Source organism: Mytilus edulis, chromosome 2 (genome assembly GCF_963676685.1).
Source record: "Mytilus edulis chromosome 2, xbMytEdul2.2, whole genome shotgun sequence".
NCBI classification, from domain to species: Eukaryota; Metazoa; Mollusca; class Bivalvia; order Mytilida; family Mytilidae; genus Mytilus; species Mytilus edulis.
In genome coordinates, this window is record NC_092345.1 from 99,358,393 (window position 1) to 99,475,417 (window position 117,025).

General features: G+C 31.4%; 5 protein-coding genes across 6 annotated transcripts; 3 read left to right on the forward strand and 2 right to left on the reverse strand.

Annotated features, from left to right (window-relative positions):
* Window positions 1-7,660: 7,660 nt before the first annotated feature.
* Window positions 7,661-23,022, reverse strand: LOC139513626 (uncharacterized). The gene is made up of 11 exons (XM_071302286.1): window positions 22,933-23,022; window positions 19,815-19,851; window positions 19,474-19,552; window positions 18,169-18,294; window positions 14,791-15,929; window positions 14,095-14,227; window positions 13,385-13,534; window positions 12,228-12,395; window positions 11,300-11,404; window positions 8,771-8,924; window positions 7,661-7,942 (listed from the first exon to the last, which is right to left on the reverse strand). Exons 1-11 carry the CDS (start codon window positions 22,970-22,972, stop codon window positions 7,689-7,691), a joined length of 2,385 nt encoding a protein of 794 aa, XP_071158387.1. The 5' UTR covers window positions 22,973-23,022; the 3' UTR covers window positions 7,661-7,688.
* Window positions 23,023-23,149: 127 nt separating this feature from the next.
* On the forward strand, window positions 23,150-58,965 carry LOC139513627 (multiple epidermal growth factor-like domains protein 6). The gene is made up of 33 exons (XM_071302287.1): window positions 23,150-23,292; window positions 25,561-25,734; window positions 26,535-26,654; window positions 27,986-28,078; window positions 30,426-30,752; window positions 31,752-32,003; window positions 32,654-32,878; window positions 33,256-33,414; window positions 35,083-35,307; window positions 35,709-35,933; window positions 36,309-36,533; window positions 36,911-37,135; window positions 37,643-37,867; window positions 39,228-39,452; window positions 39,906-40,130; window positions 40,530-40,754; window positions 41,441-41,665; window positions 41,999-42,223; window positions 42,845-43,069; window positions 44,217-44,441; window positions 45,567-45,791; window positions 46,271-46,495; window positions 46,975-47,199; window positions 48,074-48,298; window positions 48,974-49,198; window positions 50,001-50,225; window positions 50,703-50,927; window positions 51,736-51,960; window positions 52,487-52,711; window positions 53,264-53,488; window positions 54,021-54,245; window positions 55,455-55,670; window positions 56,890-58,965. The coding sequence occupies exons 1-33, from the start codon at window positions 23,284-23,286 to the stop codon at window positions 57,025-57,027; spliced, it is 6,888 nt and encodes a 2,295-aa protein (XP_071158388.1). The 5' UTR covers window positions 23,150-23,283; the 3' UTR covers window positions 57,028-58,965.
* Window positions 58,966-61,795: 2,830 nt separating this feature from the next.
* Window positions 61,796-71,795, forward strand: LOC139513628 (low-density lipoprotein receptor 1-like). Its single transcript, XM_071302288.1, has 9 exons — window positions 61,796-61,946; window positions 62,429-62,487; window positions 63,361-63,489; window positions 64,381-64,521; window positions 65,723-65,851; window positions 66,517-66,657; window positions 70,001-70,129; window positions 70,601-70,741; window positions 71,609-71,795. Exons 2-9 carry the CDS (start codon window positions 62,442-62,444, stop codon window positions 71,743-71,745), a joined length of 993 nt encoding a protein of 330 aa, XP_071158389.1. The 5' UTR covers window positions 61,796-61,946; window positions 62,429-62,441; the 3' UTR covers window positions 71,746-71,795.
* A 2,861-nt stretch (window positions 71,796-74,656) lies between these two features.
* Window positions 74,657-78,201, forward strand: LOC139511119 (prostaglandin F2-alpha receptor-like). Its single transcript, XM_071297692.1, has 2 exons — window positions 74,657-75,148; window positions 77,890-78,201. Exons 1-2 carry the CDS (start codon window positions 74,657-74,659, stop codon window positions 78,148-78,150), a joined length of 753 nt encoding a protein of 250 aa, XP_071153793.1. The 3' UTR covers window positions 78,151-78,201.
* Window positions 78,202-78,297: 96 nt separating this feature from the next.
* LOC139513654 (calcitonin gene-related peptide type 1 receptor-like) lies at window positions 78,298-116,685 on the reverse strand. 2 transcript variants are annotated; one of them, XM_071302341.1, is made up of 14 exons: window positions 116,506-116,685; window positions 104,778-105,103; window positions 98,182-98,301; window positions 95,889-95,995; window positions 93,708-93,799; window positions 91,174-91,300; window positions 86,991-87,144; window positions 86,619-86,685; window positions 85,832-85,895; window positions 85,385-85,470; window positions 84,256-84,394; window positions 82,755-82,796; window positions 80,477-80,677; window positions 78,298-79,564 (listed from the first exon to the last, which is right to left on the reverse strand). In XM_071302341.1, exons 2-14 carry the CDS (start codon window positions 104,902-104,904, stop codon window positions 79,526-79,528), a joined length of 1,365 nt encoding a protein of 454 aa, XP_071158442.1. In that variant the 5' UTR covers window positions 104,905-105,103; window positions 116,506-116,685; the 3' UTR covers window positions 78,298-79,525. The 2 variants fall into 2 exon arrangements, with proteins under 2 accessions (XP_071158442.1, XP_071158444.1); XM_071302343.1 differs by lacking the exon at window positions 116,506-116,685 and adding an exon at window positions 109,978-110,046.
* Window positions 116,686-117,025: the final 340 nt, after the last annotated feature.

Here is a 117,025-nt window from a genome sequence, read left to right on the forward strand (position 1 = left end):
GTTAGCCTCGGATGATTATTTTATATGCAATAAGGATTCTTTAGAAATGACAACAAAAAAATATAAAAATAACGCATATGAAACTAATCACCGTTTTGCATTTAGTCTCTTGCTGAGGTTTATATAACAATATTAATGGTAATCTTGTTCTCGAATAATAATTTACTTTAAGTCGGAGTATAGTCGAGCTATACCCTTATTCTTGATACACTATATATTTTATTTGTATATACAAGATATTTATGTAGATGATTTCAGATTTCCAATTGTGAACTTTCCATTTCGAAGTAGCAACATTCCAGCAGCACCTGCATACGGGGTATATATCTCCCAATTGATACGATATTCCCGTGCTTGCATTTCCTATCATGATTTTCTTGATAGAGGGTTGCTGCTCACAAGGAAGCTATTAAACCAAGAGTTCCAAATGGTGAAGTTAAAATCATCCCTTCGTAAATTTTACGGACGCTATCACGAGTTGGTTGACCGTTATGGAATAACCGTTTCACAAATGATATCGGATATGTTCCTTAAATACAATCCCCTTCCCTTTCATGAATGTGACCTACCGAATTAGACTATTTACCGGATTTGTAATCACATAAGCAACACGACGGGTGCCACATGTGGAGCAGGATCTGCTTACCCTTCCGGAGCACCTGAGATCACCCCTAGTTTTTGGTGGGGTTCGTGTTGTTTATTTAATTAGTTTTCTATGTTGTGTCATGTGTACTATTGTTTTTCTGTTTGTCTTTTTCATTTTTAGCCATGGCGTTGTCAGTTTGTTTTAGATTTATGTCCATTTGGTATCTTTCGTCCCTCTTTTATGTAGAATTTGAAGCTATAAAAATTGGGTATATTTGGTTTCTTTGATTTGTATGCAATGTTTTGTTTATGATTGGATGACGAAAGGTATCATAAGTTCAAATACTAAGTGGTCAGACACAATCGGTGTCAATTTCATCGTTTATTGTACATAGATGTACTGAGAGAAATTAAGAATATAATGAAATTGTTAAGCAACGGGGTCTAGCGGTAATAATACCAAGGACACAAGGATATACCAATATGACCGATAATGATGAGTTCAACATCCTTTGCAAAAACAGCAGTCTAGAAATGAAATCAAGCATCTATTAAGCAACATCAAAACCAAACAGTCTGATGATGTAAAACAAGTGGCATACATGAGCACCGAAAAAGATTTAAGAGAAAGGAGAAACTTATGGGAAAAGACAGAGGCATATAGTGTAATTTAGAATAAATGTAATTTTAGCCACGTGTATTAATATCCCAGGGTTAGCTAGCTTGGGACGAGCCCTCACTCATGCGCAGCCTCGCAGAGATAGTGACCTAATGGCATTGGGATCAGCTTTCGTAAGCATGCAAACACATTTTTCTTAAGCTTCTAAATTATGGTTAGTACAAGAAAAAAAAAAGAGATAATGCTGGTTATAAACTCAAAGACATAATTGACAGTTTGACGCCGAAAGCAACAAAACAAAAAGAAACACGCGACAACAACGAAGATAGCGACAGTGAAAGTGATGGGGAATTTGCGGAGTCCTTTGAAAAATTCACTGAGGATAATGACAATGAGGAAATTAATGCCTTAGAAAACGAACTTAAACGTTTGAAAACCGAGAAAAGAAAAGTGGAGTTAAAACGAAAAATTGAACAGGAAAAGGACAATCTTAAAAACCTTCAACTACTGCCAACAGTTCAGCCGTCCGTTGTCGCGTTGGTTCAAAATTCTACAATAGGTGAGCAGAATCATGAATTTTCTGACATTATTGCATGTAGCACAGAGAAATCAGGCAAAGCAATACAGATTGTTGATTTTCTTTGGAAAGAGCCTATCCCTCAGTACCAAACCATAACACTTGCCGGGGATATGGAATTTCGGGTAGGCAAAAAGAAAACCTTAGACAAAATTTCTATCGAAGAGTGGGGTTACGCTATCATTAGAATTTTACAGGAATTGCTAAAAAGGAATACCGCGTTAAATGTTAATACATAATATAATATATATACTATACAGCTGACATATTCCGTCTCGCCTCAAAATATCTTTGGTACTCTGTCCTGCTCTATGACAAAGAGTACAGAGACATGCAGGCGGAGGAAAAATTTACATCGGGGACGTATCGTCAGGATTTAAGAGATTTCCAACTTGTGTCCAAACGTGAAAATCCAACAACGAGAGCCATGAACGATTCCACAAAACCGCATGGAAAACAATCTGCTAATAACGATCGTCGGCGAGGCCCCTTTTTACCCGACGGGAAGGAGAAATCTGCAGGAACTTTAATAATAACTCTTGTTACCGCTAAGATTGTCGAATGATGCACCATTGTGCCATTTGTATGTCAAGCAGTCATTCTGCTATCTCAGGTCACGGACACAGCAGTGCCACTCATATTGATAAGTCGCAAAAAACCCGTATGCGCCTCAGAATTAGGATTAACCCATGCAACAAAAAACTTAAATTGTTTACGTTTTGAGGCTTGGAACCGATTGCTGCCTGCTTCTGTTGACGACAGATATTTTATTTTAAACGCTGTAAAAGCTTAGTGTTGTTTATGGTCCGCATTTGCTTGTAGATAGGAAAAATTACTCGTCCGCTTTCCGTTTTCATCATGCTGTTGAAAAACAAATTAAACTAGAAATTGAACTTGGGAATTATGTAGTTACTAAAACTAAACCGATTATAATCAGCTCAATAGGTGCAATAGAAAAATCAAATGGCGATGTGCGTATCATTCATGATGCTAGCCTACCGACAGGCATTTCTCTTAATTCATACACTACGGATACTAGTTGTTCTTACATGGATTTACGACATGCATTGAAGATAATTAAACGTAATGATTATCTCGGGAAATAGATTTAAGAGTGCTTATAGATCTGTAAAGTGTCATGATTCTGATTATCCTTTGACAGGCCTCCAGTGGACGTTTAATGGGGACGATTCTCCAACATATTAGTATGATGCTAAACTTCCGTTTGGTCACGCGAGAAGCCCTAAACATTTTCAGCAATTAAGTTCTTCTGTCTGGGAAATCATGAAATGTACATATAATATTACTTGCATTGCGTGTTTAGATGATTTTTTAGTGATTGAATATACGTTTCATAAGTGTCAAACAGGAATTCGTTTTCTAATCGCTACTTTACGTAGATTAGGTTTCAACATCAGCTGGAATAAAATTGAGGGTTAACATTTTTAGGGATTGTCATAAACACATGTTCTCTTTCTCTCGCTATGCCTGATAAGAAACGACGAGAATTCCATGATGTCATTTTATCTTTTCAAAACCGCAAACGAGCCAGTGTGAAACAACTACAATCTTTATGTGGTAAACTAAATTGGGCTTGTCAGATGGTAAAGGGAGGTAGAACTTTTGTAAGGCGATTAATTGATAACCTACCAAATGTAAATACAACGAATAGGAATGCAAAAATGCTTCTATCTACAGATTTCTTTTCAGATGTTGCATGGTGGGTTAATTTTATGAATGTGTTCAATGGAACAGTGACTTTTTTAGATTCTAAACCAGTTACTTGCTTGCAAACTGATACTTGTTTACATGGTGGTGCTGGATATAATGAAGGTGATTTTTTTAATGTGAATTGGGACATAGATTTACCGAATTTTAAGAACTATCACATAAATATTAAAGAGACTATGTCTATTGTGTTGTCCGCGATGAGATAGGGACATTTGTGGGCTAATAAACGTGTAGTCGTATCTACAGACAACATGACTACAAAATGCATCATTAACAAAGGTAGTTCTAGAAACAAAACTTTAATGACTTAGTTGAACTTTTCTGGTTGTCGGCTACACACAATTTCGACATCAGAGCAAAATTTATCAGTGGTCGTAATAATGTTATTGCTGACGCCGCGTCAAGACTTCATGAACCATGACAATTATCTAGGCTTTATGATAAACTTGTGAGCCACTTATTTTGTATACCGTTTACAACTATCGAGCTACTAAATCACATATCTTTTGACTTTTTTAATTCAAGATGGAGAAACAATGGAAACGCAAATGTTGGAGAACAGTGTGGTTCGCTTGAAAAGCAAGGGGTGGGCTAGTTCAACTTCAGGAACTTACCGTACCCATCTCAAGACTTATCTCGAATTCACTGACAATTATGACCTAAAACCAGTGCCATGCACAACCAAACTTGTAGAACTTTACATTGCGTTTCTTGTAGATGTGAAAAACTTTGCGTTTAGGTCGATACCATTGTATTTGAATATTATTTCTGTGCTGCATATATCGCACGACAAACCGGACCCCTATTGCAAGCTGTTGGAATGTCCGGCATTTACTAACTGGTGTCAAACGGGAACTTGGTACCAGTCAAAATTGTAAGGCACCTGTTACGCCAGAACTGTTGTTAAGATTTAAGTCAATTTTAAATCTTGAATGTCATTATAATATTGTTTTTGGGCTGCTTGCCTAACAGGTTTTTATGGTTTTTTGCGACCAAACAATTTTTTAGTCAAAGGTCTTTTTGATCCAGAAATCAATTTGCGAAGGGTATATGTGCTGCCTTGTAGCTGGGGTATGCTTGTAACGCTCAAAGTAATTAAGACGCTGCAGTTTCGTTCTAAGCCTATTGAGGTAATTATCCCTTTGTTACACGGTCACCAGCTTAGTCCGTATGCAGCCTTATCCCGCGTGCTTGCCTTACCTGAAGATCCCTCAGATCCGTTATTTAGGTTGTCTGACAGAAGTTGTTTATCTTAAACTGTTTTTCTCCAATGCCTTCGTTTTTTGTTGCAACACCTTGGCTGTAATCCTCAAAATTATGGGGAACACTCTTTTCGTAGGAGTGCTGCCACTTGGGCAGGATCTGTAGGTCTTTCGGACAGTGACATTAAATTGCTAGGTTAGTGGTCAAGTGATTGTTTTTTTTACCCTATATTGAGTCTGATAGAGACCAACGTCTCAAGCCATGACGTCTTTCTGTTCTTTATTATCTTCTTCTTAACAAACTACCCCCTTCTTGGTTGGGTTTGGGGTTATATTTTTTATTATGTCATATATCATGTACAAGGGGGGGTGTTAGGCTTGGGGTTACGAAGCTAATAAAATTGTCATTATATTATTTGTTGTTATCTTAGACAGCCTTGTCTCACATCTGCTTGTCAATTAACTAGTGAGGTAAACGAGAAGATACCAACCTTCAAGCATACAATCTGTTATTGCTACCCGACAAAATACACTTCGGCATATTTTACCAATAAAAAACAGGAAAACTCAATTATTACAGAAAAGGCATTTATCAATTTGACGACAATGAATCCTGTAAATGTGGAGCACAATAACAACCCTCCATGTTTTTAGAGTGTTTACGGAAAACTATACACTATGAAATATAGAAACTGGTCGGGATATGAAATGTCATCTTAACAACATTACTAACCAATATTGATGGCGACAACGAGGAAACAAAAAACAATAGAACTTCACTGACCAGACCCCGTTTTACGCCTCTAAACCCGCAACCTCATTCTTAAACAGCGCAATAATTGCAAGTACAAAATAAAAGAAGCAGTAGAGAACACAATTTCATCCTAGGTAGTAGTTCTGTCAACAAACCATAAGTACTGATCACTGACAATTCGCTGAAAATCGCAAAACTGAAGAAACAAATACACTAAATAACGGCAACAGTAGTATACCGATGTTCAAAACTCATAAGTCGATAGAAAAAAAACAAATCCGGGTCACAAACCAAAACTGAGGGAAACGCATTAAATATAAGAGAATGACAACACAACATTAAAATGTAACACACACAGAAACGAACTAAGCATTAGACAAAATCCAATGAGAATAACAAATATATAACATCAAAACTAAATACATGAATTTGGGATAGAAAAGTACCGTGACACGTCTTAAAATAATGTGAATTCAAACAAACGACACAAAAGATACACAACGTTAATAGGTAACACACATAGAAACGAACTATAATATAACAATGGCAATATTCCTGACTTGGTACAGGACATTTTTTAAAGAAAAAACTGGTGGTTGAACTTGGTTGTGTGGCATGCCAAACCTCCCTCTTTTATGGCCATGTTAAATATAACGTCAACACTACAGGACTACAATACAAATAAATAGAACACAATTGACAAAGAAACACAAGAATAATCACTAACAAAAGGCACCAGGTTTTAAATTCAATACGCCAGAAGTGCGTTTCGTCCACACAAGACTTACTAGTGACGGCAAGATACAAAAGTTTGAAAGCCAAAACAAGTACAAAGTTGAACAGCATCGAGGACCAAAAGTTCAAAAAAGTTGTGCCAAAAACAGCCAGGGTTTTCTGTTAGGTCCCACTACCGACACAACCAATGAGTTGTTCTGTTGTATTGTTATCTCTAGGCAAACCCTCTAAAATCCACACTCTTTGCTGATTTTTCCAGGTTAATTAAAGTTTCTCCCTTTGAAAAGGTGAAGTATTAAACATCTTTCTATATATTCTAAATGTAATTTTATATTTTAAGCAAAATCTGTACTGTATAGCAGTTATCATTTTTTAGCCATGGCGTTGACAGTTTATTTTTGATATATGAGTTTGACTGTCCCTCTGGTATCTTTCGTCCCTCTTTTATCCATGATAATCAAATAATCTCCAGGGGGAATGAGATATGCCAATGATAATACCATTATCTACTAAGTATCATTCAGTTAGTATTAATGGTTCTATTTAAACTTACCTAATTAAAACTTTAATAATTGTAGGCACTGATGCTTTAAACAGCAAGCCCAAGTCGTGCCATCAGATAGTTCGTCTATGTAACGTTGACTTTGGTTTTGTTGCACTTCAGTGTTTCTTTTGTTACAATGTTTTTCTCTTATAATTGATGTGTTGTTATCTTATAGTTTTTTTCTGTGTGTGTTGCATTGTCCTTTTGATTTTTTGTTGCACTTCAGTGTTTCTGTTGTTTGGTTGTTTTCCTTTTACAGTTGATGTGTTTATCTCAGTTTTAGTTTGTAACCTGGATTTGTTTTCTCTCAATTGATTTATGACTTTCGAAGAGACGTATACTACTGTTGCCTTTATTTCCCCCTGTTTAAGTTTGTACCAAGGATTTGTTTTCTCTCAATTGATTTATGACTTTCGAAGAGCCGTATACTACTGTTGCCTTTATTTCCCCCTGTTTAAGTTTGTACCAAGGATTTGTTTTCTCTCAATTGATTTATGACTTTCGAAGAGACGTATACTACTGTTGCCTTTATTTCCCCCTGTTTAAGTTTGTACCAAGGATTTGTTTTCTCTCAATTGATTTATGACTTTCGAAGAGCCGTATACTACTGTTGCCTTTATTTCCCCCTGTTTAAGTTTGTACCAAGGATTTGTTTTCTCTCAATTGATTTATGACTTTTGAACAGCAGTATATTACTGTTGCCTTTACAAGAGACTGATGCTTTAAAACCCAAGCACAAGTCTGCACTAGACACTTATGCCAGAAACAACAAGCCCAAGTCTTACCTAGAGGCTGATACCAGAAACCACAGGCCCAAGTCCTGCCTAGAGGCTGATACCAGAAACCACAGGCCCAAGTCTTGCCTTCACAACATTGGCAAGGCAATTCTATAATATTAAGACAGAAAAATGAATGAAACTAGTAGCTTTAATACTTTTCTATCACCAACTGTTATACAAAGTTTGATTCAGATCATTAATTATATAGGAATCTGCGTGAAATATTGTCATTGCAGTATTAAATGAGGTTTTCCAGGCAGACATTTTAGTTTTATAATCATCAACAATTCTATTATCCTGAGATGGATTATCCTGAACATTACGCCGTACTGTCCAAACAAACTCCTGGAACCCTGCTGCTACTTCTTCACTCACAACAGATAGATATATATCAGAGGACTGTTCTTGTCCAATTTCTGAAAAATGAAAGGCAAAAGTTGAGCTTCATGTTAAAATTACTATCATGAGGAATTTTGCACAGAGGTCGCCTGATCATATACAGGTGGTGCTTTTTTTACAATCATCAATATTCTTTCAAAAAAATGAAAAATAAAATTACATATCAAGCATTGACATTGTTAACATAAATAAATTTTGTATTTACGCCAGACACGTGTCTCCTCTATAAAAGACTCATCAGTGAAGCTCAAATCCAAACAAGTTAAAAAGGCCAAATAAAGTATGAAGTTGAAGAGCATTGAGGACCAGTATTCCTTAAAGTTTTGCCAAATACAGCTAAGGTAATCTATTCCTGAGGTAGAAAAGCCTTAGTATTTCAATTATTCAAAAGTTTTGTAAACAGTCAATTTATAATTATGACCATATCAATGATAATTTTCAGAAGATGGTTTTAACCTGATTCATTCTTTGCTAATACAAAAATCCTTAATCTTCTTAAATCAATTATGTTGAGGAAATATGAATTAAGGTATAGTTCATTTATTTTCCATTCTTTGGTGTTGCTAATTTCTCAAATAACTTTTCAAAGTATATAGTAATTTATATGTTTGTTTCAGTACTTTTTACACTAAACTCAGAAGGTGAGTTTATCAGGTATTTTTATTCTTACCTAGGTTGTGATTTTTGTAGGAGTTATTCCTACGTAAAGTGATTTTAATTCATTTCTTATACTGTACACAGGTTGTGATTTCTGGATTTTGTTTTACCAGTTTCCAAGGTTTTGATTATTATTACTGAAGCTCCAATCACTTTATTTACAATTTCAAGTAAGTTTTACGTAGTACCTGTCAAATGCTGTGCAATGATTTCCTCTGTTTTGGCGTATCCTGGCAATACATAGCCTGATGATAGGGCAGATGACAAAACATTAATACATCGCTCAAATTCTTGTTCCAGTAAATCACACCCATTTTTACTAGGATGACATAACACTATGGTCTGAAATAAACAACCACTAAAGATAAATGACTGAGGCAGTTTATATTTCTACTACAGTAACTACCTAGACTATAATAACTTGCTTTGCTATAATTGGTGATGTAAATATTCCTTTTAGATTTAGCAAAAGGGAGGATTATTAGATGTTCCTATAAGCAGTATGTTATGATTATTGATTGTAGATATTATATTACTAATAGCTTTATAAACACAATTTCTGTCTATATTTTATAGTAAAGCAAAAGTGCTAATAAAATAAAAAAAATTCTGAGTGACTGTTATAATGTGCTTTCAAGATAATAAGTTTATTATCCCTTAAAGTGTTTTATCAACATATTTTGCATAATCACATGCTGCTTTACAAATGTAAAGAGAATTCAGATGTTTACATTATTCGTTGAGCATGAGAATGTTTGTTTTCTGGTGTACAATATCAAATGTGGTATGGTATTTAATATGTTGTTTTCTCTTATTTTAATTAGTTTTGACATCAAATTCCTTTCAGTTGTTATAACCAGTCTGAAATGATTGTTACATAATCAAATATTTAGTTACATAGTTAAAAAGCATTTTGAAGTAGTATATGCTTATATAATTCCTTATTCAATATATCCTTCTTTAATATTTTACAGTAGAGCAAGGGGAGTAACTCTATTCCTATTCCATGTATATTATGATTTGTGTTGTGTTTATACAAATATAACAGTTATTAACAGTTGACACCTAAGCTGACAATAGTGGCCATTTTTTACCATATTAATTTTGGCGAACCTTTATGGTGACTTGAATAACACCAGTATCACTCAGATTACAATTCTACCTTGACAGGTAAGTTTGTATTTAGCCTATAAAACACTTATTTAGCCTTGAGAATTGAAAGGTCAGTTTATCCCATTCATACAATAGAAGTTTACCTATAAGGATCAGAATGGGGTTTACAGAATAGAGAATAAATGTTATAGCAACAAAAAATAGAGAATAGAGAAAATGAACAACAAAATAAAGAATAGAGAATAATGCGGTGCAAAAGTATAAAGAATAAATGTGCAAAATAAAAAGGAAACTTAGGTAACTGTAATTCAATACTGATAATATAATGATCAATGTGCATAATTGATAAATAATCTTGTAACAGAAAGACTATATGGTAAAATCATTTTCATGAGAATTTGCTTTACAGAATGAAAGTTATTTTTAAGGCTATTAAAAGAAAAATGCCCTAAAAATTTAAAGAATACAGAAATTAAAAAACCCATGCAGGTCCTCATGTCATTTACATTGTCAAAATATAGGACACGTCTAGTCAAACTGGTTTTAAACTAGACATCTAGTCAAACTGGTTTGGTATAACTGACTGTTTCTTGTCCTAGATGTCTATTTCCCTAGATGTCTATTTCACAGTGACCTTATGTGTTTGTGCTAAGAGTACATTGTACTGTCAAATTCATTGATTTTCTGTTGGGACATGACCTACATTGTAAACATGCAAAATAATGGCTTGAGATTTCAACTGATATTAGTATAATAAATTAAAATTTGGAATATTATATCCTGGTTGATGATGTTTTTTTGGGACCAAGATGTTTTCTTCATTCTTGTTCACATTATGATTATTTTAACCTTCAACATTGTTCAATGCACATTTAAAGCAGAGACATATATGCACATGTATGTGTAAATATGTCTCTGTTTAAAGATAGAAAAATTTCAGCTCTCATTTAAAATATTTTGCAACTTAATAATAATCTGTCAGATTTGGTGTAAACAAAAAAACAAGACCCTGCAAGCATAGTCTATTTCTATAACAGTCAAGCAGATAGTTTTTTTTTATATCTGAAAAAAAAACTACCATGTAAAGAAAAAAATGAAATATGCAATTAAAAGGCCTAAAATAACCCCTAAAATTCAACATTAACAGATTTTTAACAATTAAATCAAGATGCACAAAGTTTTAAGTATTGGTCAGAATATTGGGTTCTTTTGTACTTTAACAATATCACAATAACAATAAAGTGACCTTAATTTTGGACAAGGTAAATGGCATGAAGCCAAATTTATCAACCTCTATTGTATGAATGGGAAACTGACCTTTCAATTCTCAAGGCTAAATAAGTATTTTATAGGCTAAATACAAACTTACCTGTCAAGGTTGAATTGTAATCTGAGTGATACCGGTGTTATTCAAGTCACCATAAATTTGATGACAATCTAGAACTAAAATCAATAAAAAATAAATCAGCAAAAAAAATATGGCTGGTGCAAAGATTTCCATGGGAAACAGTGCAAGGTCCAGTTTAATAAATTGAAATGACAAAGCTTTAGAGTTGTCTCCCATCATCTTTTAATAATCCTTTGATCAGAGAATTTCAACTTACACTCAAATTATCAACCATAACATCAGCTTTTAAAATCACATGATTACATGGTTTCAGCATCCAGTCATCACAGTAGGGTGTAACTAGTAGATTGCATACATTTGCCTACAATGAAAGAGAATCTTATTTATTACATCTCATTTATAAAATTATCCTGCATTCCATCAAGTATAATTACTAGTTACCTAATATAAAAGTATTAGAAAACATGGTTAATTTTCGTTTTTAAGAACTTTCAAAAAGTTTTTATAAGAATTTAAATGAATTCCAAAATAAAAGTTTAGTTTTTCGGATCAGGTAGAGCATTAGCAACAGGCTTCAATGTTTAACAAGTTGATCAATTTGAAGTTTTGAATTGAAATCCAACTTTGTATTTTAACACATGTTATATTTCCAATCTAATTTTTCTCCATATATTTAAACACTAATTTGCTACAAAATTTTTCAAATAGTTTAAAAACATTTTCTCTTTCTACGTAACTGTTATTTGACAATTGTACCTGTATGACATTAACTGTCACTAACCATATGTAGTTTCAAAAACACATACAAATGCTTTAAATTTTAGGAATACAGTGTTTATAATAACAGGAGGATTGTCTGAATTTTAATACTGTTGATCTCTGTGGTTGCATGAATAAGTCAAAATATTTTTTTAAATTCTCACAAATTTAGAATCCAAGAAAATTATTTGGTAGAGAGTTATTTTTTTTATGATTTGATAGTAAAAAGTTAAAATACACAAACAAAGCATAGTTTTATATGAAGAAAGTTAATTGTTATATTTATATATGATTATCATAAGGTATTATTTATAGCATTAAGTGTTTCTAAAGAGAGAGTTGCACCCTTTAAAGATTTGTAGATAACTAATAATGTAATAAAGAATAATAGGATATATCTTTTTAAGCCACACAGTAAACTATACCTCTGTCACATCAGTGAGGTATGTCACAATACATATATCAGACTGGTTAGCCAGACCTTGTAGTGTTCTGTAATACACACCATCAAGTACAATAACATTTCTGTTAAGACAGAGATCTATTACTTCATTGCAGACTGATCCTTTTACAATCAAACATCGTATGGAATACTGAAACTCAAAAATAACTTTTTCATAATTATTCATACTATGGAAATTAGATGTGGAATATATATCACTGACACAGCAACCCAACAACAGAATAAAACAAAATATGATCTTTAAAGTTTATTGCCCTCTTTGAATTTATTGATAATGAAGCAAAAGTGAGCAGTTATAAAGTCAAATTATGCAAAAATTTTAATAATCATACAGTCTGTTTAGGTTCAATTGTAAATCATCAACTGTTGATTAATACTTCACAGCATCCAATAGTTTATCAGCAACTGTGGCAACATATTAATGTAGAAATAAACAAGAATAAAACATTAGAGGCATGATATACCTTGTATAGGGTTGATACTGTTTTTGTAGATCTAGGTTTTGCCAAAAACTTTGATAATTAAAGGTATTTTTTTCAGTCCAATTAAGATTTTGTGCTTGATCTGACTACGATGGATAGAACTTATTTGGATTTGAAAGCTGATTACAAACATACAACAGATTAAGATGTATAGCACCAAGATACAATAATAAGTCCTTTGGGAAAACAATGCATGAGCATACTTAATGAATGGCTGTTATTTATTTTGAATTTATTGAACCATAAAATTAATTTTTGACTCTTCACATTGAATAATCTGCGAAGCGGATTATGTTAAATTTGAAGAGTCAAAAACTCATTTTATGGTTCAATAAATTCAAAATAAATTATTGCCATTCATTATAAATAAATTTCTATCAAAAATAAGGCTCAAAGATGTATATAATACGAATAACAACGTACACAGATGTTTGCGTATGAATACACAATGCTATAGAGTGGGCGTGTCGCCAAAAAAATTGATAACATTGAAAATAAAGCTAATTCTTTTAACCAATCAGAAGACAGTAAATACACCAAATTTATTTATTAACTAGTATTTCCTCTACAATGCATTATTTGGGGTAAATCGTTAATGTGAAGGTGTAGATATTACAACAAGAAAGAGAAATATTACCATTTTTAGGATTTCTTCTATAGTGTTTAACCATTCAATATTCTTTTGCTCTTCTGATCCTGTCACTCCGTCTGACAATACTTGTTTGGTTGGTAGTGTTTTCTTGTAACCAATATGTTTGTAATTATATGTTAAATCTCCGTTTACTATCTGAAATGGAAAGACAGACTAAATAATTTTAGCAGTAAGACAACTGAAATCATATATAACTACAAAAAGTAATGACCCTTTAGTCTGTTTTCAATTCTATAGGATTTTTGTTAACGTCACTCTAAGTAAAAAATCAGTTATCCTCTTAAAAAACATTGTATTACTGAAAAAATGTTATCCCACAAAATAAAATGTATAACTCTCCACATTGATTGAAATTAAAAGTATTGATTGATTTCCCATACATTCTGCTATCCATGGTAGTTATCATGCGAAGTCAATGTCTTTTATTTCTTTTATTTTATCACATATTTATATCCCAGTCATTTGTTCTCTGGTAAATTGTTGTCTCATAGACAATCATACTACATCAACTTATTTTCACATAGTTTAGTAATACTATTATGCATCCACCACAGCCACACTGTTTAAGATAAACATATATCAATATGCTGATCAACCCTAGCCATGGTTATATACAATCATAGGTAAAGAGTAAATCAAGAACACTACAAAATACACAGAATTTAAATAGCAATATCATTTATGAAGTAACATACCACAGTCTTTATTGGGGTCTGGTCATATTTTGTAACTATACCCAAGACTTCCGTTCTTGCTTTTACAACAACACCAGGTACTGTTATAGGTGTCTGTGATAATGGTCCTTCTATACAAATATTATGTACATAACTAAAATAGACAAAATACAAATAATGTCCCTGTTTTTTCTCTCTGAATAATGATATATATTTCCAGCAGTTTTCTATGTCAAAGGGTCACAACTCCAAGAATTTTTTTTTGAACTTGAACAAAATCTTTAATTCTTATTGAACAGGACTTTAATATCAAATAATTTAATTTTGAATGTAACACTTCTTCTGATTGGCTGACGTTGTTTTGTTTATCATATCATAGACATAATTTTGTCATGTGACTGTGACGTCATCAACGTTTTTTCATGATTTACACCGGTTTAAATTAGAATTTAGAATTAAATTATAAGAAATGATTGCAATATTTTTTCTGTCTATTTGAAATAACATAAAAAATGTGGTGCACACGTCAAAATAACCTACTACGCGGGTTATTCAGTGTGTACCAAATTTTTTATGTTATTTCTTCATAGACTGAAAACATGTTACAGTCATTCCTTAATTAAAGTTTGCACTCTTTTGTTTTGTAGTATTTTTATATGTTTGACTGTGTTTACACTATCAACTTCCATTTATATGTTAATTTCCCACTATACTCACTGTATACTAGTCTGCCCAAACTGTGGAGAATTCAAATCAAGGCTGCCTATCAAACTATTCATCATTTCTTCAGATCCATGACTAAGTCCTAAAGCCACTGATATAAAACCAGTCTCTCTGTTCTCCTTGACTGTATCTGATGTAACACAAGGTTTCCTATTCAAACAATAATCGCCTTCAGGACCTAAATTAAATGCAGTTCCCATTTCTGTACATTGAGCGATGCCTATAAACTCATCATCCAAAATATGGTTTTTAATTTTTCTTGTGTTTTCCATTTCCTTATTCTTTTCTAAAGATATCTCTTTTGTAGATTTTATTGTTCCATCACTATCATGGCCTTTCTCCTCTGCATTGGATTTGTTGGATTTGTCACCTATTTCACTAACAGATGATTGAATAGTTTTATAATGTCTGCTACTGTTAAGAATTTTTGAAGCACTGAATTGTTTCTCTGATGAAGATGTTAGAGATTTTAGAAGTTTATCCACAGAACTTAAACCTGTTTCTTGTTTTGACTCTGTAGGTTGTAGTGACTTTGTTTTAAAATCAACACTATGTGAATAAGGATCTTGATTAACTCCTGAACATTCAACTATTTGACCTTGATTCTGATCAGTAGTTGTATTATTCAACAAAGTATCAAAACAGTCATCAAATTCATTATCAGAATCACTATCATCAACAATTTTATTCTTTGGCCTCACTTTGACATGTGACCCCTTAAAATGTGATTGTTGTTGACGACAACAAAGAACATCTGATTTATTGTCTCTGTTAATTCCTAACATTTCCCTGGACAAATCATCATCCAGTAACCAGTCTAGATCGCTATGATCAAATTCATCAGTTATTGGTGAATTCTTAGATTTCAAATTTCTTTCAACTTTTGTACTCCAATTTACTGTTTGGTTCATTTCTAGGGGTTGATGACCTTTACCCCTTAATGAATTTTCATATTTGTCTTCTTCTGGCACAACCCCTCCAACAACAGTACAGTTCTGTTTACTATAATTTTCTTTCTGTTTGGGTTTTGTACATGTAGGTTTAGAAAAGTCTATTCTTATTTCATCAGTTTTCTTACAACATTTGTTTAAGATCATATCCAAATTTGCAACTATATAATCAAAAGGTACACCCTAAAACAATAAAGTATATATACTTTAGATTGTTTTGTAAGATAACATTACAAAATTTCATTCAATCATTTCAAAACCAACAAAAAAGTAAAATTGAACATTTTTAAACTACTTTTCCTTCGACAGCAGCCATATCAATTTTGTGTCCTGTTTTTTAAGCAAACAACTAAAAGAGAACAAACATACAGGTCCACGAAAACACATAAGCTTTCTAATGGGTGGCATTGTAGCTATATACTAGTGTTACATGTATTATGACCCAAATAATAGTTCTGTAACCTTTCCATTATATTAGTTGGGTTTTACATTTCGGCATAATCGAGTACAAATCCCCTTTGCTCAGTTCTTGTGTTTGCAGCTCAGATTCTTTGAGTAATGTTAACTTATGGCTTTTCATACAAGTTATGGGAACTTTATTGACCTTATAATATATTTGATATTCACATACATGTAGTTTCAAGCTAGACAAGAGGCTGTCACAACGACAGCAAACCGGATTTATTAACATTTATTTGTGTACTGGCAATATTACAAGAACCATTGCTGATGAATGGTGAAAGTGAAAATTGTCAATATCAAATTTGACCTCCATTTTGTCATCAGTATCAACATATTGAAATTTGAAAAGCTAAGTTTGAATGGTTCATGAGTAAATGCAACAACGTGAATGGAAACGCCATTTTTCAATCTTTCAAGCTCCTGAACGGTAAAAGTCAAAATCGTCATTATTGAACTTGACCTCTATTTTGTCATCAGTAACAACATATTAAAATTAGGGAAGCTTTGGTAGAACAGTTCATGCGTAAATGCACGGACACGACTGGAAACTCCATTTTTCAATCTTTCAAGAACCATAAATCCTGAACGGTAAAAGTCAAAATCGTCATTATTGAACGTGACCTCCATTTTGTCATCAGTAACAACATATTAAAATTTGGGAAGCTTTGGTAGAGAACAGTTCATGCGTAAATGCACTGACACGACTGGAAACTCCATTTTTCAATCTTTCAAGAACCATAACTCCTGAACGTTAAAAGTCAAAATCCAAAATCGCCATTATTGAACTTGACCTTCATTTAGTTGTCAGTAACAACATATTGAAATTTTAAAAGCTTTGGTTGAATGGTTCATGAGTTAATGCACGGACAACATTTGATTGCCGCCCGCCCGACCGCCCGCCGTACATCCCCAATTCAATAACCGACATTTTTGTCACAAAAATCCAGTTAAAAATGTAACTTATTCCAGCCACACATCCTATAACTGTGTATAAAGGAAGTGCTCCCCCCTGAAATAGTTACAATACTGTTGTCAGGTCTTTAAAGATTGCATATTTTGGCTTTAATATTGATTCACTTATAGGGTCTTTGCATCAGAACTAAACACATTTATTTTTAAAAAAAGCAGTTGTTGGCATTGCACGGGTTATGTTCTTCTCATATATTTTATGATAGTATGATACTAAACCCCTTACGGGAGGGATTGTGCCTGATATTCATATGATGAAGACATAATCTTTCAATCAGTTTAATTGAGGTCTGGAGCTGGCATGTCCGTTAATTGCTAGTAGTCTGTTGCTATTTATGTATTATTGTCATTTTATTTATTTTCTTTTGTTACATCTTCTGACATCGGACTCGGACTTCTCTTGAACTGAATTTTAATGTGCGTATTGTTATGCGTTTTCTTTTCTACACTGGCTAGAGGTATAGGGGGAGGGTTGAGATCTCATAAACATGTTTAACCCCACCGCAATTTTGCGCCTGTCCCAAGTCAGGTGCCTCTGGCCTTTGTTAGTCTTGTATGATTTTTAATTTTAGTTTCTTGTGTATAATTCGGAGTTTAGTATGACGTCTATTATCACTGTACTAGTATACATACTTTTTAAGGGGCCAGCTGAAGGACTCCTATGGGTGCGGGAGTTTCTCGCTACATTGAAGACCCATTGGTGGCCTTCGGCTGTTGTCTGCTCTATGGTCGGGTTGTTGTCGCTTTGACACATTCCCCATTTCCTTTCTCAATGTTATATTGTATTGTTTTAATAGTATAACACTGCTTGACAAATGTTGATTTATCTCTAGACATAAGAAATATTAGAATATAATGTTTATTATATCCTTGCTTTTGGTGTTTACATGTATGTGTAGTGGTTTGTGTCATGAGTCCATATATTTTTTTATCCTACAAGTAGTTTGTGCATTTGTTTTACACATCACAGTATAATATTATAGATACGTACCTTGTCTTTGAGATTCCTACAGACTTTGACAAACATTCCAATCATGTAAAGCAGGGTTTTCACTCCACAACCATGTTGCTGGTGAAATGACTGACAAACAGATATAATAAACTGTCCTATAGGATCCTGTAAAATTGTTAAAATTCATGTCTTACATAAAGATATTTAAAACTTTACAAGTTAACTTATCTCAGGATTCTGCAAACATAAAAGTAAACAAACGTACTATAGTTCAGTTACTGTTGGTGGTTCAGGTTTATCACAATTGTTTTTCATATAATGTTTTGTTTTTTAAAAATTAAGTTGTTAGTTTTCTCAGTTGAATTGTTTCAGGCCTTTTATAGCTATGTTTTTTTTTATAAATGTTGAATGCTGTACGGTTGCCTATTATTGCTTACATCCACTTCATTTGTACTTTTGTGGATAGTTGTCTCATTGGCAATCATAACACATCTCCTTAAATTTATTGGTAAAACATAGATTAACTAGAGGTTCTTAAAAGCCTGTGTCGCTCACCTTGGTCTATGTGCATATTTAACAAAGGAAACAGTTAGATTCATGACAAAATTGTGTTTTTGTGATGGTGATGTGTTTGTAGATCATACTTTACTGATCATTCTTGCTACTTACAATTTGCTCTATCTGTAATGAACTTGGCCCTTTAGATACAGAGGAAAACATTTTGTAAAAACTTACCAAAATTTACCAAATTAAATAAAATTGTTAAAAATTGACTATAAAGGGCAATAACTCCTGAAGGGGTCAACTGACCATTTTTGTCATGTTGACTTATTTGTAGATCTTAATTTACTGAACATAATTGCTGTTTACAGTTTATCTCTATCTATAATAGTATTCAAGATAATAACCAAAAACGGCTAAATTTCTTTAAAAATTACCAATTGGGGGGCAGCAACCCAACAACCAGTTTTCCAATTCATCTGAAAATTTAAGGGCTTTGGTTTCAGATTTATAAGCCAAAATATACATTTTACCCCTATGTTCTATTTTTAGCCATGGTGGCCATCTTGGTTGGTTTGGCGGGTCACCGGACACAATTTTTAAACTAGATACCCCAATGATGATTGTGGCCAAGTTTGGTTAAATTTGGCCCAGTAAATTTCAGAGGAGAAGATTTTTGTAAAAGTTGTTGACGACAGATGCCAAGTGATGAGAAAAGCTCACTTGGCCCTTTGGGCCAGGTGAGCTAAAAAAGAGTAGTCCTTTTACTCACCATCATAGGAAAATTAAGTACCAATTCCTGTTGAAACCTATCAAAATATCTGAAATACAATACAAACTAACCTGTACATTTAAAGCTGCTAACAGCATACTTGTTTCTCTTATAAACAGGCTATCATTGTTATCCACAACACATTTTACACTGTAGTATAAAAATAGTTCACTAATCAAATATCACCATAAATAAATACTCTTTATGTATAACAATACATGTACATATATTACAAATTACAAATGTATAAGAATCTGAATATGATCTTACTGGAAGTAAAACCTTTAATCTTTGTTGAAATCTGTAAGTACAAGTGTAAGTCTGTGTATATTAATTAATTAGAATATACCACAAGTATTTCAGTATGATCATCTATAAAAATTTTGAAAAGTGCATAATATAAAAACCATACCTGTTATTTGTTCCCAATGTAGATTGGACCAAACTACCTAAAATATAAAGAAATCTTTGTTAAACGATATAAGGTCATTGTAGTCCTTTTCAAGAATGAACATATTGAAACTCCATACTTGGATTTTTAACATTTCAATTAAGGTTGATTTGAAACTTTTCATCAAATTCATTAATTGTTTTTGCTGTAACAGCATAAACAAGTTGTGTGTGTACTGAACAGAGACTACTACTATGTGTCATCAACCGACATCAAATTATAGAACAAGTATCAGTAAAAAACAAATTAAAAGGTGTGCCCCTGGAGAGTAGACAGCACATAGATATTGGAAACTTATAGGTGTTCATATATTATCCTTGACTTTTGGTTTCTGGTGATGCATGTGTAGTTGCCTTATTGGCCATCATATCACATTTCTTACTATTTATATCCAGAGAGCATGATTTTAACTAGAACATCACATTGTCTCCAAAGGAATTTTAATCCATGACCCTTGAGTTCAAAGGTAATGCATTTAACTGATTGAGCTGACTATGTATTTTCTATACAAAGGGATCAATCCTTTTACACCTTCACCACCTCAGGTCATTATACAATTATAACTCTTCACATCACAAACCCTAGATACATGTATGTCCTCTAACCATCATGTCTTTTTTACTTTATAAATGAGTGCCAGATGTAACCAGAGTGCATCATCATCATGTGTATTGTTCTCACTAAAAAATCATATTTCCACTTCCAGGACTCAAACTCAGGTGTTCTCAGTCAATGAGTTAAAGAATTTCTTCCCTACATGTAGCTTATCACTAACAGCTGACTAACTAAGTATCTACTATATGCAAGGGAAGCAAAATAGATATAGGAAGATGTGGTATGCCTTATTCAGATCTGTTGTCTCAAGTTGCATTTTGATCAACTGGATCTAACATAATTTCTTCCCTGTCAACATAAGTTGTGATAGAATTGCCAATGAGACAACTCATCACCAGAGACCAAATGCCGAAATGTCAACAGTTATAGGCTTACCTACAGCCTTGAACAATAAGCAAAACCCATACCGCAAATGTATATATACCACTGTGTGCCACAAATCAGGTACCTGTTTACAGTGATGGCATATCTAATTTGTAATTTCCTGATTTTAGTGTGATAAGCACCACAAAGTATATCAATGAGGCCCTCATAAAATGTACTTTCTTTTAGACAATAAAAACATGATCATCAACTAGTTTTGACAAATCACGTTAATTTTTTTCCAAAAATGACGGTAATGACAATTATTTGAGACTACTGATGAATAACCGTACTTATATAAGGATATGGTGACGAATCACTGTAAAAATTTTAGACGTCTTCTAGATGGTTCCAATTTACTATTGCGGACACAAAGAATGTTTTTGTTTGACAGGGCCGTAACTACCTATGAGGCAGGGGAGGCAACTGCCTCCCCTGAAATTTCTACACCAAAATTTTTTTTGAAGTATTAAAATGAAATATGTACACAAAGAACTTGAATTTATATTATAAACAACACAAGTTTACAGTTTTAACAGTGTTATCATGATACGTGATCTATCTGTCATTTTCCGGATTTTTGATCGAAAGTTAATTGTTTCAGTATAGTTTTATTTATTTTTTCGTGTGGCCGTCTGTCTGTTATTCAGTATATATTCATACGAGAACATATGAAACTTTGCTTTCGACAATTTTGAAACAAACTTAACTATTCACATTCATTTAGGGGCTCAACTAAGCTGAGGAAGTTCCCTGCGTATTGTGAATCTTTTATGATATCGGAAATTCGTTGCCGGCTGAATCAGCTGTTGGATTGTTCTTTTAACATCTTCGGATCGTACGAGAACATTATGGTCAATGCCTTAGTAGGTAAACACTCCCATTCGTTGTAGCAGGGACTTTCTATACTAAATATATACTTAGAATAGAAAGTTCCTGGTTGTAGTTATATATACATGTCTGTTCAGCTTACAACGATAAGGAAATTCAAGGTCCGCGATAAAAAAAATATATCTTGCGTTCTATGATCTTGCTTTATATGTTTTTGTTTTAAAGCTTACCAGTTTGATTTCTAACAAAATTACTAGTCTTAACATACAGATAATAATTGTTTGCATAAAAATTGCTTCCAGGATCCAGCAATACTGATGTGTTTCTTAAAGTAAGAAGGAAACGGTGTTCTTTTTAGACATTTTACTGAGAGAGAAAAAATCGGCGGTCACAATGTATTTAATGTTAATAATCATAGGTCAAAGTACGGCAATCAAGACAGAGCCTTGGCTCAGCAATCTCAGGCTCAAACAACTTGTTTTTGCATAAAAATTGCTCTCAGGTTAAAGCAATACTGATGTTTCTAAAAGTAAGGTAATGGAAGGAATACGGGTTATTTTTAGCAATTTTACGGAGAAAAAAAATCTCTAAGGGGCCTCAATCGGCGCCCATAAACCCCTGCCTCCCCTGATTTCGAACCCTAGTTACGGCCCTGTTTGAATGTTGCTGTGTTTTACTGGTAGGAATGTCAAAACACCCGGTATTGTTCCTCACTTGTTTTTCAACTATGTTTGTGGCTTGATAGTTGTCAAACGTTTTAGCTGTGATGGTTCGTCTTGGCCTTGCTGGTTTGAGGAAGTCATCTGGATCAATAGCACCTTGTACAAAAATATAAGTTTTTGGCTCATGTGTCTCAATTGTAATTCCTGTAGCTCTAATTTTGTAAGCATGTTTGTTATGCAGCCATTATGACTTCTCTAGTTCTGTAATCACCTGTTATAAAGCGTGCTGCTTGTCTTTGTATTCGTTCTAGCTTGTATATATCTAGTGGATGCTAGGCCTTAAAATTTTCCAAACAGCACATGCAAGTCTGTACACAGAGTAGTTTTTGAGGTGAAAATACGGCCATATTTGTCCATTTGTTATGATGAACCTTAAACAGTTAAATTTAAATGTATTATTTTTTGTGCAAACAAATATTGTTTATTGTCTATAGTATTGAGTATTGTAGAAGACAGAAATTGATCATTTTGATCATTTCTCGGAACGCTTTGTCAATGCCATTTTACTTTTTACAAATGAGATTTGATGATTGTTTACTATATCTTACAGATGGATAAAATGTTCACCTCCTGTTGTGAAGCAAACATTTCAATTTTGGTACGTTATGAAGTGGGGAAAGTAACGTGTTATATTTGTACTGTTTTATTATAAAGTCTAGAGACTACTCGAATGCAAATTAATCTTTTCACGTGATTTTGTTCATGTGACTTTTATTGGTAGGAAATACAGGGAACTAAAAAGGTAGGTGCTGTACCTGTAGCTTCACATTTTACCTTAGGATTTTTATGCATGTGTGCATGGTGTGTAAATGCCAATTGCATTTTAAAGTCAGGTCATTTTTAAAGAATTGCTAATAATCAACAAATGCTAATAAATTGCATTACTAAAGAATAACAGAATGATAAAGGTTAGAAAATAAATGATACACATCAAAGGATATACAATAAATAAGGTATCTAATTCCTTGTAATAAACTGACATGAGTTATTATGTATGATCATGCATACATGTGATCATAGATTCCAAATCTACCCTGTAAAATGCATATGTATACATGATATATATATACAGTAATTTACCTTATAAGCAAAAAAGATTTATTTAAGACAGGTATACATTTACATGTAATAGTACAACCAATTTGTGTAAACATCTGACTGTTATTTTGTATTGCATTATCCAATATTTTAATGCAGATAAGTTCGGACATTACACAACTTTTTTATGGCATTATACACATCAGTTGAAGCTACAATGTACTTCTGGCCTTGTTGAAACAATTCATTGTGCAGAAAACTGTTCAAATAGACAAGTTGAAGCCATCTTGATCATTTCAAACCAAGCGTTTTTGTGACATAAGTTGTGTTTCCAATCTTTCAAAATTTCAAAAATATAAAACACTCTTTCCTTCCTCAAACACATTGCTGTTGATCTTTGATTTTGCAACACACTGGACCCAAACAGGAAGTATTCTACGAGACTGTTTCAGGATTGGACTTAATAGTAATAAGGTGTATTCGTAAGGTGCAAAAGTACAAAAAACAAATGCCATGTTAAATCTAAAGGAAATATTTACAAAATTATTTATAAATCAGACTGTTGGTTTTTCCATTTGAATAATTATAATTGTCATCTGATTTCATCATGCTGGAACCTTTTATAAATACATTAAAGATGACTATAGTGTTCATTGTAAAGACCATAAATTGACCTATATAATTGTTCACAACCTTCATGACCTTTTTATCTGGTCTCTGGTGGATTGTTGTCTCATTGGATCAAAGATAATAATAACAGATAAACACATTGAACATGTTGAAAACTCATTTTGACTCAAAGGAGCAATTGCTAATGAAAGTAAAATGAACATACATGTAGTCCACCTCATTTGAACTTTGGTGGATATATACATTGTAGTTGTCTCATTGGCAATCATACCATATCTCTTTATTTGACCACACATAAGAGATCTCTTAACCGGCCCACATTAAGAGTGGAGTTCAGGATGAAAGCCTTTCTTAGCAAAAAAACATCAACAAACTATATGTAATATACACAATAACAAACACATGTATATGTAATACCAAGACACTTGTCAGGTGTTAAGAAATTCAACTTACTGAATGACCATACATGTACACAAAAATGGATGTACATTTGTAACTTCTACAAGCATGACAAGAGAACATATGTACTATAATACATCTGCAAGACAGGGGTTTTAGTATCTTTCATATCGACTGGTTCTTTTCCCATTTTTAGGATATACATATATGCATGGTATATACATGTAGGTACTTTTTCTATAGATTCTATGAATTACCTAGATTGTGTATAACAATTCCCCAGGTAAAATGGTTCAAAGGAATTTCATGTGTCCAGAGTTCTTGGCGTATTACCCAGGGTTCTCACTTACAAAAAATGTACACATGTAGGCTAGTCGAGGGACTCATCATATTTGGCCATAGCCAGTCCACCAGTGAGAAAGACAACTTTGTTATTGCTATTGTATAACATTATTTTAGTTTCCATGACAAAAAGAGCATTGAATAACATCAAATTTGAATTTAATATTTTTTATTTTGCTACAAACATGACAAAAAAATGAGATGCATCATTTGACTGAATAATGATTATAAAAGAGACAGGTTTTTATGTTCCATGTGGATTTGTCTTATTTAGAACCCTGTTACAACACTTGTAATTTATCATGTTTATTGAACAATACGTATTACACTGATAGTGACAGCTATATAAACAGCTATGTGTTGTTTAGGGTATGAACCCCTTTTAAAACAAATAAGCAAAGCAAGGTCATTCAACTTTGAAGTTGTAGGTACTTGAATTGGTTCTGACCATTTCCTCATTGCATGTCTTCAAATTGTACTTAAAAAGTGTAATCTTAAGTAAATATTTATGGAGTAATAATAGTCTATTTAAAATATAATTAGAAGGTGGCAATATATGGCTAAGCCCTACATCATGTACATGTATATCTCTATTAAACTACAATGTATAAATGTCATAACTGATTTAATAAAGTATATACATATAAACATTAAATTGTATACATGTAAAAACTAAATTTATATAAAAGTATAGAATTGGTCTAGATTGACATGCTTCATCCTGAAAGCCTTATTTAAACCATGTGTTAAATTCTTATTAATTACAGATGTATTTCCTTGTTGTATCCCTGCTTGTAACAGCGACAGCAGCACATAATTTGTTATTTGTACCACGATTAGCTCAGTCTGTGGTGTGTCCAGATAAGAAGCATGAGTGTCCCACAGGAAATACTTGCTGTCCATTACCTACTAAGGAGTTCGGATGTTGTCCAGCACCAAATGTAAGGATCCTTGTTATTTAATTAATATAGTATGACATTATTAAAAAATATTTGTGAAGTAAGACTTAATTTGTTATAATTTTTGGACAGTTATTTATCAAATTGATGACATTGCTTTTTTTCCCCATCATAACCTGTTTATGTTATAGGACAGTTGATTTTAGATAATGTTAGATAACTTTATACATGTGATGACTGTTACATTTTCCTATAGTGTCAAAAGTCAAGAGGTCATATGTATATAAGTGATAACGTCTATTCATATCAAATCTTTATCTTTTATTTGTTATAGTTTTCTTTGAATGGATTGAGTTTATAGATTATACAAAATAGGAATTGCAATGTTAAAATCAACATCTAGTCTAATTTTGGAAATTGGGACATGAAATTCAAAAAAACATTTTTGGGGATACACTTAAACTGCATCCAGATCTATCTTTTCAATGTTCCAAACCACTTATGACCGTTTAAAGACATTAAAAGCAATCTGAATATTTAAACCTTTTGGGACGCAGTTTTGAAAACTCCAAGGTATTTTTTGAGACATTAAAAAAACCTCAAACTTTCCTTTTCCTTGGTCAATCAAAGATACAAATTGAATTGCTTAAACATGACCATCACAGTCTGATAGTTTATCCATTGAATGTACTTTGATTGTGTTTGACATAAAATTAACCAAGATAATGAGAACATTTTATCTTGAACAAAGATAATTATTTATAGTATAGGAAGTTCTGCCAGAAAAAGGATAGTACATAGGATGCTTAAATGACTTTTTCTAATAATTTATATTTTTACAGGCCATTTGTTGCCCTGGTGGTAAATATTGCTGTCCATTTGGATCAAAATGCTTGACAACATCAGCTTCTTGTCAGAGAGGAAACGAAGTGTTTCCATGGTTACAGAAATCTAAAGCAAAGGTTATTTTAAGTTATTTTTTTTGAATAGACAGTGCTATGATATCATTTGTATGGTGGTCATTTAAGGCCATTTCACGTTTTCTTGTTTTATGTGTTTTCATCCTTCATATTCTATAGGATGAAAACGCGAGGTAGAAAACGTGAAAAACATGAAGTTGAAAATGCAAAAACGTGAAATATTTTTTCTTTCCAATTTCAAATTCGTCTTCAGGTTTTTGTTCTGGAATTTTGACTTTGAGTTTTTGCGATTACATGTTTTTCATTCACACATATTGATTTCCCCAGTTTACCATTAAATTATAAATAAATAAATAGATCTAGTAGGATAACAAATGAGACAATTTTCCTCTATAATCCAAATGATGTGGATGTAATCATCTGTAAGTCAATTTATGAACATCAACAATGAACAAAGTTTACTGTTCTTAGATATTTATACCATGTATTCCCAGTTATTTGGTTCTGACATCCATTTCTGTTGCATGTTGTTAGCCATGTTTTTCTACAATGCTGGCACAAGATGCTTTACATATTTTTTATTTCAAACCCCTTTGATAGTGTGGATGACCTTTGAACAAAAAGAATTAAAAAAAAAAAAATTTTGCTCAAATTTTTGGTTTAAAAGTAAATGAAAAAACTAGATTTAAGCTGTCATATTTTGATGTGCCTTATCAGTGGTTGAATTTTATGTTTTTGTCTATAAAGAATATTCTTAAAGAATTGGATGACATATAAGTTGTAGTCTCTGTTAAAAATAAATTCTCCTCTTGTGTATAAATTCTAAATGATTATTATCTATTGTTGAAAGTCATATGATGATCTTTAAGATTCCTAAATGTTTTTGTATGGTTGTCACTGTTTCTGTAATCTCATTCTATTGATTATCTTAATACTCCTCTACCTCCACTCTTTTTTTTTTTAACTTAATCAGTGGAATAACAAAATAGAAATAGAAAAACAAACAATACTTAGCAGTCATCATGTACATTTATACATATTTGGCTATACCTACCTTAATTGTGAAAAATAAGAAAATGTGGTAGGATTGCCAATGAAACATCTCTCCACCATCATACCATAGACCAAATGACATAGAAGTAGCCCTATATGGATTTATCACTTCTTCAACATTTGCATTAGTTTTTTGGATTTTAAAATATATTAACCTCTAACCTTAATATGAATAGACATTGATTGTTGAAATGGCCACCTCTTGCAGTAAAATTTGTACTGTTCATGTTAATGATATTATACAATTATTGTATGCTTATTGTCTTTTTATATAATCATAATGTACATGTCTATAGCTTTATACTCCCTATTCTTTGCAGGTCATTACTAAATTGGCATCAGCAAACACACCTAGTATTATTGTAAATGAGATCAGCGCAAAGGCTGATGCTACCAGAGTTTTGTCTCAAACGGTATGTTTTATAAAAGGACCAATAAGTTTGAGGTATGGCAGTAATATACATCGGACAAAATAGTAAATAATTAAGTTTCTTCATTGTTTATTAAACACTGTTGTTATTGCGAAAAACAATATACTTTTTTTTTATCAGGCATTACTCTGGGATAATTTTATATGCATGACATCATAGTTGACTAAACCACCAGAATATTATCTTAAGTATTTTTCTAGATTGCAAATAGGATGAATCATCAAAACAATATAATCAAATTAAAGTAAACATAAACAAATGATATTTCCATTTTGTGAATAATGATTTTATTAAGCAATTCTGATTGTTGAATGAAAAAAACATACTGAAACTTTTTTTAAAACCTACATTATAAAGATAGAAAACCTTTACCCTGTATTCAGCAATGACTATAAATGTTTGCCTACGCCTGCAAGGGGTCTCTGCCCTTTTATGTTTCGAAATACTAATAAAAATAAGTATAAAAACAGATGATACCATATGCATGATCAAAGAAAAAAATGGGGTTTAACTTGGGTATCTCTGCAGGTTAGGCAGTTTCTGCTCCACTAGCATGACTAGTGAGTGGAGCATGACTAGTGGCACATTTTACTAGCATGACTAGTGGCACATTTTGTGTTCATCAATTCAAAAGGCTGAAAGGGTAGTATTTTTGCTACAAAGATCACAATGAATAAAAATTTCTCTGTGAAGGTAAATATTTCAGTTTGAGTCCAATATTTTATTTCAGTTTGAGAACAATAAGTTGACAGCTAATTGTAGTGGTGGTGATTGTCCTGGTGGTCAGACTTGTTGTGATGGTTTGTCTGGTCACTTCTGTTGTGAGCTCAGTGATGCTATCTGTTGTCCAGATAAAATAACATGTTGTCCTTATGGTTACACTTGTAATTCCTCGGCAACACCAGAATGTCAGAATGGTACACAAACAAAAATACCAACAAAATCAACTTCAGTTTCAACTTCTGTTATGAAGGTTGGCAGGTTCTCCATTTTATGTTGCATAGCACTGTTCCTCATAAAACAAATTGTCTATATTGTGTCAGTGATATGCATGCATTAGACATTTTATTACCAGTTACACAATAAACCTTATCCTGTGCACTTTGTAGTGTTATAGTTTAGTTTAATATCTGTTATCATTCTATATGGTTTGATACAGGTTCTAGGCTAGTTGGTAAATCCCCAAAACCTTTTGCAATTGATATAAGTATGTAATAAAGTAACTTTTTATGAAAATCCATCATTTTTGCATTACATCCTCACAGGATATACTTGGATGGTATCTGGGATCAGTCAGACTTTCCTATTTACAGTTATTAATTTTCCAGTTTAAATAAACTAAATGATTGATTGTTCATTTTTTTCAGTTGGTTAGTGAATGATACCACATGATATTCGTTAAATTATGCCTGTTCGAAATGTAAAGTTTTAAGTGTCTAGGCAAGCTCCAATTACTTTTATCGCAACTGATTTTCAATTATTTTCTACTGGCTGAAGCCATGGCCAAATGACTTTTATATAAATTTTTCTGCTGTTTCAAGTAAATTTTATTTAGTCTCCACTACAAGGATAACATAATAATATATATATGTGATTTAAATAATTTAATTTTTTGCTTAGTACTGTATCAAAGTACTCAACAGTAGTCTCTGTATTTTACCATGTGTGACCTAATAAATGCCACACAAGGAAGATTGATGGATAGAAACTTTGTTATGCAGTTCAGTTCTACCCTACTTTTCCACTGGTTTTGTATCACACTTAATCATGTTTTTCAGTCTTTCTCTGACTTATCATGATGATGGGTTGAATCTTATACCATTGGCTCTTCGAAACCCATTCCATGTTTGGTTCCTTCAAATTTTAAACTTACCTGTTCGAAGAACACAATGACAATGGGCTTTCCTAGATGAACACAATGACAATGGGCTTTCCTAGATGTAAACCTGGATATTTGTTATTTGTTATTATTGTAGTCTCATTCTTTTTTCTCCAACATTGGATTTTAGCATGTAAGGCCTGGAGTCAAACTTGTTAAACACTCTTGTAGAAGATGCCATGGTGTGCAGTTTCTGGTCATCATGTGCCTTCTTATTTACAGAATAAAAGATATTTCTGTTGCACCCACATTGTGATGAAATAATAAAAATATCAAAACTGTGAAATGAAATAAAATTGTCTTTAATAAATGATATATGTAGTCAAGATTGTGTCAATGAGGCTTGTAAATAAAGGATGGCAAATAGATTTACTTTGTACTTACATGAGCCACACAAATTATTTTCAATGATGAAATAGTATTGTAAACCATATCTACTTCTGCTATTAGATTGGTATTGTTATGTGTCCTGATGGAAAATCAGCATGCCAGACTGGTCAATCTTGCTGTAACAAGACAAATGGAGAATATGCTTGCTGTCCATTACCAAATGCTGTTTGCTGCTCTGACAAAATACATTGCTGTCCAGAAGGAGACACATGTGACTTGTCCATTGGGAAATGTAAGAGTGGAAACTTGGTGATGGATTTGTTTAAAAAAGTTGAAGCACTGAAAATGAAGTCTGTGATGTGTCCAGATGGTAGATCTGAATGCTCTGATGGTCAGACCTGTTGCCCACTAGATGGTGGAAAATATGGCTGCTGCCCAATACCAGATGTAAGTGTTAATAGTTATCAAAGGCACTGAGGCTTATAATTTGATAAGCCAGACCACATTTCATCTACATAAGACTCACCAGTGACGCTCAAATCAAAATCTTTAGAAAGCCAAACAAGTATAAAGTTAAAGAGCATTGAGGACTCAAAATTCCAAAAAGTTGTGCTATGTACACCAAATTTATAAATGAATTATCAGTAATTAAAACAATATATATTACTGGGCACAGGTATGGTTATTTGTCAAGTGTTTGTTCAACTTAGTATAACTTCACTCACTATTTCTTCTGTTTGTTAGAATACATTTGAAATTTAAATTATATTAACCCATTTTTATCTTGTGCTAAGATCTTCCTGCCTTTACTGTTATATGCATGAATTAAATGAAGCAGTGCATGTCAAGGAGACAGCAATCTAATTTAAAAAAGCAAAAATATGACACAAAGATATGCTTGGTAAAAGTATGAAAATGGAAAATTATTTCTTGGGTCTAATAAGACCTTAGACGTGTCATGACAAAGATATGCTTGAATGGGGAAGAAGCAATAGGAAAATTCCAAATGAAGTTAAGAAAATCTTTTTTGGCCAAGGTGATGAAATATACTTGGAAGTTCATAGGCCCTATAAGTGTTTTTGGCAGCATGTATGAAATTGCAATCTAATTCAAAAACCAATCCAGTGTCAACTTTTCCCTTATAAGAATATGTAAGCCCTAGGTTATAATTTCTATTTTAAAGACTTTAAGTGATTCTCAGGGTTTATCATATTGATAGACAGCTTCCGAAATTTGGAGACTGACATCTCATTGGCAGAAAAAAAGAAAATAGGGTGTTTTCAAATCCTTGTAAGCATGCATGCATACATGATGAGTATTTTCCTGAGCTTGATGTGAATACAGCCTGCTGTAACAGTTGATTTGTGTTTATATTAGGCTAAGTGCTGTAGTGACCATGTCCTTTGCTGTCCACAAGGTTATATTTGTGATGTCTGTTTATATTAGGCTAAGTGCTGTAGTGACCATGTCCATTGCTGCCCACAAGGTTATATTTGTGATGTCATACAGCAACAATGTGTTGGTAAAAGAGGGCAAAGAATAAATTGGTTTAAAACCCGTCCTCCACATCCGTTAGTCAAGAAAGACATGACTACAGATGGTAATGTTATATGTCCTGATGGTCAGTCAGAATGTAAAACAGGTCAGACATGTTGTAAACAAGCATCTGGTCAGTATGGCTGCTGTCCTCTACCTAAGGTAGGATTACATGTTATAATGTTAAGTCCAAAAGATGCAGAGGTCTAAATAAAACTTGTATGTGGTCCTTTGATAAAGCATCAAGTATACATAGTCAGTTTTCCCTTTTTACAAAATTGAAATGAATAAACGAGGGGTCAAACAATTTACTTCATTGGTGGAAGACAAGACCTACGTGCAATGTTTAAAAACTGCTGCAATCCAATGGATATTTCTGTTGAAGACAAGACAGACCTGTTCTTTTGACTTGTCTTTAAGGACAAGTGTGTCTATGACCATTCCCCAGTTAAATCTGCATTGACAGTATTGTTTCCCCTAATTTTAATCTGAATGATTACTGATTGACTGAAATAATGGTGGGCTTGAATTTTGACCAGACATGATCTGTGTGACTGGGCGTTTTGTTTGAATCTTTTCATACTATACATGGCTGTTTTGGAGTTGACATAAAGATAGTTTCATTTATTTAAATATGCCTGAAATGCAAGAAGCTGTATATGAAAAAATACACTGATTATACGCATGGATTTGAATAAACATCATAACAAAATCAAATGTTTCACAAAGAGTTATTGAAACAATTCAAATGTATTTAATAAGACAAACAATCTGCAAATTTTAAGGTTTGCTTATATGCTTGCATTTAACAGGCTGTCTGTTGTACTGATGGTAAACATTGTTGTCCTGAGGGAACTACCTGTGAAGTTTCATCTGGAAAATGTAATCGTGGAAAAGTTGCTGTATTAGACTGGTTTGAAAAAGTTCCTGCCAATTTAAGAAGTGTGAAATGTCCTGATGGTCAGTCAGAATGTAAAACAGGACAGACCTGTTGTAAACTAGCATCTGGTCAATATGGTTGCTGTCCAATACCAAAGGTATGGCTACAAAATGTTGTATAACTTTCCTTTAACAAATTAATTCACTTGATCTGATGAGCCACTAAAATCTGTTTTCCCTCAATATTTTATACTGCTAAGTGATGATATATAGTTCCTTTGATAATTATATTGGGGTTTAAATATTTTTAACACTAAGTATATTTATTTAAAGATTGCTTAATTTTTAGTTTTTTTTTCAAATTTTGATAATGTCAAATGAAATGATTTTTAAAAGAAACAAAACCTCTTTCACAACTTTATGCTTAACAGTTGTTTAGCTAAAAAGAAAATGTAAAAGGTGTATAATTTTCTAAATTCCATTTAGGGAGCATTTTACATATGTTTAGGTTTTCTTATTTTTTTACATTTAACAGGCTGTTTGTTGTACTGATGGTAAACACTGTTGTCCTGAGGGAACTACCTGTGATGTTTCATCTGGAAAATGTAACCGTGGAGACATGACTGTCATAGACTGGTTTAAAAAAGTTCCTGCTAATGTTGGAAGTGTGAAATGTCCTGATTGGCTGCGGAGGGTATAATGTTTTTGACCCTTCAGTTCGTCCGTCCGTCAGTCAGCCCGTCAGTCCTGTTTCTTGTCATCGCAACTTCTCTCAAACCACACAACAGAATTTCACGAAACCTTTTCAGATAATAAGGACATACTATGTAGTTGTGCATATCGACGGGAAATTGCGATTCAATTTTTTTTCTAGGAGTTACGCCCCTTTGAACTTATTTACTTTAATGTACTACTGCAACAGTTTGTCATCGCAACTCCTCTCAAACCACACAACAGAATTTCACGAAACCTTATCAGGTAATAAGGACATACTATGTTGTTGTGCATATCGACAGGAAATTGCGATTCAATTTTTTTTCTAGGAGTTACGCCCCTTTGAACTTATTTACTTTAATGTACTACTGCAACAGTTTGTCACCGCAACTTCTCTCAAACCACACAACAGAATTTCACGACACCTTTTTGGATAATAAGGACATACTATGTAGTTGTGCATATCGACGGGAAATTGTGATTCAATTTTTTTTCTAGGAGTTACGCCCCTTTGAACTTATTTGCCTCACTACACTATTGACTCCTCTCGCTTGGAATTTATGTACTACTGCAACAGTTTGTCATCGCAACTCCTCTCAAACCACACAACAGAATTTCACAAAACCTTTTCAGATAATAAGGACATACTATGTAGTTGTGCATATCGACAGGAAATTGCGATTAAATTTTTTTTCTAGGAGTTACGCCCCTTTGAACTTATTTGCCTCACTACACTATTGACTCCTCTCGCTTGGAATTTATGTACTACTGCAACAGTTTGTCATCGCAACTCCTCTCAAACCACACAACAGAATTTCACGAAACCTTTTCAGATGATAAGGACATACTATGCAGTTGTGCATATCGATGGGAAATTGCGATTAAATTTTTTTTCTAGGAGTTACTCCCCTTTGAACTTATTTGCCTCACTATACTGTTGACTCCTCTCGATTCACTTTTTCTTCTAGGAGTTACACCCCTTTGAACTTATTTGCTTCAATGTACTTCTGCAACAGTTTGTCATCTCAACTCCTCTGAAACCACACAATAGAATTCATGAAATTGTGTAGATAATAAGGACATACTATGTAGATTTGCATATTGGCAGGAAATTTTTATTACAATTTTTTTTTTCTTAAACTTATTTAATTTCTCCAATGACAATGTGGGGACGTGGGGTATGTGAGCGTGCCCACTAAGGTTCTTTAATTTTGCATATTAATTACTTTTCTGGTAAAAAAAATAAAGACAAAACAATAATAAATGCAAGATAATCAAATATTTTAATGATAATGCTAAAAATGTATTGCTTTTTGAATTGCATGTAAAAATACTGCATTGGTTTCCTAGGAACAACTATTTTATAACTGATTACTGCATTTTATAAGCTTGACAAATACACATTCTGTATTTAATAATGTTATGGATCTGATCATTGTATGGTTACCTTACTCATATATTACCAGCTTCACTTTTATTAGAGAGAAAAATATATACTTTGGGGTAGGATTAGCTGTATTTGTTCATTTTATGAAACTGCAAATTGGACCACATCAACCAATAACAATCACTGAACATCAGGTTACTTTATTTAATCTGATCTCATTTTAAGTAGTGAAAGGTTTGCTAATAGGCTTTCATTTTACAGGCTGTTTCTTGTACTGATGGTAAACATTGTTGTCCTGTGGGAACTACCTGTGATGTGTCATCTGGAAAATGTAACTATGGAGCAATTGCTGTAATGGACTGGTTTGAAAAAGTTCCTGCTAATGTTGAAAGTGTGAAATGTCCTGATGGTCAGTCAGAATGTAAAACAGGACAGACCTGTTGTAAACTAGCATCTGGTCAATATGGTTGTTGTCCAATTCCAAAGGTATGGTTACATATATTATATAAACTTCCTTAAACAAATTAATTCACTGGATCTGAAGAGTCACTGACACATGTCTGAATTGCATTTAATCTTCCTTCAACACTTCATATTGTTGTGAGAAGATATATAACTGAACTGTTTATTACATTCTGCCTTAATCCTTGAACACTGAACACATATATTTTAAAGATTGCTTGAAATAAAAGTTTTCTGATCTTGATGATGTAAAATAAAACTGTTTTTTTCTCCGAAAAGCAAAACTTTTTTTTTTATTTTCATTTATATTTATTTGCTTAACAGTTTATGGCAAAAGAACAAAAACATTATCTAGAATTAATTTTATTTAATCCTGCTTTTATTTTGCCTTTGTTAAGGTTTACTAAAAGGTTTCCACTTTACAGGCTGTTTGTTGCACTGATGGTAAACACTGTTGTCCTGAGGGAACTACCTGTGATGTGTCATCTGGAAAATGTAATCGTGGAGACATGACTGTCATAGACTGGTTTTTAAAAGTTCCTGCTAATGTTGGGAGTGTGAAATGTCCTGATGGTCAGTCAGAATGTAAAACAGGACAGACCTGTTGTAAACTAGCATCTGGTCAATATGGTTGTTGTCCAATTCCAAAGGTATGGCTACAGATGTTGTATAATTAATTCACAATGGAACTGTCCCTAAAATCTGTCTTAAAGTCAATAAGTCTCCCCTGAGAACTGTAGACTGCTAAGTGAAGACATATAGTTAAATTGTTACTTTCATTCTGGTTATCATCATTAGCACTTAAAACATATATTTTAAAAAAATGCTTAAATTTAAAGTTTTTTTAATTTTGATAAGGTTTAAAAAAAAGTTTGTTTTACAAGAAACAAAACCTTTTGAATAACATATAGGCTTAACAGTTGTTTGGTTAAAGAAAAACATAACATTGGTGAAGAATCTGCTTTATTTAGTTCAGGTAGCATTATGCAAATATTAAGGTTTTATTATTTTCTTGCTTTGAACAGGCTGTCTGTTGTACTGATGGTAAACATTGTTGCCCTGAGGGAACTACCTGTGATGTGTCATCTGGAAAATGTAACCGTGGAGAAATTGCTGTAATGGACTGGTTTGAGAAAGTTTCTGCTAATGTTGAAAGTGTGAAATGTCCTGATGGTCAGTCAGAATGTAAAACAGGACAGACCTGTTGTAAACTAGCATCTGGTCAATATGGTTGTTGTCCAATTCCAAAGGTAATGCTACATATTTTGTATTACATTTCACAAGCAAATTAATTCACTTGATCTGATGAGTCACTAAAATCTGTCTTTCCTCAATATTTTATACTGGTAAGTGATGATATATAGTTCCACTGATAATTATATTGGGGTTTAAATATTTTTAACACTTAGTATATTTATTTAAAGATTGCTTAAATTTTTAGTTTTTTTTCAAATTTTGATAATATCAAATGAAATGTTTTTTAAAAGAAACAAAACCTCTTTCACACCTTTAAGCTTAACAGTTGTTTAGCTAAAAAGAAAATGTAAAAGGTGTATAATTTCCTTAATTCGATTCAGGGAGCATTTTACATATGTTTGGGTTTTCTTATTTTTTTTACATTTAACAGGCTGTTTGTTGTACTGATGGTAAACATTGTTGCCCTGAGGGAACTACCTGTGATGTTTCATCTGGAAAATGTAACCGTGGAGACATGACAGCTATAGACTGGTTTGAAAAAGTTCCTGCTAATGTTGGAAGTGTGAAATGTCCTGATGGTCAGTCAGAATGTAAAACAGGACAAACCTGTTGTAAACTAGCATCTGGTCAATATGGTTGTTGTCCAATCCCAAAGGTATGGTTACAGATGTGGTATAATGTTCCATTAACAAATTAATTAAATTTATTCAATTTATTTGTCTAAATGTCCATAAAACCTGTCCAAATTGCAATAAGTCTCCTCTTAATTTTGCATATTGCTAGATGATGATATATAGTTGAACTTTAATGACTTTTCTGGTAAAAAATAAAGACAAAACAATAATAAATGCAAGATAATCAAATATTTTAATGATAATGCTAAAAATGTAATGCTTTTTGAATTGCATGTAAAAATACTGCATTGGTTTCCTAGGAACAACTATTTTATAACTGATAATTGCATTTCATAAGCTTGACAAATACACATTGGAATAGTATCCGCTGTATTTAATAATGTTATGGATCTGAACATTGTATGGTTACCTTACTCAGATATTACAAGCTACATTTTCATTAGAGAGAAAAATATATTCTTTGGGGTAGAATTACCTGTATTTATTCATTTTATGAAACTGCAAATTGGATGGTTAACACTTTACAGGCTGTTTGTTGTACTGATGGTAAACATTGTTGTCCTGAGGGAACTACCTGTGATGTGTCATCTGGAAAATGTAACCGTGGAGAAATTGCTGTAATGGACTGGTTTGAAAAAGTTCCTGCTAATGTTGGAAGTGTGAAATGTCCTGATGGTCAGTCAGAATGTAAAACAGGACAGACCTGTTGTAAACTAGCATCTGGTCAATATGGTTGTTGTCCAATTCCAAAGGTATGGTTACATATATTATATAACTTTCCTTTAACAAATTAATTCACTGGATCTGATGAGTCCCTAGAATCTGTGTTAATGGCAATTTGTCTTCCCTCAAAATATTATACTGCTTGAGAAAATAGGCGCAAAAGATATCAGAGGGACATTGAAACTCATAAATTGAAAATAAACTTACAACGCCATGGCTAAAAAAGAAAAAAAGATAAACAATTGTAAACAAAACACAACATAGAAAACTTTAGAAAAGCAACAGGAACCACACCAACAACTGAGGGTGATCACAAGTGCTCAGGAGGGGTCAGCAGACATAAAGTGATGATATATAGATCAACTGTTTATAACTCTCCGGTTAAAGTCTCTTTTACTTATACTGTGAAAGTACTTTTTTTCGTGGGGAACCAATTTTCGTGGTTTTCATGGATGTGTTTATCAACGAATTTAAGTGTCCAACAAAATAAAACAACCGTTGTCCAAATCAAGACATAGAAAGATTGCCATGTATGTTTGACTACTGATATGATTTAGAGAATTTATTGATTATCGGCAAATCTGAGAATACTATTATTGTAGTCATAGGGCAAACGGAATATGAACTACAACTGCATACCCATTTAATCTTTAAAAACCTAAACTGTAAAACTTTTGATCTTTTAATTTTTATAAAAAAATACTTTTCTTTAATGAAAGTCAGATTTCCGGTATTGATATGCTATAATAAAGTGTACATTTTATATCCTCATAGTTGTCGTACGTATGGAAAATAATAATTTCATGCTGGGCTGGCTTTTGATAAGAATGATTTTACAATTCATGATACGTTTATAGCATTTGTTCATGTTACTGTTTTCTTTAGGTGACATGTTTATATGACATTAATTAACACCTTTGATAGTCTTTAATCTGATGACCACTCTATCTTGAGTTAATTAGTATGATCACTACAATTTTCACGGGTCAATGTTTATTTTGTAATTTCCTGCAATCAAGACAACTTGTAACCTTCGTTTTTAATGGCTCAATTTTTAATTATTTTAAAAAACAAACTAAAATCCACGCATTTAAAATCCAAAAACATGTAAGTTTTTTTAATCATGATATTGTAAATAAAGTGATTTTTTTTAAAGAAACAAAACCTCTATTTACACCTTTATGATGAACAGTGGTTTGTCAAAAGAAAAATGAAATTGGTGTAGAATCTGATTTATTTCATTCAGGGAGCATTTTACATATATTTAGGTTTTCTTATTTTTTTGCATTTAACAGGCTGTTTGTTGTACTGATGGTAAACATTTCTTAATTCGATTCAGGGAGCATTTAACATATGTTTGGGCTTTCTTATTTTTTTTACATTTAACAGGCTGTTTGTTGTACTGATGGTAAACATTGTTGCCCTGAGGGAACTACATGTGATGTTTCATCTGGAAAATGTAATCGTGGAGAAATTGCTGTAATGGACTGGTTTGAAAAAGTTCCTGCTAATGTTGGTAGTGTGAAATGTCCTGATGGTCAGTCAGAATGTAAAACAGGACAAACCTGTTGTAAACTAGCATCTGGTCAATATGGTTGTTGTCCAATTCCAAAGGTATGGTTACAGATATTATATAACTTTCGTTTTACAAATTAATTCACTTGATGGGATGAGTCACGAAAGTCTGTCTTAATTGCAATATGTCTCCCCTCATTCTTTTATACTGCTAAAGAAAAGAGGCCCAAACGATATCAAAAGGACATAAAAACTCATATTTTTAAAATATACTAACCAAGCCATGACTTAAACATAAAAAAGGCGAACAGACCAACAAAAGTACACAATACACAACATAGAAAACTTATGAATCTCTAAAAACATTCATTTAAAAGATTGCTTAAATTTTTAGTTTGTTTTTTTCTAACATGAAACATAACCTCTTTTTACACCTTTATGCTAAACAGTTGTTTGGCAAAAGAAAAAATGAAATTGGGGTGTGATCTTCTTTATATAACTCAGATACAACTTTGCATATGTAAAGTTTTCTTATTTTCTTGTATTTTACAGGCTGTTTGTTGTACTGATGGTAAACATTGTTGCCCAGAGGGAACTACCTGTGATGTGTCATCTGGAAAATGTAACCGTGGAGAAATTGCTGTAATGGACTGGTTTGAAAAAGTTCCTGCTAATGTTGGAAGTGTGAAATGTCCTGATGGTCAGTCAGAATGTAAAACAGGACAGACCTGTTGTAAACTAGCATCTGGTCAATATGGTTGTTGTCCAATCCCAAAGGTATGGTTACATATATTATATAAACTTCCATAAACAAATTAATTCACTGGATCTGAAGAGTCACTGACACATGTCTGAATTGCATTTAATCTTCCTTCAACACTTCATATTGTTGTGTGAAAATATATAACTGAACTGTTTATTACATTCTGCCTAAATCCTTGAATACTGAACACATGTATTTTAAAGATTGCTTGAATTAAAAGTTTTCTGATCTTGATGATGTAAAATAAAACTGTTTTTTCTCCTAAAAGCAAAACTTTTTTTTTTATTTCCAATTATATTTATTTGCTTAACAGTTTTTGGCAAAAGCAAAAATAACTATCTAGAATTAATTTTATTTAATCCTGCTTTAATTTTGCCTTTGTTAAGGTTTACTAAACATTTTCAACTTTACAGGCTGTTTGTTGTACTGATGATAAACACTGTTGCCCTGAGGGAACTACCTGTGATGTGTCATCTGGAAAATGTAATCGTGGAGAAATTGCTGTAATGGACTGGTTTTCAAAAGTTTCTGCTAATGTTGGTAGTGTCAAATGTCCTGATGGTCAGTCAGAATGTAAAACAGGACAGACCTGTTGTAAACTAGCATCTGGTCAATATGGTTGTTGTCCAATTCCGAAGGTATGGCTACAGAGGTTTAATTAATTTCCTTAAACAAATTGATTCACTTGATCTGATAGTCCCTAAAATCTGTCTGAATAGCAATTAGTTTCCTCTCAATATTTCATTATGCTAAAGGATGAGATTTTGTTAAACTTTTTTTTTTGAACTGGTTAATTTTGAACAGTACTTTTTAAGGCAATTACTATTATAAAAATCTTTCATCTTGCCAATAAACCTCTTATCAGTATATTATATTGCTATGTGCTTGATATGAAGACATATTGAAATTTATCTTGTTTTCTAATTGATAGCCATGCCACGTTTCACAATTATACCTCTTGTGATTCCTTGTAAATATAAAAATACTCTGTATTCATTATTTTTGTTTGTTTGATAACAATTTTCATAGATTTTGTGGGTACAGGTGAACAACAAATTCAAAGGTCCAAGGAATAATGTATTTTCTTTAGGTTTGTATGTAGAATTTTGACAAAACCAAGAAATCAAATATCCACGAACATGCAAATTTTGATCAATTCACAAAAATTAGTCCCCACGGAAATAAATGAATCCACAGTATATGCTATCAAAAGACTGATATTACTAGCTGCACTTTCATTTGAGAGAAAAATATATACTTTATTTAGAACTAGCTGTATTTAATCATGTTATGAATCATGAAATTGGAAATTTACACTTTACAGGCTGTTTGTTGTACTGATGGTAAACATTGTTGTCCTGAGGGAACTACCTGTGATGTTTCATCTGGAAAATGTAACCGTGGAGACATGACAGCTATAGACTGGGTTTCAAAAGTTCCTGCTAATGTTGGAAGTGTGAAATGTCCTGACGGTCAGTCAGAATGTAAAACAGGACAGACCTGTTGTAAACTAGCATCTGGTCAATATGGTTGTTGTCCAATTCCAAAGGTATGGTTACAGATGACAATCAGTCTCCCTTCAACATTTTAGATTGATATGGAATGATATATAGACAAACTGTTTATTACTTTCCGATTAGCATTATTAACACTAAATACATATATTTAAAGATTGCTTATATCTAAAGATTTTTGATCTGGATAATGTAAAAAAAATAATTTTTCTTTCTAGACATATAACCTATTTTATAAGTTACATTTACATTTATATGCTCAACAGTTGTTTTGCAAAACAAAGAAAGCATTGGAGTGAATCTGCTTTATTTAATCCTGAAATCATTTTGAGTGTTGAAAGGTTTGCTTATAGAAATACATTTAACAGGCTGTCTGTTGTACTGATGGTAAACATTGTTGTCCTGAGGGAACTACATGTGATGTTTCATCTGGAAAATGTAATCGTGGAGAAATTGCTGTAATGGACTGGTTTGAAAAAGTTCCTGCTAATGTTGGTAGTGTGAAATGTCCTGATGGTCAGTCAGAATGTAAAACAGGACAGACTTGTTGTAAACTAGCATCTGGTCAATATGGTTGTTGTCCAATTCCAAAGGTATGATTACAGATGTTGTATAACTTTCTGTTAACAAATTAGTTCACATGATCAGATAGTTACTGAAACATATGTCTGAATGGCATTTAGTTTTCCGGCAATATTTCAGATTTGTATGTGATGAAACTTAAGTTGAACTGATTATAACTTTACTGTTAAAATCTTTAACACTTAAATCATTATTTAAAACATTGCTGAAGTTTTAAGTTTTTATGATCTTGATAATGTAAAAACAAAACATTTTTATTAACCTTTATGCTTAACAGTTATTTTTCAAAAGAAAAAATAACATTGTTGTAGAATCTATAGATATAAGACAAAATGATATCAGTGCCAATAGGACAACTCTCTCTAAGTCACAATTTGTAAGAGAAATTATTATTGGTCAATGTACAGTCTTCAATAAGAAGACTTGCCTCACAACAAACAGCAAGCTTTAATGGGCCTCTAAAATGATTAGTGAAAAACCAATCAAACGGGAATACCAACAGTAAAAAAAAGCAGCCTAGAAATGAGAAACACTTATCAACATACTACAACCACTGAACATCAGGTTACTTTATTTAATCCTGATCTGATTTTTAGTATTGAAAGGTTTGCTAAGAGGCTTTCTTTTAACAGGCTGTTTGTTGTACTGATGGTAAACATTGTTGCCCTGAGGGAACTACCTGTGATGTTTCATCAGGAAAATGTAATCGTGGAGATATGACAGCTATAGACTGGTTTAAAAAAGTTCCTGCTAATGTTGGAAGTGTGAAATGTCCTGATGGTCAGTCAGAATGTAAGACAGGACAGACCTGTTGTAAACTAGCATCTGGTCAATATGGTTGTTGTCCAATACCAAAGGTATGTTTAATGATGTTTTATAATGTTCCATAAACAAATTAATGCACTTGTTCTGTCTGAATGGCAATAAGTCTCCTCTGAATTTTGCATATTGCCAAATGATGATATATAGTAGAACTTTTATAAATTTGATGAAAAAATTCCCTAATACAAAACAATAATATAATGCTAGATAAACAAATATTTATATTATTTTGCTAAAATGTTAAGTTTTCTTGGGTTGGTAATGTAAAAATACTGCATTGGTTTCAAAGGAACAACTATTTTATAACTGATAATTGCATTTGATAAGGTTGTTTTTTTTAAGTAAAAGATTAATACACATTGTAATAGAATCAGCTGTATTTGATAATGATCTGGGTCTGGAAATTGTATGGTTAAATTATTGACTGGTATTATTAGCTACCCTTTCATTTGAGAGAAACAAATATACATTTGGGTAGAATTAACTGTATTTAACTTTAATTAACATTTTACTAGTAATTTTATACAAATTGGTCCAGAATTACTAGTAAAATGACCTCTATATTTGTGAAGAAAGTTAAATGAACACATAACCTATACACAGCCTGACAACTTATTGTAAAATTTGTTCCACTGTGCAAGAGAACAAACACATCTTGATAGAATAATTTTAACAAACATTTACACAACAAAAACATTTTATTTTAATTTCTTTTTAAAGTTTACTTACATACTTACAATGAACTTTCACCTTCAGTTGCTATTTATAACGTTACTTACCATAAAAAGTAAAATCACAAAAATACTGACCTTAGAGGGAAATCAATTCGGAAAGTCCTTTACAAATGGCAAAATCAAATAACAAAACGCATCAAAAGCGAATGGATACCATAGTAACATTGTGAAGTATAAATTTTTACAACCCGATTTTGTACTTCAGCATGATTTTATGTATTGTTTTTATCCTGATGACGGTGCCCTAGGCACAGAAACATGTTGATCAATAAATTTCTGCAGCAGTCCCTAAAGTGTTGTTGTTATAAGACTTTCTACATTTTATGTTTTTTATCATAACGACCCTGCATACCAGAGGTATCCACTTTAGGGACTCTATCGAATTACAGATTCACCAGGCATTGGTTCACTTTCATTTGTAGTTTACTTATATGTTTACACTTTACAGGCTGTTTGTTGTACTGATGGGAAACATTGTTGTCCTGAGGGAACTACCTGTGATGTGTCATCTGGAAAATGTAACCGTGGAGAAATTGCTGTAATGGACTGGTTTGAAAAAGTTCCTGCTAATGTTGGAAGTGTAAAATGTCCTGATGGTCAGTCAGAATGTAAAACAGGACAGACCTGTTGTAAACTAGCATCTGGTCAATATGGTTGTTGTCCAATACCAAAGGTATGTTTAATGATGTTTTATAATGTTCCATTAACAAATTAATGCACTTGTTCTGTCTGAATGGCAATAAGTCTCCTCTGAATTTTGCATATTGCCAAATGATGATATATATGGTAGAACTTTTATAAATTTGATGAAAAAATTCCCTAATACAAAACAATAATATATGCTAGATAAGCAAATATTTATATTATTTTGCTAAAATGTTAAGTTTTCTTGGGTTGGTAATGTAAAAATACTGCATTGGTTTCAAAGGAACTGATAATTGCATTTGATAAGGTTGGTTTTTTTAAGTAAAAGATTAATACACATTGGAATAGAATCAGCTGTATTTGATAATGATCTGGGTCTGGAAATTGTATGGTTAAATTATTGACTGGTATTATTAGCTACCCTTTCATTTGAGAGAAACAAATATACATTTAGGTAGAATTAACTGTATTTAACTTTAATTAACATTTTACTAGTAATTTTGTACAAATTGGTCCAGAATTACTAGTAAAATGACCTCTATATTTGTGAAGAAAGTTAAATGAACACATAACCTATACACAGCCTGACAACTTATTGTAAAATTTGTTCCACTGTGCAAAAGAACAAACACATCTTGGTAGAATAATTTTAACAAACATTTACACAACAAAAACATTTTATTTTAATTTCTTTTTAAAGTTTACTTACATACTTACAATGAACTTTCACCTTCAGTTGCTATTTATAACGTTACTTACCATAAAAAGTAAAATCACAAAAATACTGACCTTAGAGGAAAATCAATTCGGAAAGTCCTTTACAAATGGCAAAATCAACGCATCAAAAGCGAATGGATACCATAGTAACATTGTGAAGTATAAATTTTTACAACCTGATTTTGTACTTCAGCATGATTTTATGTAATGTTTTTAATCTGATTATGGTGCCCTAGGCACAGAAACATGTTGATCTATAAATTTCTGCAGCAGTCCCTAAAGTGTTGTTGTTATAAGACTTTCTACATTTTATGTTTTTTATCATAACGACCCTGCATACCAGAGGTATCCACTTTAGGGACTCTATCGAATTACAGATTCACCAGGCATTGGTTCACTTTCATTTGTAGTTTACTTATATGTTTACACTTTACAGGCTGTTTGTTGTACTGATGGTAAACATTGTTGTCCTGAGGGAACTACCTGTGATGTGTCATCTGGAAAATGTAACCGTGGAGAAATTGCTGTAATGGACTGGTTTGAAAAAGTTCCTGCTAATGTTGGAAGTGTGAAATGTCCTGATGGTCAGTCAGAATGTAAAACAGGACAGACCTGTTGTAAACTAGCATCTGGTCAATATGGTTGTTGTCCAATTCCAAAGGTATGGTTACATATATTATTTAACTTTCAATTTGACAAATTTATTAAATAGATCTGATGAGTCACTTAAATCTCATTGAATAGTAATTACTTTCCTCTCAATATTTCAATTTGTTTAAAGATGATATATGGTTGAACTGTTTATTATCTTTCTGATTTGCTATTTAACAGTACTTTAAAAAGGCACTAATTGTTACAAAAATCTTTCTTGTTGGCAATAAGTCTCTTTGCAGTATAGTATTTTGCTATGTGCCTGATGTGAAGACATATTGAAATGTTTCTTGTTTTCAAATTGGTTTTCACCATTATACCTGTTTTGATTCCTTGTAAAATTACAAATATTTTCTATCAATACTGAAATATTACCTGCTGAAATTTTATTTCAAAAAGAAATACATACTTTGGGATACACTTAGCTGTATTTATTCATGTTATGAAACTACAAACTGTACAGTTTACTTATATGTTTATATTTTACAGGCTGTTTGTTGTACTGATGGTAAACATTGTTGTCCTGAGGGAACTACCTGTGATGTTTCATCTGGAAAATGTAACCGTGGAGAAATTGCTGTAATGGACTGGTTTTCAAAAGTTCCTGCTAATGTTGGAAGTGTGAAATGTCCTGATGGTCAGTCAGAATGTAAAACAGGACAGACCTGTTGTAAACTAGCATCTGGTCAATATGGTTGTTGTCCAATTCCAAAGGTATGGTTACATATATTATTTAACTTTCAATTTGACAAATTTATTAAATAGATCTGATGAGTCACTTAAATCTCATTGAATAGTAATTACTTTCCTCTCAATATTTCAATTTGTTTAAAGATGATATATGGTTGAACTGTTTATTATCTTTCTGATTTGCTATTTAACAGTACTTTAAAAAGGCACTAATTGTTACAAAAATCTTTCTTGTTGGCAATAAGTCTCTTTGCAGTATAGTATTTTGCTATGTGCCTGATGTGAAGACATATTGAAATGTTTCTTGTTTTCAAATTGGTTTTCACCATTATACCTGTTTTGATTCCTTGTAAAATTACAAATATTTTCTATCAATACTGAAATATTACCTGCTGAAATTTTATTTCAAAAAGAAATACATACTTTGGGATACACTTAGCTGTATTTATTCATGTTATGAAACTACAAACTGTACAGTTTACTTATATGTTTATATTTTACAGGCTGTTTGTTGTACTGATGGTAAACATTGTTGTCCTGAGGGAACTACCTGTGATGTTTCATCTGGAAAATGTAACCGTGGAGAAATTGCTGTAATGGACTGGTTTTCAAAAGTTCCTGCTAATGTTGGAAGTGTGAAATGTCCTGATGGTCAGTCAGAATGTAAAACAGGACAGACCTGTTGTAAACTAGCATCTGGTCAATATGGTTGCTGTCCAATACCAAAGGTATGATTACAGATGTTGTATATTTTGTCCTTAAAGAATACTTCACTTGTGTGGTTAGTCCATTTTATCTGTCTTAATGCCTAAAAGTCTCCTCTCAGCATTTTGTATTGCTATATGATGACATAGTTAACTATTTATTGTGTTACTGTGATTTTTTTTAATAGTACTTTAATTTGCATGGATTGACATTGAAATCTGTCTGAATGAAAAGAAGTTTAGGGGCGAAGTGAAGGACTCCTGTGGGAGTTACACACTGCATTGAAGACCAGTTGGTGGCCTTTGGCTGTTGTCTGCTCTATGGTTTGGTTGTTGTCTGTTTGACACATTCCCCATTTTGCATTCTCAATTTTATCTCTGAAAAGTGTTCTTGTATTTTGTGTCTTTGTAGCATTTGAAATTGCAGTAAGATAATGTATCACTGAATATTTCATTACTTTTCTTATTAAGAGCTTACACACTATTACTGCAAAACCTAAATTTTTTTAAATGGTATTCGTTAAATAAAATGTTCTTCATATACTGATTATACTTTATTCCATTATAACATTTGTGAATCATAGTACTGTATTTAAATTTCACAACGATAAAAAGTTTAATTCATTATTCTTGTAGTGATTTCCTGGTATAGAGTTTTTGCAATACCATTAAAGAATTTTTTGGCTTTTTTTCCCGAGGGCAAATCGAATGATCAGTTAATGTATGAATTTCTGAATTTTCATCAATCTGAAACCATTTTGTATAAAAATTTACTTATTACAAGCTGCACTTTTACCTGAAAGAAAAAGAAAAAGTAAGATAGGGTAGAATTGGATGCATAACTTCTAGTTATGATTGTGAAAATATGCAGGCTTTCAAATAGGCTTAAACTTTACAGGCTGTTTGTTGTACTGATGGTAAACATTGTTGTCCTGAGGGAACTACCTGTGATGTTTCATCTGGAAAATGTAACCGTGGAGAAATTGCTGTAATGGACTGGTTTGAAAAAGTTCCTGCTAATGTTGGAAGTGTGAAATGTCCTGATGGTCAGTCAGAATGTAAAACAGGACAGACCTGTTGTAAACTAGCATCTGGTCAATATGGTTGTTGTCCAATTCCAAAGGTATGGTTACAGATGTTGTATTACTTGCCTATAATAAATTAATTCACTTGATGTATAAGTCACTTAAGTCTTTCTGATTGACAATAAGTCTCTCCTCAACATTTCATATTGCAATGTGATCATATAACATTTACCTTTTTATCACTTTTCTTGTTAAAAAGTCCAACACTTAACACTTTTTCAAGCAAAATATAAATATATTAAAAAGAAATTGTATAAAGTTTATGTTTTCTTGTCTTGAGAATGTAACAATCTGCTTTTGTTTAAAAGAAACTAAAACTATAGGGTCACTGATTCTTGTATTTTATTAGCTTTGCAGTTATTTGAATGACAAAAGAAAAATACACTCGAGTAAGAATCTATCATAGTATCAGTTTGCATATAGTAAGGTCTGTTTATAGGCTGTCAACTTGGCAATAAGAATCCTTGCAGGATACGATATTGCTGTGCCTGATGTGAAACCATGTATGGAAATAAATAAATTTCTCATTTATAGCACTGCTTCATTTCACAGTTATACCTCTTTTGATTCCTTGAATACTTACAAATAATTTGTATAAATACTAAGAAATCACCAGCCTCACTTTAATTTGAGAGAGAAATATATACTAAGGGGAAGACTTGGCTGTATATTCATTTTATGAATCTGCAAATTGAAAGGTTTATATTTTACAGGCTGTTTGTTGTACTGATGGTAAACATTGTTGTCCTGAGGGAACTACCTGTGATGTTTCATCTGGAAAATGTAACCGTGGAGAAATTGCTGTAATGGACTGGTTTGAAAAAGTTCCTGCTAATGTTGGAAGTGTGAAATGTCCTGATGGTCAGTCAGAATGTAAAACAGGACAGACCTGTTGTAAACTAGCATCTGGTCAATATGGTTGTTGTCCAATTCCAAAGGTATGGTTACATATGTTGTATAACTTTTGGTTCACATATTAATTCACTTGATATATAAAGTTAAATAAAAAAAATATTGAACTCGGAGGAAAATTCAAAATTGAAAGTCCCTAGTCAAAAATCAAAATCTCAACTACATCAAATGAATGAATGAAAACGGTCATACTCCTGACTTGGTACAGGCCTTAGTCACTAAAGTTGATTGGCAATAAGTGTCCTCTCAACATTTCATATTGTGATGTGATCATATAACATTTACCTTTTTATCACTCTTCTTGTTAAAAAGTCCAACACTTAACACTTTTTCAAGAAAAATTTAAGTATATTTGAAAGATATTGTTAAAATTTTATGTTTTTTTATCTTTAGAATGTAACATTCTGCTTTAGTTTGAAAGAAACTAAAACTATCGGCTCCCTTATTCTTGTATTTTATTAACTTTGCTTTTATCTGAATGACAGAAGAAAAATACACTCGAGTAAGAATCTATCATAGTATCAGTTTGCATATTGTAAGATCGTTTGTAGGCTATCAACTTGGCAATAAGATTCCTTGCAGCATACAGTATAGCTGGGGCCTGATGTGAAACCATTCAAGGAAATGAATTAATTTCTCATTGATAGCACTGCTTCATTTCACAGTTATACCTCTTTTGATTCCTTAAATACTTACAAATAAATTGTATAAACACTCAGAAATTACAATCCTCACTTTAATTTTAAAGAGAAATATATAATAAGGGGAAGACTTGGCTGTATATATTCATTTTATGAATCTGCAAATTGAAAGGTTTATATTTTACAGGCTGTTTGTTGTACTGATGGTAAACATTGTTGCCCTGAGGGAACTACCTGTGATGTTTCATCTGGAAAATGTAATCGTGGAGACATGACAGCTATAGACTGGTTGAAAAAAGTTCCTGCTAATGTTGGAAGTGTGAAATGTCCTGATGGTCAGTCAGAATGTAAAACAGGACAGACCTGTTGTAAACTATCATCTGGTCAATATGGTTGTTGTCCAATTCCAAAGGTATGTTTAATGATGATGTATAACTTTCCTTTCACAATTTGATTCACTTGATCTGATAGTCCCTAAAATCTGTCTGAATAGCAATAAGTCTCCTTTCAATTTTTTATTTGGCTAAATGATGAGATTTAGTTAAATGATTTTAATACTTTTCTGGTTTATTTATAACAGTACTTTAAAAAGCACTTATTAGTACAAAATTCTATCATCTTGGCAATAAGTCTCTTAGCAGTATATCATATTGCTATGTGCTTAATGTGAAGACATTTTGAAATTTATCTTATTTTCTAATTAATAGTAATGCTGTCTTTCACAATTATACCTCTTTTGAATACTTGTAAACGTACATATTTACTCTATCAAAACACTGATATTACCAGCTACACTTTTATTTCAAAAAAAATATATATATTTTGGCATAGACTTGGCTGTATTTATTCATGTAATGAATCTGCAAATTGAAATGTTTATATTTTACAGGCTGTTTGTTGTACTGATGGTAAACATTGTTGCCCTGAGGGAACTACCTGTGATGTTTCATCTGGAAAATGTAATCGTGGAGAAATTGCTGTAATGGACTGGTTTGAAAAAGTTCCTGCTAATGTTGGAAGTGTGAAATGTCCTGATGGTCAGTCAGAATGCAAAACAGGACAAACCTGTTGTAAACTAGCATCTGGTCAATATGGTTGCTGTCCAATACCAAAGGTATGTTTACAGATGTTATATAACTTTCGGTTCACATATTAATTCACTTGATATATAAAGTTAAATTAAAAAAATATTGAACTCGGAGGAAAATTCAAAATTGAAAGCCCCTAGTCAAAAATCAAAATCTCAACTACATCAAATGAATGAATGAAAAGGTCATACTCCTGACTTGGTACAGGCATTAGTCACTAAAGTTGATTGGCAATAAGTGTCCTCTCAACATTTCATATTGCTATGTGATCATATAAAATTTACCTTTTTATCACTCTTCTTGTTAAAAAGTCCAACACTTAACACTTTTTCAAGCAAAATATAAGTATATTTGAAAGATATTTTATAAATTTTATGTTTTCATATCTTGAGAATGTAACATTCTGCTTTAGTTTGAAAGAAACTAAAACTATCTGCTCACTGATTCTTGTACTATATTAACTTTGCTTTTATCTGAATGACAGAAGAAAAATACACTCGAGTAAGAATCTATCATAGTATCAGTTTGCATATAGTAAGGTCTGTTTGTAGGCTGTCATGTAGGCTGTCAACTTGGCAATAAGATTCCTTGCAGCATATGTTATAGCCTGAAGTGAAAACATTCATGGAAATGAATTAATTTCTCATTTATAGCACTGCTTCATTTCACAGTTATACCTCTTTTGATTCCTTGAATACTTACAAATAATTTGTATAAATACTCAGAAATCACCAGCCTCACTTTAATTTGAGAGAGAAATATATAATAAGGGGAAGACTTGGCTGTATATATTCATTTTATGAATCTGCAAATTGAAAGGTTCATATTTTATAGGCTGTTTGTTGTACTGATGGTAAACATTGTTGCCCTGAGGGAACTACCTGTGATGTTTCATCTGGAAAATGTAACCGTGGAGACATGACTGTCATAGACTGGTTTAAAAAAGTTCCTGCTAATGTTGGAAGTGTGAAATGTCCTGATGGTCAGTCAGAATGTAAAACAGGACAGACCTGTTGTAAACTAGCATCTGGTCAATATGGTTGTTGTCCAATTCCAAAGGTATGTTTGAGGATGTAATATATTTTGCAATTAAAAAGTCTTCCCCTTGGTCTGATAGTCACTGTATTCTGCCTGAACGACAAAAAGTCTCATCTCAGTATTTCATATTGAAATGGCCTGACATTTTACTTTTCTAGGGTTTGTTTTCGGGTGCTACTTTAAAAGTCAATATTATAATAACTTGTCATCCTGGCAATAGGTCTCTTTGCAGTGTATGCTATAGCTATGTGCATGATGTAGCATATCATTGAAATTTCTATAATTTATCATTAACTGCAATTCTACATTTCACAACTATGTCTCTGAACTAAATATATTCTATCCATACTCTGATATTACTAGCTGCACTTTCATATGAAAGAGAAAATATACACAATTCTGTTAGATTAAGCTGTATTTTTTCATGTTATGAAACTGCAAATTGGACCACATCAACCAATGACAATCACTGAACATCAGGTTACTTTATTTGATCTGATCTCATTTTAAGTATTGAAAGGTTTGCTAATAGGCTTTCACTTTACAGGCTGTTTGTTGTACTGATGGTAAACATTGTTGTCCTGAGGGAACTACCTGTGATGTGTCATCTGGAAAATGTAACCGTGGAGACATGACTGTCATAGACTGGTTTAAAAAAGTTCCTGCTAATGTTGGAAGTGTGAAATGTCCTGATGGTCAGTCAGAATGTAAAACAGGACAGACCTGTTGTAAACTAGCATCTGGTCAATATGGTTGTTGTCCAATTCCAAAGGTATGTTTGAGGATGTAATATATTTTGCAATTAAAAAGTTTTCCCCTTGGTCTGATAGTCACTGTATTCTGCCTGAACGACAAAAAGTCTCATCTCAGTATTTCATATTGAAATGGCCTGACATTTTACTTTTCTAGGGTTTGTTTTCGAGTGCTACTTTAAAAGTCACCATAATAAAAATCTGTCAGCTTGGCAATAGGTTTTTTTGCAGTATATGCTATAGCTATGTGCATGATGTAAAGACATATCATTGAAATTTCTATAATTTATCACTAACTGCAATGCTACATTTCACAACTATATCTCTGCTGGTTCCAAGTAAACTAAATATATTCTATCCATACTCTGATATTACTAGCTGCACTTTCATATGAAAGAGAAAATATACATAATTTTGTTAGATTAAGCTGTATTTATTCATATTTTGAAACTGCAAATTGGACCACATCAACCAATGACAATCACAGACAATCACTGAACATCAGGTTACTTTATTTAATCTGATCTCATTTTAAGTATTGTAAGGTTTGCTAATGGGCTTTCACTTTACAGGCTGTTTGTTGTACTGATGGTAAACATTGTTGTCCTGAGGGAACTACCTGTGATGTTTCATCTGGAAAATGTAACCGTGGAGAAATTGCTGTAATGGACTGGTTTGAAAAAGTTCCTGCTAATGTTGGAAGTGTGAAATGTCCTGATGGTCAGTCAACATGTAAAACAGGACAAACCTGTTGTAAACTAGCATCTGGTCAATATGGTTGTTGTCCAATTCCAAAGGTATGATTACAGATGTTGTATGACTTGCCTATAATAAATTAATTCACTTGATGTATAAGTCACTTAAGTCTTTCTGATTGACAATAAGTCTCTCCTCAACATTTCATATTGCTATGTGATCATATAACATTAACTTTTTATCACTTTTTTTGTTAAAAAGTCCAACACTTAACACTTTTTCAAGCAAAATATAAGTATATTTGAAAGATATTGTATAAATTTTATGTTTTCATATCTTGAGAATGTAGCATTCTGCTTTAGTTTGAAAGAAACTAAAACTATCGGCTCACTGATTCTTGTATTTTATTAACTTTGCTTTTATCTGAATGACAGAAGAAAAATACACTCGAGTAAGAATCTGTCATAGTATCATTTTGCATATAGTAAGGTCTGTTTGTAGGCTGTCAACTTGGCAATAAGAATCCTTGCAGCATACGATATTGCTGGGGCCTAAAGTGAAACCATTCATGGAAATAAATTAAGATCTCAATTTTAGTATTGAAAGGTTTGCTAAGAGGCTTTAAATTTACAGGCTGTTTGTTGTACTGATGGTAAACATTGTTGCCCTGAGGGAACTACCTGTGATGTTTCATCTGGAAAATGTAACCGTGGAGAAATTGCTGTAATGGAATGGTTTACAAAATTAGAAGCAAAGGTTGATATCATCACCTGTCCTGATAACTCATCTACATGTAAAGATGGACAGACTTGTTGTTATGCTGGGAAAGATAAATTTGCTTGTTGTCCACTAGCAAAGGTATGAAATCTGGGGAATGGTTTTAGTAGCATTTTAGTTGGTCCTGTATAATATAGCCTATATGTATATATATATTGTGTATTCCTCCTGCTTTAAATTCCTTCTTCACTAATAACAATGGACTTGTCCACTTGTCCATCTATTTATCACAAAAGTTTGTCATGTATGAATTTCAGTATTACATAACTGCGTACTATACACTGCCAAGTAAGGTACACACTTTTAAGTGTGGTATCTTTAACTAGTTTTTGATACACTTTAGTGTGTTGCACCACATTTATTAGAGTAGAAAGTATTCTCTTTTAACTGTCATGTTTTTTTTGGCCATGCAAATAAACTCATCATAGATACCAGGATTAAATTTTGTATTTATGCCAAACGAGAGTTTCACCTTTTGTTGCTTTGTATTGGAGTAAAACTGGTTTTAAGCTATATGCAGACCAGCATTTTATTTTTAGAATTCATAGTCATTTATAACTTAAAAGAGAAGGAAATAAAGATAAAATGTGCCTGTTAAAATAAATATTAACTATAATTATAATTAATTTTTCAACCAGATTTGCCCCTACTAATATCATCATTCTTATATAAAGAATGCCAAAGGTTGTTACTTAAGCTCAAGTATTATTGTTTTTTTTTCTCATTAAATAGCTTCAAAAAAATGCTTAGAAAAAGTCATTTGTTTGTGACCTGTTGTTTTCCATTTTTTATTTTTCCTTTTGCATAAGTTTATTTAGCCTTTTGGAATTTTCTTCAAAAAGGTGATAACCCCAATTTTCTAATTTTATTGTTAATTCTGTCTTGGATTCTATTGAAAAACTCTGCTCAATTATTTTAAGCCAAGTTTGAAAGAAATTTTATAATTTTCTTTGAAATTAATAAAAAAAAACTTTTTACTTGAAAAATGATCTGCATAACAAAATTATCAATATTATGTCTTGAGCAATAAATATTAACTCCGTATAGATTGTTTTGCTGTTAAATTAGGATAATGAGGATATGCACATTGATACAAAGGGTGGATCTGTGAAAGTAAAAGAAGAGACATGCATCACTGGAAGTATGTGTTTCTTTTTTGGTTTGTTGGCTTGAGTTTTCTGTTATCCCATTTAACAAATTTTGCCTTAATTAAGCATGAAAATTTGATTACTTAATGAATGGTTAAAATAACCTGTTAATCAAATTAACTTCTAGAAAACTTTTTTCTAGGCTGTTTGTTGTGAAGATGACCTTCACTGTTGTCCTCAAAACACAAAATGTAATACCAAAACCAGTAGCTGTGATTCCATGGCTAGCAAACCTTTATTATTATTGGAGCCTCATTTACAGACTGTTACTTGTCCTGACGGGCAAACAGTATGTCCAGATAAAAATGTATGTTGTAAAACAGGCAGTAGTGGATACTCATGCTGTCCTTACGCCAATGTAAGTTACTGATATAAATATTGATAATCAAGTCTTAAATAGAATGAAAACAAAACCATAATAGTATGCAATAATAATTGTTTTGGTCTTTGGTTTTGTTGCAAACATAAAATTGAGAAAGGAAATGGGGAATGTGTCAAAGTGACAACAACCAGACCATACATATATTTTCCTTGATTTTGACTAATTAGTTTTTACAAGGTAGTTATATATTTCTATGTATTTTTTCTCAAGATCAGGATGGTAGTTGCACTTAAAAACCTATTACTAAACTCTCATCATGCTTACATTGAAACTACTACAAATTATATTACTCATTATAATTGCTAATATAAATCCTTTCAGTGTTATTACCTACTTATACTGTTGAGCTAATTTGTATATAAATTCTTGTTTCCACCAATTATACAAATTGCTTATTTTCCTTGCACTTATAACATTTATATGACAGATTTTTTGTTCAAATTGATTACATGGTATGTTTGTGTAATTATTAGCCTTGGTGTATCATACCATAAGAATAAAGTCAATACTCAGGGATATTTTGACAAAAACTTTCAAATTTGGTCCGTTTACTGGTCATCATATCCCCTTGCAATGCTAAATCATCAGTTTGTTTTTACAAGAGTAGATCCAAGTTAACTTATTCCTTTGGTAACTTGTACTTGACCAACTCCCACACAAGCCAAATTTATTATTCATGAACATTTCAATTGTTATTTTCTATCATGATATATAAATCAATAAAAAAAGCAACATACAATAGAGAAGCTAGAATTGAATTGATCAATAAAGGGAAGGTTGATAGTACCAAAGTGATATTAAGTCTCATAAGTCAAAGACAAATATACAATGTCATGACAAAAAAAAAAGGAAAAAGAATAAAAAGCATTATAGAAGCAAAAGACTGAGCAACATGTGTTACAAACAAATAGGGTGCGATCGCAGATGCATCTACAGGGTAAGGGTATCCTGTTTCACATGTTGCACACCTGGTGTCAGTAAAATCTTTTAGAAAATAAAATGAACTGCAGTAGTAACACACATCCTTATATGAAGATCCAAATGTGTTAAAATAGCTCCTCAGTGTTTTTGGGGTTTTAGTGTTTCTGGTGAAGGTAAGCACAGGAAAAATGCTTAGGACACATCAATTTCATATAGTGTTATTTTCATTTCATAGAGATATCAATGTTATGACATATTCTGTATTTTATTCTAGGGTGTTTGTTGCACAAACTCAAAATATTGCTGTCCACACACATATGTATGTGATGAAGAGCCAGGTATCTGTCGCATTCCTTATGCATATGGACTGGTAAACATGGCAAGACCTGTTGTAGGAAAACCATTACTCTAGGAAAAGACTTTGATAATATACAATGTCTCACCTTGTTTAATGTTAACTTAATGTTTGTGAACTGTTCTTTTGTTTGTGTACTGTTCTTTTGTTTGTTAATTTGTACATTTGTCCCTGACTGCAATAGATTTTTTGAAAGGAATTTTAAATTCATTTAAAATTTAATAGAATGAACTTGATATTGTTGTTTTATATCTTTTGTTGTTTTGCATATCAGTTTTGGGTAATATTGGTTTCTTATGGATCATTTTGTATAGAGCAGTTTGACATGACAAAATCACACAGTTTCATTTATTGGAACAACATTGCATGATTCTATTCATTGTATTTTTTATTTAATTTTTTTTTAATGTTGTTACAAATGCTTGAGCTCTTATATAGAAATAAATAGCAATGTGTATAACAGCACCTTACATAATTGCTTCATTTATAAACATGTGTAGTGCATTATAAAGTTGCATGGAGTGCTTATCCATCTATATGTTTGGTACATTTCTGACAAGAAGGCAGACGTTCAGACTTGCCAAAAAAGAGTACTTATTTAATGTTATAATTTATACAATAAACAAATACATTGCAGAATGTTTGTATATAAACTGAAAATATGCTCATAGTTCATAGCTTTTTAGTATTTTGCAGTTGTTAAATAGTTATGATTAGCTTCATAATTGAGGATACAACCCAATATTGTTAAGACCTCCTTGAATTTGATTCAGAAGCTTCAAAGTAAAAAAAATGTAGTTCGGTAAACATGTTGTGACTGATAGCATTTGATTGTTTGATTGCTTTTGGTTAATTATGAGAGAATGAATGTTCAATTGTGTGTGTATGAGTGTAAATATTTGTAATAAAAGGAGGAGGTCGCTTAAAACAAGATGTGATCAAGATTTAAAAAAAACCCACTTTCTCTCAAAATATTTATGGATAGAGCAAACATCTAACTATTTGAATGGTACAAATATTGTAAAGGTGTATGTGCATATTGTAAATGCAAGTGTTATTTGCTATTAAATAAAGTTAAAAATCATTTATGGATTACATAAGTTGCAGTTGAGTTAAAACATTTAATAAAATATGTATGAATGATCATAGAAGATATGTCTTATCTTATTATAGCATTTAAAATATTCCACAAATGAAAATTGTTTGGAAAATCTCTCAATTATTTTGACTCATAATGAAAATATATCATTTATTTAATTCTTGAGTAGATCTGAATCAGGTCTGTACAGATATAAGAACGATGTTTTACATATATTAGAACTGTTGGTATATGAAATTTATATATCTCTAACGAAAATACAATAAAATTGAGAAAGGAAATGGGGAATGTGTCAAAGCGACAACAACACGAATTTAATCCAAAATGATAGAAAGATATGTCAATTATTTAACCGTGCACATGCATTTTTGTAGGGATTGAGACAAAAGATAAATCCCAATTGTAATATCAGAGAGGTAATCTTATAATTACAGATATTGGCTGTAAACAGTTTAAACTTTTTTACATTTTCATTGAAATTTTGTACAAATTATTGACCCATTTTTCATCCTAAGTTAACACAAATAATTACCTATCACTCATAATTTACATGTTAATAAAATTTGTCAATAAAATACTCAACAAAACATTAACAGTGCATTCCATCTCAATGCAACAATAATAGTGTGTTAACATTAAAGTAAATAAGTAACTGTTCCCAAAGAGTTAAATCATTATATTTTTACTTAAATGTCTTCAAGTATTTTTGTATATAAAAAATATTTTGAAATTGTATTCTTGAAAAGAAAAGAAACAAGTCTAAATGTTATAAGAGTAAAAAAGATTATTGAATAATCCACACTGTGATATTTTGATGTTGATAGTCACATTCCTTTACTTAATTAGTATTTTGACTTCATATCACTTGTACTTGAATAAACTATATTTATAACTATTAAGAATTTTATTTATTTTGAATTAGACGTCCAGCTGTGTTTTCAAAGCAGTGTTTCAATGCCTTGAATGGCATTAGGCAATAGCCATTGTGTATTACAAGGATCAGGATAACGTGTGTACAAAATCAAGTGTATTAAAGGCAGCCAAGTTGGCTTGTACTTCTTACAGGACCCAATGTTCCCCGACCAGTGCTTTAGTTATTTCATAATATTGGCCAATGTAAAAAAAACAGTGCTATAATAGCTAATATAGTTAAAGTGTTTGAAACACAACAGTTAGTTTCCTTTACAATTCATTTACCCTATTCACTTCTTTTAGAATTTCTGAAATCTTTACACACAAACAAAGGTTTGTATACCAATATATCTGTCGTGAGATCATAGTTTTTGTCTTACTTGCCATCCAGGCATAATCCGAATTGCTCTTAATCATGATTTTTCAAATCAAGTAAATTTCTGAAGACATGCTCAAGCGTTGTATATAATTTATCTGAGATTATGTATTTAATTTTATTCAATCCCCTAAAATTACATCATTGTCATTTGGCTTGAACATTAAATTTGGTATTTATATATTCCCAAGTAAATGTAAGTACACACAAAGTCCCAAATCAGGAACCTGTTGTTAAGTGGTTGTCGTTTCTTGATGTGTTTTATAAAAAGATTAAATTAAATTAACAAAAATACTGCACTCCGAGGAATATTTGTACGGAAATCTGTATTCAAATGGCAGAACACATCAAACGAATGGATAACAACTGCCATAAGTGTTTCTCGTTTCTCTTTTTTTTATATATAGATTAGAAAATTAGTTGTCCTGTTTGAAATGTTTCACATCAGTCAATTTTGGGCCCTTTATAGCATGTCGTTTGGTGTGAGCCAAGGCTCTGTATTAAAGGCCGTACTTTGACCTATAATTGTTTAATACATGGCGACTTTGATCGAGAGTATCATTACTCAAAACACATCTTATTTCTATTTGAATTACAGCAACATTACATTCTTCTAGACTTTCATACATTACAAAAATATCGTAGAACTATATTTGCGATGCCAGTGGCGGAAAGCGAGACATGGGGAATGATTTTCCTGCGATGGCATCTTCATATTGTTGAGTGTTCTGCTAAAATTAGTTTGATAAGAACTTCTTGTAATAAATCATTTACATTTAATATTTAGTTGAATTAAAATCAGTATATATCAGTTTTATGAATATTTTGATGCGTTTTCTCTACATGTAGGTCATTGTCCAGTGACTTTATTTTAATAAGTAACTTTTAATGTTAATTTTTCTACTCGAGTTAACTTTTTTAGTATAAATAAAAAAAAAAACATTTTGTTTTGCGAACAAACAATTCTAAATTGCTTTTATACAGCTGGTAAAAAATATAATTTTTAAAGATACAGGTAAATTGATTAACTCATGCAATTATATTTACCTTTGAATTCAACACGGAAAGTCCTGAATCTAATGGCAAAACCAAAAGCTCAAACAAATCAAACGATTGTATAACAACTGTCATATTCCTGACCTGCAACAGGCATTTTCTTATGTAGAAAATGGTGGATTAAACCTGGTTTTAAATCTAGCCAAACCTCTTACTTGAATGACAGTCGCATCAAATCCATTATATTGACAACGATGTGTGAACTTAACAAATAGACACAATAGGTAAAACATGTCAAAAATAGATGTACAAAAGCAACACGAACACCATTAACAACTGGGTGGGATCTTATGTGCTCCGTAAGCGTAAGCAGATCCTTCTCCACTAGTGGCACCCGTCGAGTTGCTCATATTATAACAAAGCCGGTAAATAGTCTAATTAGGTCAGTCACATTCGTCAAAAAGAGAACGGGATTGTAGTTACGACATAAGGAGCATATCCGATATCATCTGTGAAACGGATATTCCATAACGGCCAACCAACTCGCTTTGCATTTCCATGCCATAATAGATATAAAAATAAATGTCTTAATATCTAACATTGGAAGCCTTTTCTGTGTCAATAGTTAAACATATTAAACATAAATGGCAAGTCAAAAATAGATGTACAAAAGCAATACGAACACCACTAACAACTGGGTGTGATCTCAGGTGCTTTGCAAGTGTAAGCAGATCCTTCACATGTGGCACCCGTCGAGTTGCTCATGTTATAAAAAAAGCCAGTAAATAGTCTAATTCGGTAGGTCACATTCGTGAAAAAGGGAAGGGGATTAAAGTTACGACACAAGGAGCATATCCGATATCATCTGTGAAACGGATACTCAAAAACGGTCAACCAACTCGCATTGCATTTCCATGTCGCATTTCCATGCCATAATAGATATAAAAATATATGTCTTAATATATAACTTTGGAAGCCTTTTCTTTGTCAATAGTTTACATATTAAATATTAAATGCAATTTCAAATTTTAAAGCAATCGTAAACATCAGAACTATTGAAATGAATTATTTTTCAAAAGGGGGTGAAATTTCTGGTATTGTTTGCTAGATTCCCTCCTGAACACGATATATCTGTTTAATTACACTAAAAATCAATAGAAGTATTCGAAATTAAATTTATAATTTTCAAATTAAACAAAAAACAAGATAACAGCCGCATCTGATAAAATACACCAATAATCAAGCATCTCATTGAAAGGATGGGAATACGATTTTTCTCACTCTGTTCGGAAGATAGAAAAATATGTTTTCGATTTTAAAACTTATAAACTGACATCACGTATTAGTTGTTAAAATTTCTATCTCTAATATTACATTTAAAAGATGTGAAAATTTGGTTAATTTTAACCTTTAAAATCTATTATGACAATTTAATTTGAGCTATTATTTTTCAATTAAGTTAATCATCAATTAATTGGTCCAATCTATCAAGTCATTATATTAGAATACTGAGGAACAAAAGTTAACTTCGTGTACTTCCGACTCCCATATTTATTTACAAAGAGAATTACTTCAACATCTTTCACTTGCTCGGTAAGTCAGTCAATATTCGCGTAGATAGAGAGAAAGAGAGAAAAGGAGAACAGTTACGTTCAGTTTCATTGCATGTTATATAATATAACTTATAAATGTTTAATTCTAATTCTAATTGTACGTCGCATTTAACATTTTTGACGTCCTTGTGATATGTCAGGTTCCTGTTTGTTCATATTATATTCTGTAACAATAACAGTAACAATTTTGTTTAAACATGTTTTATTTTCTATAACTCTTACTCAAGCGATGGTTATGACCTTTGTAAGTCTTGTATGTTTTGTAAGTTTTAGTTCATTTATATGTGTTTGAGTTGAATTTGACGTTCATTTTCACTGAGCTAGTACTCATTTGTGTTCAGGGGCCAGCTGAAGTCCGCCGCCGGGTGCGGGATTTTCTCGCTGTGTTTAGGACCCATTGGTGGCCTACAGCTGTTTTTTACATTTAATTCGGGTTCTTATTTTATTTCCTTATATTTATAGATAGACGATTAAAATGATAGCAGCTGTTATTGTGGTAATTATTTCTTTTGTTGGAGCAAGTAAGTTCTAGAAAATGAAACAAATAAGTGTAATAGATATGATCAATATATACACGTTTAAACAGGCGTCAACTTTATGACATAAATTCTCCATCGGATAACACGTTGTAATACAATCCGGCTAAGACCATACTATATATATATATAATTCTTCCAATATTGTTATATATTATATATATTCAAATTTGAGTAGGCCTCAGCGGGATTCGCACACTTGCTTCTATGACATCGTGACAACATTATGAAGGATTTTTTTCAATTTTGAATTATATATTTTCTTAACCGTAGCAGGAATATACAAAAAGAAAGAGAAATGTATAGTAACAAAAGATTATGACATGATGATGGCATGAAGTATCAATGATGTGGTCATAATTAAAAATTAACTGTATGCATGTGCAAATGTTTTGTTTTGTAAATGGATAGAACATTGTCGATATACATGTACCTTCGTATGAATAGTCACCATCTTTTTTAGTTATCTTATTTCGAGGAGCAATCTATACTCATGTGTTGGACAATCGCCCGGTTTGAAAATTAACATATATTTCTAAACCATATTCGGTAGAGCAATATCAAATCTTGTAAGCAGGCCAAATTACGATGCACAAAACACGGCTGTTATATAGGTGATATTTATTGAAACTGGTAGTACAACACTCGCTGTGATATCAATCTTGTTATCAAGCAAGGAAAATCATTTTTTGACGTTAAACTATTCTAGGTTCTCATCATGACAGTAAGTAGTCGAAACCAAAAGCACAAATCGACGACAATTAATAATAGATAACGATATAAACAATATCAGTTATATTATTTTATATTTTTTAACTGCGCATTCAGAGAATTTCAATTTGCAGTTTCATTTATAAGGTAAACATTGTCAAAGCGGTTACACAAAATGTAGAGACGGGATCCAATGTTTTCCTTTATACTCTCTCTGTGACGGACAACACGTGCATTGTTCGGATGGTAGTGACGAAGAACCAGAATTCTGTAGAGGTAAGGCTCATAAACAAATATGAATAAGAAATATTGAATAATGATGTCCCTTTTCATGCATGGTGAATATACCAGTTACATGTATAAACTTTAAAGCTTCTTTCTGTAAGATTAATAAGGTAGCAAATATTTGACAATATCATCTTTTCAAACGATGAACAGGAAGTGCCATACTTTGATGAACATTTATTTCAGTATCATAACAACTGTGTTCAGAACTGTCGCAACCAAACAAAAATATTGCAACTTTTGTTTCCGATAGCTTGATAGATAGCAATTGAACTTACCTAAGCTTTATCAATGATGAAAATGCAAATATTACAGAAAGTCTTTTTTATAAACAAAAGCTAGATACAAAAGATAAATTAGATGGAAGCATAAGATTGAGTTTCTCCATGTTTACAGGGCAAAGTACAGTATTTGACACTCAGTTTGATTTGATGATTAATAATCGTGTCTTGACTTATAGGATTATTCATTAGATTTGTTCTCAACAGCGGTATATGAACAATGTGAGTCAAGAAACTGCTTTTAATTATACGGAAATACGGAAAATTGTCATGTTTAAAATGAAGTTTAACAAAATACCGACCTTAAAGACAAATTAAAAAAAACGTCCAGAAAAAACTGACGAAATCAAACTCTATCAACCAAAAGAATAAGTAACTGTCATAGTCCTAACTTAGAACATGCTTTTCCAACGGAAATGGTGGTTTGGTTTAAATCTGGTTTCAAAGTTAGCCAAACCTCAAACTTGTAAGACATAATTTTGTTATAGGAGTAATACTACTATACATCTTACATCCGGCGATATAGGTACACCCTTAAGTTATGGGTTTCATTTTCATTTATTCTAATTCAACATACATTTTTATTTATTTATTTTCACAGAACAATCATGTGATGATGGATACACTAAATGTAAAGATGGCGTTCACTGTTTTGAAACATCCGGTTTGTGTGACTCTAGCGATTGGTCGACGATTTATCATTGCACTGATTTGAGTGACGAGGATCCAGAGTTCTGTAAAGGTAAAATGAAAAGTGCTATCTGAAATTTAGATACCAAGTTTTAAACAACCTTTCGCTTCCATATATTAATTATAAATATTTGCGATAGGAAATTATGCATGTTTTGTGAGTAATTGTATATCAAGGTAAACAGGTTATATCGATCAATTCACGTACGCTTACTGCTTTGCACATAAGAAGGTATAAAATTGCAACGACGGATCCAACAAATTTCAATCCTGCCATCCCGTACTGGAAGATAACAACAATCTACGAGGAATGACTAACGGTATAATTCAAAGAAGGTAATGTGTGTAGTATAAATTTGTGCTTCATTTGATAAAGGACATTTGGATAGTTTAATGATTCTCAGTAGAGCCTATGGTTTGATTATAATCTATAGAAATTATTATCATATTCCGTAGAAATTATTTATCACCAGTCAAATACTTTTCTTGAAGAATTGTGCCTTTCTACCATGACTTCGATAGAGATATTTGGTGCAGTGTTTTCAACAAAAACATATTAAAGTCATATAGTGTATTTATTTCAACAACACATTAATATGCTGTTGGTTATGTTAAATGCAGAGATGATATAAATTGTTTTTCTTTTAACTGGTTATGCTAATGTAATACCACCCAACCCATTTAAATGTAGCAAAAACATATATGATTTTTGTCAGGACAACTTCTTAGTCAGACTGTTATATTTGCAACATTAATTACGGGCAGGTTTTTTTTAATGTTTGAATGGATTTCTTTTTTGCAATATTCTCTTTGTAAAAAGATTTAATCCTACTCTTTATTTTCTCCTTAAGTGCTGGCAACCGTTGAATGAAACATTGTAATTATATATTTCATATTGTTCTACGCAAACAGACCTCACAAAGTTTCCTTTACTTTGTTGAATTCATTCTAATATTGTTAAGGTAAGGGGTATTCAAAATATAATTGAACAATCAAACCAGTCCTCTATTTAGAGAGACTACAGTGAAGATCATACAAACATCCGTTTTTAAGCAAACATCCTATTTCGAAACCAATATTTTTTATAATGATTACTCCATACGAAAGGCTATGATAGATAAAGAACTACTTAAAACAACAGAAAAACAAAGAATGAACAAAATAAAATGCAGATATCGACATAAATCTTTAGAATTAGTACATGTGTTTTCTAAAAAAAAAAATTAATTTTGTTATGTTTTATTATCACAAAGTTAAAGAGTGTCAAACTGGCTACGGCAAGTGTAGGGATGGCATCCATTGTTTTCCTCTGACCTCTCTGTGTGATCGGCGTGTCACTCATTGTTCCGATGGCAGCGACGAAGATGAAGAATTTTGCAGAGGCAAGTATCGGTCTTAGGATGCATGAGAAAGAGTATGTTTTCCTGTAATTCAAGTTTCGCTTAAGATGATATTCTATAACCTAATAATTCATTAAGCTATCAAAGTATTTTTTTTTTGACAATAAAGAATGATTTCACAATGTAATGAATAATTCTTTGATTGAATTGCCAGCAGACTTGATATTATACATGCTAACTCCCATTTCATTTTGACTATAGTGGATAGTTTTCTCATGACAAGCATTCCATATTTCCTACTTGACTAATCGAACATAATGTCATCATTCTTTAATTTCCACTAATATGCAGTGTATCTACTTGAAGATATCCTTAATTATGTTACTCATGAAACGGGGGCCTTCACTGAGATAATTGTGTATATGGAAAAATTGTTTACAATTTGTGCAATATTGATTTGAAAATAAGAATTAAAAACAACCATGAAAAATTAGGGAATATCTGTATTATATGTCTTTGCTGTTTTTAAAAATATTCATTACACCAACTGTTTTTCATGCAAGGCTCTTCATCTGTGGTACCATGTTTGATAATGGACATTTGATATGGATTAATTTTATAGTTATCAGCAATATAGTTACACACTTATCCGTTACTTTTTCATTTATTTTTTACCAATATACATATTTACTTATTTATATTCACAGAGCAATCCTGTGGTGATGGATACACTAAATGTAAAGATGGCGTTCACTGTTTTGAAACATCCGGTTTGTGTGACTCTACTGATTGGTCGACGATTTATCATTGCACTGATCTGAGTGACGAGGATCCAGAGTTCTGTAAAGGTAAAATGAAAAATGCTGACTGAAATTTAGATGTAAAATTTCATATAGGCTTTCGGGCATTGTCAATATTTTTCAACATTTGCGCTGGGATAAATATATAAAATCAATGAACATTTGTATAAAGTAAAACACAAAAATACTGAGCTCAAAGGAAAAACAATTCGGAAAGTCCATAATCACATGGCAAAATCAAATAACAAAACACATCAAAAACGAATGGACAAGATAAAAAAAAGAAGATGTGGTATGATTGCTAATGAGACAACTATCCACAAAAGACCAAAATGACACAGACATTAACAACTATAGGTCACCGTACGGCCTTTAACAATGAGCAAAGCCCATACCGCATAGTCAGCTATAAAAAGCCCCGATAAGACAATGTAAAACAATTCAAACGAGAAAACTAACGGCCTTATTTATGTAAAAAAAAGGAACGAAAAACAAATATGTAACACATAAACAAACGACAACCACTGAATTTCAGGCTCCTGACTTGGGACAGGCACATAAATATATAATGTGGCGGGGTTAAACACGTAAGCGGGATACCAACCCTCCCCCTAACCTGGGACAGTGGTATAACAGTACAACATAAGAACGAACTATAAAAATCAGTTGAAAAAGGCTTAACTCATCAGATGGACAAAAATACAAGTGGACGTGGCCTGGTACTTATACATCCCGACACAAAAAGACACAATGCACAGATCTGAGAGTACTCGCAGTTATCTGACAGCTAGTTCAAAGCCACTAACAACTAATAAAATATCATGCATCTAAGACTAAACTGTCATATTCCTGACTTGGTACAGGCATTTTGAAATGTAGAAAATGGTGGATTAAACCTGTTTTTATTGCGCTAACCCTCTCACTTTGATGACAGTCTCATCAAATTTCGTTATATTTACAATGATACTTTGATATATCTATCAAAGTATACTTAAGACTATATAGAAGGATTTTACAATGTGATGAATAAAGTAATGCCAGTAGACTTGATATTAAACATGCTGAGTGACATTTCATTTTAAATCTGGTGGGTATTTTTCTCATAGGCATTCATACCATATATCCTCATATCCTATTGTTTAAACATGGAATTGATATTTATGATCGTCATTATCCACTCATGGTTTTTGGAAATTTATGTTATATTTCGTCTTTTGATTTCTATAAGTATTTTGATGCGGGTTTTTTTACAGGGATATGTCAAATGAACATTTTTTGTTACAGACAATTCGTGTGTTGATGGTTATGCTACATATATATACTATCGTAACTTATTAAAATGTAGCAAAAAACACATAGGATGTTGAACGTTTTGTAGGGAGAACTAATAAGCCAGACTGTTATATAAGAAACATGAACGGGTAGTTTTGTTATGTTTGAACACTTTTTGTACCGTATTCTATTTGTAGAAAAATTCCACTCTTATTTGTTTCAATAAATGTTAGCAACAGTTGAATAATACTTTGTAATTTTACACTCTATATTTTTTTTTTTTTTTTTTTTTTTTTTTAAATTTGATTATACTTTATTGATAGTTTGACATTTGTTAGTGGATACATCAAATACCGGTACCTTATCCCGGCCTCGTTAACCGTTAGTAGCATATAATCAATTTCGTTAGTATTTGTTAGTTTTTTTAACTGTAATATATACATTTATAAATCATTGTAAGTTATAATATATCCAACTAAAACATTATCAATACAGAATGATCAATAAATATGAATAGATAAAAAAAAATATAAAGAATCAATAAATAAAAATCACAGAAATTTGGAATTTTGGAAAAAGCAAAAAATTTAAAAAAATTTAAAAAAAATAAAATAATAAATATATTTTACTTACAGCATTCATAATGTAGCTTGCAGGATTTATTTATTCAAATATTTGCGTACAGGCGATAACTTAGAGGAACATACATGTAGTTATAAACATAGACTAAAACATCAAGCATTATATATAAACCAACATATAACAGTATCAAATCATAACATAGGTGGCGATGTGGATAAGGAAAGAAATGTACATAAAAATAATTCCGGTACATGATGTACCAATTTTTTGATAATCAACCTAGTCTTCTAAAATTGGAAGCCAGGTGTCCCAGCAGATATTGGCCATATGAAAAGGTTTTCTTTTAAAAAATAAATTCTTTTCTGGTGCCAGAGATTCTTTGAGGTAGTTTTTAAGTCCTGTAAAATTTACCTTTTTTTCACATAGTTTTGTTCTGTAAATATTGAATTTTGTCAGGAGTATTATTAAGTTTTTTATCATATTATTTCCGTTGTTACCTAAATTTCCAAATAAAATAATATCTATATTAAATGGAATCAATATTTGTGTTTGGTTATAAATCCAATCACCAAGTTCAATCCATAAATCTGAAATTTTATGGCATATCCAAAATATGTGCTCAATATCTTCAATAGCTTCATTACAGAAAGTACATTTATCTGATTGTTTTATTTTAATTTTAAATAAAAATTCATTTGTGCCTATGATTCTGTGCACTATTCTGTACTGGAACCAATGAAGTTTAGAGCTTTTTGTGGTGTAGAAAGACATATTATGCACTTTTTTCCAATCAAAATTTTTATTTAATCTTAGAGACCATTTATCTTCACAACTAGGCCTTGTACTACTTTTTTCTAAGAAAACATTATACATATCTTTTGACCCTTTATTTGACAAAAAAAATGTTCTAATATTATTTGGTAGAATTGGTCCATGAACTTTATTAAGATTTTCTATAGAGATATTATGTTTAAGAGAATTTTGATATGATTTTATTGCTGATATAACTCCATTATAAACTAGAAAGTTAGATTTAATTTCATAAATATTTTTGCATTGCTCAAACGACATTAATTTACCCTCATTATCTACCAGATCATTAATCAATAAAATACCGTTATCAGCCCAGTCTTTATAGAACACTCTTCTGCTACCTATTTTAATATTTCCATTATTCCAAAGTGAATCTGTTAAAACTCTATATTGTTCTACGACCCGAATAAATCGTTTACCTTTTTTATTCCATGTTTGCAGTGTTAAAGTTTATCCAACATAATTGGACAAGCAAACCTGTCTTATAGATTACACCTAGAAAGACTACAGTTAAGATTATTCAAACACACGTTTTTACGCAAACATCATAATCAAAACCAATATTTTGAACATTGCTAACTAAAACAAAAGGTTAGGATATATAAGGTACTACTTAAAAATAGACAGAAGAACAAAGAGTGAGAAAAAAAGAAAACCATGTTGGTATAGACAAAATCCAACCTGAAAATAAACAATGTTTTTGTTTTATTTTTTTACAACAAAGGTGAAACGTGTCAAACTGGCTACGCCAAATGTAGGGATGGCATCCATTGTTTCCCGCTGACCTCTCTCTGTGATGGGCGTGTCACTCATTGTTCAGATGGCAGCGACGAAGATGAAGAATTTTGTAGAGGCAAGTTTCAGAATGTATATATAAGAAAGATATATTTTACTTTAATTCAAGTTTTGCTAAAGGTGATTCCATATAACTTAATATATTATCTTCTAATACATCATTAAATTCTACTACACCGAATTGTTCCATGCCATAACCAACACAGCATGTGCCTTAAGGAAGATAAGAAATGTTAATCTTACAGTCCATAGCACTATGATCAACCATTGTGACATTCATCTTTTGTAAAATTACATTAAAATCTATTTCGACCGTCGTTATTTTACGAGGCATTATTATATCTATTTATTAACAAAAATGACATAAAAGATATTGTCCAGAATTAGGTATGTTGATATTGGTACTGCATGCATTATAAGACAAGTTCTGTAACGTCGCAGCTTTGCTAATACTAATATTCTTGCATATTGCGTTATCTTAAACATAAACAATGATATGCTTATATAAACTATTTAATATTTCTCACAGAACAATCTTGCGCTGACGGTTATACTAAATGCAGAGACTATATTCATTGTTTTCCATTAACCGGTTTGTGTGACGATAATGGAGAATATAAAACTTATCATTGTAAAGATTTGAGTGATGAAGATCCAGAATTCTGTAAACGTAAGATTTAAAACGACGTTTATAAAAAAAAACAATAACATGGACAGGATATTTTTACAGTGGTAGATAAAATTATTAATTCTATTTATGCTTATCTGTGTCTTGTTTTTGTGTTAAATGCTATTTATGTAAAAACATACTAAAACACATATATTTCAATATACGACAAAAACGTTAATGTTTGTTACTTTATTGACTAAATAAACAATAGGATTGAATACAAGTTATAGCAACTTAAAATAATCCTCTCCAAATTAGTACAATTTACAAAATTTTAAGATGATAGCAATTAAAATAATCAGTACAATATGAAAAATATATGCAATTTATTAATGTTTAAACAATAACAGTTGAATATGAGTACATTTTAAAATACAGCAACATTAATCAAAGAATCGTTTTGCATAGCGTATATTACTATGTATATTTCTGAAAAGGATTGTGTTTTGTTCAACACTAATATCGTCTGTTCCAAATTAAATATGTTCTATGGAAATAGCAACTATTTTTTTTTATAATTTGCTTTATTTTTCCTTACTAAAAGAGACATTCGATACTGATAACATTTTTATTGAAAGATACGATGTAAATATTGATCAAAGTAGATAACTAATTCAATTCTTACTCAAAATATATTACAGAGTGTTATTTGTTTTTTTAAGTAGTTTTCTGAAATCTCAAACATTTGATTTTTTATTTTCACATTAGGTGAATTTCAAAATGTACATAAAATATATCAGAATTCTTGTCATAGTTTCTATGGTTCATGCATTTTTATGGATAAATGTTGATATGAAACCCTGTACTACAAACAACTGTACTACGCAGAAGATTTCCCAAAAGCTAAAACATAATACTTTTTTCTAGGTAAACCATGTGCTGAAGATTATACCAAATGTAGAGATGGAGTTCATTGCCTCCCACTCTCTGGACTATGCGATGGTTCCGTAAATAACTGTCTGGACCTCAGCGACGAAGATCCGAACTTTTGTTCAGAATATTGATATCGCATACAAATTAGTCTATAATAAATATATGAATATTTGTCTCTAAATGAGAATTATAGTTTTTTCAATTATGAACTTTGTTGTTTCCTAATCGTCATTAATTAAACGTGAATTAAGGTATATGATATAAATAGAATGGCAAATTTTCTTGTAATTTATATCACTGAAGGGTATTTTTTTAAATTTCGGTCATTTGTTTTATTCATTGTTCAATGGTCTAAACAGATCACAAAATTAAAACACCTAAATATAGAAAACATTATTGACAGATTAAGTACTGTAATTATCTATAGAAAAGTAGTCATATTATAAACTTATAATTGATTCAGTTATTAGTATATAAGTGATATAAGTGAATACAAACACATTATCAACATGGATTTGTCAGACGAAGCAAAACCTTCTGCAGTAAAGATGAATGTAGCAGAAGTAATCGGAGGGTTGCAGCCCAGTCATCACAGTCAACAGCAGACGACACTCTGTCTCAACTTTTGTTATCCATCAGTATAAACTGTTAGAAAATCACATGTATTGCTGACTTAAAAGGAGGTTTTGTTTTCGCCGCATTTTATTTAATGTCGTTTTTGGTTTTCAATGTTCCAAAGGTGGACATCTACATCATAGGTAGCCATGGCGTTGTCAGTTTTTTTCTATTGAGTTTGACTGTTCCTCTGGTGTCTTCCGCCCCTTTTTTATAAGTTTGAACTGGAGCAACATATTGCAAATCAAGGTATTTAAATGTGGTTTTAAAACGAATTCCTAAGGAGAGGAACTTTGTTTTTTATGATTTTTAAAACTATCTTCATAAATTGGATTGAACACACAGTTGTAAGTTGTACAGTAGTGAGTATTGGAAGGTTATTAATAAGAATATTTAATATATATAGTATATAAAAGATTTGTTATTTCATAGTGTCGTTTTCTGTGGTACGATGTTACACTATTGTTCTATGTAATGTTGGAATGTATTAAACAATTTAAGCCCGTTGTATTTGTTTGCAACTGTCATAAGTCAGGAATTTGATGTTCAGTAGTTGCCGTTTATTGATGGGGTTCTTAGTGTTTTTCGTTTCTCGTTTTTTATATAGATTAGACAGTTGGTTTTCCTGATTGAATGGTTTTACACTAATCCTTTTCGGGGCCATTTGTACCTTGCTGTTTAGTTTAAGCCAAGTCTCCGTGGTGAAGACCGTACTTTGACCTATAAGGTTTACTTTTACAAATTGTAACTTGAATGGAGATTTACCTCACTGGCACTCATACCACATCTTACCATTAAGATTCATAGATATAATAGAGACAATTGTGTCATATTTGAAATATTATTTTATTTCATTGACAACCCACTAGTATTATTTTCACAGGAAAACAGAAACGTACGTTCTACGGATGTTCAGAACGTCAAACACACGTAACTTCTATTCATGGAAATCATTTGAATTAATCTCATCTTTAAAGGTAAAAAGATTTCAAAAGGGAATAATTAGATTATTCCAGGAGACAGCTTTTATATTATTTGCGCTCCCGCATTATATTGAGAATCTATGATACAGTATAATGTCTAATGGAATCAATATATGACACTTTACTGATTGGAGGACAGTTCGTACATGTATCACACTATACAAAATAGACTTGCAAGTTTACAAATCCGGTGCAAAAAATTAAGAAAAAACAGATTTTTTCTTAAATTTTCTTAATAATCATTTTTGTTTTATTTTGAACAGTGAATAAAACAATTCGAAATATAACCGACAAACATTAGGACTAAAGTGAGACAAAAAAAGAGTTATGATAAAGAACAACTAGAAAAAAAAGATTACACGAGATTCTATTTGTTTTCTTAAGATAGAAAATGATGTATTGCAATGAGTTAACTTTCACAATAAATGAGCAATGCATCTTTACCGTCTTTAAGATAAAATGTATAGATGTCTTTGGTATATCCACCAACTACGTAATAATACTGATGAAACGTAATCACTATTTGAAAACTATCAGGTAATATATTTCGAAAACTATCGAGTAATATATCCCAAAAACTATCAAGTGGTATATTTTGAAAACCAAATGTTAATGTTTGATTTTGTAAGTTGTTATAGACTAACCTTTTTTTATTTTACCTTGGAGTTCGGTATTTTACTGAATATGTTTTTCAAATATTTTGCTAATCGCATACTACATATATTTGCATGGGTTTTCCCTTGTTTTCAATTAAAATTCAAATCTTATACTCTGCTTCGTAAAAAAAAATTTTGTAACGCAGCAGTGTGAAATATCTAATCTTAATTATCTTCCTTTTTAAAGTCACCGGAACTAAGATCTATGAAAAGCAACACAATAATGTGATTATCCGATATTTTATATTTTTAATCGAATCCTCATCAAATAATTAATTATCCAGCGAATGCTTGTCAATTTTCGTATATGCACGATCTGATTTGTGGTTTTTAATATGAAAATAATAAAATGAATATTCATTTTGTATGAATGATGTTTCATTCGTCAGTGGTATGTTGGATATACACCTTTGAATACAATACATAGGACCATATAATTGATATCGCTGTCCTAATCGGATAAGTTTTACAAAATGGACCTCTTTCTAAATGATTCAATTAACAGCACTAACATTATTTCCACGAATTTGACTAAAGTTTTATCGAATGGAATGTCTAGTTCTTTTTATATTTCACTGTTCTTGATTTACATACCTGGAATCACAACAAACATTGTATCCATGATTTTTATTCTTTTAGAGAAAAGGTACTCAACGATACCAACAAACTTTCTGTTGCTCATTTTATGCTTTGTTGACTTAATTGCTCTGTGCACTTCCTGTCTATGGCATAACCTTCATCGATATGGTATCATAGACACTTTTGAAATATGCGCTGTTAAAGTTTTCATGCAGACATTTTGTCCGATTTTTTCTGGACTTATCAGTGTTTTTATGGCACTAGATAGGGCTATGGCATTTAGCGTCCCGTTTTTTTACCGTTCGAAAATTACGAAAAAGGTTTGGTCTATTGTTTGCTTTTTAGGATTTATATGTATTGCATGTATTTGCATTTTGCCACATCTTGGACTTGGGAGCATGTGGAATGCTGTTAAAAAAGGAGACTCTGTCAGATACAAATGCTCGGCATTTCAATTCCTAAAAGAATCTAAGCAAAGAACATTCTTGATATTATTTTCATCAACTGGCATAGTTCTGATAAGCCTAATCACAATTTGTAATTTCATTGTTGTGGTAACCGTGATGAAACTTAGACATAGAAATGCAGAAGCAAAGAAGAAAAGCGGAAGTAATATGTCCACAAAAGCTGTAGAATTACGATTTGCTGTCATCGTTATCATTCTGGCTTGTGTGTTTATTACCTGTTGGGCACCATATAACGTAAGTACATTATAAATTGATTTATTGTGAGCAATAAGTGTGTCATGCATACTGTTTGATAATTGATCATATGTATTGCTTAAAATTGTGTAAAAAATATTTTTTTAAAGTTTTTATTGTTTTTTTGTTTACCACGTTCGATAACAACACAAAACATTAGGAGGGTCGAATATAAAGGAGACCGACCAAGCATAATAAGGGGAAAAAGATGATCTTCATACCAAAGGGACGATCAAACGTTTTTTTATAAACAAATACCTAAAGATAACGATTTTAACTTTTTTGTAGATAATACTCCAAAAATAACAGTGTTTTACTTTATGATACAACGCATATTTTTTGGAATCGTAATTGATGTTTATTTGCATAAAATGCTTAACTGTTCATATTTTCTGTGTATCATGTATAAAATTTGTTTCTGCCTGCGATTTACGTTTCATCGTTCTTCTTTAAGAATTTTTTACAGTAGGGTTTTCGTTATATCAAACTCGTCAAAACATTTACTCAATTTTATCATTGGTACAAGAACATCATTCGTAAATATAAATTAACATACAGACATCTTACACGTTTATGTCTTTCACATCCAATCTCATATGGAATCATTCTTTACAAATCACAAAAATGTAAGCCTTCACCTTAAAAAATAACTAAACCTTTAAACAGACTTATTCAGAAGTGGTATAGTAACAATACTGTTGTCTGGTTATTAAAAAATTTTGATATTTATTTTGATTCATTCGTATGATCTTTGCATCAGAAACAAACACATTTATTCTATAACCAGTTGTTGACATGATTCAGTATATTTTTTCTCATACTATTTATGATGGTATGATACTTAACCGTTAACGGGAGGGTGACATACACTTTCAATAAGTTTAATTGAGGTCTGGAGCTGGCATGTCAGTTACTGCTAGTTGTCCTTTTTGAATTTATGGACTTCTTTTGAAATTAGTTTTACTGTGGGTATTGCTGTGTGTTTCTTTATTCTATATTGGCTAAAATTATGGGGGGAGAGTTGAGATCTCATGAGATTCCATTGATTTGTAAGTAATGATCTCTATTAAAGGTAAAGTTGTTGTTCATCAGTAATCCCAAACGTCTTAACATGCATCAATTCAATCTGCATGTGGAATATTCCCGTAGAAGGTGGCGACACCCATAGATAGAAGTGTGGTATCGACTGAAGGATGACTGAAGGTCTGCAGTTTTCTTAGGTAGTCAGTCTTTGATGAGATATTGTAAATCGTCAACAGTCTGACGAGAGTGAAATACGACAATGTCCGAAATGTGTGTCTTTGGTATGAGATGGTAAATCTTCAACATGTTGAAGAAGGTGAACGTCAACCAATCAAATACATACTAGTAACTTGTTTCCTATATTCATTGTTAATGTTGTCTATTAAGTCAGAAAAAATCACAAGTGATTATTCTAATTTTATTGAATGACTATGGGCATGCATGATTTTTGGTGTTGTTGCAGATAATTGACCATTTGTGTCTATACATTAAAAAATTTGGTAGACTTCTAAATAATCAGACCTAGGCATTTTGGTAAAAACGTCTGTCTTTTGTTGCACCTTATGTTATATCATATTGGTTTATTAATATTCATAATTCGGAAAACCTGTTTTTTTTTTACATAACACAGATAGTTGATTACATATAACCTCTCATTTTAATTGAAACTTGTTTATGATACCATCATCATATATTCCAGGATTGAAAGGTTATATTAACGCCAGACGCGTGTTTCGTCTACAAAGGACTCATCAGTGACATTTGAATCAAAACATGATAAAAAGCCAAATAAAGTACGAACTTGGAGAGCATTGAGGACCAAAAATTCCTAAAAGTTTTGTCAAATACAGCTAAGGGAAATCTATTCATGAGGTAGAAAAATCTTAGAATTTCGAAAAATTCAAGGTTTTGTTAACAGTTAATTTATAATTATAAACATATTAATGATAACTCTACTCAAAACAGAAGTGCTGACTAACTGGGCTGGTAATACCCTCTGGGGATTAAACTCCACCAGCAGTGACATCATAGATACCAGGATTGAAATTTTATATTTACGCCGGACCCAAATGTGTAAAAATCAAATTTAAAGGTCAGCTGGATGTAGAAAATTAATATAGGCTTTTGGTTTTATTATAATTACATTAGATGTATGTTTCATAATAATACGTTATTCTGATTGGCTAACTGCATATCACGTGCTATTCCTGAAACAATTGTACTAGACAATAACATTTATCATTCATGATGACACGAGGTCCCACAATAAAGTGCACAGGTAAATTAAATGAAAACTTGATAAAAATCGTGTTTTCATGATACTAGCTAAAAAATGTAATTATAAGTATTGAATGCTTCTTTTTGTAACTTTATAGGGTTGTAAAAGCGTTGACCGTGCGCACATTTTTAGTATGAAGCGCTTCCGCGCTTCATACAAAATGTACTTCGGTCAACGTTTTTACACCCCAATAAATTTACAAAAAGCAGCATTCAATTCTTAAATAAAGACCTTTCTAATATATTATGAAATTTTAAGACAAGGAAACTACCCAACTCCAAGGGAATTTCAAAACGGATAGTCCTTTATAAAATTGAAAATCAAAAGCTTTTGAACAAAAAATAACTTAAAAAAACGAATGTACATTATTCCATCGTCTGAGTTATTTTCATTCTACAGCTGTATTTAATAAAGATGCATATTATACATATATTTTCAGGTTTGGGTTATGTATACTTTGCTAGGTGTGCATATGTCGCCAACAACCAAGGGAAAAATACATATGTTAGCTGGCTTCAATTTTTCTATTGACCCTTTTGTGTACTTGATTATTCGGAAGTCTAACAGACAAGTAATAAGACGTTTATTCCAATGCTGCAGATGTTGCCGAAAGAAGAAAATGCTAGACTTCACGACTGTTAATTCAACTAAACAGGTCGACGATTTCGCTTCTGAAGGGACTTTGACAACGAACATGTAAAGAGACAGTATGTTTGTTTAAACTTATCCTGTTCATTCTCCTAATAGCTACTCCACGTTCTACTCCATTTTGGCATTGCAGTGAAGGAATTCTTTCAAAAATAGTTTTAAAAAACACATTAAATGGAACAAATATATAAAACATTCATTTTGTATATATTTATGTTGTAACATGAATATGTAGACTAATTTTAAACACCGTAGTATATGTATATATTGTTAACATGTTAATAATTAAATTATATAACGATATTTTTGTCAAACTATACCACTTTATATATGTCTGTTGTCATTTTGCAAATATATCATATATGGAGTATTGGAAATTTTCATTTGTCATTTTATCTCATGGGACGGTATGTTATAGCCATTATCATAAAGTAAAGCTCAAGGAAACAAAGCAGTTTAACGAGAAAACAGATGTTTAAAAAAGGTTTCCAAGAAATCATGTTCCTAATATTTATTTCAACTCCATGCTTAGTATTTGCATTCATCTTCATTATGTTTCTTTGAAGACACTATTTCAGTGCAACGTAATATTCAATCTTTCAACATACTATTTCAGTGCAACGTAATTTTCAATCTTCGAAGACATAATTTCAGTGCAACGTAATTTTCAATCTTCGAAGAGATCATTTCAGTTCAACGTAATTTTCAATCTTCGAAGTCATTATTTCAGTGCACTGTGATTTTAAATCTCCACATACACTTTTTAGCTCAACATGATTTTCAATCTTCAAACACACGTTTACATTGCAACGTAATATTTGACCATCACTATAGAAACTTGCCTTCTATGCTTCCAAAATATTCGTTTTTATCAATTTTGAAAATATCAGCCATTCTCATCATACAGTGTTTTGGGTAACAACTTGACATATTTCTGATATAAAATATGCAGTTATTTTTTTTAATATTGAGCGTTTTATTTCCTGGGTGGAGGTGAACACTTCTATTTTCTATTAGAAGTATAGTTCTTTCCAACAAATGTCGTGTCAAAAGTTTCTTAACTCCCCCTCTCAACTAATTTAAAAAATGTTTTATGTTGAAAACAATCCATTACACATTTCTTATTTTTTGCACGAAAAACAAGATATTACAAAAGGTAAATTATGAAGCAAAATCGTACAGACCTTGCATTTAAACATTGTCTAGAATTCATTATATTAAAGATACAGTTTTATCTTCTATAGTAGATATGGACGGAATGTCAGCAGGATACAAACTCAATATAAGACAAATGTTTATGTATATGTCATATATATTGTTCTATTGATATAATGTCTTGTTTTGTACATATTTGTAAAGCGTAGAATTATCATTCCGGTAACGTGTTGTAGTTTATCCTGCTTTACAGGCACTTTTTATAAATAATTTCACACATCTGTAGTCTGGTCCAAAAAATAATTCTGATCCTGAAACAAACATATATTTTATTCAGTGTTTTATTATCGGTTAAGAAAGAAGGCAATATTGAGCGTCCAATTTATGATTTAGGATATATTTAATTTCAATTTACTAATAGTTTGTAAACATGATGTTTACTTTCAATAAAGTTGACATACTTTCACCAAACAAAACCTTTGCAGAAAACTTGCATAACGAGGCATAAATTTTATTTTAGAACCAAAAACCAAAAATAGAAACAATTAAATTTCACCAAAACGGGTTGTCATAGTCTTAGTTGTATTTCTGTTCTCATTAGGTGAATTTCACGAAAGTATAGTATAATTACAGTTTGAATCTTTAAAATCTAGTTGACCCTCGCCATAGATGTATATGCCAGATAAAAGAATAGACACTTACGACTTGGTTTTCTTTTATATTAAATCTTTTGTTATATTGAGAATAGGGATAGCATATCTCTGATAGTTCCTGATTATTATTTGTGTATTTAATCTCGAGAATATTGTGAGCTCGAACCATAATATTGACACCTGTCTTTTGTTGAAGACAGTATGAGGTCCTCCGATTATTTTTGTTTAATATTTTCTCCGTTTGGTACTGTTTCATTAATGTATACCCAACGTATCCTTTGTTCACTTTATTATACAAAAACCAATTGTCCTAGAAGTATCATTTTGAGAAATACATACATTGCTTATGTCAATTTCAAATCTATTTAAGCCAGTTCTTCTTTATTTCATCTAAGTTAAAGTAGTGTCCTCTCTGTTTACTAGTAATTATGTAATTGGTTATTTAAATATCAGTTCCTAATAGATATATTTTTGACTGTTTTTTTTTCACGTAATTGCAATGATTATTTGATGTATAGATAAAGAAAACTTTTACTTTCTTCTTTTTTTAAGCATAACATATATATCTACCTCTGATTGTTGCGGTTGAGTTGTTCCAGTAAATTCAGGTTTACAGTATATTTTTTGGTTTGCCAACTGAATCGACTTTTTCCTATTTGCATTTGCGTCTGCTTGCTGAACGGCCGAATAAATGAAACTCTTCCCAGTTGTCTCTGTTCGACTCATACGTCGACGAACCAGAACATATTGATTTTTCATCAAAAATAATACCTGCAAATATAAGATTATTAATGTATGTTTTCCTGTAACCAGATGGTCTTGCTTTACTGTCTCAAGAAAACACGCATCATTCAGCAAACACTACTTGCGCTGTTATTTGGTATATAACTGCTATGTTAAAAGGAAATGACAATATGTATAGAAATAATTGCTAAATTTTTATATGCATTAAAGACGCACAACACAATTATTACCACCGAAGACATCCATGAGTGTGTTGAAGGATATCCAGTATATAGAAATAATGAGCGACGAAAGAAAATGAGAACATTCGGCATAATGAATAAAGGCAACAGTAGTATACAGCTGTTCGAAACTCATAAATCGATAGAAAAAAAACCAAATCCAGGTTTCAAACTAAAACTGAGGGAAACGCATTAAATATAAGAGAACGACGACACAACATTAAAATGTAACACACACAGAAACGAACTAATCATTAGACAAAATCCAATGAGAATAACAAATATAACGTCAAAACTAAATACATGAATATGGGATAGAAAAGTACCGTCCCACGTCTTATAGTAATGTGAATTCACACTTAAATATAAAAGGAAACTAACGACACAACAGAAACACAACGTTAAAATGTAACACACACAGAAACGAACATAATATAACAATTGCCATTTTCCTGACTTGGTACAGGACATTTGTTAAAGAAAAAATGGTGGGTTGAACCTAGTTTTGTGGCATGCCAAACCTCCCGCTTTAATGGCAATGGTAAATATAACATTAAAATGACAACACCACATAACAGGACTACAATACAAATAAATAGGAGAACATATTGGACAAAGAAACAATCGAATAATAGCTAACAAAAGGCACCAGATTTAAAATTTAATACGCCAGGAGTGCGTTTCGTCCACACAAGACTCACAAGTGACGCCCAGATACAAAATTTCGAAAGCCAAAACAAGTACAAAGTTGAACAGCAAAAGTTAAAAAGCTGATCCAAATACGGCCAGGGGTTTCTGCTTGGGATACGAAAATTCTTTTTATTTAGAATAATTTATACTTTTGCAAACAGTAAATTTTATAAAATGACTATATAGAAGATATACATGATACAACTGAAGTATTAACTAATTACAGGAAAAAGCAAAACAAACCGGATACATTACATAAACCAACATAATCAAACACAACAAATAGACACACCCGAAATAGTCAAGGCATCAACGCAGAAAGTGACGTCACATTTGAAATAGTAAAAAAGGAAAAAAAAATAACATCACATTTGAATTTCTAAAACAGCACACAAAGAATGACTTCCCATTTGAATGACTAAAACTATTTATCAAAAATAAGATAGAATTAGGATTGATTTAAGATTATATTTGTACTAAATACTGATATTACATTTGATAACAATGAAAATTGCAATACTTATTAATTCCAAACTGAGGTAGCAATTAGACAATTAACAATTAAAAGATAAAGAAGATCGCATTAATTAATGAATACAGAAACCATGATGTTGTCAGACCTTTATCTACTGGTTAGGTATTCATGAGGTCTACAACGAAGGACAATCAGCTACAACCAAACATATAACAAGTTAAAATATTGAATTGTAATTACACAATTTATCAACCAGATCAACAGACACGACTGGATATGTCTAGATCTGACAACAATATCAATTTATTCCTGACATCATAGGGCAGCGGCATTCATTGGTGTGACTCTATACTTTTGCTGTCGCATCAATCGAAATTATAATTGAGGTAGTTTTTTTCCTGAATTATCCACCTTTGATCAGTGACTGAACGAAGAATACGATAAAAAAAGACACCAAATAATCATGAACAAGATTATTTGGTCATTGAACACAACACTTCGATTGCACTATCACATTAATATGCTTAATGAACTATGAAATTGGAACAAACACCATTATTAGCCATACAATTGTAAACCAGACAACATAAACATACTTATTGACTTTAATATATCATACATTTATTAATCGATTCGTGTTTCTGCTTTTGGTAAGATAACTTTAATTCTATAAAATGTTTTATAACTCAGATATATAACAAACAATACGAGTACTTGCCTCTCCATTTAAAAAGCAAAACAACAATGACACCAGAAAGCCCTAAAATAGAACATCAGTTACGTTTTTGTTATGTGCTATTTCTAGTTATAATGATTAACAAGTTAAGTACAATGTAGGAATACTGATTTCCTTACAAAATTCTATAATACAAACAACATTGCATTATTATAAGGATTTGAGAATTTCAAATGTTTATCATTAATGTCATTGACAAATTAAATAAAATAACGGAATTAACGAACATTTGTCAATTTTATGCAAAAATATAATCCTCAGTAAAACTGAGTGCAGTCTGATTCAAACTGAACGGCTTAACTCATTGTTTACAGGAGGATGTTCTTATGTATTTACAATATAAAGGCATTATCTGCGATTGCATACAAGTAAGCGGCTTATCTAGTTATAAAACCAGGTAACCAGGTTTAATCCACCATTTTCTGTCACAAATAAATGCCAGTATCAAGTCTGGAATATGACTGTTGTTATCCATTCGTTTGATGTGTTTGAGGTTTTGGTTTTGCGATTTGATTTCAGACTCTCCTTTTAGAATTTTCCTCGGATTTTGGTACTTTTGTTATTTTACTTTTTAAACATGATTTTCAGGACGACAAAAATATCGGTGAATTATTTTCTAGTATGTACATATCAGTGACACAGTCGCTGACTGTCGGCTTCTAGTATTTACAATCTACAGATTCAGGAATACCTACTTGGGCTATATTTATAGCGTTGTTATATAAATATGATATGACTCTTGCATACTTTGTTTTCTTGAATTCAGTTAAAATTAGAATCAAAAGATTTATCTGTAAATGATCTGTTCGTCTAAACTTCTATGATTTGCTTTGAGTACTTGTGTTTGTTTGTTAGTCTTTTTCTATTTTCTACACAAAACACTGGTATGCAAACCTATATCTACATTTTGGTAGAACTACTCCTTTACTTCTAATACTATTTGCATCTTTATTAATATTAAACCTATACTATTTTATATCGAATACTTCTGAGGAGTCTAACGTAGACGAAACGCGCGTTTCGCGTACTTAATCATAAGACGAGTATTTTTTGATTATTTCCTATATCGGTATACTAGTTTTAATTTTTGGGTAAATTGAGTCAAGTACAAACCTGGTTCTTAAGTCTTATTCTGTTGTTCTCATTCGAGAAAAAGAAGACAGGTTTTCATTTACAACTATTAGAAAAACTGTTTCAAGGCATAATTGAATTATTTTAAAACCTACAGCAACTTACGAACGTTGATAAGTAATTTCAAAGGCTCGCAGTTCTTACTTATTCAATTTTGTATATCCTTGATCAAAAATAAATACGTTGTAATTATTAATTCAAACATATAATTATTTCTGTGGCATTTGGTCTCTTGTGGAGAGTTGTCTCATTTGTCTCAATTACAATCATACCACATCTTCTTTTTTTATATATATATATATGCCAATATATGTGTGTTAGAATATGAACGGCTAAACTGAAAAATTTATACCTGGAATGATGCTAGAAAAGCTGAGATCATATCATAAATATATTGTCCGTACTCATCACTTTCATCGGGACGCAGTGGTATTGCAAAACACTGGACCCCTAACAAGGGGATTAAAATCAATGTAGCTCTCAATGACTGTCTAAAATCAATAAGACAAGATATCAAGATAAAACAAAATGAGCACTACTCTGATTCGAGTGATTATCTTAATTATTAATACTGAGCTACGGTTTATATCGACGCCCTCTGGTTTCTGGTGGATAGTTCTTTAATAATAATTATACCACACCTCCTTCATGTTATATTTAAGAAATAATCCATGCAATCCATTTATTTGTTGATAATTTGTCACATGGTTTAGAAAGTTATATTTGAATTCTATTCCGAGCGTTACTTGAGGATACAATTAACAAATAAAACGTTCAAGAGCATGTGGAAATCATAAATGAAATATAAATGAGATTAACTGTACGACTTGCATGAGTTATAGCGATTCAATTAAACACATATGGTTATCTTTTTTTTCAAATGATGCGATTATTACAATAATTGTATGGCTTGCGTTAACTATTTTTTGAGTAACTCTAGCAAAAATGTGTTGAATCTTTCTAATAATCAATCCAAACATATGCCATTTTAATTTACAATTTAAATTGTAAAGTTGTTGCTATGGAATTTTGCGGAATTCTAAATTGATATTTGATATATTTTCTATAACTGTCATATGTTATTTTTTATGAATAAATATTGGTAAAATAGTTCTGTCGGTTTTTTAATTCAATTTCAACCTAGATAAATCGACTTTGACTCTGAAACAAAAGTTACGATACGTGAGAATTTATGTCGGAGGTAAATTGTAACAGCCTAAATATGTCCATCTGAAGACTCTGTGCGATTGTTAACAATGGCAGAGCAGCACGTGATATAAGAATGTATTCCAAAACTCAAAAACAAATAAATCAAGTAACAATATCATATGACTAATAATATGTTACAGTTTTCCATAACACTACAAAAACTGAGTTTATTATACATATTTCCCTTTAAATGATGCGGTCCTAATATCAATTCACACCAAAACACACGTCACACATTTGTTTATTAAAACATGTTTTTCATTAAAACATACCTTATAGGATTGGACTCTTGCTGGTTCATAGATCTGACTTTTGAGCACAAAATTCTCAGCACATTAATTAGGAAAATAAAATTCACCTGCAATTGTTTAAAACTTATTATTACAATTAATTTTTTTTTACCAAAATTACATTCTGATTTATTTTTTCTTTACATGTTTGTGAGATATGTATAGGTAATTTAAACTAAAATAAAGAAAATTAGTGTTTATATACCACAATTGTTTTTTTAAATAGTTCAATTTGATTATTACAAACCAGTATTTTGTCCTGTTTTTTTATTGTGGAACATTGTTATGTAAATAGTAAATAATACTATTGAATAGTATTTTTAGTTAATTGATGTTCCACAGTTTATTGTTTGAGAAAAGCACTTCAGACACACGATATTTATAAAGTGTAATGCGCATTATCTTTAAGAAATATCTGAAGCAACTTACAATAAGTGAAACTGCAATTGGACCAGAAAAAATATATTTCAGGTATGTATCTTTGTGCCAGCAACTAAAAAATGCATTTATGAATATTAGATATAAAAGAATAGTTACAAACTTTCTATATTTTAAATTCTCATGGAGTGTTCGTTACAGTTTTTTAGTTATTGATTTTTGGTTTGGTAGGAAATATTTATGCATATTCAAGACGAGTATAAATATAAATCAATAAAATAGGTAAGGTTGTGCAAGGTAAATCGAGTAAGATCAGGAGCACTAGATTCAGATTTCACTGGAGAATGAGGATGCGTTTGGTAAAGAAAGAACAGGGTATAAATGCTTTAGTGTTAAAGAACACTGAAGTGCAAAAAAACACTAACATACATAGAATCAAACTATTTCATAACAACTGCCATACTTCTGACTTGATACAGGATATTTTTAGAAACCATTGTTAGTTGTATATACATTATACAGGCATAAAAGGTTGCAGGATTTAACCATTTTTACGGACACACAAACCCCCTGTTTACCTATCAAGACTTTATGTTGTTAAAGTAAATAGAAACATTAAAACTAGCACTATCCAGCTACATGTAGGATAATTACGAACTTTTACAAGAACGTACGGCTTAAAATGAACCTGAGATTTGTTATCAATAGAATCGACCCAACTTTTAATTATTGTCGTTGATTCAAAACCCTAATAATGATTCATGAAAACTAAACCATTAACAAAATGTATAGTTTTAATTATATATCTCAATCTGAAACTATCAGGTAAAATACTTGCTTCTTATCAATCACTGGGTTAGATGATCTCAAACCTGAATATATTGCACTTGGAATCACTGGTATGCCTATGAATAAACAAAACGAAAAACAATCAATTTCACTGTATCATATTTAAATATATGTTTACAAATATATCTTGACATTTTTTATGAGGCTTTCCGAATTTTCCTTGGAGATCGGTGTTGTTGTTATTTTATTTTTGTTGCATATGGTTTGTTTCTATACAAAAAGTACTTAAAATGAAAATGCTGCCGAAGTATTTCATTATGGTAGGTATGTCTATTTCTGGATTCTTATTTTGTAAAAAGTTTATATGCAATGAAAGGGGCCGAATTCTATGTTTAAAAGATATCATCTTAGAATTGCTTACCCCATCCAGTTAAATAACATATTATTAATAGTATCTTTTCTCTGGTGAACGTCATAACTAATATGGTATGTAGATAAAACCCTTCACAGAACATCCAGGCATAATTGCAAACTGTTGCATACTGGGCCAGAACGTGTAAAATCCGACACCAAACCTGCATGAACATTGGAAAATTTAACTTTTTTACAATAAACAAATGACTGAATCATATATTTGAGTCATATTTCCTCTATATTTTATTTCAAACAAAGGCTGTTTTCAAATAACTATCAATCTTTGCTTAAATTCATAGTATCAAAGTCCATTATGTGCCATTCGGTTTCCAATAATAATATCGCCTATTTTTAGATCACTAAAAATTTAAGCATCAAATGATAGCCTTCAACTAAAATTTTGATGGAATTTGACGAGTATTTGTTGTAATTATGCAATTAAGTATAAGAAAGTTCCGTTGAAAGAAAAAACATGTCTTTTGGATACACATTTATTTATTTTCGCTAGCAAGGTCCTTCAATGCCAAATTATTGCTATAAGCAGCAAAATATAGAACCGAATCTCCATTTATGAAGTAACGGAAATATGTAAATAGTGTAACCATTTTTTTGAATATACACACTTTTATTTGCAAATCAATGAAGAATTTATACATTTTATTTTTATTTTGACCCCTTGAGTGAAACATATACAAGGTAAATTTAGCCCTATTATAGATATCATTGTATTCCAAACCTGCCAATTGTCAATGTATTTTTCTAACATAGATATATATTTTATTAATTTAGTCGTACTAAAAGATTATAGAAGATGCACACTAGTATTGAACTTTTTATTCTAAAACTTTGTTATTCATCCGAGTTTTATTTATCCAGTGTCATATATTTTGTATTTTGTATTTACACTCTTCAAAATAACTGGCAATTACAAAATTATCAACAGTCTCATCTAGTCTGTTGCATTTTTAAAGACGCATGATATTCAAGTTTCAATCTAAATTGATACTGCTTGTAGCCTGATTTAGGTCGTAGAATAACGGTTTTTAATGTCTATTTTAAAAACATTTTACTGAGGTTATTGATTTATATGTCACGAACGTTTGATGATATCGGTGTCTTAAAAACATTGTGAAAGAATAAAATATTGAGTGTAATCATTCTCAGTGCAATTGTTTTAATAGTTTTCAATAAGAAAAGAAAAGAGTTGTGTCTTCAATAGCGTGTTATATATACTAGACTTGCATTCTATGTAAAAGAAGTAGGTGCTATACAGTAGTCGTTGTGTTCGTTCGTTTGTTTTTGAGAACGTCAACACTCTGCATCCGAATGTCAAATTAAATATGCAATAAAATTCCGTCCTTCTTACCAATTATAATCACATCTGCCTGAATTTTAATCAAACGTTTACAAAAACTTCATAATTGCGTTCTTTTCATTTCATTTTCTATCAAAATATTTAACTGGTGATAGAGTCTCAAACCAAAAACATACAACTCACAATAATCTATGAATGGTTGAATTGAATATCAACTATAAGAGAGATCTTTTAACAGTTTTTTCATGTTGAAGGTTAAAGTGGTTTTCTTATAATAGATTAATAGAGTGAAAATACAAAATCCAATGTGTTTCTAGCTTCGTATACAGCATTTGTTTTGCTTATTGTTGAAAGCAAATAACTCACATTTCGGATAAATAAGAGGCCTAAAGGTAATTCACATCTTCGTCATATGGTTGTTAAGGGGATGGGGTCTTATCAGCAATCATACACATTCTGGTTGTTAAAATGACTGCTGTGGATCTCTCTTGTCATTAATATTCTTAGGTTATTATGTATATAATGTCAGGTCATCTCCTGATTTTGTCAATATTTATTTCTCAGAATTCAAGTCAGATGAATGGGAAATTCAGACAGTCGAACGAACAAAAGTTATTTGGTAATTTCAGATAAACGACAAAATTAATCACCCTACTTTTTATACCAGGCATCGATATTCATTTTTAAGTAAATTTTATCTAAATCTTAAAGCCCCTTTTATATTAGTGTCACTGTTTGTGTATGTTTAAAGGGAACATATCTGTGTTATTATGCAAATAAAGTTTTGTCATCGTTTGCTGAACGCAGACGTTAAACAAACAGCATTTGTCAAGTTTTATTATCCCAATGTTACGATCTCTTTATTTTTAGGGTGTTAGAAATTTATTATCGTATGTACTTTGCAAATACAAAATTATCCTATTAGCATCACTTTGAAAGAGTCGTTTCTAAGAACAATGAATGTCAATTCAGAGGCTTGAAATAAATAAATGCTGTTATCGCTGTAGATAAAAAATACATCCCTTAATTGTTCGTCGTCATCCATTGGTTTTCTTTTTTTATTTTATTTATTCAGCTTCTCAATACTAGTTTTCCAACGTGACTCGAAATTGGTAGAGGGAAAACGGTACTATTACATTTTCTCAGCATTAGGTTGGCCTTTTGTGTACCCAAGACAGGTGAAGGAAGTCAACTTAGGAGGGCTGTGATTGGATGTAAGGGGACATTTTTTTTTATTATCCATGAATAACTGCAGTGTGTAAATTTACAATATAAATTTTAAAACCTATTGAAATATTTTTTAGAGAATTATTCGAAAAGGCTTCCAAAATTTCATAAATTTGGTGTAAAATGACGGTGGGCTTGGATAACATAAACAAGCTCCGGTGGAAATTGGTCATGATACTATTTGGCTTCAATTTTTAAAATAGAGTAATAAAGTACTAAATCCACACATAACTGTTTTATCCAGGTTTTTATTATAAAAACTGGTAAATTTAGAAAATATTAGTATTGTCGCCTATGGCAGAATAAATAGTACCGTTTTACCTAGAAGTAATGCATTGATTTCTTTTTAAGAGCATCATAATATGAATATAGTTCTGGAAAGGTGAAAGAAATGACTGGAAGAAGCAAATTGGAATTTAATGAGATTATTGTAATGGTAATATAATTAATTTAATTATATATATATTGACATCGTTTAAAGATACGAAGACAGAAATATGACAGCTGTTTTCAATTCGTTTGGCGTGTTTGAGTTTTTGATTTCGTCTTTTTATAAGGAACTTTCCGGTTTGAACCTTCCTTGGAGTTCGGTATTTTTTACATAGTCCGTAGGTGAAAATTCCGGAGTATTTCGATTAAAGTTTTGTGAACAGTTGTTTCATAATTATAAACATATCAATGATAATTTGATTTCAAAACACATTTGACAGTTCTTAGTTAATGACATTCTGATTTTACTGATTATCAAATTTATTTTCTTTTGAATCTCACTTTTATAATCATTCGTCAGAACACGTAGATGCGGGGCGGATATCAAAAAAAAAATGACCTTCTTTTCAATTAAAACCATCGCTTCTAAACAAAAAGATTCAAAACTCGCTTAAAAGCATCAGTTTGTAGACAATTGTAAGCGGAAGAGATATGATTCATTTAAAAGCCAATGATCTTTCTTGATATAGACCATGACATCGTATCTTAAATCCTCGTGGTTATTTGAACAGTTCCCCTCTTAATTTCTAAAGAATGACATTTCAACCTCTGCATATTTTGTGAGTTGAATAATGCCATTAGCCATCTTTTAATATAAGTACGGAAAAAAGTTAATTTCCTGCGACAGTGTGTCAAATGGTTTTAAGTTTCAGTTAACAGAGTGTAGCTTTGTTGTTTTTTGTTCAATTAAATCGACAGTATTTTATCAGCTGTGTATGACAGACGGAACATAAAAGCTTTTGAAAATACTCATTATCAGCCAAAAATAGCGGTTCTCTGGTAGTCGAAAATTACGGGCAGATGATCATTTTACGTCACTTTCTCATTTTGATAATTGGTAAAGAACAGACTGAGGCACTGCTACATAACTTGAACAGTAATCAATTGTAATCAATTGTGTTTATTTAAAATAATTCGAAATCATTAGGTTTTTGAACCCTAGGCATAGACTGCCTTATATTGGTATGGCATAACACATTTTATTTTAAATAATATTCAACATCCTACCATCTATTTTGTTTTAACGCCATTGGTGAGTCTTGTGTAGATGACATACACGTTTGGTGTACTACATTATAAGCTTAGTATCTAAGATGATTTTTTATTCTTTTGTTCTTAGAATTCTAAACTTTAATAAGCGATAATATGTTTTCCTTACCGGGTTATTAATGTAAACTTGAGGATCGAAGGAACTTGTAGCATAATAAGATATCCACAGAAGAGCTGTAATGATGTAGGATATAAACAAATGCTTATGTATTGTCACTCTGGTACATTTCAGCTGTCTGGAATAATAATAATAATAATAATAATAATAATAATAATAATAATAATAATAATAATAATAATAATAATAATAATAATAATAATAATAATAATAATAATATCATATAGCATTGATAAAGCTAAAGAAATTGAAGTATCGTTACAATTCCTTCTTCCTCATGTTAAGGTATAAAACCACTAATCCATAGCTCCGTTGCTTTTTATGTTAATATGAATTCTGAAATTTCAAGCATTAATGGCTACTTTGTCTTAAGTTCAAATAAAGTGGGAATCAGTTCATGTCTAAACAGTATCTTATCCTGACCTGTGCTGAAAAAATCTAAATATCTTTAATTGCATACAAGAGCGTACTGGTTCCCGGAAGTTTGATAGAACAAACACAGGTAGTTTTGATAAATCTGAATAAGAGGGCAAATGTGCAGTGCCCTAATATTATACTTTTATATATATATATGACTTATCAAAAGAAATCTTAACAAGTGTTCTACAGTAATTCCGAGTCCCCAATCTTTCGTTCGATACCAAAACTACCCAATGTTTCACCTGTTGACAAATATACAACTATGCGTTTGTTTAAAATATGTACTGCTTTCTTCTACATAAAAAAGAAGATGTGGTATGATTGCCAATGAGACAACTATCCACAAAAGACCAAAATGACACAGACATTAACAACTATAGGTCACCGTACGGCCTTCAACAACGAACAAAGCCCAACCGCATAGTCAGCTATAATAGGCCCGATAAGTTCTTTCAGACCGGGCCCGAATTAGTGGTTCTATACCTTAAACAGTTTGATATGTTCGTATAAGACAGGTAACATACTATTATTGGTTACCTACACTACACAAAAACCATTAAAATGTCGTTACCTAAACTACACAAAAACCAGTAAAATGTCGTTTCAACTCGGCCGCCAGTAAGTCTTCTAAAGTAATTGTTAAGTGTTGTTAACTAGTTCCTTAACCGATATCAATGAACTTATTATTAACTTTTGTTACAAAACATATTATAATAGTGGAAGTAACTACTTATTGAGTGTTACAAGTTTTTTTTCTAATGTTTAAGACAAATGCCGTGCTTGTGGTGGTTCTTTGCATTTTGTTGACAGTTTTGACATGTGTTTGGTGAATCTGATTGAAAACTATTGCGGCAACACATTTTAAACTTTGTTTTTTAATGAGAAAAGTAAATGTGCTAGATATACTTACTGGAGGTTTAATAAGATAATTGAAGCTATTAACTTTCTTCTTGATAACAAATATCTTAATTTGACGGTTGAATGTATTCGTATAGGAACCAATTGTGCCCCCTTTAATAGCAGACTTGTTCTTGTACTACTATGAATCACAATTTGTTGACCAAACGCAGAAAATACCCGTCGAGATTGCAATTAGTTGATAAATAAACAATATTTAATGTTATCTTGTTGGTATTTTTTTTTCATTACAAAATAAAGAACTTTCTTAATATACTTAAAACTTATCTTAAGGTACTTGCTTTAAGTAAATGAAATATGAACGGTAATAACTGTTCTTCCCTAGATTAAGATATTTCAGTTTGACACGGAAAACTCTACACACACAGTTATTTACTTTTCGTTCTCTATTGATAATCAACTTTTTGAATGGGAATGTTTCTTTGGCGCTAATCGATGTGATACTTGCAAATTATTCAGTCAGGGATTGTTTTAACAAAAATAACTTAAAACCTTTACTATTTACTAAATTCTTTCATAGATACAAGGATTTCGTTTGGAATTTCGCCTGTACCTGCAAAAAACGAACCCGGAAATTTGGATACTATTCAGGTAAACTTATCAATCCTTCAAATACCAATTCAAAATGGTAATTATATCTGTGAATATTATTTTATTGGTAAAGATATGAACTTTGTTATCAGTACATCAAAATAAAACCAAAAATCTTTCATTGCTCTATCATCTGTCGATACCAGTTTCTTAACATTGGACAATGTCGTGTTTTTTCTGTGATTGTTTATGACGTCTTTACACTAAATCCACAAGATGTTGGAAGTGCACTGGTATATGTTTCAGTAGATGTATGATATTTTTATCAGTTGTTATTGGCTTTGAACTACCTGTCAGCAACTGTGAGTACTATCAGATCAGTACTAAGTATCTATTTTGTTTTGGGGATGCATAAGTACCTTGTCACATTCGGTCTGTGTTTTTGTTAGATGTTTTTCTGCTTTGTATCAATCTGATGAGTTAAACTATTTTCAACAGATTTTTATAGTGTTTTATTTTGTTGTACTATTACATCACTGTCCGATGCTAAGACGAGAGATTGGTGCCAGTGAACTAGTGTTTTGTTTTTCTTTAGATTTGAGTTTAATCCAAATGCTTTTGCATTACAAAATAATTAAAATACTGAAAGTTTTTACCTGAAGCAAGTAAATATCAATAAAGATATGACCAGGCACACAACAGACAAACTATAACCACTGAAGTAAACAAACAGCACGTTTTCTGCTCTCTGTAAAATAAATAATATTTATCTCTATCATTTTTGTTAATCATATCATGATAAAGATTGGTAATCATAGAGAATAAACAATAAACCTTAAATACACTTGTTTGGTATTGCCAATGATTAAAAATAACACTGAAGTTCATTTTGTTATATTATGCACGTAAACATTGGATGGCACAGATGTGTAGTGAAAATAAAAATATGTACAGTGATCACATAAATCAATTTACAAAAGAAAAGGATTCACCATAAACATTTTAGTACAATGTTGTTCGAAACAAGAATATCAGTTTCGTCTTGAAACATGTAATAGTGTACTTAGCATAAATTGGGCCGTTTTGTGTAGGTCATTTTGTTTTGGACACCTCTACAGGTGTTCTGTATTTAATGTTATACACTTTCTATCTCATTAAAATTCATTTATTTTATAATCTTAATCATTTTAGTAGTGGTTCTTTCGTAAAATGAAAGGTCTACCAATGTTGCTTAACTATGAATCCCTGCATTTGTTATTTCCTTGGATACGCTTATTAAAATAAAATTATCAAGGATAGGTGACATTTGTAGAAAGGCTCGTTCTTTTTCTGTAAAAGTTCATCGGCAGATACCAAAACATTGTTGATAAATATTCCGTATATCAACTTTAGAAATAATACAAAATTGTCTTGAAATATAGATCCTAGGTACTGACGTTGTTTATCATCATAATAACGTGTTAAGGTCTGTTTTTATTTGTCTTTGTAAATTATTACTTTTACTATATAGTCTATTTTTTTGGTAATATCCAATTGTCGTGGCTCGGTACTAATACATCCAGTCAATGTGTTATTGTCCTATGGTAAATTATTATATTCCTGACTTTCGTATTGTATATGTATTTCATCTATTTGCTTTTTGGTTTTTCTTTGTTGTCTAATTGTTTGTTTTTATAGTGATTAGGAATATATCACACTGTTTACTGTTGTACTCTTTATTTTACATGTTTTATTATGTCTGTATATCACGCATCGTTGTCAATATAATGGAATTGTATGCGACTGTCATACAAGTGGGATGTTTAGCTAAATTTAGAATCAGGTTTAATCCACATTTTTTCTATGTAAGAGAATGCCTGAACCAAGTCAGAAATATGAAAGTTGTTATCCAGTCGTTTGATGCGTTTTGCATTTGATTTTTGCCATTTGCTTTCTATATGATATTTTAGAGTTCGATATTTTTGTTATTTTACTTTTTTTCAGTTGATAAGATATTGGAATGCAAAGACATCCTTTAGTGATTTCCTTTATCCAGTGTTGATGCTTACAATAATGGTATTGAACAAGGGGTTCCCTGTGGTAAAGTTATCCAGTGTTGATGCTTACAATAATGGTATTGAACAAGGGGTTCCCTGTGGTAAAGTTATCCAGTGTTGATGCTTACAATAATGGTATTGAACAAGGGGTTACCTGTGGTAAAGTTAAGGTCATTATTGGATTGAACTTTATGAAATGTCTGTTAGACAGATGACAACGGATATATTCAAATTGTTGTACCAATAATACCATATGTTTCCGCGGTCGGACAATAACTGAATATGGCTACATCATACATAAATAAAACAGTATCATTCTTTTACGGTTTTTACATCATTCCAAGTAGTGAAAATACAATGAAACTTTTTTTTATGCACCTAAAAAGAAGTCGAGGTCCCTATCATTATCTTATATCAATAAAACGGAATTTTAAGTTTCAACAACATATCAATTGGTTTGATAAATCTATGGATTCGAAACTTGAGATTAAATGATTTTAAGACAAATTTCAGAATATTTTCGCTAATTTTATGTGCTCCCTATAACAACGCTCATCGGTTTTGAAAGAATTCATTTTTAAAAGATTTCCAGTAATAGTTCACCGAACCAAAGTTGTATGCAAAATTTTAGTAAAGTCCGTGACATTAATAGTACCTTGACCTTAAAAACATATATTTAAAATCAGCTTTACACTATGTTGTCCGTTACCATAATATATTTGGTCTTGTATCATGTTTTTGGTTTTGGTTTTGCTTCATAATAACTATAAATACATAATAAAACTAAGTTAATACTACTACCCTAACTTTCTCTGTATCCGAACATGGGGAATAATTTGTCCATACTCTATCAGAGTCCGGATGTCTATACCAAGTACCATCAATGTTACAGTCCTTATATGGCAATCCTGTAAAAGCAAGTTAAATGTTTACCAGTCCAACTACACTTAAATAATGTCTGTTCATTACTTTTTCCGTTATTAGGTCAGTCTTCAAATATTTACAGTCGCAGTGTGAAGTCAATGAATAATTGATGATTATAGCATACAAAGATTTTTTGATGCATTACGTAGCATAAAAATATAATAAGATTGTCAATTTGGATAATTATTAAAGCACCATGTAGGGTTCTTTTTCTTGTATCATTTTCGCAAACTGTCAATATGAAACGATAACACGTGCAAAGCGATCAGTTACACTCGATATTCACGCAAACTTGAAACTTCCAATTACTAAATATTGGTTCTGATTGGTTGCCTTATAACGCGTCTAAGATTCTATTGGCTATAATGAGAAATATACATGTCCCTGATAGAAGATAGTTTATACTGAAAGTATCGCACCATTTATTCAAGTCCGGTCAAAAAGAACATACTAGAAAGAAGAACATATTTTAAACGGAATAGTACATATGCATCGCTGTAATTTTGGGGCTATGAATTATTGATTTTATTATTTAAGTTAAATTACAGTCTATGTGTTCAAGACCCGACCAACAATTACTGCTTCCTGTAAACATATTTTTTTTATACTGCGAATAACTCTGTATCTTTCATAAAGGGTTTTCTTGTATAAATTATGGCGTCACAAACTTTCAACATTTTACTCAATTTTCAGGGCATTTCGTATACCTGATCAGTTTCTTCATATTGAAACGACATTGAAGTATGACTAAACAATAAGGGTACAGAAAAAGAGAAAAGAAAAAGAAACTTTATTCGCATGTCAACATTTTAAATCAATTGTATACCAAGCTGCTACAGCATGCGTCACTTGTCGTTTGCTATTTAAGGAGGGAAATTATAGCATTAAATGGAGGATAAGTTTTTATTTCAACTTTTTTTTTCTATTTACCAGAACTTTTCCCCGTGACTTTATAATTGATCGTGTCCTATGTAAAACGGGACACATAATGATCTTGTTTTCAGTGTTTACAGGAGAGATTATATTTTGTTACTAGATGTCCCACTGAACATATATCTATTGTATCATTGTTTCGGATTTATCTCATTTTTGGGGAAATATCTTATGATTTTTTTATTTTTTTTTAACTCCTCAGTTGAAAATAAACTGACAACGCCATTGCAAAATTTGAAAAAGACAAACAACAGTATTCAAAACACAATATAGAAAACTAAAATCCGGTGTGATCACAGGTGCTCCGGATAGAACTATTTGATACGGATATGAATCCTTGATGGATATAAATGGGTTTTCAAAAATAATTTTATTTTCATGTATAAGCTACTTTCAAAGACCAATTTAACAAATCTCTTAGCTTTTCAAAACTAATAGCATTTCACAGTATGCTTGTACCTTTAATGCAATTCCATGTAAACTAAACGAAGCCTTTCTAACGAGGACAATTCATAATTCATTTCTAAAATGAAATTGACCGTACTTCTCACAATCATCAAAACGATGCATGTAATGTTTTTGTTTTATAGATTTTACATCAAAAGCTTTTAAAATGAAAGGGTTTTCGTCAAATATAACGTATTTTATACTTCATATACAAACAATACATTGCAGATGATTTATGATTTAATAACTGCAATTCGAGATCAAAGCCTGATATGAAACATAGAAATACAAAATACAAACATTATTAGAAGTAGTTAAATAGAAATAATGAAGAAAATTAGTATTTGAGAAAGTGAAGAAAAAAAGAGTTCGAAAACATATGTTATGATATCCAAACAAATTAGATTGTAAGAAAGGACAAAAATTCATAAAAAGTACTCAGGTTTAAGTGGCAATTGGTGATACTCATTTAGTGAATGTTGGTGTTTGTCTTTGTTGCAGTTCAGTGTTTCTGTTGTTCAGTTGTTTTCCCTCTATAGTTGATGTGTTTCCCTCAGTTTTAGTTTGTTTTCGCTTAATACATTTAGTACGTTTGAACAGCGTTATACTACTGTTGTCTTTATTGAAAGTTTACTCCTTATATTTTTCTTGAATTCACATCGTAATCAGTTTAAAAAAATCATTCATGAAGTAATTGTTACAATACTTATGTGATTTCATTGTGTGCTCCTCGATACATGATTTGTAGTACAGAACTTAATGAATGTATGTAACTCGTTAATCCACATACCTACATGATGACCAAACTGATGTTTGAGGAAGTCTGGACATGTACCATAGGTTCTGGTTCCTGCTCTAGCATAGTCCCAGCAATCATACCCATCAAATGTAGCATTGCAATACAGATATCCTAAACAAAATATGGATAACATGGATAAATAAGGAGTAAATTGATAATTTTTCACACCATAATTATGATTTTATAACAAGTATTTATGACAACTCTAGGTAAAAGCTGAATGATATTTTAATGATAATCTCATTGCTGACGTTTTTGATTTGGTATTTGCTTCAAATTCATCAATGTGGAAGTACATAACATATAAATCGTAAGTCTAAAAAAAGAACCATCGAAAATTACGAAAATCACACATAACAAACAAATTTAAAACAAGCATTACATATAAACTTTAAAAAATGAGTTACAAAAACCACAATGAAAACAGAGTAGGATTCAGATTCTGCTGAAGGGTACAAGGTTCATGTTGAAGATATAGCATCCTTTATGTTGCACGAACAATAACAAATACGGTAATACGTCATTGTCGTATTGTACTATAGCATGAAGAGCATGACCTTTGTTGAATGTTTTCTGAAAGGCCTTATTTGTTGCCTTTGCTTATAAGTATCTTAATCTGATTCTTACTACCCCTAGTGAATGCATTTTCACAGTAGCTCTGGTGCCAAGTGTGTATTGTTGTATAATTACGTAAAAGGTTTCGGAATTTAAAATTCGAAAAATGTCACAAAAGGAAAAACAAAAGGAAAACCAAATACACAATATACAGGTAAAATGCAAAGATTAATGAGTATGGCGAATTTTTGGGATAATTTGAAACAAGACCAATACCGTTTCTGGACCTGTGTCGCTGCATGTATTTGATTGAGGTAAATGAAATACCATTTACAAACTTGTATTCTTCCGAAGAGCTCTTTTGGATTTACTACTTTATGAACGATCACATAAAATAATTGAGATTCAAGGCTGTATCAGACCCAAACTATTTCGGACCTATATAACCAAAGAAGTTATTTAAAATATTAGTCAAATTATCTAAGGTCAATTTTGCATGAATGACTTGGAACCTTAGTTTCATAATTACTTCTAAATTCATTTACGGAGAGTTATAGACAGGTATGTTATAAATCATTTCAGTACCAAAAGCACTGACTTTTGTGTGATAAAACCATCTCGGGCTTTAAATTCATTCAGAAGTGGTACCCATCAAAATAAACGCTTAAATGTAATGCATCGGAGAAACTTTTCTGGGTGTATCTTTTCCAAGAACACTCAAATCTAAAATGTTGAAAGTCATGGATATATGACCCGAACTATATGACCAAATAAAGGCAATAGAAGTATATCGCTGTTCAATAGTCATAAATCGATAAAGCGAAACTAAAACAGGTTTACAAACTAAAACCGAGAAAGATATATCAATGATAAGAGGAAAACAACTGAACAACAGAAACACACATATTAGACCTAAATTTAAAAACACATATTCATCTAGTATGACCACCATGACTGCCTGGATATCGTATATTCACTTGTTCATTCATCTTGGGTTCCCTGCGTTGTTTTACAATCACCGATGAGTTTTGATTTTACAACCGGCACAATTCATATATTCATATTAAGAATCTACTAAGTATGCATGGTCTAACGCTGAATGTTGACTTTTCTTATTCTTTCAAATATTTTAAGTATAAAGAAGTATTCCTGCAATACTTCAAGTCTTGCTATAAACATGGTATTTAAAAACAAATGTTTTTGAACGCAATGTAATTTATTGACATAAAAACCTAAAAATTATTACAGACAACATTATATCAAAACGACGTCCTCATATCAGAATTATTCAGTGTAAGTGTAAATAAACCGCTCTGACGGGAATCATTTGTTATAAGTTTTTATTAATAATAAATGTCAACAGGAATATACTTAACAAATGAACTTATTCTACCCGGTTTGATTTAGGGGGTAAGGTATCCAATTTTTTTAGAGAAATGCAACTGAACAAAAACAATCGTATATTATTTGACGAAATACACGTTTTGTATGGTGTGTTTGACGTCATCTAACATAACTTCAAATTAACGTGATAGTTGCATCTAAAGCAAAAACCTTCTAAGTTCACTATTTAACGTTTCTTGTTTTGTGTAGTATTTTTCCATTAGTAGTCTGAATAGATGTCTACGTATGTTTTTGTGACGCTGAGTTACTCTCTCAATGACATATACCCGGCATCTCCTTCAACAATATTTAACATCGATCAAAATCATAGTTACTTTTTATAAACTGTATAGTTATTTCTATATCAAAACTCATTCAAAACATCGAGCCGCGATTTGTGATAACACAAAATATCAAAGTTAATTTTGCTTATAAACGAACGGATTTATTGGAGAGCTTTGACTGAACTGTTGTAAAAGAGGGACGAAAGATACCAAAGGGACAGTCAAACTCATAAATCTAAAACAAACTGACAACGCCATGGCTAAAAATGAAAAAGACAAACAAACAACAGCACACACGACACAACATAGAAAACTAAAGAATAAACAACACGAACCTTCGTGACATTCGTGGCGGAATAATTCTAAAATCAACGGAGAATTTGTAAGGGTATGTTATACTGTGAAGAATAACTAATTAGTCACTAAACACTGAAGCCAAGAAATAGAGTGGCCGCACGTGGGATAAACACACTATACTCAAAATATTCAAGCTATTCAAGCTATGATTCAAATAAAAAATCATTTTAAAAAACGCTTTTCTACCAAGGATTGAAAGGAATTTGTTTAAATTGAAGACTGTACCCTTTTAGAAAATGTAATTGCAAACAATGTCGCTTCAAATGTCAAAGATCCTAAATATCATTTTAGCGGTAAGTGAACATGAGAGAAGACCATACTCTATCTGTTGTGACTTATAAATCAATTGCGAGGAAAAATTCGAGCATATCATCACCAAAGGCAGTTAGTAGACATGATATACATGGAAAACCAAATGTGAGATAAAAGCGTAATGCTAACTTCTTATCAATTTTCTTGAGAAATCCCTGTAAAATGTCTGCCTAAAACGAAGTAGCGTACAATCGGGGAGCATAGGGTCACATTCTAACCATGTGTTGTGAAATACAAATATACTGTTTATTATAACATCAAACACCTTGAAAAATTCTGTTTCAGATAAATATTTATCCAAAATGAGAATGGGCCTTTTTTTCTATTACAAAATAAATCATGACTTGTCCCTTTCAAAAAATAAGTTATTTGTTTAAACGTTTGTCATTTTTTCATGAACAAAATGAGTTCATTCTTTCCATCTATGAGTAATTAAAGGACGGAGATTTTTCGTATACAAAGTAGAGAAGTCAAATGCTTTATACCGTCAAACGAATATATGCATGTAAAGTGTATGCAATCTCAAACATCTTTTAGCATCTACAGTTGCCTTTGAGATACAAAAAGAAGTCTGTGTGAATACAGAAAAAAAACATCATAGTTTGATATAATCTTGATATTGTACATAGTCTAATTTGTTTAGATGAATCAAACCTGAATACAGACGTTTGAGAGACAATGTTATAATAGATTTATTATCTGTGATGTCAATCAAATATCTATATCGTTAAATATATATTCATATCAACTATGTATGCTATCTTACGAATATTCAGTCTACAGAACAGCCACAGTTTTGAGTGAGTTATCAAATTCATACTATATATCGTATGCATACATTAAGCATTTGAAATTCAAGATAAAACAATTTCTACAAATTACTCTGGAATAAGGAGTGTGTATGATAGACTTCTTAATCCCATCGCAATTACGTATCATCTATAGATATCAAACTAATATGACATGTTTATCTCTGTAAAGATTAAAATCGAATGTATAAGAAAGTCACAGTGTCTTTGATATGTCCACAAAAATATTATTACTTGTCAGAAAACAGTAGGCAGTTATCCAAAACTATAGTCAGAATGTATATGACCTATCAATATAAATAATTACTTGTCTTAAAAAGCAATTCTTGCACATTTCAAAACACTGGTTATGTAGTTCACAATTCATTTCATCATATATTTAACAAACATTTCTAAGAAATGAAAATTATCAATTTTTCTCAGTATCAATAAACTCTTCATTACTGCCAAGCTTTGTCAATATTGACCTTGGATTTTCAAGACGATGTTGAAGAAAGAAAAATACAAGCTTTTTCAAATTTTATAATACCGTTAAATAGAGAAGCTTTAAATTCTGTTGATGAATTAAAAAGTAAAACAAAACAAACAAGAATGTGTCCCTATTACACGGGTGCCCCATCCGCACTATCGTTTTATATGTTCAGTGGAACGTAAAATGGGGTGAATCTCTAATTTGGCATTAAAATTAGAAAGATCATATAATAGGGAACATGTGTACTAAGTTGCAAGTTGATTGGACTTCAACTTCATCAAAAACTACCTCGACCAAAAAATTTAACCTGAAGCGGGACAGACTGACGGACGAACGGACGAACGAACGAACGGACGGACGCACAGACCAGAAAACATAATGCCGATAAATTGGACATAAAAACGAACTCCGAGGAAATTTTTTAACGGAAAGTCCCTAACCAATTGGCTGATTTTAAATGGTTTGACCTTAAAGTGTGTTTTTGACCACGCTGGTGTACATTGGAAGCATTGTGATCTTCGCCGAATTACTAGAATGGTAATGATGAATTGCGCAGGACTAGATTAACTATATTTCCAATGCTTTTCATGTCGTAGTAGAAGTTAATTTGTAAAAGTATGTCTGAGGGCCTTTAAGTTAATATGGAGCTTATTAATATTTCATACTATGGGATACGTTGTCTGATTTGTAGAGAAGGGAAAAGAGGGGATTGAAGATTTTGCAGTAATTCTTTAGATTTATTTTTTTTAAAATCCACATCTTATTGGCTTAATATTCTTCATCACAGTTTGTAGTTAGACAAACGTGTAATCACTCTACGTCGTAGATGTTAAATGTGTTTCTTAATGCATGAACATCTAGCTTTAATCCTCCCTATATCATGTAAGTAAAAAACAAGTTGTCCTCGGCAAGCTAAGTAGGTCATTAGGTTTTTTTTTAGCAAGCAGAGGTATGATACTAAACATTATTTTGCCATGAGATTTCAAAACTTTAAATATTCCTCACGACATTCAAGATTAAGTTTATTTGACTAACCATTGGTATGAGATGGAAAGCTTTATACAGAAATATCCCTTTTAAGTGACTTTGATATCATGGGCATGTAATAGTTTACAAACATTTTGAACATTGTATTCTTATCAATATCAGACAAAATGGTTATGACGAGACAACAAACACAAAATAAAGGCATCACGCCTCCGGGTGCGGGAATTTCTCGCTACATTGAAGACCTGTTGGTGACCTTCTGCTGTTGTTTTTTTCTATGGTCGGGTTGTTGTCTCTTTGGCACATTCCCCATTTCCATTCTCAATTTTATCAGTAGGAAAGTGCTGTTTAAAAGTCATAAATCAACAAAAGCTATTTTTGCAGTGTATGCAGGTTGCACTAAATGCAATAAATGTTTTGCTTAATACAAATACACTATTCAATAATACTTTTCTATTACCTGTTGATAAAGTGATGTATTCTGTTTTTCTAAAGAGTGTAATTTGACAGATTTATCACGATTATTGATTTTCAAATGCAAGGGCTAAAAATGGCCTACGCACATCTTCTCTAACCTTAAAATCGTATAAAACTCAAATTGTATCACCAGACTAATAGCATAGATTTAGGCTCTCGTCATTTTTTTTTTAATTTGCTTTATGTCACTTTATCTTATCACATTAAGTATGGGAGAATCCTTATGGCGTACTTTACGGTGAGAGCCAAATTCAGGTTGAGTGGAAGTGATATTAATACCACTTCGTTTATGGTATAGACCATATATATTTTCTATTATTCAAAATGCATTCAGAGGTATATCAGATATAAAGGGTGAGGTATTGCATGACCACATCAATTCAGGTCTGTAAACATACGTCAATGTTTTATCAGAAATCATTTGACATGTTTCCGATTTGGTCTCAAATAACTTTTTCCCGAGCAAAACAATGACACAAGACACATATTTCCCTCGGTTTTAGTTTGTTGCCCCGATTTTGTTTTTTGTCCCTGGATTTATGAGTTTTGAACAGCGGTATACTACTGTTGCCTTTATTATAAACTAAAAGCTATTATGCATGTGTTACTGCTACAAAGTAAAATTTAAATGACAAAGACACAGAGCTACATCAATGTTTTCTTCTTCAAGTCGAATAAGTAATTATTCATCGGGAGATAATTTGTACCCAAAAACCAAATCCACCGAGACCAAAAACAAACCCTTTCATGCCAGTCACCCTCTGATTACTAAAAATACATTATTGTTTGAAAGATCAGCACTATTTTTATATTTCTTCTATGTAAATATGTTTTGGGTAAGTGTACACATGTTGAATTATGTTGTTTAGAAACCCAATAAATAGAAATGATACAATAAATTTTATAGCAAATTGCCGCAAAAAAAGAGTAAACAAAGTTAAGAAAACTTACCATCTGACGGATATGATTTATGTAGAACAGTTGCATTACATTTCATAAAGTTTTGCCAAATTTCGTTCATCATCATTTCTTGAAAAGACAATTGTTTCGTGTCACTAATGGTTCCATTGTGTGCCATATTGGAATATTGTTCTACTTTTCCAAATTAAATAATGCTCATTTTACATGTTGTCGTAAAAAAAATCCAATTTTCGGCATGACATAGATATCATTGTTAAGTGTTGGAAGAAATTTGTCGTCATATACAGTGGCCAATGAATGTTTGTAAAGAGATAATGATCCTCATTGTTTTGTGGAATCAATTCTGACTGTAAGTTCTGAAAAATAAAAACAAAAACACCGGTAAAGTGACATGTTAATCATTAATTTATCAAGAAAATTGTCAAGGGATATTATTGAATAATATTTATATGACATTAATTTTTTTTGTCGGTCATAATAAGAAATTAATGCATCAACAAAAATGAATAAAACATTTTGCCACCAAATGTTACTGCTAATGGTCTTTTACATCATCGTTATAAATATTGGAAACAATATTTTATTTGGATCATCAGTAATTTGAAGAGAGAGAGAGAAAAAACACATTACAAAAATGATATGAGGGCGTATCATGCCAATGCACTGAAACCAAAGTACGATTGAAAGCAAAAATTAACTACTACTAACACCTTTGCTTGTCAAAAAGACAGTATATACACAATGATGTATTTTTTAAAACTATTTTTGTACCTTTTACATTTTTACATGTCATGATGCTAATAAGGTTATCGGATAACGCTAATCATTTAACTAGTATTTCTTCTCAATAGCACCAGTCATCGACAGTCAATAAAACAGTATGTATACCAGTCCATACCACATCTTGATCTCGAAACCACACAATATACTTTTTACCCTTAATCCTGACGTCGATAAACAGTTTCAAGACAAAGGTTCGACTGCACTGAGTATACAAGGTACAGTGCTGCATCTCCTGACATCAGTAAGCAATACTTTTTGAATTTGATAATGGACCTCGGAATAAGAATATTTTCTCATTTTCCCATCATAAGTTTTATTAAATTGTGTATTATACGACATCATTTTTATCAGACTAAATAATTGTATTGATAATAAAAATGTGAAAAAATGCAGCGAATAATAAGAAATTCCCAGTAATCTGAATAACAGACTTCAGTTTTTGTGCAGACCTTCACTAGTAAGTTCCTGACATTTATGTATTTTTTTTAAATTTTGCTTGATGACTTCAAATTTACGCATTCAATACAAAATTCAAAAATAGCATGAAATTTAAATCTTTTCATTCCTATTTAAATTTGAGTCACAGACGTGCATAAAAGTTATTTTGCTACATGATCCATAATCATGTGGGTACCATGTCTATTGGATTAGGTAATGGGTATAGCAAAATGATACGTTTAACTTCAATTATGTCATTTTTAATATGTTAGTTGAATAACTACAATATATATAAATCAGGAGTGAAAACACACTTAGAATCGTAAAATTAATGAACATTATTTATAAAAGAGAGGCACTCTAAAGGAGGGTCGAAAGATACCAGAGGGACAGTCAAATATCCCTAGTTAATAAAAAGAAAATATTAACGGTTGTCCCATTCCAATCATTTTAATCCCCGTTTCATGAAATCTTGTCAAACATGTCGGCGGCATTGCATCTGATTTGTGTGCAACAGAAGAAAATGATATGGACTAGGAAACAAATTTAAATCCCGCGAAAAGATGTTCACCAACTTGTAACGTTACAAACAGACAACCATATACTATGGAACAGGGATGTAAGATACCAAAGGGATATTAATCGCCATGGATACAAAAGGAAACGAAAAACAGACAAATAATAGTACACACGACAGAACATAGAAAACTAAAGACTAAGCAACACCGCATAGAAAACTAAAGACTAAGTAACACCAAAAACTGGGACTGATCTCAAGTGCACCGGAAGGATAAACAGATTCTGCTACACATGCATCAATCATCGTGTGAACATGTTATTTCATACCCGGTATAGAATAAGTAAGTGTGAATATTATCGAATGTAATACAATTATCCACTGTATATATCTTTATTCTCGTAAACCAAAGTACAAGGGTACAGAGACATATACAAATAAATTAACACAGTATACATTTTAAATACAAATGTAAAATAGAGACATAAAGTGATTACCCATTAAAAAACAAATAATTGTAGGTTACGGCATATGATAGATGATTGTATGTTTAAAAGTTTATCTCTTATTATCACATAAAAACAGTCACGTTCATATTGTTACAAAAGTGCAAATTATCACAGTCACACTTACAGCGTTGTTTGTAGTTTATTTAACATATCAGTTAAGTCAGGTATATTTCTTTCTTTTTTGGGGGGCTGGGGGCTTTGGATATTAGTGTTAAAACAGATATTTAGATTTCAAAACATCATCACTTAAATGAATTACATAATTGATGTCAATATTGCAATTTAGCTGTGAGAAGACGGAATAATTTTCGCTTGCCCTACTTGGAAGGCATGCTACGAATTGTTATGACAAAAAGTGTGGGGAGAGTTGGGATCCCGCTTACATGTTTAACCCCGCCACATTATGTATGTATGTGCACGCCCAAGTCAGGAGTTTGTAAGTTAGTGGTTGTCGTTTGTTTATGTGTTACTTATTTGTTTTCCGTTCATTTTTTTTATATAAATAAGGCCGTTAGTTTTCTCGTTTGAATTGTTTTACATTGTCATTGCAGAGTTTTTTTATAGCTGACAATGCGGTATGGGCTTTGTTCATTGTTGAAGGCCGTACGGTGACCTATAGTTGTTAATTTCTGTGTCATTTGGTCTCTTGTGGAGAGTTGTCTCATTGACAATCATACCACATCTTCTTTTTTATATTTATCTCTCACCAAATTGTAGAAAATTGTATGCAGATTTAAGACATAAAAAATGTCAGTGGAATAGACAACCAAGGAATCGAAATAAAACGAAAGTTCGTGATCAAGTATCATTTCTAAAAACAATGCGAGTTGTAGATAAAGGCAGTAGTGTATACTGCTGTTAAATACATGATTTCCAACAGTGTTATATTAAGATATATAGGCAATTTACAGAGACAAGTTCTAGTACATCTTTGATCTCTGAGCAGGTAGTGTATACTAAACATTTGTCCATTTACATCAACCAAAGATCATTTTCATTGTGCCTACAGGATTACAGTCAACGCGTTGTGGTAGCATTTTTTACCTTGGTACAAGAAAAATCTTATATGTGCCGATATCTAAATACTGATGTCTTCATATGAGACATTATCATGGCTTAAGTAAAAAAGTTTACTATACCTGATACCTATTAGAATAACTTTAGTGAATAAACGTATAGATACATGTCATTTGATGATTATAAAAACGTTGACTAAAAGTTTTAAATTACAAATCATGTGGGATATGATGTAATAAATTGGTCGATTATAGCTAACAGTATTGTTGATCATGTCTCACAAATATAATCTGCATACAAAATATGAAACGTCCGGTGAAGAAGGATATATGAAAATATAAAACTGAAAAAACAAGCGAATCATCTTTGCAGAAAAGTGCATTGCACTAAGTATCAAAGAGCGGCTTGACGAGGAACAATACATACAGTCATTTGTAATTGCCCTTCAACATTTTCAAAAATAAAATAAAAACAATCTGGTATTTCATCTCAAAACAAACCAGATTATGACATAATAATTCCAATTGACGCTAAAAATGCAATTCACGTATTACTAAATGATAAAGTATAACAAAATTAAGACTCAATTATTAAACAAGAAATTGACAGCAGCCAAATCAATTAGAGCAAATCAAAAATCAAATGAATAGTTAGAGTCAATAATTTCATATATTGTTTATATTTTACTAAATGTTGGGAAAAAAATACCCCTTTAAAAGAACTAAAATAGATTTTGTTATTAAATTACAACAACTTATATTTGGATATAAAATATCACTGTTTGAACTATTTAATAACGATACCTAGTGTTTCAATCTATGAGCCATATCAGTTATCCGAGCAGCGAACCGAACTTGTTGATGTCTACAGTATTTTTTGAAAATGAATTTAATAATGTCCAATGTTTTTGCCAACCAATTTTTGTTTACCAATAATTTGACTTTATATAGCCCAATTATACATCTTTATAAGGTAGCATGTCAGGAATGTGACAGTTGTTATCCATCCGTTTGATGTGTTTGAGCTTTTGATTTTGCCATTTGATTAGAGACTCTCCGTTTTGAATTTTCGTCGGAGTTCGGTAATTTTGTTATTTTACTTTTTAGTAAGTTGACTCAGCAGTTTATTTCCCTGTGTAATCAAAGGAGTGTAACAGGCTACATCAAAAGAATTTTGGACTCTTGGTGAGATTTGTAAAATGCAAGATTTAATGTATGCATATCATTTACTTGTTAAAAAAAATATTCTAACCTGTTCCTTATTGTCATTGTTTTTGTATACAAAAAAAGTAAATTTCACGTTATAGAGAAATCCTTATCTGTATATCAGTCATTTTCATAATTAAAAGGTAAGCGATTAACATGATTAACTAACGATGAATTATTCAATGAAACAACTTTGTTAATTTGATAACACACCTACAGCAAACTAAAAAAAACAATGTGTAATCGGTGAAATCGCTAGTACGTAATGCTGTTAATATAAGTGCCTTATTGTAAATTTGTTATCATGCTTATATTTTGTTTTTAGAATTTGTCAATGTTATCTTAATTAATGTTTTTAAATTAATAATTGATACTGACAATCTCAATAACTGTAAATTACATACTTTTAATGTTAAGCGCTTTTTACATCCTATAAAAACTGCGTAAGGCTATACTTAAATGCTATTAAAAATCTAAAAATATTATCACAAATCATGATGTCCTGAATACAAGATAATTCATACATATTCATGCTCAATCTATGTAATACTTATGTTTCCAAAAACTGTATCGGTTAATATAAAAGTGTTGAAATCCAGACCTTACAAGTAAACAATGCATGCTTTCATCGCAACTTAATCAACTGAATAATTTCGACTATTGAGTTTGAATATCCGAGGAAAATCCCTTTGGTATCTTTTGCCTCTCTTTACCACATGTTATTTACTTTTAGTACGTATGTTTATCACACATTTACTTACCATACGCTCCAGTATAAGTGTTACTATGCAGAATGGTAAATTGGTATTACTCAGTAGGAGGGAATTGTTCATATGTTAAAGAGTGGTGAACATAAAAAAAAAAAATTGAACACACCGAAGTCAGTCAACAGCAATATATATTAGACTGACATGTATTGCTATCAAATTTGGTCTAGTTTTTTGTTTCTTAAATTAAGATAAAAGGTCTGCTGAATTTTAAATTGTAATCTTATATTCAATCTTAAATCAGACTTTATTATTTTAATGCGACAACAATATTTTGTATGGTAGTGGTATATTAAAAGTATGTAATAGACTTACCAGATAATGATTTCAAAACTATCCAATTATTTATGAAATGAAATGCAGTTTTATATAATGGTTATATGTAAATATGCGTTAGTAATGTGAATAACTTACAGTATATCATATTAAGCATAATTGACTTAATTTGATTTTTAATCTATCAGTTTGGCACATATTTTGAATCATATAACACACAAAACAAAATTAAAGACATTTTGCTAGATTGTGCTGAATATATCTGTAATTATTTCGATAATTGATATTGTTCTAAAAAGGAGTAGGTCCGGTAAGGACCGATTTTGGCCTCAAATTTCAGGTTTATCTGACGAAAGATTTTGAAAACTTTTTAAACACTTAAGTGTCTATTTCATTTGATTCAATTAGTTTATGTGAAAGATTTTAACTATTTTAGTCATTAAAAACGATCCGATTCAAGCTCAAATATGAAAAATCTACCAAATATGCCGAAAAATGTCACTTTTCAGATGGTTTTTGTCTAAAATGAAAGTGGCCGCATCCGTGTTCATCCTCATGCTTTATATATGTTATGTATTATCATAAAATACAACCTACATGTCAATATTAAGGATGAACACGAATGCGGCCACTTTCGTTTTACACGGAAACTGTCTAAAATTTAACTAAAATGCTAGAATTGTGGAGATTTCAGTAATTTAGCATGACTTAATGGTGCTAGTACCCGATATATGTGAATTGTATTGTCAAAAACAGCACATATTTGTGTAGCAGAAGCATTTTACTGTTCATTAAATAACTTAAAGTTTACATTTTAACAATTTTGTAAAACTGCTATATTTTGGGGCCGAAAAGGGGTCTTACTGGACCTACTCCTTTAGAATTCATTATTAACTATATACACACTGAATTCTTCTGTTTTGATTTGATATTTCATTTCTGCGACTATATGTGACCATGAAGATACCATGCAGTGTTTTGTGGTAATTAAAGCAATTTATTGATTGATTAATTGATTGATAGATTGATTGATTCTATCTTGTCTTACAATGGGTAATACTTCCTGAATTTTAAGGACGAGGAGAAATTATCTGTTAAAAAAAATGAAAGAGCCATCAAAATGGTTTGAAAGGGATGAAGGACAGGAAACTCCCACTAGACAAAGAGACTACTATAATTTAAGCTCTATCCGTGGAATTTTAAATATTATGACAAAATAGTCTTGAGGTCAGATTTTTTATCTTCTCATTTCAACTTATCAAAACTTCAAAATTTGTATCGCTTGAAATTTTAAAATGTCACAGTGGTTCCTGATCTTTAGTATCCCATGTAGTGATTTGGATTTTTCACTTCGTCGTTTCAGTTTGTCAGTTGTTTTCTCGTTACTAACTTAGTTAAAATTAAACTAGATATATTAATGTTTTTGCAGGTCGGGTTGCTCTCTAATTGACAACGGTTATCTATCTTTTTGTGTCTATCCTTCAAAAATAATTTAAATACGATTTTTGAAAGGCTCAGAATAAGCGCAGCTTGTGGACTTAAAGCGACCAGTTTGTTCTTTTATGCATTTGACGATGTATTTTTTTTTTTTTTTTTTACTGTAATTTGGCAGTAAATGGTGTTATTTAAGCTATATAATTAAAATTATCAGTGGATATGGCTAATATCTTGAAGTCCGATTTAGTCATATAGCTTAATCAAATGGCAAAATCAAAAGCCCAAAGTGATCAAAATAATGGATAACAACTTTCATATTCCTGACTTGATACAGGCATTACATTATGTAGAAAACGGTTGATTAAACCTGCTTTATAGCTAGCTTAACTTCTCACTTCTGACTCTCCCACAAAACCTGGTTCAACCCATCATTTTTTATTTTAATTTCCTGTACCAAGTCAGGCAAATAGCAATTGTTATATTATAGTTCGTGTCTGTGTGTGTTACATTTTAATGTTGTGTTTCTGTTGTGTCTTAGCTCTCCTCTTATAATTGATGTGTTTCCCTCAATTTTAGTTTGTAAACCGGATTTTTTTTATTTCTCAATCGATTTATAAATTTCGAATAGCGGTATACTACTGTTGTATTTTTGTATGACAGTCGTATCAAATTCTATTATATTGACAACGATGTGAACAAAACAAAGTCATAATAGGTTAAAATGTCAAAAATAGGGGTACATCAGTCAACATAGTGTTATCAGTGGCGGATATAATCTTATTCACTATAAAAATAAACAAATATGTAACAAAAAGCACAAAAGGGCATATAGACAAAACACATTAGCAAAAAAAAATACACCAACTGTGAAATAAAGTTGTCAGATAAAGTCATGATTTACAATTCATTGTTATTACGGGCCGAAATGTCTAAAATGAAAAAAGAGCATTTGCATAACAGTAAACAATAAGAAAAAAACAGTTCATGCATTACATTAAATTTCTCTAAATAATTCATTGTAATTCATCGTGTTTTTATTATTTTATCCAATCAAATTGTATGGTCATAATAAAAAAAGTTATAAGTAAAACATACAAAATACCAATGAAACACAATTGACGTTTCCTTCTATCGTCAGTTTGAAGTAATAATAAGGCGATGAGGTATGATTGTCAAAGAGACAACTATCAACAAGGATGTAAATAAGGGTAGTAAAATCAACATAATTAAAGTTTTATCTGACGCAGATTTAGTATTCATCAGAGTAGAGCTTCAAATAAGAACAATTACTAGTGGTTATCAAGATTGTTCCAATCTACACAGTTTATGATGTATAATAATAACATAATTCAATCAGGGTAATAACAACAGTTTGAACAAATACGGTAAATAACTCGTAACATGGGGAAAAAATCAAATATCGTGAGATGTTGACGGGTTTAGACTAATTGATATGTTTTTGATTTTGCATTTCTACTGTTTTGATTCGAGTGTCACTGATTAGCCTTAACATACTTATAAGGAAATCATTATCGGTAATAATTATGTTTGATTAAAACTTAATTATTCTTCGTGGCATTAACGGCTGATGTATATGCGAATGGGAAATTAACTAATCATTTTCGTAATAATGTTTTATTCCAGTTTTTTTAACTGTTGCATTTTCAACAAAATATGGCGTTTAAAGTTTTATAAGAATAAATGCATGTGGTATGATTGCAAAGATATAGAAGTTTACAACTAAAGGTCGCTGTATGACCTTATAATATTCAAAGCTTTGTAAACAGTTAATTTATAATTATGACTATATCAATGATAGTTCATGTCAACACAGAAGTGCTGACTACTAGGCTGGTGATACCCTCGATAAACTTAAACCGCATAGTCAACTAGAAAAGGTACCCGCAATGACAAATGTCAAATATTTCAAACAAGAAAACTAACGGCCTTATTTATGAACAAAACAATGAACAAAAAACAAATATGAAATACCGCAACAAATGAATAACACTGAATTACAGGCTCCTGACTTGGGACAAAAGGCATATATAGAATGTTGCAGTGTTAAACATGAAATCTGAGAGTATTCGCAGTAACTGACTGCTAGTTCAAAGCCAATAACAACTAATAAGAGATCATATATCGAAGACTGTAACTTACAGCTGGATAATAATTAGAGAACGAAAGGTCCAAATGTCTATATCCCCAATTTCAAAACATCCACGACTCTTTACTAAGCTGTTTACAACATTAAACCGTTTTAAAATGGTAAAAATGGCATAACTAAAACTTCAATCTAAAAGTGTTTCTAATTTGTTTAGCCATTAACTAACTAATTTGGTTCTGGATGTCAATTAAACAATTTTGTCAAATTATATCATAATTGTTTTAACCGACACTGTCTAGTGGAAAATAAATTCTCAGGTTTATTGGTTTTCATTAAATTGTCAAATTAAACTATCTTCATCACTTTCACCGATTAATGGGTCTGACTCTTGATAGTGATGACGTGAACGCAGATAAAGGGTAAGACTATCACAGGGGTTGGGGTTACAGAGAAAAATTTAGCATCCTTTTAGGTCACACAAGTCTTCCCCTCTTTCCTACTCGGTGTTGCTTTTGGTTCTGTTGAATGTTGTACCAAAAGACCAAGAAATTAACGTCTCAAAATTTTATAAGACGTAAGGCATACTTTAAACTATTTTTTTACATTTAAAAGCATGCAAATCATATGTTTTTGGAGACTTTTCGATTTTTTATGCTATTTTGAATACTTTTAAAACTCGTTGAACTAAATTTTAATATCTAGTTTTTTTTTATAGAATTTTCGCCTCCTGTGATAGAGTCGATTAGAAATGAATAAAACAAGTCTATAAACATATAGAATGTACGTAAAGAGCAGCGAAAATATGCAGTTTTCACTTAAAATTATGATTTTCATATGAAACAAATTATATTAAGAAATTCAGGGATTTGTTTCCTTATATTGTATTAGTTGGGTGAAACAGAAAGAGGTTGAATAAGATGTACAGATCACTTTCGGTTATGAGAAAACCGATTGTTTTTGGTAATAGGTTTATACATTAAAAGTTGAAACAAAACTTGTTATTAACAAATTTGGAAACAAGGTGGTTGGTGTATATCCATGTCAAATTGGATCGGAGGAAAATATATCACAAAGTATCCATCCAAAAAGTTAATTTTAAAGTAAAACTAGATTGCAGTGTTTAAGATGTAAAACCCGTCTTCTCAAAGCCAATAAAGGAAAATTATATATAGATTAAAATTAGTACATGTAAGGATAGATTGAGAAGGTGAAATAAACAAATTGACATTTTAAATAAAATGCTACTATGTGGCATGGGCTTTGCTCATTGTCGAAGGCCGTACGGTGACCTATAGTTGTTAATTTGTGTCATTTTGGTCTCTTTTGAAGAGTTGTCTCATTTGCAATCATACCACATCTTCTTTTTTATATATGATGTTTTAGTAGATTAGAAATATACAAAGCCAGTAGGTTTCAATACTTGGACAAGATATTCAGAATTACAATACACACCACATATGGCATTTGTAAAAGGTGAATTAAAAATATCCAAACGCAAAGAAAAATTCAAATCGTTCTTTATCAAATGGAAAAAGCAAATGCTCAAACACATCAAACGAATGGAAAACAACTGTCATTTTCCTCACTTGATGCAGGCATTTCCTTATGCAGAAAATGGTGGACTAAACATGGTTTTGTAGCTAGCTAAACCTCTCACTTGTGTGACAGTGAATTCGAAATGCAAAACTATTCAATATTTAAAATTCGAAAGAAAACAAGTGAAAAACTCTATGGTGAAAACTGAAACAATGTTTTTTTCTTAAAAGCAGTTACTATGAAAATAGAAAATTTCTGAAACTATAGAAAATGCTATTTTTAGAAAACAAAAGAGGAATACTGTTAACATTTTATAAGTACATGTTCATTTTAAACATATTTTTGAGAGAAAAACAAAAATTAATAATATAAACAAGATATCAGTAAAACATATGATTTGGATACAAAATATCCGATCTAGGAAAAAAAAAATTTAAATATTTTATGACTTGAATGAATCTTGTATTCTCATAAACTAAATAAAAAGTTAGATTTCTTAGATGTGTATGATTTATTTATAAAAGAATTACGACGGGTTATGAATGAAACAAAGACAAATAAGTCAGAGTTTAGGATTTTTTAAGTTGTATTTTCCTGCAGAAATGAGCTTGGACAGTGAAGGCAATTTGAATAATAAAGATTATCTATTTATTGATAAACAAAGATTTTGTATTGCTACATATATGTCTCTATATACGAAGTTGCTGATTTCTACTGCCTACTGGAAAGAAAAAAACAGCGACCCCCGAATACGTTTATTTTAAAACGGAAATGTTAACGAGAAACACTATTTAAAATGCATATTTTTCGCCTTTTTTACCTAATTTTTATACATTTTAGACCTATTTCTTTTATTTGTTAACCGACTGAATCTCTGGAAATATATATGCTTTATATATCTCGTATTGTCAAAATTCAGATGCAGTTCAACGATTGCTCAATACATACAAATAAAATCATAATCTCAATTACGTAAACTTGGACTGAACTAACACGGCTAACCTCGACACTATCCGGACTAAAAGATACATGCAAGGTTATCGTATTCCAATCATATGCCCTTAATGCCTATACTGTTGAGATCAACCATATACAAGACGGAACTATAGTTCCTATAATGCCTGCAATATGTAAGTTTGTTGTGAAAAGAAGAGAAAAACACTTACCAGCTGATATTTGCTCCTTTGGTGAAGTAATGTTGATATTAAGCCATAGAAAATGTAATTATAAGGTGATTATAAGTATCCTGTTTAAACTTTATTAAAACCAATCCTCTTTAGACATCTGACTTCCTCTCTGTACTTCTATGTTCTATTAAAATCACTGTATTACCATATCCCATCAACCTAAAAATAGATCAAATTTTGATTTTTAAAACTTTTTCAAAACATTTAACTTGTAAGTTCTTATTTTTGCATTCAGTCATGTGTAAGAGTTTAGAGACCTGCGGCAAATTTTATTATTAAAAATTAATGTGTCATAATATTTAAGCCGTATATTAGTTATGTTTCAATTTAGAACTAGTTAAATTATATTTGTAAAATAATCTACCTATAGTATCGTGTTTATATGTTTGTCTCTGTAATGTCGAGGAGAGGATGGGGAATACATGCAAAATCAAGGATATTGTCAAATGTATAATTGTCTCAATACGTCTCATTTACGTCCATCTATCACAGGGAGATA

Excerpts from the sequence above, each read along its gene's own strand:
- LOC139513627 (XM_071302287.1), top strand. Across the intron at positions 35,308-35,708 it reads GTTGTTGTCCAATTCCAAAG|GCTGTTTGTTGCACTGATGG; the intron begins GTATGGTTACAT and ends TCCACTTTACAG. Across the intron at positions 40,131-40,529 it reads GTTGTTGTCCAATCCCAAAG|GCTGTTTGTTGTACTGATGA; the intron begins GTATGGTTACAT and ends TCAACTTTACAG.
- LOC139513628 (XM_071302288.1), top strand. The coding sequence starts at position 62,442 with ATGATAGCAGCTGTTATTGTGGTAATTATTTCTTTTGTTGGAGCAA. Across the intron at positions 66,658-70,000 it reads GGATCCAGAGTTCTGTAAAG|GTGAAACGTGTCAAACTGGC; the intron begins GTAAAATGAAAA and ends TTTACAACAAAG. Across the intron at positions 70,742-71,608 it reads AGATCCAGAATTCTGTAAAC|GTAAACCATGTGCTGAAGAT; the intron begins GTAAGATTTAAA and ends ACTTTTTTCTAG.
- LOC139513654 (XM_071302341.1), bottom strand. The coding sequence starts at position 104,904 with ATGGCACACAATGGAACCATTAGTGACACGAAACAATTGTCTTTTCAA. Across the intron at positions 87,145-91,173 it reads AAGTTTACATTAATAACCCG|GTTTGGTGTCGGATTTTACA; the intron begins GTAAGGAAAACA and ends ATGTTCATGCAG. Across the intron at positions 85,896-86,618 it reads AACCCAGTGATTGATAAGAA|TTGCTGGCACAAAGATACAT; the intron begins GCAAGTATTTTA and ends TGCATTTTTTAG.
- LOC139513626 (XM_071302286.1), bottom strand. The coding sequence starts at position 22,972 with ATGTTTGCTTCACAACAGGAGGTGAACATTTTATCCATCT. Across the intron at positions 13,535-14,094 it reads AGACCCCAATAAAGACTGTG|ATAGTAAACGGAGATTTAAC; the intron begins GTATGTTACTTC and ends TTTCCATTTCAG. Across the intron at positions 11,405-12,227 it reads ACCTCACTGATGTGACAGAG|GCAAATGTATGCAATCTACT; the intron begins GTATAGTTTACT and ends CTTTCATTGTAG.
- LOC139511119 (XM_071297692.1), top strand. The coding sequence starts at position 74,657 with ATGCAGACATTTTGTCCGATTTTTTCTGGACTTATCAGTGTTTTTATG. Across the intron at positions 75,149-77,889 it reads CCTGTTGGGCACCATATAAC|GTTTGGGTTATGTATACTTT; the intron begins GTAAGTACATTA and ends ATATATTTTCAG.